Source organism: Balaenoptera acutorostrata, chromosome 2 (genome assembly GCF_949987535.1).
Source record: "Balaenoptera acutorostrata chromosome 2, mBalAcu1.1, whole genome shotgun sequence".
NCBI classification, from domain to species: Eukaryota; Metazoa; Chordata; class Mammalia; order Artiodactyla; family Balaenopteridae; genus Balaenoptera; species Balaenoptera acutorostrata.
Genome location: NC_080065.1, coordinates 65390116 through 65512011, shown reverse-complemented (window position 1 = coordinate 65512011; position 121896 = coordinate 65390116). Strand labels below are relative to the sequence as shown.

General features: G+C 37.1%; 1 protein-coding gene and 1 non-coding gene across 2 annotated transcripts; both read right to left on the bottom strand.

Annotated features, from left to right (window-relative positions):
- Positions 1-6033: 6033 nt before the first annotated feature.
- On the bottom strand, positions 6034-109643 carry SCAMP1 (secretory carrier membrane protein 1). The gene is made up of 9 exons (XM_007175878.2): positions 109430-109643; positions 84608-84685; positions 64289-64387; positions 62632-62740; positions 60318-60446; positions 55892-56051; positions 29486-29587; positions 25998-26115; positions 6034-6520 (listed from the first exon to the last, which is right to left on the bottom strand). Exons 1-9 carry the CDS (start codon positions 109484-109486, stop codon positions 6356-6358), a joined length of 1017 nt encoding a protein of 338 aa, XP_007175940.1. The 5' UTR covers positions 109487-109643; the 3' UTR covers positions 6034-6355.
- Positions 72822-72894, bottom strand: TRNAG-UCC (transfer RNA glycine (anticodon UCC)). Its single transcript has one exon. It is a non-coding gene; the product is annotated as a tRNA-Gly (tRNA).
- Positions 109644-121896: the final 12253 nt, after the last annotated feature.

Genomic DNA, 121896 nt, shown 5'->3' with positions numbered 1-121896 from the left:
TCAAACCTGTTGATGGCAAAGCCTTTTTAGAAAAGGAACAGCCAATCCTCGTAGAGTGTAAATAAAGAGGCCCTGGTCCTGCAGATGGAGGCACAAATTGGTACAATTTTCTGGAGAGCCATCTGGCAATGCACATCAAAGATCTTAAAATATATACTTACGCTTTGACCCAACAACTTGTCCAAGGAAAGAACAACAGCTTGGGCTCCAAGTTTAGCAACAATATATCCCTTGATAAATTATTTATAATAAAAAACAAATTCAGAACCTAAAGGAATAACAACAGGACTTTGAAAAATAATATATGATACATGTATATAAAGGTTGCTATACAGCTACTAATGTTACAGAAATAATTCATCAATGTGAAAAATTCCACATATTTATATCATCATTGAAAAAAAGATTACAAACCATTGTGTTAGTTAAAATTCTCTAGTAAAAAGTAATAGGAAACCAACTCAAGATAGCTCAAAGAGAAAAGAGTAAGAATTTTACTTGGAGAATGTAATATCCAAATAATGAAATATGGGTGAACAGTCAGTCAGGCCTCATACAGGAAATAGAAAGCTGTTAAGATCTTTTCTATGTCCTTCATCCTACTTGTTTTTGCATGTCTGCTTCATTCTTCACTTTCATTACAGATCAGCTTTCTAGTAACTCTTCTGAAGTCTTAGCAGAATATGGCTATCCACATATCCCAATTCTGGAACAGTATAATTCCAGACAAATCTACATTCAGAGTAAAAATTTAATGAGCCACGCATGACTCCACTATAGCTAGATGACATCCAGTACCAATGTGGTCTTCAGGGGCCCAAACAAATGGGGCTTGTGAGAGCTAGATAGCCATCCCCAAAGGATCTATTACAAGGATGTAGAAGGAAATCTTATTTCTTAATATTAGGAAAAAAATTGTCTTTCTAGAAAATTAATAGAAAGATATGAACCAAATTTTACCAGTAGTTATTTATGGGTATAAAATTATAAGCAACTTTAGCGCCTTTTGCTGTAAATATTTTTTATAATTTATATGAAATGTAATTTTAATTTTATAAACTAAAGTTAATTTTAAAAGCTAAACTATCAGGTCATTATAATATAATGCTAAGTGAGGGAAAAACAGGATAAAAGTTCACATTGTTTATATCCCTTAACTGTATAAAATGTATGTATAGAAAAAAATGGAAAAAATACAATAAACATTAGCAGTGGTATCTCTAGATGATAAAATTACATATTGTCTTTATTTTCTCATTTATCATTTTCCATATTTTTCAATATTTCTACAACAGATGTATATTTTTCATACTGGAAAAAAAAATTACTTGCAGGGATATGTATGCCCAGTAGGCTCAGTGTTTGTGTAGGAGACCGTAATATTGTAGGAACCACTGTCACCGCCAGATAAAAAAGTTATTCAGGGCATCTCTTTTCCTCACCCCCAAGCAACTGAAGAATACTATAAATTGCCAATAGTAACAACTGCACACAACCATGATTTATCTTGAGAATCACTGGCCCACAAAATTTTTAAAGAGTTCTGGAGGAACTCTAGGATTACAGCTAAGTGCTAAAAACAAGAGTTAAAAAATAAAATTTGCAGGCTATGATTCTACAGATTCAACTGTTTAAATGTAGACAGGATAATATTCAGAGTAACCTTACACAAGTATATGAAACACTACTAGGCACAAGAGGATTAACGACTTTCTGTCCCCAGTAGAGAAAAGATAAAATGGGTTTTAATGGCAGAAGGATTTTAACTACACCATCAGCCATGCCAAGCCCAGAAAGTTATAAGCTGAAAAATAAATCAAGATTTGGATAAACTTAAAATTTAACGCTTGCTGCATTGTTACATGCTGGCTCCCATGTCCCTTGCCATTTGAAAACATGAACAGTGCTACTGAAAATTCTCCAAGTTGAAGGCTTTGTCTTACCAAAACCACAAAGTTAAATTGTAAATATGAAACCTACAGGAAGGGTAAGAACACTAGAGGGGAGCCTTTCCCTATTTTCCTGGAATCTTCAAATTAAAGATATCTATATATCTAGGATAGATTAGTGGCAATGCCTGGCTGGCTTAGAAATTTTCTACAGATTCCTTCCTATCTTTCTGTAGACTGTGATAAAACCTTAAAATAAGGTTTAAAAACACCCATCCTTACAAAAAGCATGCTGTTTTGTATAATGTACCCTAAAATTCTAGTAGAAATACTTCACTTTCCATAATATTTAACCATTGAGATATAATCTTTTAGTTTAATAAATAAGTATTAAAAACAACTCTAGTGTTTTAAAACATATTATTCTACTCTAAATAAATTTATACTATGGTACTTGAAAATCTATCGAAGTGTAGATTTTAACCATCCTCAATTATTTTTACATTAACTGCTTTTATTTCCCCTCTAAAGTTCTTAACCACATGGAATCAACAAATTCCTCTAAACATTTACCTTAAAGATAAAATGGAAGGAGATAACAGTGAAATGGTGTGTGATGGCCACGGTCATTCTAATAAGGGAAAGTTGCACAAAAAAATGTAACAAATTCTGTATATAAACAGTCTAAACGTAGATTTTTACCAATACAGATATAAAATTAGATGCTAATGTCTGTTTTCAGAAAGAGATAAAGTAATAACTGTATAAGCATTATAGTACTACAAATGATTTACAGAAACTAAGAAACTTAAGTAAACATAAACTCCCTCTAAAATGCAAACTATACATTATCTCAACATGATTTATAGAAGGACTGTATCCAATGAAAATCCAAACTCACTTTTAGGTAACACCCAGAAAACTGAAAATGCTGTTCCTATTTTAATTTAACATGTATTTCTCAAATAAGATTCACCATGAACATTATTTTAGACTATATTTTTATATCCTCTTTAGATAGCCAAGTGAAAAATCCAACAATACACAAATTTGTACTTTCATCAGTACATAAAACAACAACAGGTAGTGAGGTTAGAAAACAGAACACAAGTTCAATCAAATCAATACAATACTAGTACAGAGGCATCCATGTTAACCTACATGGAAAAATCTGGGCCACAAAACAGGTTTTCCATTTTGAATCTCACTAACTGCTAGACAGTCTGTGTATTTTGACCTTAAAGTGGTCAAAATATTTAATGAGTGAACCTCATGTTCTACTACCTACAAAGGTCTAAAGCAACAGAAAAATTGTCATTTTATGTTGCTGAGAGTTTTTAACTAAGTCTTTTATATTACTTATTTTGTTTAGTAGCACGTGATCGAATTATACACAAATTATTTTTTAAAAATTAAATGTGGTTATTTCTATATACATTAGGCCCTCAGCATAATTTCTGCCTCTGAAGTGCTAATACAGTATTTAAAACTATACAAACAAACATCCAGTAAACAGCATTTTATTTTATGACACTCTGTGTTAATACAATAAATATACAAAACTTCCAAACCACTGAAAACATGCAACATTAGAGGGACAGATGGAGGGCATTTATATAGAACCATGACAGTCACCGTAATGGCAGCGCAATATTACTCGTTGACAAAATATACAAACATCCCTAGATAAATAATCCAAGTCCCAAATTAAAAACCACTGAGCAATGATTTTCCAGTGTTCAAACTTTAGTTTGAAATAAAATAGCCAAAACTTAATATTACCAACTGAAAAATGACATGGATCCTTACAATGTGAAGACCATTTCATGATTGCGATACTGGGTAATGCTAGTATTAAATATAAAACACTAACAAGTGCCACTCTTTTACTGAGTGCAAATGTGACTATTTACTAATAATTATTGTTAAGAGAACAGAGATTATAAGAATTAAAAACCCCTCTACTTTATTAAACTGTTAAGCAGTGCCATCATTTTAATACACATTTATGTTTTTAAAAAAACATTTTTCTCTTATAAGCTTGTATTAACCCAAATAACTGGAATTTAAAATAACATTTCCCCCATCCAAACAAAAAAAGGTACAGTTGGCTGTAATTATTCTTTTGCTATTTAGCAATAGAGGATTTCTACAGAATAGAGAGAAGCATTCCTAATTCTTAAAGGAAAGTATCTCAGTATTTTTTGAAAGTATCTATGATAAAGTTTTCATTTTGCAGTTTACAGAAAAACAAAAGGAACTTGAGAGATGAATTAATGACAGACATAAGTACTTTTGCTGTATTTTGTGGTTAATGTTTTGAATGTTTGTAAAATCCACACTCAACAAAGCATACTGATGAGACAGATTTTCAGTAAGATTATAGACTCTAAAAAACTTGAACTGGCTTATTTGGTTGAGAAAGTAGGTAGAGATTATCACTGATCAGAAATATTCATAAAAACAGCTTTAAATTCATACTCTGAATCCTACTTTCATCAGAATAAAAGAAATATCTTCCAAGTATATTACTTCAACGAAGTCCCAAATAAATCAAATGTAAACACCATCTGGATGGATCCGTGTTCTATCTAGTATCACACAAAGCTTCTTTCATAAATAGTGAGAACTCGCCATCCTACCCCCAGCATGAAACTCATTTTAACTCCAGATTTGGGGCGAAGAATAAAGGTGATTTAACCATTTACACCCAGCCAATTTTTTAGTCTCAAATAATATAATCTAATAGAGTACCCTTACTTTTCAAAATCAAGTTGAATACTTATTATTCTGCAATCTTTTAGGTTAGCTAATGACTTCCAAAACAACAGTATCGTGACTTTACAAATGTCTTTAAGTCATTTAATCAGTTATTAAAAATGACTCAAAGTTTCAACCCAAGTATACTATAAGAATGAAGTCCTGTGCTGCATAGTAATAATTTTAACATGATTATATCCATAATTAATGCATTCAACTGTATATGTATTTTCTTGCTTGATGCAAGTTAAATGTTTTATTTTTTCTGTTGCTACAAATTTTAATGTATTCAGTCTGTCTCAAAAATTCAAAGACTGAGGTGCGTTAGGGATTCAAGTATATGTGAAGTGCCAGGGTCTTTTTATTTTTAATGCCAACTAGACATGAGAGGCTAAAAGAAAAATTTCTTAAATACTGTTATGTTCTTTTTGGACATGGAGTTAGGCTAGACTTTAATACCTCTGTTAAAAATTACACACACATACCCCAGAAAAGAGCTGCCAAACACAATCTCAGTTCAATTAAAAAGAGTAGCCACAAGAATATACCAAAGTTTCCATACAGTAATATTTTACTATGATATGAATACTGAAAATTAAAAACAAAAAGGTATTATCATCACTACATTCTATTCCATCAATTATCTACCTTTTCTTTTGGATAATGCACTGCATATTATATTATATCCTCGTATTGCATCCCAGTGAATTTTTATTTAAAAGAAAGTATTACAGAAAATCATTTCTATGATTCTATAAACAACTCCCCAATCCTGCAACCATAAGCAGTGCATAACCCAAAATACTAATTCTTTTAAGAAACATGGTGACCATGCAAGATCAGAGCTTGATTATCAAAATATCAACTACTCTAAAAAAAGAAAATAAAAAGATAAAATTTACATTATCTACCATGAAATGTACACAGGCTCTTCACTCGTGAGTGAAACTGCTAAAAAGCAAGCCAATTAAAAAATCCCTAAGTCTCTGATGTCCTATTTCTTTCAATATAAATAAGGAAAAGGAATGAAGCATTGCTTTACTGCTCCAATGTGTAATCCTTACGTGTGACTCTTGAAAGAATGACTGCAGCAAGTACTAAGTGCATTTTTTTTTTTTTTTTTTTTTTTTTTACACTTTCTCACTCTTTTCCAGCTGGTAAGAAATGTTTTTTTTTTTTTTTTTTTTTTTTTTTTTTTTTTCCACACACACACACTGTATTTTATTTTTACAAGAGATAGATAGACTGACACCAAGCATTGTACATGGATGACCACAACAAAAGCAACAATGATTGCAATTACCAAACATGAAACACACTTATACTATGTCATAACATTGACATTCAGTCCAGTAATCCTCCACTGTAACAGCTCCTTTACTAAGTGCATTTTTAATCATAAGTGCCATGTTAATTTCAGTGTGTCACCACTGAAATAATTCGCTGAACATTCATCCCCCAAAAAATATGGAGAATATTTATTTCGCATGTAATTTTTTTTTTTTTGCAAGGGGCACTGAAATATTAAGAAACTATCAGGTAAATAATAAGACAAGGAAGTTTTTCTGGTTTTAGCCCATGCACAAGTGATTAGGAAATATACGTGCTGTGTGTACTGTGTGTTTTGAACAAAAAAAATATTTATAGAATACAGTAACTGGAGAAAAAAGTACAGTCAGAAGGTAACAATGTATTGTTTGAAGACTCTAAATTTGGTTACCCTTGAAAGCATTCTGAGCTGCACTAGTTGCTGCGGTTGAAGCTGCATTTGCAGCTGCAGTCTGGACAGTTTTGTTGGACATCACACCTGTTGCAAACTCTTGTTGGGCCTTCTCAAAACTAGCACCTGTTGTGCGATACAGTCCATGTACCTACGGAGGCACAGAAAAGTGGGAGAAGATGAGTGGTAATCTACGCGTTCATTATCAATAGCTCTTCAATTAATCCCAACATGACTCAGAGATAAAAAGACTAGATTCTAGGCAGGATTCCTAAGAACAAGAACATCAGCCACACAGTGGCACACAACATGGTATGTAAATATTTTCTTAAAATAGATTTTTCCCTTTTATCCCCAATGCAGAAGAGATAATTTATGCCTATGCCAAACCAAAAATAATATAAAAAACGACTTCTTAACCAAATGCAAAAAGCTATGTTTTCCACTGTACCTAATTAAGATATTACAGCCTTACAAAAGAATGGTTTAAACATAACAGGAGACATTCTGACTTAAATACATTAATTTACTACCCTAGACAATTCCAAAAAAAATAATACCTTACCTATTTCTATGTTGGCTACATATATACCACTGCCCCTATTGTATCAAATGGTATCGTTTTATCATTTAATGTAGCGAGCAATACGTGTGTCCTTAAAGATAATTCACTCTGAATACTATTTAAGTTTTTGTGTATGGTCAAGTCCTAAAGGATTTAAGAAGAAACACTTCTGAGCGCTATCTGTCCATACTGATTCATCACTCAAATCTTAGATTTTTACAAGCAGGGTTCAAAAATACTCTTTCTGTTAGCATCTCTCTCGAAGATGCATAAACTATGAAGGACATCAATCCATAACATCAGCCACTCCATCTAATACAAATTTGAGAAAGGAAATAACAAGGCACATTAAGACAAATATTGATATTTATTTATTATGTACCTACAAACTTGGGGGTATGAAAGATGAGGAGAAAAGATGAGGAGGAAAGATGAGACAGAAAAGTGAACCTGTAATTACACTGCATTGTGATTAGGTCTAAATTAGAAGCCTGACTAGAATGTCATCAAAGCAGGTTTGGAGGATGGGGGCAGTATGCCCAAGTCAGCCCTTTTCCCAAACCTAAATACGTAGGAACTAGTAACTGTGGAGTTAAGTGTGGAGTGAGGAAAAGTAGAAGGAGTCAAGTACTTTCAAGTCAAGTTTAGATACTGGGAAGTTGTTTCACAAAGAGAGAATACAGAGGATACGCTGGTTTGGGGGGAGAGTAGACGCTAAGTTCTAAACATTCATCCATTGCACAAATGTTTATTGAATACCTACTCTAAGCCTGCCCCAGCAGGCAGGTGAAAATTTGGTTTGGAGGTAGAGAGGAATGGGCTAGAGACATGGACTTGGAAACCAATGGCACATAATGGTAGCTACAACTCTGACGTAATGAAACTGTCCATGGAGAGATAACACATAAAGTAGAAAGAGAAGAAAATCAAGTACCAAAGCCTTAAGTTTAGACACCAATATTTAAGAGGTACCCATAGCAACAAGAAATTAAGAGAGGAATGAGTAAAACCAGGGACCTTTTCACAGATGCCAAGGGAAGAAAGCAGTTAAGGAATGAAGAGCTATCAGGGAAAATAAGGGGTCTAAGTCCCAAGTTCTTCTGATACACAGTAGCAAAAGCAAATGCCGTATTACTATGGATCAAAGTATTAAAGGGGGGCTTCCCTGGTGGCGCAGTGGTTGGGAATCTGCCTGCCGATGCAGGGGACACGGGTTCGTGCCCCGGTCCGGGAAGATCCCACATGCCGCGCAGCGGCTGGGCCCGTGAGCCACAACTACTGAGCCTGCATGTCTGGAGCCTGCACATCTGGAGCCTGTGCTCCGCAACGGGAGAGGCCACGACAGTGAGAGGCCCGCGCACCGTGATGAAGAGTGGCCCCCACTTGCCACAACTGGAGAAAGCCCTCGCACAGAAACGAAGACCCAACACAGCCAAAATAAATAAATTAATTAATTAATTAATTTTTTAAAAAAAAAAGTATTAAAAGGGTCAAGGAGACGGACTTCCCTGGTGTTCCAATGGTTAAGACTCCATGCTCCCAACGCAGGGGTCCCAAGTTCGGTCCCTGGTCAGGGAATCAGATCCGACATGCCTCAACTAAAGATCCCACATGCCACAACTAAAAGATCCTGCATGCTGCAACTAAAGATCCTGCATGCCGCTACAAAGATCCTGCATGCTGCAACTAAAAGATCCACATGCCGCAACTAAAGATCCCACATGCCGCAACTAAAGATCTCGCCTGCCACAACTAAAAGATCCCACATGCCACAAGTAAAGATCTTGTGTGCTGCAACTAAGACCCGGTGCAGCCAAATAAATAAATAATTAAAAAAAAAAAAAAGGGTCAGGGAGAGGGACTTCCCTGGTGGTGCAGTGGTTAAGAATCCATCTGCCAATGCAGGGGACACGGGTTCAAGCCCTGGTCCGGGAAGATCCCACATGCCACGGAGCAGCTAAGCCCATGTGCCACAACTACTGAGCCTGCTGTGCTCTAGAGCCTGTGAACCACAACTACTGAGCCCATGTGCCACAACTACTAAAGCCTGTGTGCCTAGAGCCTGTGCTCCACAACAAAGAGAAGCCACCGCAATGAGATGCCCACGCACTGCAATGAAGAGTAGTCCCTGCTCACCACAACTAGAGAAAGCCCACGTGCAGCAACGAAGACCCAACACAGCCAAAAATTTAAAATAAATAAATAAAGCGCAAATTTAAAAAAAAAAAAAGGAGAAAAAAAGGGTCAGGGAGAAAAAGAGAGCATTGACAAGTACATATACTGGTGAACCTTAAAATTCTTTTAGTACCACAGCACTACCAGAAGTATAAAATATTTTTATTCCCTTTCCAAACCAAGTTTTTAAAATAAAAAATTAAAGATACAGATAAATTACTACGCCTATGTTCAAGAAATTTATCTCACAATGAGTACATATGATTAGATCCTACAAATTAAGTGTATTATAGAAATCTAATAAACCTTCTTTACTTACTAGACCTAGTCACAGTGCAAAGTAATTACAGGTTAAATTGTCTGTCTCTCCCCCTTCCCCCCACCCCAATTTATGGGCATATAATTAACAAACATCTGTTCTAATTTATTCCTTTTTTCAAATTTGTATTAAATTGGGTGGCTGATGTTATGTATTCATGAACTTCATGGTTTAATTACTTAAAATGTAATTCATAGCCCCACAGAACAGAGAGGTAAAATAAAGGTAGGAATAACACATTTCTCAATAGTCTGTGTCTATATAAACCCAGAGAGCCACCTAGAGGGAAAAGACTGCATATGTATTCAGTGCACAATGCTCAAATACTGCATTAGATCCACGATATCCATGTGAAAGGGGTGATTCTTCATTTCAGTGTCCCAGCAAGATGATGGGCTACTTACAAGGATCAACATCTCAAAAAGCTTACCATTTCCCTGTTATGTCTCAGTGATATCTGCTGATATCTATTGATAACACACTCCTTAAGAAATCAGGGAGATAGTTTTAAGATAAAACAGTGTAATTAAAAAGCAAAAACTAAACAACTTAAATACTTGTTATCTCTTCTACTTATGAGAATTGCACTAACCTACATATTTAGTCCTAGGAGTACCACAGAAAGGACACTAGATTTGGTACCTACTGATTCCACTACTTTCTGCAGGGCAGGACACCACTCAAAACCTCAAGTTTACTTCTCATACAACAAGAATATTTCTTGTCCTATTTGTCTCTCAGAGTTTTCCTGAGGATCAAATGAGAATTATGTAAATGTGTTAGACTAATAAAAATTAAAATTAACTTTAAAATATCTGCAAAAGGTCACAGCCAAGACACAACTCCAGAAAAGAATCCTGCTTCCTTAATGCATCTTCAAAAATATCTTAGTTTACAATGTGGTTGAATGACACACAAAATATTGTATACTATGGAAATTAAAAACCATGGTACTTTATTTAAACAAAATAATCCAAATGTATTGTTTCCATTAATGCTTCCAGAACACCATTTCAAGAAATCATGCTTTTGGATGGCAGAGTAGGAAGACCCTGAGCTCACCTCCTCCCACGGGCACCCAAACTTACAGCTATTTACAGAGCAACTATTGATGAGAAAGACCTGAAGACTAGCAGAAAAGATCTACTAAAACTGAAGTTATACAGAAGGAAGCACAATAAGACAGGTAGTAGGGGCAGAGATGCGGTACGGTCAAGGCCTAAACCCCTGGGTGGGTGATCCACAAACGGAAGGATAATTAGAATCGCAGAGATTCTCCCTGAGAAGTGAGGTGTCCGAGCCCCACACTGGGCTCCTCCACTGGGAAGGTGCGCCCCCAGAATATCTGGCTTTGAAGACCAGCAAGGCTTGGTCAGAGGGCTGTTGGAAACAGAGACTTCACTTTTAAAGGGCGTGCACAAAATGCCACCTGCTCTGAGACACAGGGCAGAAGCAGTAATTTGAAAGAAGCCTGGGTTAGACCCACTTGAACAGCCTCCTGGAGACACAGGAGGCAACTGGAACTCACCTTGGGGACACAGATGCTGGTGGCAGCCAATTTGGGGAGCTCATGCCACCACAAGGGCACTGGTGATAGAAAGCGCCATTTTGGAATCCTTCTTACCAGGGCCGGGACCTGGTCCCACCCACCAACCTGTCAGCACCAGAACTGGGACACCTCAGGCGAAGCTACTAACAGGTGGACACAGCCTGACCCACCAGCAGACCAGCAGCCTTAGGATCCCCAGAGCCCCCAGCTAACCCGGGACCCAGCCCCACAAACCACTGGCCAACATCAATCCCCAGATCTCCAGGGCCATGCAGCCAGAGACCCCAGAACCTGGGTCCACCCACCAGTGAGCCAGCACTAGCCCTGGGACCCCTTGGGCCCCAATCACACCCAAAAGAAAGCCAACACCAGCTTCAACACACCATGGACATGGCAGACAGTTATGTCAGGAACTGGCCCCACCCACCAGTAGGCCAACATGGGATCTGGGACACCTAGCATACAAACCAGCCAACATGAGACCCAGCTCCACCCAGCAGTGGGCCAGAACTAGCCCTGGGACCCCCTGGGGCTCTGTAACCAGCCACCTCGTGACACGGCCTGGCCCATCAGTGGCTGGCAGCCTCTACACAAGGCAGGGCATAACAACCAACCAGACGGGGGTCTAGCCATGCCTACCAGATTGCCCACAGTAGTCAGCATACCACAACAAAAGGGCCCATGCAACCTACCTATGGGGCAACCCCAGAGCATATAGCTCTGGTGACCAGAGGGGAGTGCACTACTGGGACACATAGGACATTTCCTACATAAGGCCACTTCTCCAAGATCAGGAAATGTAACAAGCTACCAAATACAGAAAAATGAAAACAGTGAATTAGCCAAAATGAGGTGACAGAGGAATATGTTCCAAACAAAGGAACAAGATAAAACCCCAAAGGAAGAACTAAGTGAAGTGGAAGTAGGCAATCTACACAATAAAGAATTTAAGGTAACGATGATAAGGATGCTTAAAGAACTCAGGAGAAGAATGGATGAACATAGTGAGAAGATGAACAAAGAGTCAGAAAATACAAAGAAGAACCAAACAGAGTTGAAGAATACAATAACTGAAATTAAAACCACACTAGAAGGAATCAACAGTAGGCTAGATGATACAGAGGAACAAATCAGAGAACAGGAAGAGAGAGCAGTGGAATCACTCAAACTGAACAGAAAAAAGAATTCTTAAAAATGAGGACAGTTTAAGAGACCTCCAAAACAACATCAAGTGTACTAACATTCACTTTATAGAGGTCCCAGAAGGAGAAGAGAGAAAAAGGGACAGAGAACGTATTTGAAGACATAATAGCTGAAAACGTCCCTAACCTGGGAAAGGAAATAGACATCCAGGTCAAGGAAGTACAGAGAGCTCCAAACAGGATCAACCCAAAGAGGACCACATTAAGACACACTGTAATTAAAATAGCAAAAGTTAAAGATAAAGAGAGAATATTAAAAGCAGCAAGGGAAAAGAAACAAGTTACACATAAGGAAACTCCCATAAGTCTATTACCTGACTTTTCAGGAGAAACTCTGCAGGCCAGAGGGAGTGGCACAATATATTTAAAGTGATGAATGGAAAAAAAACCTACAACCAAGAAGACTACTGAGCAAGGCTTTCCTTCCAGTTTGAAGGAAAGATCAAAAGTTTTACAGACATGCAAAAGCTAAAAAGAGTTCAGCACCACAAAACCAGATTCATAAGAAATGTTAAAGAGACTTCTCGAATCAGAAAAGAAAAGGCTACTACTAGAAATATGAAAATTACAAAAGGAAAAATCTCATTGGCAAAGGCAAACAAACAGTAAAGGTAGTAAATTAACCACTTATAAAGCTAGTAGAAAGCTTAAAAGACAAAAGTAGGAAAATGTGGACTTCACTGATGGCACAGTAGTTGGGACTCTGTGCTCCCAATCCAGGGGGCCTGGGTTCGATCCCTGGTTGGGGAACTAGATCCCACATGCATGCCACAACTAAGGAGCCGGCAAGCCGCAACTGGGGAGCCTGCCTGCCGAACTAAGGAGCCCACATGCCGCAACTAAAAGGAGCCGGCGAGCCGCAACTAGGCAGCCTGTGAGCCACAACTAGGGAGCCTGCCTGCCGCAACTAAGACCTGGTGCAACCAAATAAATAAATATTTTTAAAATAATAATAATAGTAATAATAAAAGGTAGAAAAATTATCTATATCCACAATAAGTAGCTAAGGGATACTCAAAATAAGATGTAAAATATGATGTCAAAAACTGTAAATGTGGCAGGGTGGAGTAAAAATGCAGGGTTGTTAAAATGTGTTCAAACTTAAGAGATCAGCAACTTAAAATAATCATACACACACACACACACACACACACACACACACACAGACTGCTATATATAAACCTCATGGTAACAACAAACCAAAAGTCTATAATTGATACACACACACAAAAGAAAGGAATCCAAACATAACACTAAAGATAGTCATCAAATCACAAGGGAGAGAGCAAAAGAAAGAAAAAAGAACTACAAAAATAACCCAAAAAACAATTAACAAAATGCCAATAAATACATACCTAACAGTCATTACTTTAAATGTAAATGGACTAAGTGCTCCAATCAAAAGACATAGAGTGGCTAAATGAATACAAAAACAAGACTCATATATATGCTGTCTACAAAAGACTCAGTTTAGATCTGAAGTAACACACACGGACTGAAAGTGAGGGGATGGAAAAAGGTATTCCATGTAAACAGAAACAGAAAAAAAAGTTGGAGTAGCAATACCTATACCAGACAGAATAGATGTTAAAACAAACAGTAACAAGAGACAAAGAAGGACATTAAATAATGATCAAGGGATCAATCCAGAAAAAGGTATAACAGTTGTAAATATATACACACCCAACATAGGAGCACCTAAATATACAGACTACATACAGTAAGTCCCCTACATACGAACCTTCAAGTTGTGAACTTTCATAGATGCGTTCCATCAATGTCAGGCATGAGTGAAACTGCAGCTTACCCTCCATCTCCTATTGCTGATGATCCGTCAGCTCTACCATCTCCCACCCCTTCTCCCTCCTCCAGTCAGTAACTCTTCTTGCCTGTTCACTTGATGCCAACCTCTGTATGCCAGCTATTGTACTGTACTGCTGTACTTTTCAAGGTACTGTACTATAAGATTAAAAATGTTTTCTTTATTTTTTGCATTTGTTTTTTTATGTATTATTTGTGTGAAAAGTATTATAAACCTATTACAGTACAGTACTATATAGCTGATTGTGTTAGTTGGGTACCTAGGCTAACTTTGTTGGACTTACGAACAAACTGGACTTACAAACGCACTCTTGGAATGGAACTCGTTTGTATGTAGGGGAATTACTATACTAACACACATAAATGGAGAAACTGACAGAAACCCAATAATACTAGCACACTTTAACACCCTACTTACATCAACGGACAGATCATTCAGACAGAAAATCAATAAGGTAACCCTGGCCTTAAATGACACAATAGACCAAATGAAGTTAATAGATAGAGAGCATTTCATCCAAAAGTAGCAGAATCACATTCTTTCCAAGTGCACTAGGAACATTCTCCAGGATAGATCACATGGCAGGCCACAAAACAAGTCACAGTAAACTTAAGAAAACTGGAATCATATCAAGCATCTTTTCTGACCACAACGCTGTGAGACTAGACATCAACTACAAGAAAAAAAATGTAAAAAACACAAACACATGGAGACTAAACAATATGCTACTAAACAAACAATGGGCCACTGAAGAAATCAGAGGAAATTAAAAAAATACTTGCAGAAAAAGGAAAACAAAAACACAATGATCCAAAATCTATGGGAAGCAGCAAAAGCAGTTTCTAAGAGTAAAGTTTAGAGTGATACAAGTCAACCTCAGGAAATGAAAAATCTCAAATAAACAACTGAACCTTACACCTAAAGTAACTGGAAAAAGAACAAACAAGACCCAAAGTTAACAGAAATCATAAAGAACAGAGTAGATATAAATGAAATAGAGACTAAAAAAATAGAAAAGTTCAATGAAACTAAGAGTTGGTTCTTTGAAAAGGTAAACAAAATTGATAAGCCATTAGCCAGACTCATCAAGAAAAAATGAAAGAGGGTCCACATCAGTAAAATCAGAAATGAAAAAGAAGTGATAACTGACACCACAGGTATATAATGGATCATAATAGATTGCTATGAACAATTATATGCCAATAAAATGGACAACCTAGAAGAAACAAATAAGTTCCTAGACATGTACAATCTCCAAAGACTAAATCAGGAAGAAATAAGAACAGACCAACTACCAAGAATTAAATTAAATCAGTAATTTTAAAAAATCTCACAGCAAACCAAAGTCCAGGACCAGATGGCTGCACAGGTGAATTCCACCAACATTTAAAGAAGAGTTAACACCAATCCCTCTCAGCTATTCCAAAAACTGCAGAGAAAAAATGTTTCTGAACTCATTCTATGAGGCCAGCATCACCCTGATACCAAAACCAGACAAAGATATCACAAAAAAATAAAATTACAGGCCAATATTACTGATGAACATAGATGCAAAAAACCTCAACGAAATATTAACAAACCAAATCCAACAATACATTAAAAGAATCATACACCATCATAATGTAGGATTTATCCCAGGGGTGTAAGTATGGTTCAATATCTGCAAATGAATCAACGTGACCATATTAACAAATTTTAGAAAAAAAATAATATGATCATCTCAATAGATGCAGAAAAAGCTTTTGATAAAATTCAACATCCATTTATAATAACAACTCTACAAAGTGGGTACAGAGGGAACATACCTCAACGTAACAAAGGCCACAAATCACAAGCCCACAGTTAACATCAAACTCAGTGTTGAAAAGCTGAAAGCATTTCTTCTAAGAACAGGAACAAGACAAGATGCCCAGCCTCTCTACTTTTAGTCAACATAGTATTGGAAGCAATACACATAGCAATCAGACAAGAAAAAGAAATAAAAGGAATCCAAATTAGAAACAAGTAAAACTGTCACTGTTTGCAGATGACATGATACTCTGCATAGAAAATCATAAAGATGCCACCAAAAAACTACTAGAACTCATCAATGAATTCAGTAAAGTTGCAGGATACAAAATTAATATACAAAAATCTATTGCATTTCTATACACTTATAATTACCTATCAGAAAGAGAAATTAAGGAAACAGTCCCATTTACAACTGCATCAAAAAGAATAAAATATCTAGGAATATACCTACCTAAGTTGGTAAAACGTTTGTACTTGGAAAACTGTAAGACGCTGATGAAAGAAACTGAAGACGACACAAACAGATGGAAACATATACTGTGTTCATGTATTGGAACAATTAATATTGCTAAAATTACCATACTACCCAAGGCAATCTTAATATTCAATGCAATCCCTATCAAAATACCAGTAGCATTTTTCACAGAACTAGAACAAGTAATTTAAAAATTTGTATGAAAACACAAAAGACCTCAAGTAGCCAAAACAATTTTGAGAAAGAAGAACAGAACTGGAAGAATCACAGTCCCCAACTTCAGACTATACTACAAAGCTACAGTAATCAAAACACTATGGTACTGACACCAAAACAGACACATAGATCAATAGAACAGAATAGAGTCCAGAAATAAACCCATGTACTTATGGTCAATTAAACTATGACAAAGGAGGCAAGAACATACAATGGAGAAAAGACAGTCTCTTCAATAAGTGGTGCTGGGAAAACTGGACACCTACTAGTAAAAGAATGACACTAGAACATTCTCTAACACCATAAGCAAAAATAAACGCAAAATGAATACCTAAAATGTAAGACTGGAAACCACAAAACTCCTGAAAGAAAACATAGGCAGTACACTCTTTGACATCAATCTTAGCAATATTTTTTGGATATGTCTCCTCAGGCAGGGGAAACAAAAGCAAAAATGAACAAATGGGACTACATCAAACTAAAAAGCTTTTGCACAGTGAAGGAAACCATCAACAAAACAAAAAGGCAGCCTACTGTATGGGAGAAGATATTCCAAACAATATTATCTGACAAGAGGTTAATATCCAAAATATACAAAGAAGCCATACAACTCAACGTCAAAAAAACAAACAACCTCACTTAAAAATGGGCAGAAGACCTAAATAGACATTTTCCAAAGAAAACAAACAAATGGCCAACAAGCACATGAATACATGCTCAGCATTACTCATCATCAGGGAAATGTAATTCAAAACCACAATGAGATGTCACCTCACACCTATCAGAATGGCTATTATCAAAAAGACAACAAATTACAAGTGTTGGCAAGGATGTGGAGAAAAGGAAACCCTTGTGCACTCTTTGTGGGAATATAAATTGAAGCAGCCACTATCAAAGACAGTATGGAGATTCCTCAAAAAATTAAAAAGAGAACTGCCAAAAGAGCCAGCAAACCCACTCCTAGGTATTTATCTGAAGAAAATGAAAACACTAATGTGAAAAGATATATATTCATTGCAGTATTATTTACAATAGCCAAGATATGGAAGCAACCTAAGTGCACATCAATAGATGGAGAAAGAAGATGTGGCATACACACACCCACACACTCACACACACACACACATATGCACACACAACAGAATACTACTCAGCTATAAAAAAGAATGATATCTTGCCATTTGTGACAATGTGGATGGACCTAGAGGGTATTATTCTAAGTGAAATACTGTATGATTCCACTTACATGTGGAATCTAAAAAACAAAACGATTGAACAAACATAGCTGAACAGGAACAGAATCATAGATACAGAGAACAAACAGGTGGTTGCTAGAGGGGAGGGGGTGGAGGGAGGAGAGTAATAGCTGAGGAGATTAAGATTAGAAATTTCTAGTTGCAAAATAAATGAGTCATAGGTATGACATGTACAGTGTGGGGAATATAGTCAATAATTATGTAATATCTTTGTATGGTGACAGTTGGTAGCTAGACTTATTGTGGTGATCATTTTGAAATGTACAGAAATAGCAAATCACTATGTTGTATAACAGGAACTAACAGTGTTAGAGATCAATTATACTTCAAAAAGAAACAAAGTCATAGACAAGGAGAACAGATTTGTGGTTATGAGAAACAGAGGGTGGAGGGAGGGGGAACTGGATGAAAGTAGGCACAAAAGGCACAAACTTCCAGTTATAAGACAAATAAGTACTAGGGATGCAATGTACAACATGATGAATATAAGTAACACTGCAGGGCTTCCCTGGTGGCGCAGTGGTTGAGAATCTGCCTGCTAATGCAGGGGACACGGGTTCGAGCCCTGGTCTGGGAAGATCCCACATGCCACGGAGCAGCTGGGCCCGTGAGCCACAATTGCTGAGCCTGCGCGTCTGGAGCCTGTGCCCCGCGACGGGAGGGGCCGCGATAGAGAAAGGCCCGCGCACCGCGATGAAGAGCGGTCCCCGCACCGCGATGAAGAGTGGCCCCCGCTTGCCACAACTGGAGAAAGCCCTCGCACGAACCGAAGACCCAACACAGCCAAAAATAAAATAAATAAATAAATAAAAATCAAGTAAAACTTTAAAAAAAAAAAAAAAAAAAAAAAAATAAGTAACACTGCAGTATGTTATATACAAAAGTTCTTAAGAGAGTAAATCCTAAGACTTCTCATCACAAGGAAAAATATTTTTCTGTTTCTTTCATTTCGTATCTATATGAGATGACGGATGTTCACTAAACTTACTGTGATAATCATTTCATGACGTATGTAAGTCAAACCATTATGCTGTACACCTTAAACTTATACGGTGCTGTATGTCAATTATATCTCAATAAAACTGGAAGAAAAAAAAAGAAATCATGCTTTTAAGATCCCTGTCACACCAAAATGATTTCAACATTTTTTAAAGCTGGGAAAAATGAGTTTTTGAAAATTGTTTCATTCTCATTTTGAGTTTTTGAAAAAACTTCTGGACCTCGAAGCCTAATTTTTTCAAGTAAACATTTCTTAGAAACTCTCTATGAACCCTCCTGCCCATAGATCTGGGTCAGATACCCTTTCTGTAACCTCTTTAACTACTACTCTAGATTCACACTATTGAAATTCCACTCATCCTTTGAGGTCTATCTTAAATATTGCTGTCCTCCTTCTGCCTGAACTAGCTGTGGCTCTCCCTTTTGCCAGCACTTCCAAGACTTTTAGGGATGTATATTGTGACTCTTCTTTTGCAGGGTTTATTCACATGTCTTATATCCTACATGCTTTTTAAGTTCCTTGAGGGGAAGTGGCAATTTCCACTCATAGTTATACCCCCAGAACACATAGTAACTTGTGGTAGAAGTCACTGAACAATTATTTGTTTCTATATCTCCTATGGATTAAACAAATGGCTCCAAATCATTCTCATTATTTAAAAAAAGTTACCAAATAAGTTCAGTACTACTCTAGCAGACTATACCTGTGTTACAACGTAAAATGCTTATTAGTTTGCAATTACCTCAGCGGTTAATTGTTTTAAAAGTGAACATACTATTTGACACCTACTAGGATGGCTGTAATCAGAAAATGGAAAATAAATGTTGGCGAGGATGTAGAGAAATTGGAACCATTGCACATTGCTGGCAGGAATGTAAAACAGTGCAGTCACTGCAGAAAACAGTTTGATGGCTCCTCAAAAAGCTAAACATAGAATTACCATATGACCACCAAGCAATTCCACTCCTAGGTATATACCCGTAAGAACTGAAAGCAGAGACAAAGCAATACTTGTACACCAATATTCATAGTAGCACTACTATTCACAGTAGAAAAAAGGTGGAAACAATCTAAGTGTCCATCAACAAACTAATAAACACAATGTAGTATATACATAGAGTGGAATATTATTCAGTCACAAAAAAGAATGAAATTCTGACACATGCTACAACATGGATAAACCTTTATGTTAAGTGAAATGAGCCAGACACAAAAGGAAAATATTGTTTGATTCCAATTATATGAAATATCTAGAATAGGCAAATTCATTGAGCCAGAAAATAGACTAGAGGTTATGAAGGGCTGGTGGCAGGGGGAATTGAAGAGTTACTGCTTAATGACCACAGAATTCCTGTTGGGGTGATGAAAAATGGAAATAGTGGTAATGGTTACACAACATTGTGAATGTAATTAATGCCACTAAATCGTACACTTAAAAATTATTAAAATAGCAAATTTTATGTTTTATGTAGAGCCACAATTTTTAAAAATAATGTAATATACCAAAAAGCATTGAATTACACAATTTAAATGGGTAAACTGCATGATATGTGAGTTACATCTCAGTAATAAAGCTATTAAAATATGCATATAAAGATTATTTGGATGAAAATATCATATGTACAGCATTATAAACTAGCAGATCCACCGAATTTGAAGATGCCTACGTAAAGATAATTCACAATAATTTAGTTATATTAACTGAGGTTTGGGATCTAATAAGTAACTAGCCTAGTATTTATAGAAAAGGATAACAAAATTAAGATTTGGGCAATCAAAAAAAAAAGTGAACATACTAAGGATACCAACTGATGACAGATATAAACAACCTGCTCAGAGTGCCAATTTTTCTAGGGATTCAAAAGTATTACTGTACCTACTCTGTGTCCCCTGGATGAAGATAAGCAGCATGCGGACTAGCATTTTAATAGGCAAAGTGAATCATCTGAAATTGATACCTAATCAGAAAAGACCTCAGTGTTGGACGATTCAGAGAGAGGAAGAGAGAGAAGCAGCATACCTGTTTGTGATAGTACAGAAACATATTACAGTAAAATTATCAGCATTCTGTCCTAGATCCAAAATAAATCAGAAAGAAAAGGGGAGGAAGGGTAGTGAACAACTACAATGCTTTCAAAGAAAGTGAAATTCACTTTTTTTTTTTTGAAATTCACTTTTAATCTAAGAAGACTATCACTTTATATACAGTAGGATAGCTTCACAAAGCATTTACTGTAAAACACCAATTTAACTAATAAATGAGACTTTTCATTATTGTGGATCATATACCCCAATTCTATACTCTCACACAAAATAAAAGATTATTTGCAAAACAGATATTTTGGTATAGAAAAAAAGATTTTTAAGTACTTTAAAAACTTGTTTTTTAAAGAAGTGAAATAACTTTTTTCTAAAATTCTTCTGAAGTGCAAAAAAATCACTACTAACAATTATTTTATTAATGTGGACAAAGTCTATTAACAATTTTTTTAATTTCATAGAAAAATAACCATTCAAAACTAGGTCCCAAAGGAAATACAAATTATGTATTATCTATTTATCTCTACCATACTAAGTTATTCTAGCTCTTATATCAAATAAAGGATGGGGGAAATTTTGTATTCCCCTGATATATAATCTCCTATGACTCATTCATTTGTTATTTGACCCATTTATAATACCTCTCCCTTAGCCCAAAACTATTATTTAATTCTTTCTAATAGCTTACTATAAAAAGATGGGCCTGTAAAAAAATATTGTTTGGGAATAATCTAAAAGAAAATTTAAAAAATCTATCTGCGAAAGGTAAGGATTAAACTATTCCCTTATCTATGAAGAGGTACAAGAGACAGATATTCTTGCATTTCAATTATTTTAAATTTGGATTATAAGATGACACTATGGGGAAAACAAAGATACCATAGTGCTCATACTGGGCACTTCAGACACCAGTGATTAGCTAACTCCAAATTATGCAGGACTTCAGAATGTCAACAAAATTCTCAAAATTGTATTCATTGCCATTGAAATAAATATATACCACAGAGCACCGTTTAGCTGGTACTGGAGACACAGAATAGCCTAATTAAAAGCAACTATTCTAGAGCCAAAACTGTGCACAGATAACTTTTAGAGGGCATTAACTGCTTATGGAAAGCCTGACTCCTAGTGGTTATAAACTATGGCTACATAGCCACAAAGGACTTTTTTCTTTTAAAATGTACAGTGTGGGGAATATAGTCAAATAATAGAATACCGTTATATGATGACAGATGGTAACTAGACTTACTGTGATGATCATTTTGAAACATACAGAAATATCAGATCACTATGTTGTGTACCAGAAACTAACATAATGTTGTAGGTCAATTATACTTCAAGAACAAATAAACTCATAGAAAAAGAGATCAGATTTGTAGTTATGAGAGGCAGGGGGTGGGAGAAGGGGAATTGGATAAAGATAGTCAAAAAGGTACAAACTTCCAGTTACAAGATAAATAAGTACTAGAGATGTAATGCACAACATGATAAATATAATTAGCAGTGCTGTATGTTATATATGAAAATTGTTAAGAGAGTAAATCCTAAGAGTTCTCATCACAAGGAAAAACGTTTTTAAAATTTTAATTTTGTATCTATATGAGATGATGAATGTTTGCTATACTTATTTAAAATCATTTCATGATGTATGTAAGTCAAATCATTACGCTGTACACCTTAAACTTATACAGTGCTGTATGTCAATTATATCTCAATGAAATTGGAAGGGAAGAAAAAAACAGCAAGTTTTGAGCAAGTATGGAAAAGAAAATAAAAAGAAAAATCAGGTGTTTTCATTGGATCTCAATTTCTATCAAATTAAAAGAAATCCTTGCCGTTACAAATATGAAAGCTGGCTCAAACTACATTTTAGTTTATATTATCTCCATTTATTGTACTTCATAAAATCATCTCATCTAAATTCCTTATTTCACAGACAAAGAATATGAGACTGGAACTAGGTCTTGAAAGAGGACTTGTAAGTCTTCAACTGGCAGAGAAGATATAGTAACCCAGAGGTCAAGAAGCATACCATAAACAAAAACTAAGACAAAGGAATGTACGTGATGTATTTAAAGAAACCAAGCAGTAACTTTGAATGGAGTTTAAAGTCTGGATCCGGGAGTTGTGAAAGGTCACCACCAGCCCTACTACCACTACCACCACAATCCCATTCCCCAAACTGAAGTCCACTTCAAAAATCTTCAGGGCTTCCCTGGTGGCGCAGTGGTTAAGAATCTGCCTGCCAATGCAGGGGACATGGGTTTGAGCCCTGGTCCGGGAGGATCCCACATGGCGCGAAGCAACTAGGCCCGTGAGCCACAACTACTGAAGCCCGCGCACCTGGAGCCCCTGCTCCGCAACGGGAGAAGCCACCGCAATGAGAAGCCCGCGCACTGCAACGAAGAGTAGCCCCCGCTCACCGCAACTAGAGAAAGCCCGCCCACAGCAACAAAGACCCAATGCAGACAAAAATAAACAAATTAAATAAATAAATTTTTTAAAAAAATCTTCAGAGTGCTGGGTTTGTTTGGGATTTTTTTTTAGATTAAAAAAATAACTATACATAAAGTGAACTGAAGGAAGTGGGAGTGGGGTATGAGCGACCTGTAAACAGATCTCTGGGTTAGCTGAGGTTGGAAATGGAAAGGAAGAGAAAGATGGAACAGACACTAAGAAAGTATCTAGGAAAGTGAGTAAAAAAGTAATGGAAGCACTGACAAAGTACTGACAAGTTTTAAATGGAATCACATGAAAAAGTACTTAGAACCACTCATTTATAAAAGGTACTTAATAAATTTCCTTTTTAAAACACAGCTTCATCGAGATAAATGTCATACACTATACAATTTACCCTTGTAAAGTGTACAATTCAATGGTTTTTAGTATATTCATAGACCTTTTTCATCATCCCCCCAAAAAAGAAATTCTATAACCATTTGCAGTCACCCTCTACCCCACCCCTGGTTATAGGCAACCACGAATTTACTTTCTGTCTGTATAGATTTATTTTGGACATTTCATATAAGTGGAATCATACAGTATGTGGTGTTAATAAATGTTTCTTGAATATGAATCAGAACTTCTGGAAGGAGTGCTGGTTCTGAGAAAAGAATGAGTTTATGATGCATTACTGTGAGATGATGATACCAATCAACTGGAGATATAAACAGCCACCTGAAGATGCAACTAAATGTTTGTGTAAAGCATTGTCTTTCAACTCCAACATTCTAGTTCATGCAGGTAGGGAAGAAACTGAAACAATGAGGGAGGTTGAAATTCCCAAGGTAAAAATACTGTAGAGCAAGCACAAAGAGCAGAGACCTGACTGCATTTAAGAAGACTTTTACTTGGGCTTCCCTGGTGGTGCAGTGGTTGAGAATCTGCCTGCCAATGCAGGGGACATGGGTTCGAGCCCTGGTCTGGGAAGATCCCACATGCCGTGGAGCAACTGGGCCCGTGAGCCACAATTACTGAGCCTGCGCGTCTGGAGCCTGTGCTCCGCAACAAGAGAGGCCGCGATAGTGAGAGGCCCGCGCACCGCGATGAGGAGTGGCCCCCGCTTGCCGCAACTAGAGAAAGCCCTTGCACAGAAACGAAGACCCAACACAGCCATAAATAAATAAATAAATAAATAAAATTTAAAAAAAAAAAAAAAAGAAGACTTTTACTTAAGAGCTGAACAAAGAAATGAAGGAGAAAGACTAGCCTCAGAGGCAGGAGAATCAGAACATAACCATAAAGGCTGAGGAGGAGGGGCCACCTGTAGAATAGAAGGCTTCAGAGTCCAAGGAGGAGGAAAATGGAAAAAAAGGCTGGTATAGGATCTAGTAACTTTAGAAAGCGGAGTTTCAATAGTTATATATGGGTATTTCTAAAAAGAAGTAAAAGCTTTTAAGAGGGAAAATGAGTAGCAAAATATGGACAGAAAGAGCGTAGCCTAGGTTTCACAGAGTTTTGAGAAGGATTAAAGACAAATGTACAAGCAAAATATTTCAAGAACGCAGTTTTCTTAAATATAAGGTACAGTTATTTCTGTGCAATCCTTGTACATATTCTCAAGTTGCCATAGAGTAAAAAAAAAAAAACAAAGAAAAAATGTTTTAAGGACTTATTTTCCTTAATGTGAGACCCACCAAAAAGTATTATTTTAAAACATAGGTGTTATTCACAGGGTCTCTATATTATGTTGGAACATGTGCAGAATATCAAAAACACATACCCAAGGCATGATAAAACTTTATATATAAAAAAACCTGACCTTTCTCCTACCCTATGAAATGATTTTCTTTAAGGCAGTGAAAACAGCCATGGGAATTCTACAGGAGGAGATGCAGTCATCTCTCAGCATCTGTGGGTATTGGTTCCATGATACCCTCATCCCCACGCCCATGGGTACCAAAAGCTGAGGGTGTTCAAGTCCCTTATACAAAGTGGCGTAGTCTTTGCAAATAACCTGCGCACATCCTCCCCACAACTGTCCCATACGTACACTTGAAATCATCTCTAGAGTACTTATAAAACCTAATATAATGTAAATGTTATATAAATAGTTGTAAAAACAATGTAAATACTATGTAAATAGTTGCCATTGTGTGGCAAATTCAAGTTTTGCTTTTTGGAACTTCCTGGAATTTTTTTTTCCCCTAGTATTTTCAATCCAGTTGCTCAAATTAGAGGATGTGGAACATGTGGATATAGAGGGCCAACTGTATAGCTAAGATAATTGGGCAGTTACTAAAAATAAAATTCAGTCCATAATCCAGCCTGAATCTGTTACCAGCTCACTTTATACTCTTAGATAAAATAATTTAGTGTCTTTAAATTTTAAATACAAATAAAATGCACATACCACACAAGAGTTTTACTTCTATTTACTAATCGGTCTACTATGTTTCATATTCAAAAAAAGAAATCAGAATGTATAAAAAGGTACAAATTTTAAAAATGAGATTGACTCTTCAATTGATAAAAGAAGCCTTCAGTTAACAGAATTTAAAAATATTCCCTATCTACAGGAAACATTAAATGTGATGCAATTCTCTAAAATTTATCTATGCATAACTTTTAATTGTAAAAAGTAATCCTCAGAGAGCAAACCTGCATAAGAACAACAACCAAATGGCTTGAGGTTACACTAAATAAAGAGCAAAATGGGAAAATGAGAACTGAATATCAGCTTCACTAAAAAAATTTACAGACATAAAATTTCACTTACCTTTTTAAACATAACTAGTGAGATGACTGCTGATGCTGTGAAAAGTGCTGCTATGATTATCATCATGATTCCAACAGGAATACTTTTGTTGAGACCAGTAAGGGATGAAATCCAACCGCTATGAAATTAAAAGAAGAAAACTAAAATTAGGCAAATAAGTTAATGCACAATTTTTAAAAACAGCATAATAACTAACACATTTTCAGCACTTATGATCCAGGCAACATCCAAGTTCTTTACGTGTATTAACTCATTTAATTCTCACAACAACCCGCTACGATATATGCTATTTTTAATCCCTATTTTAAGGATAAGAAACTGAGTCACCAAGATTATTCAGTAACTTGCCCAAGGTCACACAGCTAATAAAAACAGCACAGTCTGAATTCAAACCTAAACACCAAAATCCAGAGCCTTAAATGTGTACCACGAGATTCTACATTTTTTAAGCCTATGATTTCATTATTATTTTTTAAAGTTCATTTTAAATTCTGCTGAATTACGTAAAATAATATTTGAGAACCACATATTCAACAAAGGGCTAGTATCCAAAATACATAAAGAAACTTCAAAGCTCAACAGTAAAAATAAATTCTTAAAATTAAAAAGTTTCAATTAGAAAATGGGCAAAGGACTTCCCTGGTGGTCAGTGGTTAAGAATCCACCTGCCAATGCAGGGGACACAGGTTCGATCCCTGGTCCGGGAAGATCCCACATGCCACAGGGCAACTAAGCCCTGCACCACAACGACTGAGCCTACATGCCACAACTACTGAAGCCCACACACTCTAGAACCTGCGTACCACAACTACTGAAGCCCACGCACTCTGGGGCCCGAGTGCCGCAACTACTGAGCCTGCGTGCTGCAACTACTGAAGCCTGCGCACCTAGAGCCCGTGCTCCACAACAAGAGAAGCCACCACCACAATGAGAAGGCCGCGCACCGCAACGAAGAGTAACCCCCCACTTGCCGCAACTAGAGAAAAGCCCACGCGCATCAATGAAGACCAGCGCAACCAAAAAAAAAAGAAAATGGGCAAAGACATGAAGAGACATTTCACCAAGAGGATATATAGATGACAAATAAGCATGTGAAAAGATAAAACATTATGAGTCATTAAGGAAATAAATATTAAATATTTAAATATATAAATATTAAAACCACAGCGAGATATCACTACACACCTATCAGAACAACTTAAAAAAAAAAGTAGTGGCAACACCAGAGGCTGGTGAGGATGTGGAGGCTGAATCACTCATATGTTGTAGTTGGGACTGTAAAATGGTACAGCCATTCTGGAAAATACTGTCAGTTTTTTAAAAACACTGAACAGGGAATTCCCTAGCGGGCCCAGTGGTTAGGACTCCCTTGGCTCTCATTACCAAGGGCCCGGGTTCAATCCCTGGTCAGGGAACTAAGATCCCACAGGTTGTGGTGTGCAGCCAAAAAAAAAAAAATCATCTAAAAATAAATAAGTAAATAAATAAAAATTTAAAAACACTAAACATGCAACTTCCATATGAACCAACAATTACACTCTTCTCTTGGGTATTTATCACAGAGAAATGAAAACTTATGTTCACACGAAAACTTGTTCACGAATGTTTTTAGCAGAATAGCCCCAAACCAGGAACAGTCCAAGGTCCCTTAACTGGTGAATGGTTAAACAAACTGTGGTCCATCCATACCATGGATGCTGCTCAGGAGTAAAAAGGGATGAACTACTGAGACACAACAACCTGGATGAATCTCCAGAGCACTATGCTTAGTGAAAAAAGCTAAAGTTTACAAACTGTATGATTCCATTTATACAACATTCTTGAAATGACAAGCAGGTTAGTGATTGCTGGGGTTAAGGAGGGAAGTGAGTGTGGCTATGAAGGGCAGCATAAAGGATCCTTTGGTGATGGGAATGTCCTGTGTCTTCACTGTATCAATGTCAAGATCCTGATTTTTATATTATACCATAGTTTTACAATACGTTACCACTGGGGAAAACTGGATAAAGGATACCTGGGATCTCTCTGCATTATTTCTTATAACTGTCTGTGACTCTACAATTATCTCAAAATAAAGAGTCTAATTTTTTAAAGTCTGCTAAATTACATGAGGTCTACCTTACAACAGGTCACCTTGTATGCACCCTCATTAGCAGATTCTAGTCACCTCACATGCTGCTGTGCTCAATTTTAACACTTTTTTCTAAGTCTGTTCTAAAAAGCAAAAGAAGGACTTCCCTGGTGGCGCAGTGGTTCAGAATCCACCTGCCAATGCAGGGGACACGGGTTAGAGCCCTGGTCTGGGAAGATCCCATATGCCGCGGAGCAACTAAGCCTGTGCGCCACAAATACTGAGCCTGCGCTCTAGAGCCTGAAAGCCACAACTACTGAGCCCGCGTGCTACAACTACTGGAGCCCGTGCACCTAGAGCCTGTGCTCCACAACAAGAGAAGCCACCGCAATGAGAAGCCCGTGCACCAGAACGAAGAGCAGCCCCCACTCACCGCAACTAGAGAAAGCCTGCGCACAGCAACAAAGACCCAATGCAGCCAAAAATAAATAAACTTATTTAAAAAAAAAAAAGCAAAAGAAATTATTTAGGTTTCATTAGAATACAAAAAGTGCTGTTAACATAAGCAGTGTATGTTTTAAATTAAACATTTAAAACATTTTCTTTCCCTCAAATGCTAAAGACTAAACACTTTTTAAAATCATAATGAATGCTACTCTTTCCTAGAACTGATTTAAAATACCCAAATAAATCCTCTGCATGTATATATGCCCGTTAGATCTGCAAAGCTATCAATAGTTGTCTGACTTCCAGTGACTACTCTAATTCAGTAGTAGCATACTAAATGTAAGTCTTCAAATACACTCTAGTTACATGATCATTTCAGTTTATGTACGTAGCGCAGCAAAGTTGCCTCACACATGCTTTTAGCTTATAAAAATTCAACTGTACGCAATGGTTGTAAGAGAAAGAAGAGAGGGAGGGATGATTTTATACATAGGTACTCTTCTATGCACCATTTCATTCAAGGAATGTTTGCTCCAGAGTGTCTGAAGAAAGATATAAATCTATGACCTTCTAACCTGTGTCCAAATAGTCTCAGTTTCTAAGGGTCCCCCACTGAGTGAGCATTTTGCCATGCTAAGAACGATTCTATTTGTTTAAAGATATATCCATATATGTGCATGCAGTGACTCCACTTTTCAAAGATGTGTGTGTATGTGTGCGCACACGCATTTGTGTGTGTATGAAAATGTATGTTTGTATACCTAAAATAGCGCTTTACACAGAACAGGTACCCTTTTCTTAAATTCCTTCAAAGGTTATTCCTTAGGAAACTTTAAAATTGCATTTTTTATTATTTGTATACTTTTGCTAATCTGGTTTTTCTATGTCAAATATTTTTAGGAATCCAAAAATTATATTAAGATACTAGATGAACAGATTATAACTAGAGTAATTAAAGTAAATGACTTACCAGTTACCCCAATTATGAAATCCTGCCGCCTGGAGTACATGCACAGCAAACTGACAAATATAGACGAAAAAGAATACAAAGAATCTGAATGAACTGTCACTCCTGTTTTTAAAAAGAAAGAGAGTAGAGAGAAAAAGAAAGGGGAAAATGTCATTGTTCTCAATGCCTTTACATTCACTTGTAGACTGACATTCAAACATTAAAAAATTTTAAAAATACCAGTGGCAACTACCTGAGACTTGAAATTAAAATAATAACATAATAATGTATGTGAACCGTTTATCCAAATACTAGACAATGTTGTTATTATTATTCCAGCCTCACTTTGTCCTTTCAATTTCCAACTGCCCAACAAAACATCTTGGCAAAAGAAAAATTATTTTGTTTTCCTTTTATTTTTTATTAAATAGCTTCACTGAATTATAATTAACATACAATAAACTGCAAGTATTTAAAATATACAATTCGGTAAGGTTTGACATAAGTATATAACTATGAACCTTCTCTAATCAAAACAGTGAACATATTCCAAAATTTTCCTTGTGTTCCTGGTTAATCCCTCCCTCCCCACCCACTGCTTTCAGTCACTACAGTTTCATATTTTAGAGTTTTATTTAAATGGGATCATACAGTATATACTTTTTTCTTGTCTGCCTTCTTTCATTCAGCACATTTTCAGATTCACTCATGTTGCTACATGTAACAAAAGTCCATTCTTTTTCATTGCTGAGTAGTATTCCATTGTACAGTACACCACAGTTTGTTTATTCATTCACCTGTTGATGATCAGTTAGATTGTTTCTAGTTTTTTACTTCTATAAATAAAGCTGCCATGGACATTCATGCATATGTCTACATATGAACATATATTTCTTTTTCTCCTGGGTAACTATCTAGAAGTGGAATGGCTAGAACACATAGGTATAAGTTTAACTTTTTTTTTTAAATTAATTAATTATATTTTTGGCTGTGTTGGGTCTTTGTTGCTGCGTGTGGGCTTTCTCTAGTTGTGGCGAGCGGGGGCTACTCTTCGTTGCAGTGCACGGGATTCTCATTGCAGTGGCTTCTCTCGTTGCAGAGCATGGGCTCTAGGCTCATGGGCTTCAGTAGTTGTGGCATGCGGGCTTCAGTAGTAGTGGCACATGGGCTTTAGAGAGCAGGCTCAGTAGTTGTGGTGAGTGGGGCTTAGTTGCTCTGCAGCATGTGGGATCTTCCCGGACCAGGGCTCAAACCCGTGTCCCCTTCATTGGCAGGCAGATTCTTAACAACTGTGCCACCAGGGAAATCCCAAGAGTGTCTTTTAAAGAAGAAAAATTGGAGTTCATAAAAAGACAGAACTTATCAATTTGTTCTTTTATGGATCTTGATTTTATTGCTGTATCTAAGAAATCTGTGCCAAAGACAAGGACACAAAGTTCTTTTTCTTGTCTTTCTCCAGAAGTTTTATATTTTTTTGGTTTTACATTTAAGTCTATGTCCCTTTTTTAGTTAATTTTTAAAATATAGTATGAGGTATGGATTAAAGTTCTTTTTTGCATACAGGTATGCAATTATTCCAGCATAATTTCTTAAAAAGACTGTCCTTTCTATACTGCATTACTTTTGTACCTTTCTAAAAAATCAGTAATCTATATATGGGTGCATTTATTTCTGGACACTCTATTCTGTCTCACTGTTCTATATTTCAACATTTATGTCAATACGATTACCTGGGTTTTCTAATAAGTCTTCAAATTTGTAGTGTTAATCTTCCAAATTTGTTGTCCTTTTTCGCAGTTGTTTTGGCTATTCTAGACTATTACATTTCTATATACATTTTAGAATCACCTTGTTCATTTCTGTAAAACAACATGCAGGGATTTTTACTGGGATTGCATTGCATCTATAGATCCATTTTGAGAGAATTCACATCATCATAATGTTGAGTCTTCCAATCCATTAACAAGATATTATCTCTCCATTTATATTTTCTGCATAGATGATTATGTAATCTGTGAATAAAGACAGTTTTACTTTTTCCTTTCTAATTTGATGCCTCTTACTTGGTTTTCCAGCCTGTTTATACTGGCTAGAACTTCCATTTCAATTTGAATATAAGTGGTGAGAATGAACATCCTTATCTTGTTCTTGATCTTAAGCAGAAACCCCTTTCAGTCTTTCACCATTAAGTATGATGTTAGCTGTTACAGTTTTTTATAGATGCCCTTTATCAAGTTGAGAAAGCTACCTTTTATTCCCAGTTTATTGTTTTTATCATCAAAGTGATTGTTGTTAGATTTTGTCAAATGCTTTTTCTGCATCAATTAAGATGATCATATGGTTTTTCTATTTTAGTTTGTAATATGGTGAATTACAATAACTAATTTTCTAATATTAAACCAACCTTGAATTCCAAGAATAAGCTGCACCCACTTGATCATAACACAGTATCTTTAAACATACTGTTGAATTTGATTTGTTTGGCAAGATTTTCAAACGTCCTAAGTTTACTCCATTCCTATTCATCCCAGTGACTATTCCAACCCCAAAACACATTTTTGGAAGTCTTCATTAGAGAAGATTTGTCCCTTCCACTTCATTTATTTATCATTTGTTTATATGAGCATGGCTCATAGATATTTTCTTTTTTCTTGTTAATTATTATCTTGCTTTATTATCTATGTACCAATAAACCAGAATATCAGAATGGTTAAAATTATATATGTAATACATTCTCTGAATAAGGGCTTCATAAATAGACTAATTCTAAAGGCTTCACAACAGCTATTTCAGTTACCTAAGAGGGATCTTTCTACTTAGTTCCAAGCTCACAGATATAGTCTAGAAGCTGAAACTGCCTAATAACAACCTCTAAGAAATCTATTACAAGGTACAGAATATGTTTTAAAACTTAAGCTGTCCTACTAAAAAGGAACTACTTCTAAAACATTGCTCTCAAATACAAATGGAGGAATGTAAAAATTGGTTCGCCTTCCTCTTTTATAGGTACAGTTAGTACCTATAAAAGCACAGCTAGTATACTAAGTTGATGAAATGGAAACCTCAGAGTCTTTAAAACTCATTTTTTCTACTTTTACTATTGAAGGAGGCTAAATATCTTTCTCAAAAGACTTTGTTTACCTCATTTTATCAACCAGCTTTCCTGTTTCTGGACAAGGAGACAGTAAAATTCATTTTGTGTACATTTACCATGCTAATATAAATGATTATTTTAAAAATACTTCAACTTTCTCTGAGATTTAAACTCTATGTGCCAGCACTTACTCAACTATCTGGACTCTTCCAAGAGTGCACAAATCTTCCTCTATCTAATCTGTCCAAATTATTACAAATGTAAAATCAAATTCAAATTTTTAAAAGGTTACTTTGTTTTTAACTACACAAGCAGTCACTGAAAATATAGTTCTTCACATCAAAACAATATAAAAAAGTGAATCTGACTCCCCTGTGAAAACGATTTTACAATACCGGGTTGCAATTCCCTGCCAAAAGCCTAAAATTTATTAAAGACATATGCAAAAAACTGAAGTAGTCATAGTGCTAGAAAGCACATTAAGTATAAATAATTTCCCATATACGAAATAGTAGAAAACTCTGTAAAATGTAAACTTAAACAATACAATCATCACATGAATTTCAAGTTCATTTGAGTTGCTTTAAGAGCCAGGTAAGGCTGTGAAGCTCTTACAGGGCCAGATAACCACTTCCCACCCCTCAAGTGGAGGGCTGTACCAGAACCAGAATCAGAAAAGGTCCAGAAGAAAAAACATCATTGCGGGTGTAGACAATGTCTATTGGCATCCAAAAGCAAAGGCGATGGGTCTTGTATATAGAAAGAGGTTACGAAGCAGACTGTTTAAACAACCCAGCTTGTACACAGTCATTTTAATCCAAAGAAGAAAGAGTAGAACTACAGTTAGAAAAACACTATCAATTGATTTAAGCTAAGTAGTTTTAAATTGTAATCCGCCTCAGTTTACAGTGAAGTACTTGTGGTATTTTGAATATTTATTCATAATAGATCCAACTATGTAACCAATTTCTTCATCAGAATAAATAACTAAATAATAAAAGCTTCCTATTGCTTGCCATCCTGGCTCTTCCAGATCAAAGCCTATTGGAAAACTTAATCTCAAATAAGCCAGTTGTTTTTGGTTTAATTGTCTTCAAATAACATACTGACAAGTTATAGTACACCTTTCATAAAAATGTCCTTCCCTAAATTATTATTAAAAATCTCAGAAAAACTGTATAAAGATCACATAAATCTTTTATTTCACAGTACATATCAATAACAGAGATTAATCACAACTACAGTTTGAGGAATCAGGGAAGACAAAGTATTTCATTATTTTAAAAGGGAGAACAGAAATTTTACATTTAACCACAATAAATGGGTACAACTTAACTAAAGTACTAAACGTTTTACCTTTGGTAACTCAGCATAGTAGTTAAGAGCATGTAGCTTTAGAGAAAGATTTGAGTTTGAATCCAGACTCCTCCAGTTAAAGTTGTGTAATTTCAAAGAAAATTTAGGCCTAAATCTGAGATTTTCTATTTGCAAAATAGGAATAACAATGGAATCTACCTTTATATGGATGAAATAATACATGTAAAGTGCTTAGTGGGGGATGTACAGGCACATAGGAAACAATCAATAAATGTTACTTGTTGATACCTCTCTTACACCAGTACAGTACTGCACTGCAAACAATTTTGCTCACAGAAGTAATATTCTGCTTACAGAAGTGACATTTGGCTTCTGATAAAATCTTGAGAATTTCTGGGACATGGTTGGTAACTTCATTACTACCAGAATCAAGTAATACATGAAATTCCTGATGATGCAGATGATGTAAAGGCAATAGAATAAAAAGGAACCTAAGAAATACAGCTGCTTTCCTTGTCTTAGTCACTTTGAGATGCAAAGCTATCTAAACCAGCCTCATTCTCCCCCTAATGCTTTTGTGCCAAAATCAATTCTTTCCCCAAGAACAGGGTTCCATAAGTAGGCTTTAAAAGGCAGCACCACGAACCCACCCAAATTGTGCATAATATTTTGCATGTTTGTATCTTTTTAGGAAGAGGAGTCACAAATTTTAGATTCACAGTGGAGTCTGTGATATAAAATCTATTAAGAACACTCACTAGCCTAAACTAAAATGCACAGAACTAGGGTGGAAGGGACCCTAGACTTTGTCTTCTCTCCATCTGTGTACTGCTAAAAGCAGGGGGCATAAATAAAAAGTTTGTATGTAATGAAATTTTAAACTTGGACAATTTTAAACCTAGTCCACAACCTGGGTTCAAGCTTTGGATCTTCTATACTTAGCTGATATTACAAAATAGGGAGTCAGTTAACATTTGTTCAACATTATGTGCCAGGAACCATGGCAAACACATGCATTACCCATTTAATGCTTACATTACCCCCATGAGGTAGACACTAATACTGACTCCATTTTACTGATGAATAAACAGATTTAGAGAGGTTAAATGATCCAAAAACAGAGCTAGTAACAGAAATGCTGAGACCTGTCTGTGTATCCTGATGTTTTTAACCATGTGATAAAACTATCTCTAGGATATTATTTTAATTCCATCTTGTCCAAGAAAGCTAATCATCAATCAATAGAATACCACTATTTACATTAAATTAATCCCAAATGCTCAGTTTTTCTTATATGAGAAGATTATAAATTTTTTCATTTGTAATAATTTAGGTTCTTTAAAATACTTCCTTTTAGAAAAAGTCAGGGAGGATACAATAAACAGAATAGTATTTTGCAGCTAATAAGAAAATAAGGACTAAAATTTACTAAAACTTTTACTTGATTAGTCAAAGATTTTCTTGAGTGACAACTAAAATCTCACAGTTGAATTGCCATTCAATTTAGAAAGCATTAAACAGCTAAACTCAGCCAATAGCCAACCATTTTCAAATTACCTTTGAACAGCAAAACTAATTAATTTAAAGCAAAATAGAAGTCAAGTTAACATTGGTTAGACTCTAGGTCACAATTTAAACTGTTTTCATCATATTACACAAGGTTATGCTCTTATCAAAGAGAAAACTTAAGAACATATATTTTTTTCCTACAAATATGCCTCTAAGACACTTCTGTCAACAAAGAATACTGAACAATAATACAGCTTGAGTTTTGAGGTATCTAGCACTATAAGAAATTTAAAATAACTATGATTAATATGTTCAAGACTCCAGTCAAAAAGGCAGATACCATGAATGAAAAGGACTCTCAGCATATAAGTAAGCTATAGAAAATAACCAAATGACTATGGTTAGAAATGAAAACCATGGTAATAGACATGAAGAATACCTTGGACAAGCTCATCAATACACTCAGTACAGCTGAGGGTGAACTTGAAGATAGAAACTATACAAACTGAAATGCAAGGATTAAAAAAAAGAGTGGACAAAACAAGAACAGAGCATCTAAGAGCTGAAGGACATATCAAGCAGTCTGACATACATATAACAGGAATTCCAGAAAAAAAAAAAAAAAAGAAAAAGTGGCAGAATTATCTGAACAGATAATGACTGAGAATTTTCCAAAATTAACTAAATACTCCAAATGACAAATCCAAGAACATTAGAGAACACTAAAGATACACACCAAAACACACACAAATGAACACACAAACATGCACATCATAATCAAAATGCCCAAAATCAGAAATAAGGAAAAAAACTTGAAGGCAGAAAGAGAAAAAAATACTTTAAAAACAGAACAAGAATTATAGCAGACATCTCATCAAAAGCTCTGCAAGCCAGAATACATCAAAGTGATGTGTTTAAAATACAGAAAGAAAAAAAAAAAAACAAAAACCTGAACTCAGAATTTTATACCCAATAAAAATATCTTTCAAAAATGAAAAACTAAAGGACTGGTTACCAGCAGACATGTACTAAAAGAAATATTTAACAAAATTCTTCTGGCAAAACAATTATGATATGAGGCAGAAACATGGGTCTAAATAAGAAAATGAAAAGTGCTGAAGTGGCTTTAATGAAGTCCATTATAAAATTCATTTCTCTCTATTTTTAATTTTTATAAGAGACAACTGTCTGAAGCAAAAGTAATTGCAATGCATTGTGTATTTCTAGTGTATGTAAAAATAAAATACCTAACAAAAATAGCACAAACAATTGGGGAAGAAAATGGGAGTAATCTTTTGGGAGGTCCTTACAGTACACATGAATAGGAATATTATAATTTGGACATAGACCAAGATTAATTAAAAATGTATACTATAAAAACTCAGGCATCACTAAAAAAAGATTTTGATAAGAGGCAGAAATAATGAAGACATAGGAGAACATAAAATTATTTACAAATACTCAATTGATCCAGAAGAAGACAAAAAGGAATAAAAAAGAAACAACAGTTGGAACAAACAGAAAATAGTTTGTAAAAAGACAGATTCTAATCTAATCAGATCAATAAATGTAAATGGCATAAATGCACAATTAATATAGATAGACTGCCAACTTGGATGCAAAAGCAAGACCCAAATAAAGATTGCCTACCAAAAAACGTCACTATAAATATAAAAACATTAGTAGGTTAAAGGTAAAAGAATAGAAAAAGATATAATATGAAAACATAAATTAAAAGAAAGCTGGAATAGTTGTCATAATATCAGATAAAATAGATAACAAAAAAGGATTATTATACCAGGGATAATGAGGGAAACTACATAATGATAAAGAATTCAAAGCACAAAGAAAACATATCATAAATATATATCTACTTAACAAGAATGTCCAACTACATGAAGGTAAAACTAAAAGAAGAAAGAGAAAAATCCATAATTAAAGTTGGAAATTTCAACATTTTGTCAATTCTCAGGAACTGACAAAACAAGCAGACAAAAAATCAGTATGAATACAGAAGACCTGAACAACACTATCAACCATTTTGACCACACTGATATTAACAGAACATTTCATCCAACCAAAGCAGAATATATATTCTTTCAAGTGCACACAGAAGGAGGTGTCAGTTTCAGAGTTTTTAAATCCCCAGCACTGCTACATTCTCTATGGATTTTCACATCAGCTTCTGCCCTCAATCTATTATATATCATTATGGTTGAAAATTAAGAAAATCAGCTTTACACAGATATACAGTTAGAAAAGGGAGAACCTTAAGCTCTCTGAAAGGAGAATACCAAGGGTCTTTCCATCACACTAGAAAAACTATTATAAACTAAGCCACATAAAAATTAACAGGCCATTTTCCTTCTCCTCACGCTCAACACCCAGCTGGTACAGAACTTTGTAATGAATAGTAAGCTCTTAACTACTGTGGTTAAAGAACTATTCAAGAAATAAACATTGCCAGAAAATATAGCCGACCTTTGAACAACGGGTTAGGCGTATGGACCCCACCCCCACCCCAGTCGAAAATCCGTATAGAACTTTACAGTCAGCCCTCTGTATCCATTGTTCCACATCCACAGATTCAACCAACTATGGACCATGTAGTACTGTAGTAGTATTTATTGAATAAAATCCACGTATAAGTGGACCCAAGCAGTTCAAACCCATTTGTTCAAGGTTCAACTGTATTCTAAGATTAATTAACCCACTGAACAGAGATCATTGAGTTACCTAGAGTCTCTGCAAATTAAATAATAATGTAAACATAATAAAGTAGAAAGGAAAACAGGAGCCCTAAACTTCCAGTCTGAAGGCCTAGGTGAAAATCTCAGCAACTAATGATCCACTAGAAAGATTCTAAACATTAAACAATATAAAGTACTGAACAAGACTTGTAGACTCTAAAGCACTATATATTTATATACACATGCAAGAAACTAAACAGTAGGTTCCTCTTGCAGGTATAGAAAGAATATTATCCTTCCTTAAGATAAATTTAATTTGAGACTTTGCTTTGGAATCAAAAAAGAAAAATTCTCTTTTTCTGGTTATACAAACAGGATGAAATAGAGTCAAGTTAATTACAAAAGGCAGTATTTTAACTTACATTAAACTAACTTGAAAGACTATTTAAACAACATAAAAATGAACTAATATCAATTCCTGAGCTTTGAATGTTTTTACACTTAAAATCAAATATAAAGTATCTTTTTACAGAAAAAATTTGATTGACTTTCTGGTTCATACACTAGTATAACACTTTTCAATATGTTAAAATAGTGTTATAGTTCAATTATATTTAATTTTTAATTTCAATTAGCAAAATATTCCAACATAAAAGGTGCAACATCCCTACGGATACTAAGTATGTTCTAAAGAAACAGGACCAAAAATATACTGTCTACTGTGCAGAGATAGCTTACTTTTAAAAAGTATACCTGAGGGACTTCCCTGGTGGTCCAGTGGTAAAGAATCCACCTTATAATGCAGGGGATGCAGGTTCGATCCCTGAGCAGGGAACTAAGATCCCACAATGCCACGGGAAAATTAAGCCCGCGCGCCACAACTACTGAGCTTGCACTCCTCAACTAGAGAGCCTGCATGCCACAAACTACAGAGCCCACGCATCCTGGAGCCTGCACACCACAACTAGAGAAAAGCCTGCACACTGCAATGAAGAGCCTGCGCACCACAATGAAAGATCCTGCGTGCCGCAACTAAGAGACCCAACGCAACCAAAAATAAAATAAATAAATAAATAAAAAATAAATCTTAAATACCTGGAAGAAGCTTAGAGGTAGCAAACCATCCTAACTACAAGTAAAAAGCTGAACAAACTGAAAAGTCAACAACTCTTCTTAGATCTGAAAGAGAAGTGAAGCCAGAGGGCAAACTGCAACCCCAAAACTGGGAGACAGATAGATGAATACAGAGAATCAAAAGTTATTAGAGCAAAAACCCATAAGCAGAAACCTCTGCAGCAACCATTGCCAGGGGAGGAATTCCGAACTGTAATTGACAAGAGGCTCAGAGTGGGCAACTCTGAAGAGTTAAAAACTCCACGGAGACCTAGTCATATGGGGAATCCCACACATTTGTGAATTTTACCAACGACAGCTCAATCTGGTTCTCAGAGTGAATTCTTTAGAGAAAAAAATCCCCCCATGCTTCCAGGAGGAGGTGGGGAAATGGAACCATCTGCAAATACTCTAGAGCACTCTGTTCTTAACAAGGACTGCCCTCAGGAGAAACTAACCAGAGCCCAACCTGCTGCGGTTTTATTAGAGCCTAACCTACATGAGGGAACAGAAATACCCAACTCCAGCCCACTGTAGGCCAGCCTGTCCCACCTGAGAAGAAGGAAGGACTGAGAAGCACTGGTGCAGTTCACAGTCCTGAGGCTCAGGCTAAGTAAAAGACCGAGACCTAATCACAGGCCTACAGAACGCTTCCCCTCCCCCACACCTTACCATCACATTACTAAAGGTCTATTTACAGCAGTTCCTTTTACCTAGTACATCATGTCCAGCTATCAAGTAAAAATTACAAGACATACTAAAATGCAAAAAACAGTTTGAAGAGATAGAACAAGCGTCAGAACCACAGTCAGATATGACTAGGATGCTGGAATTACCAGATCAGGAATGTACAACTATGATTAATATGCTACGGGTTCTAATGGATAAACTAGACAGTATGCAAGAACAGATTAGCAATGTAAGCAGAGATGGAAATTCTAAGCACCAAATAAATTAATTTTATTTTTACGGTTCCAAATATGACAGAAAAGCTGGTGTCAAACACATCCCTACCAAGAGCAACTAGAACAGTAGGATAAAATGGGGAAAAAAAAAATCTGCTTATATCTGCTGAAGCATCCAGGAATAGAGAGACCATGATTCTGGAGTGGAAGAGAACTACAGAAATGTAAGCTGACTTTCTACGGCCTCAATTCATTTTTCCTGAATGCAAGACAATAAGTTGAAAATTCAGATTCTGCCTGCAGAGAGCGCTGCTGCCAGGGAACAGACAAACCAACTGAGATATGGCAGATTCACAGGACTCGCGACACTAAACTAAGCATGCACTGTAACAAAATACTGATGAGAAATGAGAAGTGAGAAGCATAAAACTGGCCCAAACATGCAGCCAACTTTTCTCTCAAGGCATGTACCAAATACAGAAGCTAAAGAGATAAGCAGAGCCTCTGAAAGCAGAGTAGACTTTTCTGCAGTGTTCCCTAATGGGAAAAGAACAGCAATTCTGAAACTTTTGGTCTCAGGACATCTTTATTATTGAGCATCTCAAGGAAAATTTGCTTATGTGGGTTGTAGCTCTTGCTTTACCAAATGAGAAACTAACATTGAGAAATATTTAAAGCATTTAACTAATGTTTTAGATAACAAATTGCTTACAATAAAATAACATTTTCATGAAAACTGAAAAAAAAACAGCAAAAAGAGTAGCATTACTTTATATTTTTGCAAACCTCTTTAATGTCTGGTTTAATAGAAGATAGCTGCATTCTCTTTTCTGTTTCTACATTCAAACTCTTTGCAAGTCATGTGAGCCTCTGGAAAACTCCACTGTATACTTGTAAGAGAACAACATCTTAATGTTATTATGAAATAGTTTTCATGTCATGGACCCTCTAAAAGGATGTTGTCCTCCCTCCCTTCTCCCCTCTAGGGATCACAGGACTATACTGTGTGAATCCAGGACTTGCTGAGGGAGGAGCCCAAGTGAACATATCAGGTTCTCAATTTAAAACCTAGAGGATTGGGCTTCCCTGGTGGTGCAGTGGTTGAGAGTCTGCCTGCCAATGCAGGGGACACAGGTTCGAGCCCTGGTCTGGGAGGATCCCACATGCCGTGGAGCAACTAGGCCCGTGAGCCACAACTACTGAGCCTGCGCGTCTGGAGCCTGTGCTCCGCAACAAGAGAGGCCGCAATAGTGAGAGGCCCGCGCACCGCGATGAAGAGTGGCCCCGCTTGCCGCAGCTGGAAAAAGCCCTCGCACAGAGGCGAAGACCCAACACAGCCAAAAATAAATTTAAAAAAAAAACAACAACAACTAAATGAGTACTTCTGTATTAAAAAAAAAAACCAAAAAAACAAAACCTAGAGGATTAACCTCTATGACTGGGGCAGATACAGACACAGACAGAAATTAAACAAAACTGCAACTCAGCCTTAACTCAGCTTAGCCCCTGACTTACACTCTAGCTGACAAGCACGGCAAAGGTGAACTTGCTCTGAAACAACTGAACATCATCAGAAGCCTCCACAATTCTTTATTCACCACATCCAGATTCAATCAAGTCTTGTTAAGTATACCAAGAGATGCACCATATGATTAAATACCAAGAGAAAAATATGGACAACACAAAACAAATTCACAGAGCATTCTAGATACTGAAGTGTGCACACAAAGACATTAACAAAATTTCATAAGATAATAAAATCTTTAAAAAATGTTCAAGTACACATGGCAAAACTGAAAGAAACTACTGAAATTAAGAATTCATATGGGAACATATGTATATGTATAACTGATTCACTTTGTTATAAAGCAGAAACTAACACACCATTGTAAAGCAATTATACTCCAATAAAGATGTTTAAAAAAAAAAAAAAAGAATTCAATACATGAGTTTATACTGGGATAAATTCCTAGAAACATACAACCTGCCAAGTCTGAATCATGAGGAAATTGAAAATCTGAACAGATCGATTACTAGTAAGGAGATTGAATCGGTAACCAAAACCTCCCAAAAACAAAAGTCCAAGACCACATGGCTTCATTGGTGAATTCTACCGAACATTTAAAGAAAAATTAATAACAATCTTTCTCAAACTCTTTCAAAAAACACAGAAGAGGAGGGAACACTTCTAAACTCATTTTACAAGGCCAGCATTACCCTAATGCCAAAACCAGACAAGTACACTACAAAAAAAGAAAATTACAAGCCATTGTTCCTAATGAACATACAGGCAAAAACCTTCAATAAAATATTAGCAAGCCAAATTCAACAACACATGAAAAGGATCATAAAACACAATTAAGTGGGGTTTATTCCAGGGATGCAAGGACAGTTCCACATCCACAAATCAATCAATATGATACACCACATTAACAAAATAAATGATGAGTATCATATGATCATCTCAATAGATGCATAAAAAGCATTTGCAAAATTCAACATTGATTTATGATAAAAACTCTCAACAAAGAGGATATACAGGGAACATACCTCAACATAATAAAGGTCATATATGACAAGCCCACAGCTAACATCATACTCAATAGTGAGAAGCTAAAAGCTTTTCCTCTAAGATCATGAATAAGACAGGGATGCCCTCTCTCACCACTCTTATTCAACATAGTATTGGAAGTCCTACCCAGAGCAATTAGGTAAGGAAAAAAAAAAATCCAAATCAGAAAGGAAGAAGTGAAATAGTCACTATTTGCAGATGAAATGATATTTACATAGAAAACCCTAAAGACTCCACCAAAAAACTGTTAGGACCAATAAACAAATTCAGTAAAGTTAGAGGGCACAAAATCAACATACAAATATCTGTTGTGTTTCTATACACAAAAAATGAACTAACAGAAAGAGAAATTAAGAAAAAAATCTCATTTACAATTGCACCAATAAGAGAATAATAATCAAATGCCTAGGAAAAAATTTAGCCAAGGAGCTAAAAGACATACACAATGAAAACTATAAGACACTGATGAAACAAACTGAAGACATAAATAAATGGAAAGATATTCCACACTCACGGATTTGAAGAATTAGTATTGTAAAATGACCATACTACCCAAGACAATCTACAGATTCAATGCAATTCCTAACAAAATACCAATAGCATTTTTCAGATTCACAGAAATAGAACAAACAATTATAAAATTTGTATGAAACTTAAACAGATCCTGAGTAGCCAAAGCAACTTTGAGAAAGAAGAACAAAGCTGGAGGAATCCTGCTCCCTGACTTCAAACTATATTTCAAAGCTATAGTAATCAAAACAGTATGGTACTGGCACAAAGACACACACATAGATCAATGCAACAGAATAGAGAGCCCAGAAATAAACCCACACATATATGGTTAATTAACATTCTACAAAGGAGCCAAGAATATATAATGGGGGAAAGGACAGTCTCTTCCATAAATGGTGTTGGGAAAACTGGACAGCCACATACAAAAGAATGAAACTGGACCACTATTTTAAACCATACACAAAAATTAACTCAAAATGGATTAAAAACATGACCATAAGACCTGAAACCATAAAACTCCTAGAAGAAAACACAGGTGGTAAGCTCCTCAACATCAGTCTTGGCAATGATTTTTTGGACTTGACACCAAAAGCAAAAATCAACAAGTAGAACTACATCAAATAAAAAATCTTCTCGGGACTTCCCTGGTGAGGCAGTGGTTAAGAATCTGCCTGTCAATGCAGGGGACACAGGTTCAATCCCTGGTCCAGGAAGATCCCACATACCATGGAGCAACTAAGCCCGTGCGCCACAACTACTGAGCCTAAACTCTAGAGCCTGCGAGCTACAACTACTGAGGCCAAGTGCCACAACTACTGAAGCCAGTGTACCTACAGCCCATGTTCCTCAACAAGAGAAGCCACCACAATGAGAAGCTCGCACACTGCAAATGAAGAGTAGCCCCTGCTCACCGCAACTAGAGAGCCCGCGCGCAGCAATGAAGACCCAACGCAGCCAAAAATAAGTAAATAAATAAAAGACCTGACCTTTAAAAGAAATCTTAAAAAAAAAAAAAAAGTTCTGTACAGCACAAGAAATCATCAACAAAATGAAATCTACCAAATGGGAGAAAATAATTGCAAATCATATAATAATATGGGGTTAATATCCAAAATATATTTAAAAACTCAATAGCAGAAAAGCCCCTAACAATCCAATTAAAAAGTGGGCAGAAAATCTGAATAGATATTTCTCAAACGAAGACACACAGATGGCCAACAGATACACAAAAAGATGCTTAACATCGCTAATCATCAGCTAAAAGCAAATCAAAACCACAATGAGATACCACCTCATGTCTGTTAGAACGGCTATTACCAAAAAGACAAGAAATAAGAAGTGTTGGTGAGGAAGATGAGAAAAGGGAATGCCTGGGCACTGTTGATGGAAATGTAAACTGGTGCAGCCACTGTGGAAAAGGGTATGGAGGTTCTTCAAAAAATTAAAAATAGAACTACCATATGATCCAGCAATTCCACTTCTGGGTATTTATCTGAAGGAAATGAAATCATTATCTGGAAGAGATATTTGTAATCCCATTTTCACTGCAGCATTCTTCGTAATAGCCAAGGTATGGAAACAACCTAAGGGTCCACTGATGCAAGAATGGATAAAGGAAATGTAGTGTGTGTGTGTGTGTGTGTGTGTGTGTGTGTGTGTGTGTAGTGTGTATATATATATAATGGAATATTATTCAGCCTTAATAAAAGAAGGAAATCCTGCCATTTCCAACAACATGAATGAACCTGAGGGCACTATACTAAGTGAAGTAAGCCAGACAGAGAAAGATAAATAGTGCATGGTATCACTTATATGCAGAATTTTTAAAAAACAAAGTAGAACTCATAGAAACACAGAGTAGAACGGTGATTACCAGGGGCTGGAGTGAATGGGGAGAAGTTGGTAAAAGGATACAAACTTTTAAGATGAATAAGGTCTAAGTATCTAATGCAGAACCTAGTGACTATAGTAGATAATACTGTATTGTATAACTGAAATTTGCTAGAAGAGTACATTGTAAGGAAAGAAAAGGTAAATAATGTGAGGTGATGGATGTGTTAACTCAATTGTGGTAATGCTCTCACAATGTGTATGAATATCAAAGCACCATGTTGCATACCTTATATATATTATAATTTTGTCAGTTATACCTCAATAAAGCTAAAAAATGAAGGTGAAATGAAAACGTTTTCAAACAAAATTTGAGGGAATTCATTGTCTGTAGACCTATAGTAAAAGAGAAAATGATAAAAAGAATATATGAAAAATAGAATAATACTTTATTAATCTAAAAGGTAAAGAAAGAAAAAGGTATTTAACAGATATGCTTTATATATGGTAAGTAGTAGCTATAAATATTAGATATAAATCCATGTATATCATTAAAGATAAACAAAAATGTAACTAAATTACATATAATTTTAATGTAATTACATAAGTGTAATTACATCAAACATAAATAGACAAAAAACTCCACTTAAAAGACTAGATTATCAGACTTTTTTTTTAAAACTCCCTTTATTAGCTGTATTTTTGTATATTTCTTCCCATTGATCACATGCACATAACCATGTACAGAAATGCAAATATCATTTCAGTCAACTTTTTTTTTTTATATAGCAGGTTCTTGTTAGTCATCAATTTCATAAACATCAATGTATACATGTCAATCCCAATCGCCCAATTCATTACACCACCACCACCACCCCCTGCCGCTTTCCCCCCTTGGTATCCATACGATTGTTCTCTACATCTGTGTCTCAATTTCTGCCCTGCAAACCGGTTCATCTGTACAATTTTTCTAGGTTCCACATATATGCATTAACATACAATATTTGTTTTTCTCCTTCTGACTTACCTCACTCTGTATGACACTCTCTAGATCCATGCACATCTCAAAAAATGACCCAATTTCATTCCTTTTCATGGCTGAGTAATACTCCATTGTATATATGTACCACTTCTTTATACATTCATCTGTCGATGGTCATTTAGGTGGCTTCCATGACCTGGCTATTGTAAATACGGCTGCAGTGAACATTGGGGTGCATGTGTCTTTTTGAATTATGGTTATCTCTGGGTATATGCCCAGTAGTAGGATTGCTGGGTCATATGGTAATTCTATTTTTAGTTTTTTAAGGAACCTCCATACTGTTCTCCATAGTGGCTGTATCAATTTACATTCCCACCAACAGTGCAAGAGAGTTCCCTTTTCTCCACACCCTCTCTAGCATTTGTTGTTTGCAGATTTTCTGATGATGCCCATTCTAACTGGTGTGAGGTGGTACCTCATTGTAGTTTTCATTTGCATTTCTCTAATTAGTGATGTTGAGCAGCTTTTCATGTGCTTCTTGGCCATCTGTATGTCTTCTTTGGAGAAATGTCTATTTAGGTGTTCTGCCCATTTTTGGATTGGGTTGTTTGTTTTTTAATACTGAGCTGCAGGAGCTGTTTATATATTTTGGAGATTAATCCTTTGTCTGTTGATTCGTTTGCAAATATTTTCTCCCATTCTGAGGGTTGTCTTTTCATCTTGTTTATGGTTTCCTTTGCTATGCAAAAGCTTTGAAGTTTCATTACGTCCCATTTGTTTATTTTTGTTTTTATTTCCATTACTCTAGGAGGTGGATCAAAAAAGATCTTGCTCTGATTTATGTCAAAGAGTGTTCTTCCTAAGTTTTCCTCTTAAGAGTTTTATAGTGTCCAGTCTTACATTTAGGTCTCTAATCCATTTTGAGTTTATTTTTGTGTATGGTGTTAGGGAGTGTTCTAATTTCATTCTTTTCATGTAGCTGCCCAGTTTTCCCAGCAACACTTATTGAAGAGACTGTCTTATCTCCACTGTATATCTTTGCCTCCTTTGTCATAGATTAGTTGACCATAGGTGCGTGGATTTATCTCTGGGCTTTCTATCTTGTTCCATTGATCTATGTTTCTGTTTTTGTGCCAGTACCATATTGTCTTGATTACTGTAGCTTTGTAGTATAGTCTGAAGTCAGGGAGTCTGATTCCTCCAGCTCCGTTTTTTCCCCTCAAGACTGCTTTCGGGGTCTTTTGTGTCTCCATACAAATATTAAGATTTTTTGTTCTAGTTCCGTAAAAAATGCCATTGGTAATTTGATAAAGATTGCATTGAATCTGTAGATTGCTTTGGGTAGTATAGTCATTTTCACAATATTGATTCTTCCAATCCAAGAACATGGTATATCTCTCCATCTGTTTGTATCATCTTTAATTTCTTTCATCAGTGTTTTATAGTTTTCTGCATACAGGTCTTTTGTCTCCCTAGGTAGGTTTATTCCCAGGTATTTTATTCTTTTTGTTGCACTGGTAAATGCAAGTGTTTCCTTAATTTCTCTTTCAGATTCTTCATCATTAGTGTATAGGAATGCAAGAGATTTCTGTGCCTTAATTTTGTATCCCACAACTTTACCAAATTCATTGATTAGCTCTAGTAGTTTTCTGGTGGCATCTTTAGGATTCTCTATGTATAGTATCATGTCATCTGCAAACAGTGACAGTTTTACGTCTTCTTTTCCAATTGGTATTCCTTTTCTTTTTCTTCTCTGACTGCCGTGGCTAGGACTTCCAAAACTCTGTTGAATAATAGTGGTGAGAGAGGACATCCTCGTCTTGTTCCTGATCTTAGAGGAAGTGCTTTCAGTTTTTCACCATTGAGAATGATGTTTGCTGTGTGTTTGTCGTATATGGCCTTTATTATGTTGAGGTAAGTTCCCTCTATGCCCACTTTCTGGACAGTTTTTATCATAAATGGGTGTTGAATTTTGTCAAAATCTTTTTCTGCATCTTGAGATGATCATATGGTTTTTATTCTTCAATTTGTTAATATGGTGTATCACATTGATTGATTTGCGTGTATTGAAGAATCCTTGCATCCCTGGGATAAATCCCACTTCATCATGGTGTATGATCCTTTTGTGTTGTTGGATTCTGTTTGCTAGTATTTTGTTGAGGATTTTTGCATCTATATTTATCAGTGATATTGGTCTGTAATTTTCTATTTTTGTAGTATCTTTGTCTGGTTTTGCTATCAAGGTGATGTTGGCCTCATAGAATGAGTTTCAGAGTGTTCCTTCCTCCACAACTTTTTGGAAGAGTTTGAGAGGATGGGTGGTAGCTCTTCCCTAAACGTTTGATAGAATTCACCTGTGAAACCATCTGGTCCTGGACTTTTGTTTGTTGGAAGATTTTTAATCACAGTTTCATTACTTGTGATTGGTCTGTTCATATTTTCTATTTCTTCCTGGTTCAGTCTTGGAAGGTTATACCTTTCTAAGAATTTGTCCATTTCTTCCAGGTTGTCCATTTTATTGGCATAGAGTTGCTTGTAGTAGTCTCTTAGGATGGTTTGTATTTCTGCAGTGTCTCTTGTAACTTCTCCTTTTTCACTTCTAATTTTATTGATTTGAGTCCTCTCCCCCTTTTTCTTGATGAGTCTGGCTAAAGGCCTATCAATTTTGTTTATTCTCAAAGAACCAGCTTTTAGTTTTATTGATCTTTGTTATTGTTTTGTTTCTATTTCATTTATTTCTGTTCTGATCTTTATGATTTCTTTCCTTCTGTTAACTTTGGGTTTTGCTTGTTCTTCTTTCTCTAGTTCCTTTAGGTGTAAGGTTAGATTTTTCTTGTTTCTTGATGTAGGCTTGTATAGCTATAAACTTCCCTCCTAGAACTGCTTTTGTTGCATCCCATAGGTTTTGGATCATCGTGTTTTCATTGTCATTTGTCTCTAGGTATTTTCTGACTTCCCCTTTGATTGCTTCAGTGATCTCTTGGTTATTTAGTAACGTATTGTTTAGCCTCCATGTGTTTGTGTTTTTTATGTTTTTTTCCCTGTAACTGATTGCTAATATCATAGTGTTGTGGTCAGAAAAGATGCTTGATATGATTTCAGTTTTCTTAAATTTACTGAGGCTTGATTTGTGACCCAAGATGCAATCTATCCTGGAAATGTTCCATGCACTTGAGAAGTGTAATCTGCTGTTTTTGGATGCAATGTCCTATAAATATCAATTAAATCTATCTGGTCTATTGTGTCATTTAAGGCTTGTGTTTCCTTCTTAATTTTCTGTTTGGATGATCTGTCCACTGGTGTAAGTGAGGTGTTAAAGTCCCCCACTATTATTGTGTTACTGTCGATTTCCTCTTTTATAGCTGTTAGCAGTTGCCTTATGTATTGAGGTGCTCCTATGCTGGGTACATATATAACTGTTATATCTTCTTCTTGGATTGATCCCTTGATCATTATGTAGTGTCCTTCCCTGTCTCTTGTAACATTTTTTATTTTAAAGTCTATTTTATCTGATAAGAGTATTGCTACTCCAGCTTTCTTTTGATTTCCATTTGCATGGAATATCTTTTTCCATCCCCTCACTTTCAGTCTGTATGTGTCCCTAGGTCTGAAGTGGGTCTCTTGTAGACAGCATATATATGGGTCTTGTTTTTGTGTCCATTCAGCAAGCCTGTGTCTTTTGGTTGGAGCATTTAATCCATTCACATTTAAGGTAATTATCGATATGTATGTTCCTATGACCAGTTTCTTAATTGTTTTGGGTTTGTTTTTGCAGGTCCTTTTCTTCTCTTGTGTTTCCCACTTAGAGAAGTTCCTTTAGCATTTGTTGTAGAGCTGGTTTGGTGGTGCTGAATTCTCTTAGCTTTTGCTTGTCTGTACAGCTTTTGATTTCTCCATCGAATCTGAATGAGATCGTTGTCGGGTACAGTAATCTTGGCTGTAGGTTCTTCCCTTTCATCACTTTAAGTATATCGTGCCACTCCCTTCTGGCTTGTAGAGCTTCTACTGAGAAATCAGCTGTTAACCTTATGGGAGTTCCCTTGTATGTTATTTGTCATTTTTCCCTTGCTGCTTTCAATAATTTTTCTTTGTCTTTAACTTTTGCCAGTTTGATTACTATGTGTCTCAGCATGTTTCTCCTTGGGTTTATCCTGTATGGGACTCTCCGCGCTTCCTGGACTTGGGTGGCTATTTCCTTTCCCATGTTAGGGAAGTTTTCGACTATAGTCTCTTCAAATATTTTCTCGGGTCCTTTCTCTCTCTCTTCTCCTTCTGGGACCCCTATAATGCAAATGTTGTTGTGTTTAATGTTGTCCCAGAGGTCTCTTAGGCTGTCTTCATTTCTTTTCATTCTTTTTTCTTTAGTCTGTTCCACAGCAGTGAATTCCAACATTCTGTCTTCCAGGTCACTTATCCGTTCTTCTGCCTCAGTTATTCTGCTATTGATTCCTTCTAGTGTAGTTTTCATTTCAGTTATTGTATTGTTCATCTCTGTTTGTTTGTTGTTTAATTCTTCTAGGTCTTTGTTAAACATTTCTTGCATCTTCTCAATCTTTGCCTCCATTCTTTTTCCAAGGTCCTGGATCATCTTCACTATCATTATTCTGAATTCTTTTTCTGGAAGGTTTCCTATCTCCACTTCACTGAGTTGTTTTTCTGGGGTTTTATCTTGTTCCTTCATCTGGTACATAGCCCTGTCCCTTTTTATCTTGTCTATCTTTCTGTGAATGTGGTTTTTGTTCCACAGGCTGCAGGACTGTAGTTTTTCTTGCTTCTGCTCCAGACAACATTTTTTTAAGTTTATTTTTATCAAGCAATACAAAGAACCTACATACACTTTAGTGTACATTATGATTTCCTCCAGGTTAGACTGGGGTACCAAAGAACAATGAACTAAAAGCAGCAAAACATAACAAGTAATGGTTTTATGGATCATCAAAAGTAAATGATAAAACCTATCAAAAACAAAAAAATAAAACATTCCAGCTACCAATTGTTGACCACCTTTAAAGACAAATATTTTGCACAGATTATCTCTAATCTTCTTATCAACTCTGCAAATGTTATGCCCAATTTACACTCAAAAAACTGAGGCACTGCGAGGTTTTACTGCATTTTCATAACAGCACACAGCTTTTAAGTGGGGAAGCCAGAATTCTAACCCTTTCTCAGTCTGTTTCCAATAATCATACTTTTTCAACAAAACACTGCTTCATTAATAATTACCTAATATTTTAAAGTATTTACATAATGCTTGGTGATTTGTGGAAACATAAAATTAAGAACAAAGTTAGTCTTTTTAAAAATATGTAAATGACAAAATGACAACTCTAAGTTTAATTCTGATACCTAATAAACAACTTTTAAAAGCACATACGCTTGAAACTTCTCTATAAAATTCTCCTTCAGATTCAGGCAATGGGATTAATTCAGGAAGGTCAAAGTCCTTTGCATATATCAGTAAAAGGAGCTTCTTGGTTGAAAACTAATGTAACTGAGCAGGACCCTATGGGGCCTTCCTGGGACAGACCATTCATTCCCTCTTATCCTCCACTATAGCTCCTCTCTGAAGTACCTAGATAATAATATCTGATGCACACTTCTGGGGTTGTTTTATAGATGCTAAAACTACCACCAAATAGAAGAAATTAACTACTTGACAAGCATGAGCATGTAGGCCCCAGACCTACTGGCGCCTAAGGATTGATAACGTTAACCCCTGTTACGTCACCAACAACCAGTCAGAGAATTGTGTATGAGCTGATCACATACCCTGGGACGTCCTTCCCTCACCTTGCCTTTCAAAATGTTTTGCTGAAACACTTCAGGGAGTTCAGGGGATTTTGAGCATGAGCCACCTGTTCTCCTTGTAGGGTACCTTTACAATAAATGCTGCACTTTCCTTCACCACAACCCGGTGTCAGTAGATTGGCTTTACTGCACACAGGTGAGTGGACCCAAGTTTGGTTCAGTAACACTAAGAGAAGTCATATTCATATAGGACAGTATTTTATACAGTTTAAAACTCATCTTTTTCATGGACATTCTGATATTTCAATGGTTTTAGTAAAAACAAGGTTTTTGGGGGTTTTTTTTCTGAATTCAGAGAAGAATGTTTATTAAAAACTTAAATCCTCAAAAAGATAATCCAAGAAGACTCACTTGAAAATAACTAATCTTCTATTTAGAGATATATCACAGGTATGATATCAGTATTAAATTACTCTGTATTTCAAATTTTGGGGGTGTTTGAATATTACTCTGTTTTAATGTATAAATTCTACTAGCCAAAGTTTCAGTAATGCCTACTTTTAAACTCATTTATATATTATATGTTTCTACAGGGCAAGTACCATGTCTTCTTTGTATCTCCAGCCTAATATATACTGTCTGTATTCAGTGAGTGATTAATTTAACCTTAGATACTTATTTTCTAACTGCTTTGCAATCATAAGTTAGTTATCTTAACATCTCCCTAAGAGCATCAAGTGAACTCAATAACAAACTTGCAAATGAAATACTGAAACAGAAACTCAGATGACACTGGAAAACCAACTTCTCATGCATGATAACTAATTTTAAAATGATTATTCCTAAAGAGAATCAACCTTTATCACATTTTAAAATCATTAAATGTAATTATCAGTATGATTTAGTATATGAGATTATTGATTATAATCACTTAAATGCAGATTTAAATTTTTTCAGTAGGCTCTAAAGCTATTAGCAAATACTTTAACTCAATCTAAAGGCATTTTATAATTCAGTTAAAACAATTATATTTTTCTTCCCAGCTTAAGAGTTAATATACAAAGGTTTACTCAGCCATCATGTTATTAAGCAAACTACAACAAATTCTTGATAACAAAGTTAACTATTAACCTTTAAAAAGGATTTACTTTTAGACTATGAGTCAACAGCGAGGCAAAGGAGATAAACTATATATGGCAATTAAAAATGCAACTTCAACTGACTAAGGGACAAAGAACAAAGAACTGATCATTCTAGAATAAAGACTTCCTAATATGCCCTCTAGTTATTTTCAGCACCCCATGACAAAGCTAACAGCTACCCTAGAAACTTGGAATTACCACCTATCTACAAGGGGGGGAAAAAAAATTCACCGGACAACTAAAAAAAAAAAATCTGATCACATTCTCAGATCTAATGTCCCTCTAACTTGTATGCTTGCAATGACTGGTTTATTCTAAAATCAATACCTGCCATGTTTTTCTTATTGCTTACCATTCTTTTCTTCACTTCTAGGGAAACCTGAAGAAATCAAGTTCACAGTAGGTATTTAAATATGGCAATAGAGGCAAATACATCATTAGCCAGAGAAGACTAAAACTTGAAAAACTTTTAAAAAGCACTTTAGCTTCACTCCAGAGTCTGATTAATAAAAACTAAATGCTTTCAATAACAACTTCTTTTAAGAAATATGTGAATCTGGCCTAAAAGATTTTAGTTACCCATTTTCTACTGACTTACGTAATATGTTCAGATGCTTGTGTTTCTTAATCATCAGTCTTGAAACAGAATATGAAACACTTGCACATCCTGTGACTCTGCCCCTTCTCAAAAGGCAGTAATCCCTGTCAAAATTTATCTCAAATAAAGCACTTATGTGAATACATAAAGTCTATTTAAAACCCTGTATTTAATATAAATAATCATATCCAATGTATCTGGTTTAAGGTCTCCATATTTAAGGTAGAAATCTGTCATCAGTAAATGTTTAAAAAACTTTACCAGATACTTCAGAAGAAACCACTGGCAATCTGGGTGAAAAAAATGCCGAAGTTATACACTGAGAAGGTATATTAATTAATGATTTAAAATACTTTCAACTTTCCCCTAAAAAAACTATTCCTCTCAGTTCTGCTCCAAACAGTAAAGCCCAGATAATTAACATATTTGTGATACATATACTCTAAAGGGTTGAGATGCAGCTAAGAATTTAGCCCAGGGGTTAATAATGCCAGAAGTAAAAATGTTCCACAAAGCATTTTTATTTCCACTGGCAAAGAAAGGGAATAAAAGGAACCAAGTGACTTCAAGTAATAAATGGCAGAAAACTGGCTTTTTATAGTTTATTCTGGCTACATTTGTCACAGAAGGCTTAAAATTCAAAGTCTCTAGTTTCAGGTCATTTTCAAAGTCTCAAAGACATCCCCATTCCCAGCCACAAGCATCATTACAGATACACTGGTAACATGATGGAAGTAGGCAAGCAGAGGCCACACGTCAAAAAATTAAAAATTAAAAAACTTTGTGAGCCAGACTTAGATAACAAGGAAAAGAGCAGCAGTAACTCTCCTGTTCACGCAAGGAGTAAACAGGTCCCTCTTATTCTTCTCCAACCTACATCTATAGGGGTGCTCCTCCCCATTCCTTGACAACCAACCTCTCACGTTCCATTAGATCCAAAGATTTTCCTCCCTTTCCCTCCTCCCATCTATTTTCTTCCCTTCATTCCATTTCTAACCAATTTAGTTTTCTGTTGAATGGTATCTTTTTTCTCCAAATTCCCTAATCTTCCCCCTTTTCCTTCTTTTTTGTTTTCTGTTTACATATCTGCGTTTCTCATTTCATTTGGCAGGGCTTTGGGGGATGGGGGTGGTGATACACATTCTGAATAATCAAAGAAATTTTTTGTTCAAATAGAAAAAAGAAAGTTAAACAACTGAACGTGGCCCTCTAATTTCCCTAATATATCATCACAGTACATGCTTCACTCCAGAGTCTGATTAATAAAAACTAAATGCTTTCAATAACAACTTCTTTTAAGAAATATGTGAATCTGGCCTAAAAGATTTTAGTTACCCATTTTCTACTGACTTACGTTATATGTTCAGATGCTTGTGTTTCATTTCTTAATCATCAGTCTTGAAACAGTACATGCCTATTTCCTAGTAATGCTGCTCCTCATACACCAGAGTTGAAAGAGGTTTGTTATTCATAAATGAGGTTTGTTATTCATAAATGAGTTTACTCAAATAAAAATAAGTTGATAAACAATTGAATACATGGACTCATCTAGGGCTATCATCTAAATCAGCATTTCCCAATGTTTATTTCCTAAAGCAAGAGTCCAACAAGGTACTCAACACACACGCACAAATAATGGTTCCATGGTCATATCACAAAGCACACGAGGCTCTTAAAGAAGTCTAAGAAATTCTGAAATGAAGAACCTTATTTAATTTTATTATCCCCACTGTTCCCAGACTTAAGCTAATGAACTTTTTTTTCTACAACACCTAGTAACACCCCACAGAACACGCATTTAAGAAATGTTAATCCTAACCATTGATTAAAATATACCATGCAAAGTAGTATAGTTAATCTTATAGTCTAAACAGTTTTAAAACGTTACTGAATTTTGAAAAACCAAAAATGAATTTACACAGAAAATAATTACCAAGTTGCTAGGTGAAAAGTGACTCACTTTAAATATCACATGTATATTCACCTTACCTAGGCTACCTAGGTTCATTTAAAAATTAGGCTGTAATCACCACTTCTGATTTTTTCTGAAGGGAAGAATAAAAAGTAAAATTTTCTTTAAAGTCAAGTGTATCATATGGAATAGAATCTTTTACAAATATTAAGACCTAAGATTGTTCTCATTTTTCCCTCATTCATTTTCATGTTTGATCTTTTTCTCAAGTGGGAGAAAAGAATGGGATATTATTTGTTACAAAGTCAAATGAATACACAAGCATGTTATATACAGACTTAATACACAGAGATGTTATATATGGACTTTTCTGAAGGTATATTATACAATAATAAAAAATTTGAAAAATGAAAATATGTCACTTTTCCCTTTAAGGTGTACTACAAATTATTTACTTCACAGGTTTTAAAGAGCATATTTTAAAGTACACACATTTTACCTGAAAGCTCCGTAAAGTGGTCTGTACCAACAGACAAATGAACAAGGAGTAAAAAGCAAGAACCACAGGATACTCAATCCAAAATCAACCCCTCTTGGAGGATCAACACAAAACCAAGCCAAGCATCCGAAGATATTTAGAAACAGTGTTACAGCATGGACTGTGGAATCAAAAAACAAAATAGAAAAGAAATGTTTACATTCAATTTATGTGTTCATTCAACAAGAATTATAAATGAAAAAATACTTCCTAAGAGCAAGTGTATTCTACCTCATGTTTCCATTTAGTATTTTTCAAAACATTGTTGCTATTTCTTACACATTTGATTTGAAAACAGAGTATTCACAGGTAGAAGAGTCCTAATACATGCACTGTTTGGCAAAAATTCTTTTGGCCCTCCCCTAATGGGCAATTACACAGCTAAACCAGAGACGCACAACCTTAAGGGATTCTCCCTTGGGAAGGAAACATGTGATGACATGTGTTGTGTCTCTTGATTCAAGGCCCAAGCAGAAAAATAGTGGCTGCCAGGAAAAGAACCAGGACTTAGAGGAAAAAGATCCTACACTCAGAACTATAATTTTTACAGAATGGGGCTGCAGGCTCCTCGCAGTGTGAACTACACAAGAGAAGAGAAAATAGAGAAGTGCCCTGCACAATCTCACTGTAACATTTTTAAGCAACAAAATTAATTAGAATCATTGGACTAAACATACTAACACAGCAGAAACTTCCAGTGACTATACAGTCAATCTATAAGGATTATTAACTCATCTTCATAAAGCTGTCCACTATTTAAGGTCCTGGGATTAAAAACAATGTTCTGGTAGAGGATTACACTTATTTAAAAAAAAAAAAGTTTACTATGATGCACTTTACCTGCTGTGGCAGATCTTTCTTTTCATTAACACAAATAGATCTTGGCAAATTCTTCCTATATTGTTAGTAATTACTTTCCCTGACAGACTAAAACCCAAAAATCTGAGTAACATCTAAGGACACTATGATCCTAAAGAACAACATTTACCCATTATAATTAATAACTTTTTAAAGAATTTTTTTAAAATTTATTCACAGGCTGAATTTATTACAAGAAATAAATTATTTCAAAAGTTAAAATACTGTTTAATGTAAACTACCGATACAATAAAAATATACCAACAAGCTACTACTTTAATTAAAAATAACAAAGGGAAAACCTAGTGAACGTAAATTTTAAAAATCAACATACATTAAAAAAAACCTTTAAAATCTCTTTAAATTATTAATCAAATAAAATTAATACTTCATGAAACAAGGTATAAACACATTCTAGGATGCCTCTAAATTTGCTCTCATCTAATAACCAGATAAACACACAAACTCCACAGAAGGAGAAAGAGCTCCAGAGGAGGAATGAAAACACCTGGGTTATAGTGACATAATATCGAGCTAATCAACCTCTGTGCATTTCAATTTTTCAACGGGAGAAATGCAGGAGCTCTTCCAGCTTTAAAATTCCACCCCATTCTACTACACAGGAAAGACTCTTACTTATTCCCATTAGGATTTCTAACTCATGAAAGCTAGCTTACTAATAAATTTACTCAAAATCCTTTGCCTCGAAATAAAAGTAGTTCTGTTAAGGGCTTAAAAACAGAATTCAAGAGATTGTGAGATATTATTCTGTAATATTAAATGGCATCCAATTGCCAAAAAAAGTTTTAAATGTTCAGAACATTCTAACTCAAATTTCAACCTCCAAAGAAATAACTTTTCAAGGTTTATCTCCTAATCTGCTTAAGAAAAAAAAGACAGACTATATCGGTATGTGTATTTTAAAGTTCACAAAAATTCTTCCAAGTATAGATAAAAATATCAATTAAATTTTGTGTAATCTATTAAAATTTTTTCTATATGTGTTTTCATAGTAACCAACAACCATGATCAATAATAGGTCATTTATTTGTACCCCAATGAAGAGTAAACGTCTAGGGTTACTTACTAAACAATCAGTCCACTTACACAGAGATCAAAAAACACATAGAAAGGCAAGGTAATATGAAATGCATGATTCTACGTTGCTAATTTCAATCCAATTCCAATCCACTTGGTGGATTCCAAGTGTAGGTAAAACACTAAAGAAAATTTTAGGCCATTTCGTTTACATAATTTCCAAGTTGAATGACCCTCCTTCTTATAAAATTTCAATTTGCTTTATTAAGCACTCAAATCTGGTATTAGCAGACCTAAATTTCCAACTATCACTAGAATCTAAATTTGCAACTATCACTCTTCTTGCTAAGTTCTGCATTACAATATAGATACCTAAAATAAACAAATTTAGGACAATATATTATCTTCCTCACTAAGTGGTCTTTAATGTAGCTGGATTTTTTTCTTTCTCTTTAAATTCAAGAGTATACTCAAAGAGGTTGAGATTCATTTCATAGCAGTATTTCTAATTGCTTCAGTTCCTTTAGAGTAAAAATTATTTGCTTCAGGTAAGGTACCTTTGAAACCATATCTTCATCATATTTGGGTTTAAAATGTAAATTACTTCCTTATTTTGGTACTTCGTAGGTGGTATAACATGGAAATCTAGACTCTGGGATCTAGAGTCAAGCTATCCAACCCCAACCTTACTTGCTGTGTAATCTTGGACAAGTTACTTCAAATTCTCTAAGCTTTAGTTTCCCAATCTATAAAACTAGATAATATAGTAGCTGCTTCATAACATGGTTAAGATTTAATAACATAATGTATATAAAGTGATTAGATCTGTGCCTGATACAAAGTATTGATAAATCCTCCATAAATGTTATCTCTTGTTATAATTATTAGTACAATGCGAAAGCATTAGTCAACTCCAAAATCAGTAACAAGATGACACTTCTTGAAAATAATTTATTAAAACAACCTATATTTTATGAAATTTAGAGATAGTTCTGAACTAGCACTAGATCTTACTTTATTCCAGGTAATGCTTCTTCAAATTGGAACCTTAACTGGATGGAATCTTGAGCCCTCTTTGAATACAGTTAACAGATCTGCCAACTGACTAGGGCTAGGAAAAACTATAGGCAATTATATTATTTCTAAGAACCTCAGAAATTTATATATTTCTAAGACAAAACAGACCTATTTTGAAACAATCAGCATTGGTAAAGCAGTTAACCATTCAGTTCAAATTAATCATCTTCCCCATTCAATCTCTATTTACTAAATTCCTTATAGAATTTTCTTCTAACACCCATCTCCCCCATTTAAAATATGTTTTTTCACTAAAGTCAAAGAACTTATACTTAAAATGTGAGGCCCATTTCTGCTCATTAAGAAATTAATTATTTTATAATCTGCAGATATTTTATGATATATTGATTAAATAAAATATGAGTTGTTTAGTATGGACATATATGGAATCAAAACCTTTAAAAATAAAAATATGTAATACTACTGACACTCAGGATTAACCAAAGAAATCAGATTAACAACATAACTCAAAAGAAACTAAGAGTTAAAAATGTACTGTCCATAAGGAATCACTTCTCATTTTCCAAAGCAGCTTCACAAATGTGAAGAATACTCCTAAAAGATTTTGAGGAAAATGATCTCATATACTTGGTGGAGGGAGGCTCCCTAATCATACAGTAAGAACACACAAATTTCCTCCAACGAGAGTTTACTCCACAATGTGTCCATTAACCCAGCAACTGTGCAGATGAGAAGTCATGACAGCTACCTCTCCTACTGACACAGTGACGTTAAATGGGGCTGAGACTGCTGTTTGGAATAAAAATGCAACAGAATAAGTGGGAATTCTGTGTACATACAAAAAACTGGTAACAGCTGGACATTTAGTTTTAATATTCCATGTGTCATAATTATATTCAAAGCACTGTGAACATCACAGCCTAAAATGTATGTCCTAACGTTCTATTTAATGAAACATCCTATATTAATTAGGCACTTTCAGTAATAAAAGTATTCCTCACCACTCGAAAATGAAAAGTAAATTGTGTTCAAAGCTCTAAGAAAAATAGTTTATAATATTTCAATATTTTATGCCCCCTTTTAAAAAGTCATAATGCTTTAATAGCCTTCATTTGCATAAAAATCATATGAGTAATTTTTTCAAAGCAAATATTGCCTCGATAACATTTTGCAGGGAGAAAGGATCATTGAAAATTCTACTGTATGATAGGGAAGTCCCTTCCTCAAAAGAATACCAGTTCTCAATATATAGGTCTTCCTCAGCTAAGAACTTAGATTGTCACATAGTATACAATTTTGACATACCTAAATATGACATGATTCACTCAAAATTAAAATATCTATAGGAAATGACCAATTTATGATACTACCCTTACATGAGTTTTAAAAAAGTGGATTTTGAAAATAAAATATAAACTTTTTCAAATAAATATATAATTTGTTCTATACTCACACATCCATAAGTAGTACATAATCTTTACTGTCTTTTGGAATTCTACAGGAATGTCTACAGAAAAATCCTGATAGAAACAAGGTCCCACAGGAAAATTGTCAGGAAGAGGTGGCCAATTGTTTTTTCTGCCTGCAAATAAAAAAACAAAATTATTTATATAAGGACAAATATGTGCTATTCTTTTTACATGTAATTATTTGTTTCATAATAAAGAAGAATATTATCTATTCTTTTAATAGGTGTTTCAAAAACATAACACTGTATCTCTACATTCCTGCAACTCTGAAAACCAAGATTTTTATTTTTAAAATTTTTCCCAGAATATCAAGTTAGAACTCATTACATGGTAAAATAATTTTCCAGTGTCATACCACTTATGTAAGTTGAAACAAGAAAAGAAAAAAGAGCACAGGGACGTATCCTGTGACTCTGCCCTAAAAAGAGATTTATTTCAAAGTCCCAAGACTCTGGCTCTCACATGAAGGCCATGAAGTTTTTAAGTCTCTAAAAATTTCCTCCTCCAAGTCTTCAATCTTTAAATATAACTCCTAACGCATGTGGAGAGGGAAGACCAGCTTCTGAATCTTTCAAGTTTTCTACTGTTAACTCCATAAAGAGACATAAGATAACCAGTACCAAAGAATCAAATTTGGAAATCTCCAAGTCTGAAAAAAATAACGTCCAAAAGACACATGTAAGGAAAGCATAAAACTATGTGAAAACACAAAACAGTCATGAGAAAGAAGCTGAGGAATTATAGCACCTTCAGAAACCTAGAGAAAAAACAAATTCCAACTGTAAGGAGAGAAAATGTGTCTATTTAAAGAAACTAGACTGAAAATAAGGCTTGGGAAGTGGTGTGGGGAAATAAAAAAATAAATTAAAGAAGAAGTCAAAACATTGAAAACAGAGTAAAAATAGCACCTAAAGGCCATTTTCTCATTTTAGATATTATATCCCACACTTTCAAAGATTAGATTTTACATACTTTTTCATAGGCCAGGAAATTCTTCATAGTGGGAAAAAAGCGTCCTCTATTTCTGATTCTTCCCAACATGTCTCCACTGTTTTATCATTCTTTTCAAACTACATGTTGTTCTTTCATTTCTCATACAAGTCTCATACTACTCGAGAAGCAGAGAAGAGTAGTAAAGAACAAAGGCTCTGAAACTATCAATAGAAGCACCTAGACACTTACTGGCTAGGAGGCCTTGGGCAACTTATTCAACCTGCTGTAGACTTTGTTTCCACATCTGTAAAGTGAGAAGAACTCACCACCCTTCACAGAATTGTACTGAGGATGAAATGGGCTAACAGATGAAAAGTACTTAAGTGTATAACATACGGCAAGTCTCCTAATTTACCACACTTCATAACTACTTCATTTACTAAAACATCTCTCACAGAAGTAATTTGTATTAGTCAAAGCTAAGGGAACAGGACAGATTTTCGTTACATGTATTTTAGAAACATTGATCTCAATTAAACCTCTAGTTTCTCCTTTCACAGATGCTGTCTCTGATGTTGCAAGCAAGAAAATGGCCCAGGATAAATGTGTCCTCGTGAGGCCCTAGACTTACACATTCCAGGATAAGGAAGAAATAGTTCAGTATCACTGAATGTTATCACTGTCCTAACATTGTTACTCCATCACTATCCAGACATACTCACAATGACTTGTCTAGTTCTCTCATCCCTTCTTACCCAGAGACTTGCTAGCTTTCCCTAAGCTACTCCCTTGAAGTGACCTTTGATAGTCACAGCATGAATGAATTTCATAGGACATAATCAAAATTCACCACTTACTTATTTCTTTGGCATCATCAGAATACCCCAGGCTTCCTAGAGTCACCTCACCACAGATGCTTTTTTTTTTTTTTTTTTTTAACATGGTTTGACATATACGGATATACTTGTGAGGACAGGGGCAGATTAATTTGAAGCTGGTCTGAATAAACCAGAAGTTAAGAGTTAAATGCAGTCAAACATAGGGCACACTCCCACGTACTCATAAAGCTTTAACAGACCGAGGTAAAGGCCCAAGAGCAGAATCAAAGACTCCTCACCTTACAATAAACCAAAATCACCATATTTGCATTCAGAGGCTAACACTGTTCTAATCTATCAAAACACTATGTAAATCAGTCAAGATCAGAGAGCCACAGAGCATCAGGTAGGAAATCTGCCATGTCTGACCTCCTTGCTAGAATAACAGGGCAGAGTTTTATCCACAAACCAAATGATCTAGAGCTAGTGCAGGCCTATTTTAAAGAATTTTAAAGTTATTTTTATTTGAAATTTCTTTGGATATTACCGTGTTGACTGAGATTTTGCATTTCTCGTTCTCGACGATCTAATTCTGCTGCTTTTCTTTCTAGTTCTTCCTGGCGTTTAAGAAGTTCAGCTTGGGCCAAGGCATGCTCCTAAACAAAAAAATAAGGGAATACGTTGTCAGTAGTATAAAATACAGTAACATTTCTACTTCTACTTCTACTATATTCCTACTTCTCTACTATGCTAGAAACCTAATTCAAATGCTCTTTCCACAATATAGGAATTCACTAAAGATTAGTTTCAGAAAATACTATGGAAATATTTGGCCCATTTTGGCCTTTTGGCTATGAAAACCCACAGTAGAAATGTTGGGCCCGTTAGGACAAGAAAAAATTCTCTCAGTAAAAGCAGTTAAAATCCTAAGGTAGAAACGTAAAATAGCTAGCTAGTGGGAAGCAGCCGCATAGCCCAGGGAGATCAGCTCGGTGCTTTGTGACCACCTAGAGGGGTGGGATAGGGAGGGTGGGAGGGAGGGAGATGCAAGAGGGAAGAGATATGGGGACATATGTATAACTGATTCACTTTGTTATAAAGCAGAAACTAACACACCATTGTAAAGCAATTATACTCCAATAAAGATGTTAAAAAAAAAAAAAAAAAAAGAATTGGGTGAGGAAAAAAAAAAAAAATCCTAAGGTAGGACTTGAGGACACAGGGAGGTGGAAGGGTAAGCTGGGATGAAGTGAGAGAGTTGCATGGACTTATATATACTACCAAATGTAAAATCGATAGCTACTGGGAAGCAGCCGCATAGCACAGGGAGATCAGCTCGGTGCTTTGTGACCACCTAGAGGGGTGGGATAGGGAGGGTGGGAGGGAGGGAGACGCAAGAGGGAGGAGATATGGGGATATATGTATATGTATACCTGATTCACTTTGTTATACAGCAGAAACTAACACACCATTGTAAAGCAATTATACTCCAATAAAGATGTTAAAAAAAAAAATCGTAAGGTAATTGGGAAAATGAAATTAAGGTGAACTCTGGGCCTAAACGAGAGTGAGGGACTGAGACAAAGAGAACAGCTGAGGAAAAGAGACAGATGGAGAAAAGGGCAACTGAATTGGCTCTTATGAATTGGGTTAAATGGTACATAAGGTTCCCAATGCAGGAATATTATATAATATATAATATCTTATATTTTATAAGATAATGAAGTGAAAGGAGGATATGGTTAAGAAATTCTGGCTTATAACTCCATCTAACTTTACGTAATACCAGGCATCCTATTCATCTCCTTTTTTCTTGGTATTTCTGCCACCTACTTCCTACCACTGTGCTTTGCTTAGCCATCATAACTCTTTTCCAATAATATCTATTGATATATCATTGTTACTTTAATGGAATTGTGCGTTAAAACGTGAGACCAAAAGCAATAAAAATTTCTCCACACAAATTATACACCAAGATGATGTATGAATTCAATAACTGCTAATAATGGAGTAAAGCAAATGCTATAAGCTGTAAAAGAGGTATGAGCATTATAAGATTGAGAAGCTAGCTAACCCAGACTCAAAAGTGAGTTAAAAATTAAACAATAAGGAATGCACTATACAAAGAATTATTTTGCTCTGAAAGCAAATGTTACTGATATTGTAATTTCCAATATGAATTTACACATGTAACATGAACTAACCTTTGCGATCTGTGTATAAGCCGGATGTTCCTCTGTTGGTTTCATTATTGCTGGTTGTGTACTGGGTACATTAGGCATTTTCACATTGCCCGGTGGAGGCTAGGAAGATTAAGAAAAGGACAAATTACATAACACAGAAATCCAACTTCAACTTCTTTCGAAAAGTGTAACACCAATAAAGACCAAAATGGCAAGAACTGCCTCACTTCCTCCCCTGAATTCTCATAATCCAGTGTGTGGTAAAGAGCTCGTGAAGCTCTTCATCTCCATTTTCTCAAGCTCACGCATTTCTTAACTCTTCAATGTGGCCGCTACCTCTAACACGGCACTGTTAGCACTCTCCTCCGGAACACTATGCATTCAAAACAAAACACAACGAAAACAAAAAACCTTCAAGTATGTTTTTTAGTAAAATACAGATAGCACCAAACTGAAGAATTTACACCAAGGTTAACTGTCAACTAGGCTGTCAACTCTTCCCACCTAACAAAGCTATGTGCCAGTGCCCTTAAAAAGTAAATAGAAGAGGTCCTGGCAGAACCCCACTAATACTCCTTGAAAAGAATAAGAGGGGAGACATTAGGGAGATGGAAAATAAACTGCACAACCTCCACTTTGCCAGTGACAATCAACAGTACGTGAAAGTAGCTGCAAGTTCAAAAAGTAGGTAGATATCTACAAATCCATCAAAGGGGAACTGGTTAAATTACTATATATACATACAATGCAGTCATCAAAAGGAATTAGTTAGTTCTACAGGAGAATGCCCTTTTAAATACTAAATGAAATAAAGCCAACTACAGAACAGCACACATATGACCAAATTTTTTTCTTTTATGAACACACGTTTGTATATGTCCAGAAAAATATCTGGGATGTCTTAGCAAACTATCAAAGGGATTTGCACCTTTTGCTTTATACACTTCTCTATTAATTGCCTTCTCTCCCCATTATACCACTTTTTTTCAGTTAGAAAATAATTGTAAGCATTCTTTAAAATGGCCATAAGAAAAAGAAGACAAGAAGAAAGGGAAAGGAAAAGAAAAGAAAAAAAAAAAAAAGAGAAAACATAAAAGCAAGCAACTGCAAAGGGAAGTTCAAAGATCAGAAGAACTATTAAAGTCAGAAGACACCACCAATGCAGCTTGCTTTTATTCTGACACAGCAAACAGCAGCCCTGAAAAGGAAGCCAGACACAACCAAAGATATAAATGGAGTACAGCTGATTCTAAAATTCATATGGAAATGCCAAGAGCTAAGAATAGGTCAAACAATTCTGAAGAAGAGTAAGGTAGGCAAACCTATAATATCAAGACTTAATATAGTAATAAACAGTGTGGTACAGATGCCAAAGATAAGAAATATACCAATAAACAGTAGGGAGACAGAAACAAACCCCCCAAAACTTGATACCCAACAGAGGTCACACCACAAAACAGTGGAGAAATAATGTATTAGTCAGTAAATGGTTCTGAGATAACTGGTTAACCAAATGAAACAATTAAACTAGATTTCCTACTTGACATTACATACAAAAATAAATTCCAGGTGGATGAATGACTTAAAAGTGAAAAAGCAAAATTTAAGCACTTTTAGGAAAAAAATATACATGAATATTTTCATGAACTCAGGGTACATAGAGCTTCCCAAATATAAGCTATAGAAATCTTTGTGTATCCTATCTATGATGTATCCCAAGTACCTAAAACAGTGCCTGGAACACAGTAAATGATCAATAAGTATTTGTAAAATTAAGGTTAGCAAGCACATAAACCATAAAGTTAAGATTGTTATTAAATTTCAGTATAGTTGAATTTGTCAAAGTGAAAAGTCAAATCACAGACTGGGAAAAACTGGTTATAATAGATTTAACAAAAAAAATTGCTACTCAGAATACAGGAAGAACTGTTACAAATCCATAAAAATACAAACTACTAATAGGAAAATGGGCAAAATATCTGAACAGGCAAAACAAAGAAGAGAAAACAGGAATGGCCAATAAACATATGAACTAATGGTTCAACCTCACTAGTAATCAAGAAATATAAAAAAACAGTGACATATCACTCATATCACTCATCACTGTATATACACAATGATGATGTATATAAAAATTAAAGCATATGATCAAGATAGTTTTTCAAATCAGTGGGAAAAGAAAAGATATCAATAAATGGTGCTGAGACAATTATTTAAATGTTTGGGAGAAAAAAAATCAGATCCCATATCTTATCAGAATAAATTCCAAATGGATTAAAGTTCAATGCAAAAAGAAAAAAACAAGGAAACTATAAAGATATTAGAAATAATACAGTACATAGAATATAGACGACTGGACTTCCCTGGTGGGGCAGTGGTCAAGAATCCGCCTGCCAATGCAGGGGACATGGGTTTGAGCCCTGGTCCAGGAAGATCCCACATGCCGCGGAGCAACTAAGCCCATGCGCCACAACTACTGAGCCTGCACTCTAGAGCCTGTGAGCCACAAATACTGAGCCTGCATGCCACAACTACTGAAGCCCACGCGCCTAGAGCCCGTGCTCCGCAACAAGAGAAGCCACCTCAATGAGAAGCCCGCACACCGCAACGAAGAGTAGCCCCCGCTCACCACAACTAGAAGAAAGCCCACACACAGCAACGAAGACCCAACGCAGACAAAAATTAATTAATTAAAAAATTTATAAAAACAAAAAATATATTCAAAATGTCAACCTCACCAGTAATCAAAGAAATGCAACTTTCACCTAATTTATTTTTTAAATGATTATTACCATAAGACTACTACCACATTTTGGGAAAGATGTGGTAAAATGGGTATTTCTCACACACTGATAATGGGAATATAAACTAGTTCATATAATAATCCTGGAGCACAATTTGACATCATGTTTAAGAGCCATTTAAGTATTTATACACTATGACCCATAAATAGCTACTCTTCTCTTTTTTTTAATAAATATATATATATATATTTTTGGCTGCATTGGGTTCATTGCTGTGTGTGGGCTTTCTCTAGTTGCAGCAAGCGGGGGCTACTCTTCGTTGCTGTGCACGGGCTTCTCATTGCATTGGCTTCTCTTGTTGTGGAGCACGGGCTCTGGACATGCGGGCTTCAGTAGTTGTGGCACATGGGCTCAGTAGTTGTGGCTCGCGGGCTCTAGAGCACAGGCTCAGTAGTTGTGACTCACGGGCTTAGTTGCTCCACAGCGTGTGGGATCTTCCCAGACCAGGGCTCGAACCCGTGTCCCCTGCATTGGCAGGCGGATTCTTAACCACCGTGCCACCAGGGAAGCCCCATAAATAGCTACTCTTAAAAAATATACAGAAATAATCCAAGGTATGCACAAATGTGTGTATGCCAAAATACTCCCTACAGCATTATTTGTAAAAGCAAAAAAAAGTTAGAAATACCCCCAAATGTCCAAGAGTAGATAAAATATAGACAAATTGATAAATTAGGGCTTCCCTGGTGGCACAGTGGTTGAGAATCTGCCTGCCAATGCAGGGGACACGGGTTCGAGCCCTGGTCTGGGAAGATCCCACATGCCACGGAGCAACTGGGCCCGTGAGCCACAATTACTGAGCCTGCGCGTCTGGAGCCTGTGCTCTGCAACAAGAGAGGCCGCGATGGTGAGAGGCCCGCGCACCGCGATGAAGAGTGGTCCCCACTTGCCACAACTAGAGAAAGCCCTCGCACAGAAATGAAGACGCAACACAGTCATACATAAATAAATAAATAAATGAACGTGAATTTCTTTAAAAAAAAAAAATTGATAAATTATGATCCACCCATAAGAGACTATATTATGCAGCTATTTAAAAGTTTTGAAAGAATATGAAATGGGGAAAGCTTGTATCAGTTATAAGTTATGGGACTTCCCTGGTGGTCCAGTGATTAAGAATCTGCCTTCCAATGCAGGGGATGCGGGTTCGATCCCTGGTCGGGGAACTAAGATCCCACATGCAGTGGGGCAACTAAGCCCGCATGCCGCAACTACTAAGCATGCGAGCCACACCTAGAGAGCCCACATGCCACAACTACAGAGCCCATGCACTCCGGAGCCCACACACCACAACTAGAGAGCCCACGTGCCGCAACTACTGAGCACAACTACTGAGCCCACGTGCCACAACTAGAGAGAAGCTGCGCACCACAACAAAAGATCCCGCATGCCACAACCAAGACCCCATGCAGCCAAAAATAAAATAAATACATTAAAAAATTATAAGTTATAAAACAAAACTGTATATATGGTATAATCCCAATTTTTTATTTTAAAATGTATCAATATGTTAACAGTGATTGTTGCTGAATAGTGGGATGTAAAGCTTTTTCTTGTATTTTTATCTCCACTATAATTTTTATCACCGAAAGAACTGTAAATTCTCTATTCCAATTGCCTGTTCCCCCACTCCAATATTTCATATTAATAGGCAGAAAAACTGAAGCTGATTAATCCTAACTATTCTCCAACTAGAAAATTATGGCCCTAAAGTATCACTCCCTTGGTTTAGATAAGTAGCAACAACAAAACAATGACCGAATAAAACGCCTGGCAAAGTTAGTCTGGCAGCACACTTCAGGAAAAGCACACAGAAATTACTCAAGAATTCACCCAGTTGAAACCATACTATAAATTCTTTACTGCTTTAAGTAACAAATGAAGTATTAAGTATAAAGAATTACCAGATAAGAATGAAGGCTAGTTTAGAGCTAGTATTTGATATATTTGAGGTAATAGTTGCTTGTGGTATAGCAATGATGAGAATTATTGGAGAAGCACAAACCTCTAATACCAGTGATATTAACCTGACAGCTGACAATTTCTTCTAATTTGTCAATGCAAGCTAAATCTTTGTCCAGCTCTGGAACCCAGTATTTTCATCAGCCACAACATGCTTGATTAGCCACCTCAAGCCAAGTATAGCTCTTGTCATAATTATTAAAGACCTATTCTAATGATGGCTCCAAATTCTTTTCCAACTTTTCACTTCTGCACATATGAACAAAAGAAAATTAAAACAATCCACTAAACACTTCCATGTATGACAGACAACACAGCAGACCACACATCTGTAGTGACACCCCTGATACGCAGTACCTAAAAATGCTGAATCAAATTTCATTTAAATAATATTGTAAATACATGACTAAGCTGGTAGGAAATCCTGAGAGGGCAGAAAGTAGGAAAAGCCACAAATCCAAAGAAGAGCCTTGATGCCATGCCATTAACAAAATCACCAGGATTCAATAAGCTGGAGACAAAGCTTGGGAGTCCGTAAAAGGTAAAATCAATCTGTGATCACCCCATAAAGCCAGGACTTCCTAAAAAGCAACATTCTCAGTGGATAAGCAGAAAAGCAGCTTCACAGAAAGAAACAGTATGAATACTTGCCTGTCTTGCCCTTGACTCTGGATAAGGAAGGAGAAAAAAAAAAAAAAAATAGAAATTTTCCCTGAGAACTCCTAATCATAAACCTACAACCTTGCAGACTTGGGGCCAGGTTTCACACTAAAAATACAGACAAAATATTCCAAGTTGAAATTTTCATTTCCAGATATCCCAGGTTGGTAGTGACCTCAAGTACCTGGCAAAAGTAGAGGAACACACTTTAAAACCAGGCTTCAGGGCTTCCCTGGTGGCGCAGTGGTTAGGAATCCGCCTGCCAATGCAGGGGACGTGGGTTCAAGCCCTGGTCCGGGAAGATCCCACATGCCACGGAGCAACTAAGCCTGTGTGCCACAACTACTGAGCCTGCACTCTAGAGCCCACAAGCCATAACTACTGAGCCCACGCACCGCATCTACTGAAGCCCGTGCACTCTAGAGCCCGTGTTCCGCAACAAGGGAAGCCACCGCAATGAGCAGCCCGCGCACCGCAACAAAGGGTAGCCCCCGCTCGCCGCAACTAGAGAAAGCCTCTGCGCAGCAACGAAGACCCAACGCAGCCAAAAATAATAAATAAAAATTAAAAAAAAAAAACAGGCTTCAAAGAATTTTCACAGCTCAAGTTCCAAGTAACATTGGCTCATGACCTAAATACAGAAGGAAGCAAGCCACCATGAGCAAGGATCCACAGACATACAAACTACAAAGTAAGATCAGAGATACTGGAATTATCAGATGCAAAATATAAAATAGATATGCTTAATAAAGAAATAAAAGAAGGTAATAAAAGCATGACTAAGCAACAAGAGACTATAAGAATTGACCAAATATCTTTTAAAATGATACAAATGGAACTTACAGAAATGAAAACTATAATAATTAGAATTATAAATTTAATAGACAAGTGTGAAACAGAAGACTACACAAAGATGAAGAGATAATTAGGGAAACAGAAGTGAGTCTAAAGAAACCGCACAGGTTGTAGAGAAGTACCTGAGGACACGGGGGGGAAGGGGAGGCTGGGAAGAAGTGAGAGAGTAGCAGTGACATATATACACTACCATGTGTAAAACAGATAGCTAGTGGGAAGCTGCTGCATAGCACAGGGAGATTAGCTCAGTGCTTTGCGACCCCCTAAAGAGGTGGGATGGGGAGAGTGGGAGGGAGGTTCAGGAAGGAGGGGATATATGTATACATGTGGCTGATTCACTCTGTTGTACAGCAGAGACTAGTGTGACATTGTGGGGCTGTTATAATCCAATAAAGATGTAAAAAAAAAAAAAAGGAGAAAAAAAAAAGAAACTGCACAGAATGTAGCAGAAAGACGAAAAAAAAGGAAAATACGAGAGCTTAAGAGAAATGAGAATAGAGTGAGAAGGTACAATTGAGAGTTCCACAGGAAGCAAACAGAGAGAATGAGGGAGAGTCAGTGTTCAAAGGGAACGTGAGGACACTAATTCTCAGACTCCAAACTCCAAAACCCAAACCAGATGTTTTAAAAGTTAACACCTAGACACACGATAGTGAAAGAGCAAATCCTAAGTATAAGAGATCTCAAAACCATCAAGAGAAAGGGGGTGTGACCAAGATGGGAGAGTAGGAAGACCTTCAGCTCACCTCCTCCTATGAGCTTCACCAAAATTACAACTATTTACAGAGCAGCTATTGATGAAATGACCTGAAGACCAGCAAAGAAGATCTTCTGCAACTGAAGATATAAAGAAGGAGGCACAGCAAGACATGGAGCACGGGCAGAGTTGCAGTATAGTCAAGACCCACACCCCTGTGTAGGCAACCCACAAACGGGAGGATAATCACAGTGCAGAGGTTCTCCCCGAGCAGTGAGGCGTCCAAGTCCCACCTCTGGCTCCCCACCCTGGGAGGACGAGCCCCCTAGAACACTTGGCTTTGAAGGCCAACAGGGCTTGCTTTCAGGAGAGGCAGAGCACTGTAGGAAACGGAGACCCCTCTCTCAAAGGGCTCACACGAAATGTCACCAGCTCTGAGACCCAGGGCAAAAGCAGTAATTGAAAGGAGACTGGGTCGACCCACTTACTTCTTGAAGAGCCTCCCAGAGAGGGAGGAGGCAGCTGGGACTCACTCTGGGGACATATCAATAGACGCTGGTGGCAGCCGTTTTGGGGAGCTCATTCTGTCATGAGGACACTGGTGCTGGCAAGCACCATTCTGGAATCTTCTCTCTAGCTTATTAGTGCCAGGACCTGGCCCTGCCCACCAGTAGGCCAGCTGCCATGGGACACAGCCCAGCCCACCAGAAGGCCCAGAACCATCAACAGACGAATGGATAGAGAAGATGCAGTACATATATAGAATGGAATATTACTCAGCCATAAAAAAGAATGAAATCTACCCATTTGTGACAATGGACGGACCTAGAGGCTGGCATGCTAAGTGAAATAAGTCAGACAGAGGAAGACAAATACAGTATGAGTTCATTTATATGTGGAATCTAGAGAACAAAACAAATGAACAAACATAATAAAATAGAAATAGACTCATGAATACAGAGGACAAACAGGCAGTTGCCAGAGGGGAGGGGGGAGGGGGGAAAACAGAAAAAGGTCAGGGAGATTAAGAGGTCCAAACCTCCAGCTACAAAATATATGAGTCAGGGTATGAAATGTACAGTGTGGGGAATATAATCAATAACTATGTAATATCTTTACGTGGTGACAGATGGTAACTAGACTTATTGTGGTGATCATTTAATACTGAATCACTATGTTGCATAACAGGAACTAAAATAGTGTTGTAGGTCAATTATACTTCAAAAACAAACACACAGAAAAAGAGATCAGGTTTGTGGTTACCAGAGGCAGGGGGTGGGGGATGGGGAATTGGATCAAAGTAGTCAAAAGGTACAAACTCCCAGTTGTAAGATAAATAAGCACTAGGGCTGTTATGCACAACATGATGAATATAATTAACACTGCTGTATGCTATATATGAAAGTTGTTGAGAGTAAATCCTAAGAGTTCTCATCACAAGGAAAAAATTTTTTTCTATTTATTTCATTTTGTATCTATATGAGATGAATATTCACTAAACTTGATGTGCTAATCAATGCATGATGTAAGTCAATTTTTTTTTTTTTTTTTGGCCACACCGCATGCGGGATCTTAGTTCCCTGACCAGGGATTGAACCTGTGCCCCCTACATTGGAAGTGCAGTGTCCTAACCACTGGACCACCAGGGAATTCCCATAAGTCAAATTATGCTGCACACCTTAAATTTATACAGTGGCGTATGTCAATTATATCTCAATAAAACTGGAAGAAAAAGAAGGAAAAAAAAAAAAAAAGAAAGACACAATACCTATACAAAGGAATGCCAGTAAGACTGAGAGCTATTTTCTCTACAGCAACAATGGGATCCCAAGTAGAATGTGCCAAACTGATGAGAGAAAGTAACTGTCAATGCTGACCTCTAAATCCAGTGAAATAAGATTTTGAGAACTAAGGTGAAATAATAAATATTTATAAATATTAAAAGAGTTACTACCAACAGACCCTCACTAAAGGAACTTCTACTTTAGGAACAGGAAAACTAGTACCAGAAGAAATATTTGAGATGTAAGAAGTGGTATCTTTCTGCCTCATTGGACACTCCTGAGTATATCATCTTCATTTTACACTCATCAAAACTGCAGATACAGAAGGAAAGTCAACCTATCTGTAGAAAAAAAGAGTACTCTAGTGCACCTAGATGTACTAGAGTAAGATAGGCTCTTCTCCTGACAATCCTGAAACTGTGTCTGTCACTGCTATGGCAGTCCCTGGGAAAAACTTAAAGTATTTAGAAAAGTACAGAAGGTGCAAAGATGGAGACAGAGAAGAAACTTTAGAGAAGCCAGGAGAATGGGAGAGTGACCTCGGGGGCAGAGCTCTGGCCAGAGCAAGGCTGTACGGCCTTCTCCCATGGCAGATGAAATTTCACAAGTTAGGAACAGACTACATTTCTTAAATCTCTGTAAAAGTTATTCTTTTATACTTTACATGGTTATAATTATTTATATTTTAACACAAATTACATTACTATGTTGGCCTATCTGTGTGGCTTTGGAGAACTCAACCAGGATCAACAGATTAAAAATTATAGTAAGATATATTTTCACTCAATAGAATTAAGAACATTATAACAATCAAAGAAATACAACTACGGAGAGACTTTTCTGTTATATAGTGAGCTCTCTGCATTGAAGTTCCAAAGGTGTTTCATTATTAAATAAATGAGCATATAAGATCCCTTCAAGGAATGAGAGGTCCACAAGTTGTCTTTCTCACGTATACAACAAATATGTTCTCCTTCCTGGTTTTCTTCCATATTCGAAACACCTATTCAAGAAAATTTCTCCTTGCTTTTCCTGGCTCTTTCTCTTCCATCTGTGAACCCATAATGTTTCTAAGTAGACTCAGGTCTAAAGCAATGTTTCTTAACGTGTTCATATATCTCCTGCATCAGAAAGCCCTGGTGCTTACTGAAAATGCAAACTCTACGCCCCACTGTGGACATACCGATTCAAAAACTCAGGGGTTGAAGAGAAGGGGTTTGCATTTTCAAGATGGTCACATTTTAAGTAAGCTCTCCAGGGTGATTCTTATACACCCTGAAATTTGAGAACTCCCCTCTGAGGCAACAAAGTTTACAGTTTCTATAAACCACTGTCTATTCTTTCACCTAATGGAGAGACTGCCAAAAGAAACCTTAAACTTTTTGCAGCTTCCACTGACCTTATCAGTCTCTGATAGAGCAGACAGAACTGATTTTGGCTCTGCCTAACACAGATTCCCTTGCTATCAAGGGTGGTGAAAATTAAACATACTAATGTCAGAATCAGGACAAGTAGAAATAATTTTATCTGAATAGATGACCATTTCAAAACAAGGCTTTTAAAGATTAGAGTAACTGGGGGAGGAGGTACGTAATAGGAGGAAAGAAGGGATATACAAGAATGGGAGTTCCCAAATAGAGAAAGGCACATGAAGGAAGAGAGGTGCAGCCAGACATATTTATTCATACGTTCAAACATTCATTGATCAACTGCAATGTGCCAAAAACAATTACAGACACTTGGGAGACATTAATGAACACAACAGGCAAACATCCCTACTCTCATGGAGCTTACAATCTAGCAATGGAAGATAAATAATACATATAATAAATACATTATAGAGTATCTTAGAAGGCAGTAAATTTTATGGAACAAAAAAAAAAATGAACACGGTAAACGGGTCGTGAGTATAAGCTGAGTAGGGATAATTTTACAAAGGCGGTTAAGAAAGCAAATATTTCAGCAAAAACTTTATGGAAGTGAACAAGTCAGCTTTGCAGATATCTGGGGGAAGACCATTTAAGGCAGAAGGAATAGCCAATACAAAGTCAGGAGAATGCCTGGCCTAAGGAAGACCAGGGTGCTGGGAAAGAATACACAAAGAAGGAGTGAGGAGATAAGAGTGAGAGATATTAGAGACCAGATTATATGCTATTTTAAGGACTCTTGGTTTTACTGTGGAAAAAAATCAAAAGCTAGTGAAGAGTTCTAAGCAGGAGACTGAAATGATCAACTTTTTTTTTCAAGGTATCACTCTGGCTACTGAGCTGAAAATAGATTAAAGGTGGAAAGAGAGAGAGTAGTCAGGAAACCACCACTGCAGTAATCCAGGCAAGGGATGATGGCAGCTCAAGCCAAGCGGTGGCTATGGAGATAAGGCATCAGATCTGTATGTATTTGTAAGGGAGAGCCAACAGGATTCCCCGACAGAAATGTGATGTGTAAGGAAATGGAAATAATGAAATACTACCAAGGTTTTGGCCTAAGCAACTAACAGGATAGAAATAAGAAAGATTGAAAACGGGCAGGTTTCTAAGGAGGGGGCTCAGTTCAGTACTGGACAAACTGAATTTGCAGTTTCTAAGACATCCAAGGTAGACATATCTAGCAGGCAGCTGAATACATGAGTGTGGTGTTCAGAGCAGAGTTCTGTGCTGGAGATGTAAATTTGGGAGTCACCAGCACGTAGATGATATTTAAAGCTGTAAGACTGGATGAAATAACCATTTGAGTGGCCATAGATAGAGAAGAGAAGCAAAGCCTAACTTCTGGCACACTCCAATACTGGGACTGAAGGGGCAGGGAAAGGAGAGAAATCAGCAAAGGAGACGGAGAAGGAAAAACTTAAGTGTTCTGAAAGCCACATGAAAAAAGTTTTCTAAGAATGAGTGATCAACTGTCAGTGCTGTTGATAGATGGACTAAGACTGCAATTTTACCACTGGATTTAGCAACGTGGAAGTCACTGGCTACCTTGAAGAGTGTGTTTTGGTGGAGTGTTGGGAGCAAAAGACTTACTGAAATACCTTTCAGGAGAAAGGGCTGAGGGGAAAGAGAAGTAGACAGCTCTTCAGAGGAGTTCTGCAGCAACTGGGAGCAGAGAAAGTTTTTCAATGACAGAGATGTGAGAATTAGACTCAAAAGGGAAACAAGGTTAACATAAGGTTTTGTTACAAAGTTACAGTAATCAGGACAGTGTGAGACTGGCATAGGGAGAGACACAGATCAACAGAGTAGAATTTAGAGTCCAAAAATACACCCTTACATTAACCATTAATTGATTTTCATCAAGAGTGCCAAAATAATCCAACGCGGAAGAAGAGTCTTTTCAATAAATGGTGCTAGAACTAGTGGATATCCACATGCAAAAGAAAGAAGCTGTAAACCTATCTCATACCATTCATGAAAATTAATTCAAAATGGATCATAAACCTAAATGTAAGCACTAAAACTATACAACTCTTAGAAGAAAACTTAGGAGTAAATCTTTATGACCTTGAGTTAGGCAATGGCTTCTTACGTATGACACCAAAAACAGAAGCAACCAAAGAATAAAAAGATAAATGTGACACCAAAATTTAAAACTTCTGTGTGTCAAAGCACACTATCAGGAAAGTGAAAAGACACCCCACAGAATCGGAGAAAATACTTGAACAATGCAAGGGTTAGGCACTGATCCTCCACACAGCTGGAAATCCACGTATAACTTTAGAGCCGGCCCTACATATCCGAGGTTCTGCATCGGGGATTCAATTAACCACTGATTGTGTAGTACTGTACTATTTAGTGAAAGGAATTCACGTGTATGTGGACCCCCATAGTTCAAACCTGCGTTGTCCAAGGGTTAACTGTATCTGCAAATCACTTATTTCATAAGTGACCTGTACCCAATATCACGTATTCAATATCAAAAAGAAAATCCAATTTTAAAATGAGCAAAGAATCTGGACACTTCTCCAAAGATAACATACGAATGGCCAATAAGCACATGAAAAAAAAAATGTTCAACATCATTAGCCATCAGGGAAATGCAAACCAAAACCACAAGGATATATCACTGCACATCTGCTAAGATGGCTGTAAGCAAAAAGTCAGACAATAACAAATTCGGCAAGGATGTGAAGATACTGGAACCCTTCTACACTGCTGATTAGATTATAAAGTGGTGCAGCCACTTTGTTAAACAGCCTGGTAGTTCCTCAAAAAGTTAAACATATTATTACCATATGACCCTACCATTCCACTCCTATGTATATATCCAAGAGAAATGAAAACATATGTCCACACAAAAACTAGTACACAAAGGTTCAGAGCAGCCAAAAGTTGGAAACAATGTAACTGCCCATCAACTGATGAATGCATAAATAAAATGTGGTATAAAAACCCATAAAAAAGGAATGAAGTACTGATATATGCCACAACACAGTTGAACCTTGAAAACATTATGCTAAGTAAAAGGACCAGTTGCACAAGACCACACATTTTATGATTCCATTTATATGAAATGTCCAGAATAGGCAAATCTATAGAGACAGAAAGTAAATAATACTTGCCTATGGCTGGAGAGGGAGGGGGGAATGTGAAGTAAATGATAAAGGATGCAGGGTTTCTTTCAGGGGTAGAAGAGACAAAAATATTCGAAAATTAGAATGTGGTAATGGTTGTACAACTCTATTACTACACTAAAAACATTTAATTGTACACTTTAAATGGGTGTACGGTATATTAATTATCTAATAAAGCTGTTAAATGAATAATAAATTTTTGTGATTTTTTTTTTCCCTAACATAGAAGAAAACATATTTTTATGATGATGTGAACGATCCAGTAGAAAGTGATAAAACTAGTGATGTTGGAGAGGAGCTATTCAGCAAAGTTCTTAAGTGAAAGTACATGGACTCTACTGCACAAATAGAGGGAATGGCTTTAGATAGAAGCACAGACAGTTCATCTATAAGTAAAAGGCAGGAAAACAGAACACATGGGCATAAACGCTGGCAGGTAGGTAGACGTGATGGTGGAAGTCTGTGGATGTTCTCCACTGGTTGCTTCAATTTTCTCAGTGAAATAAGAAGTAAGGTCATCAACTGAGAATGAGGATAGGAGGACAGATTTTAAAGATGAGGAGAGAGAAGAAGAGAGTGGACAATTAAATAACTAGGACATTCAGTACAACTTAGAGCTGGTTATGAACTAAAAATGAGGCCATTCAGTATGTTTACATGTGTTTCTCCATATTTAGCTGCAAGGTAAAGGCAGAGAGTATACAGTTGTCTTTAACCAGGGCTTGGCTTCTAGCCAAAAGATTATGTCAAAGTAAGGGGGAGAGGGGAAGGCAAGGGAGTTGAGAGTACATGGAGAGTGATTATGACAACTGGATGTGGAATTTAGGCTGAGAGAAGAGAGTAAGATGTAGATAAAGGGCAGTGACATAGTAGGATCAACAAACCAGAGGTCCTGGTGGAACTGAAAGATGTGTTGAAATTGAGGAACTAGAAGAGTAACCAAAAAGATATAAGAAATGGGAGTGAGTGACTTGAGATAACATGGAATGCAAAAATCAATGGAAGAGATGAGGTCAAGGCAATGACAGGCAGGGTGTTGGAAAGATCATCACTAAGAATTCAAAATAGGACAGTGGGGACTTCCTTGGCAGTCCAGTGGTTAAAACTCCACGCTTCCACTGCAGGGGGCATGGGTTCGACCTCTGGTCAGGGAACTAGGATTCCGCATGCTGCGTGGTGTGGCCAAAAAAAAAAAATTATGACATTCAGGAGGAGTTCCCTGGTGACCTAGTGGTTAGGATTCCGAGCTTTCACTGCCACGGCCCAGCTTCAGTCCCTGGTCAGGGAACTGAGATCCAGCAAGCCGTGCAGCGCAGCCAAAAAAAAGAAAAAGAAATACATAATGGTGGATGGGGAAAATAGAGTAGGGAAAAGATGTTTTTAACAATTACAAAATAGGAATAGTGTTGGAAAGAGTAATAGTGAACCAAGAACTAAAATTAAGAAATGAAAACAAAGAGAAATAAGGTGTAGTAATTCAGAGATCAGTAGATGACAGCCACAATGAGACCTGGGACCCAATTATAATCTGATGACATGAGATTCAAATGATGACATGGGATTTTTTTTAGACAGGAAGGAGGAAGACTGTCTAGAAGCAGCAACTAGAAACAAAGACAATACCTACCCCAATTTTATGCCCAGTTGTCTGAGAACTGTGAGAGAAAAAGCAGCTAGTTTTGGAGAAGGTTACAGGGGAAGCAGTGTCCTCACAGAAAGGCCAGTTTCCACAGAGCAAAGGATAAAACATTCAGAGAAAAAGATAAAGTTATAGGGGATTTTGATGAAGTTGGACTCTGACTTCCAGAAAGCACAAATTTCAGGAATTAAGGAAATAGAAGGGCTCAGAATAAGAAATGTGCAGATGCATCATGAGGATTAAAATCCGGGAGATGAGGAGGAGTCTGGGGCTTCTCGTAGAGAATGGCATAAACAGGAATCGAAGGCATAACGAGATTAGTCCTGATAAACTTAGGGCAGTCAAGTGTTGAAGGTAGGGAGGGATAAGTGTTCTGCAGGCTCTGCTTTGATCCTTTTAAATGGGCATGAAGAGATATGAAGTTATACAGTCCTAACCCTAATGTGCTATCTTATTCCCAGCGTGGCATACAAACCCTAAGGTGAATCTCAATGACTCTACCCTCCTGGTGTTCACATCTTAATATAATACCCTGTCCCTGAGTGTATGCAGGACCTGTGACATGCTTCTAATCGACAGAATTCGGTTAACAGTGATGGGATATCATTCCCTTGATTACATTATGTAACATAGGGACTCCATCTTAGTAGCAAAGTGTGAGAGACTCTCTGCAGACTCTCTGAAATAAGTGGCCATGATGTTGAAGCCTGTGTGGCAAGAAACCATGCAGCCTCTAGGAACTGTAGACAGCATCGATGGCCTGAAGGTGGCCTCCAGCTGATAGCTGGCCAAAAGCTGGGGCCCCCAGTCATACAATCACAAGGGTATTAATTCTGGCAACAACCTGAATGAGCTTGGAAACAGATTCTTCCCCAGTCCAGCCTCTGGATGAGAATGCAGCCCAGATCACACCTGGATCACAACCTTGTGAAACCCTGAACAAATGACCCAGTTAAGCTGTGCCCAAACTCCTGACCTACAGAAATGATAAAATAATAAATGTGTGCTTTTTCAAGCTGCTAAATTTTTAGTAATTTGTTACACAGCAATAGAAAATGAATATACCTAGTATGAGAGGTTCATCTTGGCCCATTAAAGGAGGTAAGGATAACCTAGGGAAGCCAGGCATTATGACCACACACAGTGTCTCTTTACTCCATTCAATGACCAATAAATGCCCTAAGGGAGGTGGTCTCAGTGGGGTTGTGGGTTAGAAAGTAGATGACTTTAGCTGGAGCAAACGGCACCTTAGACGATAAGATTAAACAGACAGTCTGGGGAAGAAGTCTATGGAGACTCTCTACTTTCTGCTCAGTTTTTCTGTAAACCTCAAACTGCTCTAAAAAATAAAGACTACAAAAAATTAAAAATAAAAAAAGATAGTCTTAAGTCAAGTCATGGAGGCCCCACATGGCACACTACTATGTAGGCAATGCATAATCAATGCACTCATTTCTAAGGAGAAAGGACCTAATCTGAACTTGGCCTTAAAAAAATAATTCTAGTCATAGTGCAAAAAACTGGTTTGAAGAAGAGAAACTGGAGACAGGTAAGTAGACAGGTCATTGTATTATCTCACATGAGTACCTGAATTAGGACAGTTTAGTAGGAATGAAAAGGACAGACAGGTAATATCTCCTGGAGGTATAAATGACAGGACGTGGCTACTGATTAGATGTAGGAAAAGAAGCTGTTTGAGCCAAAGATGACTCAGGTACTTCCAGCCAATGACACTAGAAGAACAGAAGGCAACAGTTATCATTAAATGAGACAAGAAACAAAGAAGACTGGTTTCGGAAGGGACCGATAATGAGCTCCAAGAAAGACAAGAAGCAAAGGAGAAAGAAAAAAGGAAATGCGTGCCAAGGGAAAAGAAAGACAGATATTACAGTACAGGAATTGCTTTTGTGGTATTAAAAATAGGCAAGCTACTATGTACTATCCAGTCAGTGCCTGGAGCTAAAAGTTTTATCCATTTTCAAAACAAAAGCTGACATCAGAAATTATTTAACTCAACATCTTCCTCTCTGCCTCCACTGTTACACATTGAAAAAAAGAAAAAAAAAAAAGATGCCCAGAGAGGTTAGATGGCTTGTCTAAAGGTACCAGCTAATTAGTGGCAAGGCCTGGATTAGAATCCGGGTCTTATGACTCTCAGTCTACTCCATGTCCTGAATTAACTTAGTCAGAGGCAGTTCTTACTTACATAAATCATTTATCTATGTCCTTTATGGTCAGAAATGACCACATGAGCGTGCCAGTACTTGGAATTTTCTTCTCTTGGTTCTTCTGCAGATCTTGCTGCTTTATATGACAGAAATCATATATGTCAACAACTAGCAGAACAGAAAAGGAATCAAGCAACTTATTCCTGAAGAAAAAAAATATGACAGTAAACTAGGCCCTGAGAAACATCACTAAGGATTTTATCAACAGCACCACACTTCCCCCCGCAACACACATAGGTCTCCCTATCCCTGTACTTCAACACCCGCCAGAAGACATCCTGTCTGAAGCCGTGAATGCCATCACCAGTGGCTGAAACGAGTGAGAATCAAGCTGCAGTAGGCATTTTAAACTGTTGCCTAATTTAAAAGGAAAACATTCCCCCTAAATACATAACAGTTCTCAAGGATGAGCTAATCCTTCTAGTAATTTATGCATTAAGCTTTAGAGGGCAGGCCAGGGAAGCTACCCACCAAGCTCAACATAATTCCAGTGGTAAAATGCATTTTGAGTTCAAACAGAAAAAAATTATTTCATAACCAAAGACTACCCTCCATTTTATAGCACATCTCAATTCAGACCACCACATTTCGCCTGCTGAATAGCTTTCCAGTATACTACCAACAGACTAAGTCTAAACTATGTGGTGTTTTATGAGGATTCCTTTTCTCTGAATTTATAATACAGAATGAATTAATATGTAAATTATTAAAATTATTTAAATATTTAATTGTTACTTTCCTTAAAGTTTCCATTCAAACAGAAAACTAAATATAAAAGGAAACCTAATAAAAAAATTAAAAAGACAGGAACTTTCTAAAATCTTAAGTTTATATGCTCATTCTGCTGAAGGATCTTCCTACTTGACCTCAAGTAGCTCACCACACCCTTCTGCAACAATCTAGAAGCTTCATTTTCACAAATACTTTTCTAAGACAAATATGGATAACAACAATCAACTAAAATAGTATCTGGACTGAGTTCTGACATATCACTTACATCAATTATCCAAGTACGTCTGCTCTTAGAAAATAGTCACAGCTGCAAAAACAGGCGGGGAGGGGGGAGTGGTGGGACAAATTTCTAAAATCATACATACAGGAAACAAAAGAATTTTGAATTTTTAAATTATTGCATCTGTATTTTCCATCATGTAAAAAGTTCAGTGGAAAATGCCTAAGTGCTCTTGTAACAATATTTTTCCTGGTTCTGACACTATCTTACTCATCAAATCTAAGAGAAGTGTTTCGTTGTAAGCTGGCTTTTCATTATTGCCTAGCTACTCTCTTTCAGAAAACCTTTCCTTGACTGTAAAGTCTCAACATTTATACCATAATTTACATTTTTGTTTTATTCTTCCTGGATATATCTAATTCGTGTAATTTTTTAAAATCCCAATTAGGTGAGAAATTTTCCATAGACCGGGACATTATCTTCTATTTCTTAGGCATCTGTCTCTAAAGACAGCACTAACAAAATGGAAAAGGCAAAAGCTTTACAGAAAAAAGATGAGTTACATAAACCAGTTCTGCCACTTACTAGCTGGATGACTTGTGTCTAAGATTCTTTATCAGTAAAAGGAAACAAAAAATATCCATTTTGAATGCTGTTATAAGAATTCGATAAGATAATACAGGTAAAGCACATGGCACAGAGTAGACAACTTGTTGAAGAACATTACTACTTCTAAAAAGAATAATGTAAAGCTGCTACTGTAAAAAGGTTAAACATTTTTTGCTAGTAAAATCTTCCAAAAAAATATATAAAAACCTCCCTTTATTCTTTACCAACAAACTTCAACAGTCTTGTTCCCATCTCCACCCTCCCAGAAATTATCAAACTACATATAGTGGAATAAAATATACCGGGCTTTTCTTTTTCTCCCTTTCAACTCCTACCAAGTTGCAATCTCATACATTTTCACAGTTCACTATAAGGTTGAGCCATACGACACTGCCATCTTTACATGTCAAAACTGGTCAACTTATTGGCCATTTCACAGGGTTCAATCTGAAACTGACATGCTCAAAGAACACTTGATGATCTCAGCCTGGGTTGCAGCTGCTACACATAAACAGAGGCTGTTAAAATAAATGAGGGCTTTGAAATAAAGTGAAATTTTAAAGTTCACTGTTATTTTAGTGCTTTTAGTTTGTACAAAGCTCTTCTTAAAACTAAAAAGTTAATACATCTTGAAGAAATTTCCAAACAAAAGCCTACACGATCTTCTAGAATTATTTTCTAGACTATGAAAAACATGCATCAGGAAGAGATGATCAAGTAAGGATCCTTATAATGACATGTAAATCCAAGCACAAAACTGACAAATTTTAATAATCTTTAAGAGGATGACTAACAGTTCAAGAGCCAACAATGTTTAAAATTGGAGGCCTCATGAGTGTGATATGTGAGCTAAAAACTCAAATACAGGAGACAAAATTATTTGCCAGAGAAATTCTGAGGGAGAATTCACAACAGAACCTACCTTCAGTAGGCCTCAAAACTGGCTCACAATAAAATCATCAAAAGCGCTATAGCAAAAACAAAAAACAAAACCGCCCTGTGAGAGATTAGAGCCCTAACAGATACTGTAATAAAGTTCTCCAGGTGCTTCTAATATGCACTCAGGGTAGAGAACCCTATCCTTTAAGGGTTTTTCCATACTCCTTCATTTTATAAACCAAGACTACATTTTGAGAAGAATATGCTCCTAGGCCAGGTTCCAGAGGTTCTAGTCTACCAGAGTAGAAAGCTAGTCCTATTCAGAATCACCTAATTCAAATGACAATCATACAAATATTCATGGTACAGTTCCAGACGAACATCTCTCTTTGTAAGAAAACATCACCCTGTATTACCATGAAACTAACATGTATACCAAAAAACCTCTCCTGTTTAAAGAACTGTAGTAATTTTAACATATTAGAGGGGTTATTAGCAATTTAATTTGTAGAACCATCATGGTAATTTCCAATTACTAGAAATATTCCCTCCTGTTTTAATAAACTTGCTAAATTCTAAATAAAACACTAACAGCTTATTTTATATAAGTTTAACCAATCAACTAAAAAGAAACCATAATTGAAATATAAATCCTATTTAATTTCCATTTTAATATTTAAAAGTAGTCCAATTAAGAATAGTCTTACTGTTCTAGAATCCGAGAATGGATTGTATTCATCAAGTCCTGGTGGGACATTTCTTGTCACTTGTGTAACTGATGGGTCCTGGAATAAAATTCGAAGGAGAAAAAAAAGATTACTTATCCTTTAAGATACAATTATGATATTTACAAAGCATTTGCTGTTATCTGTCCTTTTGGTCACCCAGCAAAGCTAACAGAGGAAAATAAAGAAGATTATCAGATTTACTCAGTCCCACTTCCAGAAAGTTGAAATTTAAACCCACAGCCCTCACACTCTCAAAGAAAAACAAATGAAAACTGGGTTAGATGCAAATCAGCTGCTAGCTATTATTTAAAGAATGAAAATAGACCACCTCATAACAGCTGTGTGGAACCGATTGCACAGGGCATCTCAGCAAATCTTGAGTAAACCCATCCTTTCCTCTGGGCTCCACAAAGAGTTCATGTTCCCCTTTTTTAAAAAATAATATCTTTAGTTTTCCCCACCGCAGATTTAAGTACCACGATACAAATCAATGTCATGTACAGGCAACATCTAGAGCATTCAAGATTAAGCACCTCTTACTTGTTTTATTCTACTACAGTACTTCCCCATGACTGTATTTATTGTTCCGCATGATCCTAGACTGTCTCCCTCTTCCAAGTATATTACCACATTATCCCAGCTTTTCAAATCTTAATACTAGGCTTTCGTGTAAGTAACTAAATCACAAAATCCTAGTTATTCTATTTCTCTTTGACTGTGAAAGTAAGACACAAATATAATGATCATCTCAACAAAATCAACTACATAATTAATGTGAAAGGCATTTGCAAACCATAATATACAGCCTCATTAGCCTTCATATCCCTAGTCTCAAACTTTCACATTCACCAGAATCAAATAAAACACAGATTGCTGCACCCCACTCCCAGAGTTTCTGATTCAGTAGGTCCGGGGTGGGACCTGAAAATCTGTATTTCTAACAAGTTCCCAGGTGATGCTGCTGGTCTGGGGACCATTGCCCCCTTGTCTACACTGTACACTGTCCAATCCATCTTCCTCAACACAGTCATCAAAGTTACCTTTCAAAAATGTAAAGCTAATCTTGTCATTCCCCTCCTCCAATCCCTCTCCTCTGCCCCTTATCCATTTCAGATTTTTAGAGACTCAACTATAAAATACACATTCCTCAAAATGAGATACAGAGTTTCCGACTAGCCCCTGCCTACCTTTCCAGCCTTATCAACTCTCTTATAACCACCCTCACACCTTGCCAGGCCTTTCCCTTAAGCGAACAAAACAAGCTACTGGGCTTCCCTGGTGGCTCAGTGGATAAGAATCTGCCTGCCAATGAGGGGACATGGGTTCGAGCCCTAGTCCAGGAAGATCCCACATGCCACAGAGTAACTAAGCCCGTGTGCCGCAACTACAGAACCTGCACTCTAGAGCCCACGAGCCACAACTACTGAGCTCGCAGGCCACAACTACTGAAGCCCACGTGCCTAGAGCCCTTGCTCCACAACAAAAGAAGCCACCACAATGAGAAGGCCGCGCACCGCAACGAAAAGTAGCCCCGGCTCCCACAACTAGTGAAAGCCCACGTGCAGCAACAAAGATCCAATGCAGCCAAAAATTAATTAATTAATTAATTTAAAAAAACAACAAGCTACTATATAAGGAGCCTCGAACTTGGCAATAAGCAAGCAGTAAGTATAAATCAAAAGTACAGCAGAGATGAAAAATAAAGTCTTTAGGCTTGCTCAACAATAAAATGGGAAGGGGGCAAAGAAATCACTCTACCTCCTCTCAGGGTTACCCTTCCCAGTTTATTCAAAAATGAGTAGGAAGATTATCAAGAGGGGATGTATGCTTCAGGGGGAAAATTAAGAAAATAGAAACATGAATATTTTAATCAAATTTTTAACCAAGTTGGCATTGTTGTGCTTAAATTTAGAAGTGGGCTCAGGGTCAAGAAGTGGAGACCTAGCAAATCCAGATGATCCAGCTGCAGTCACGTCACAACGCCCAACCCACCACAACCCACCACAAAACCAGGTGACCTGTGAATGCTCAGACACCACATTCTTCCTTGGCATTGCTTCCTCTGGAAGTAATACTCTTCCAGGCAGGGTCAGCCTAGAAATCTCCTCCTCTTCCTTAAAGACTCAACCCAAAGACTACCTCATATGCTAACCAATAATCTTCCTGATACCTTCCTGATATCCAAGTCGCTCCATCCCAATCTCAATGCTCCCACAGAACTTGGTATTTATCTCCATCAGCATTTATTTCACTGAACCATGATGATCTTCATGCAAGTCTTTTTTCCCAAATTAGATTGTGACATCTCTGAATACAAGAAATATGTAAATAGGTCTTTTATATTTACTCATTCGTGCGAGGTAACACTGTTTCTTGAATGATTATTATTATGACCTCTTGATGGGGGGGGGGAAATCCAGAATAATTATTCGCAACAGTAGCAGCAGTAATAACCAAGAAATACTTCCTTAAAAAATAAACATAAATATGAAGTTAATTCAAAAAGTTTAAGTGAAAAGATGTTTAATTAATGTTTACTCTCACTTATAAGAAGAGAAACACTAATTAAAACTACGGCTGACCCTTCAACAACACGGGGGTTAGGGGCACCAACCCTCGGCTCAGTCAAAACTCCTTGTATAAGTTATAGTTGGCCCTCCCTATACTCCACATCCATGGTTCTGCATTCACAGATTCAAGCAAGAACAGATCGTGTAGTACTGTAAAATTTACTATTGAAAAAAATCCACATATAAGTGGACCCACAATGTTCAAACCTGTGTTGTTCAAGAGTCAACTGGATGCTGATGTAATCACTTCTGACGTATCAGATTAGCAAAACTCCAAAAGTCTGACATACTCTGTTGACAAAGCTGTAAGGAAATAAGGATTCTCACACATTCCTAATGGGAACAGAAACTGTTACAACCTCTATGGAGGGAAAGTTGGCAACTGCTAGCAAAATTACATCTGCATTTAAACTATGACCCACAATCTCATTTCTAGGAATTTATTCCAAAGATATACTGCAAAATACTATTTGTAATAGCAAAGAATGGAAGCAAACTAAATGTCTATCAATAGAAGATGGTTGAATAAACTACAATACATCTATATGACAAAGTACTATGCAGCTGAGTATTATGCAGTTGTAAAGTGGTATAAGATCTACACGCTACGGAATAGTGAAAAAGTAAAGTGCAGAACAGTGTAAATATAATGTTGCCTTTTATCCACAAAGGAAGATAAAAATGAATGTGTGTTTATTTTTAAAAAAGAATAAACCAAAAACAAACAAAAATGATTGCCTATAGGGAGAGGAAGAGAACAGTTAGCAGACAGCATAAACTTGGAAGCTAGACTTCTCTGAATGTACCGTCTTTTATAGTTTTTCCTTTGGAACCATAAAAATGTTTTCCACAATTACAGAAGAAAATTAATTCAAAAAGAAAAAAGGGGGGGAGGCAAAATGTAGGGTCGGAAAGATGGATCCTGCTTAGCCAACATTCATGCCATCAGTGTCATTCTCTCAACGCTACTTAAGTACAATGAGTTCCAACTTTCATTCTACAAATACGTATATCCAATTATCAAGTGTCCTAAAATTCAAATTCACATTAAATTCTTTTATTTTTAATCCTACATAAGGTATAACTTAGTTCTAAAGAGGCCTAGAATGAAATCATTCTTCCAATTTTCTACTTGTGACTACAATAATTTAAATGATCTTGTTTCCTTTTAGATTCTAGAAAAGTTTAATCCAGGCTGAAAGTTAACTGGCAGTTTGCCAAAATCACTGTCTCAAGTGAACTGAGTTCAATTCTAGTTGGTCTGGAATATCCCCTAACATAGTATTAGGTGACCAAGCAGTAGACTATATGCCAAGAATGATCTAGCCAAGGATGATTTAGGAAGATAAAGAACTGATATCTCTGAATTATCAAATAATTAACATTTCAAATTATTTTTTAATAAATGTAAACAGTGTTGAGGGAGCTATAGTCTCTAAACTGGGAGAAAAACAACAAAGCTGATGATTTAAGTAATAATGGATGATCTTTCAATGCCTATTAAGTATTGAGCACTTGTTTACATTATTTCCAACCCTTTCTATGATCCTCCCTGGTGGATGATACTGTCCCATTTTTCAGAAGCAGCAGCTATGGCCTTAAAAAAGAAACTTCCTCAAGGTTAATTAGCATATATCTGAGATAAACTACGAGGCCAGGACTTCCAATGCCTATATATACTCTTTCCATCAGATATACGAAAAACAGTTTACCACCATCGTAACTTTATCCAGAGAAGACACTGGTTGAGCTCGTTGTTTATTGATTCTAAAACTTTAGCAGGAAAATATCTTTCTTCTCCAACATAATCAAAATGAAATTGTTTTAACTGTTAAGTTGGTTGCTTCTATGACAGTGGTTCTCAAACTTCGCAAGCACTGGAATCACCTGGAGGGCTTGTTAAAACCCAAACTGCTGAGGCCCACTCTGAACGTATCTTGATGTGCAGGATGGAGGCTGAGAATCTGCATTTCTACCAAGGAAAACATTCTGAGCTGGTCTTATTTTATTGACTTAGAGGAATGTACTAGGCTTCTGTATTTTACTAACTTTCAAGAGTCAAGACATTCTTTAGAGTTTAAATATCCTTTTTGGACCTGACTACCCATAAAGTTATGTCATTTAGTCAAGCCGGGGCTATTCTGCTGACCCTTTAGTAAGCAACTTAACTCCATGGTCACGTTTCATTAAAAACCAAGATGCATTACAAAAGTAAATGCTTTTTCAAAGAAGGGAATAAGTAAATATTTTACATCTAGCATAATTAGCTCTTTTCTATCTTTAATCCAAGTTTCTTTACCAAACCCTCCAGGGTTGTGCACCTTCACTGTATTTCAATTGATTTCCTCCATCATGCTTTACGTTGGACTTTCTCAATCACTGCCACATATAAAACCTCACAGGAAGATTCCAACCTGGCAAGAAAGTACTTTCACCTTCAGCTAGACATGAGGACGTTAATTCAATAATAGTTTCTGCAGGGAACTAAGATCCCGAATGCCGCCTGGCTCAGCCAAAAATAATAATAAGTTTCTTCAATAGATATTTCTTGTGAATAATCAACTCCAGTCTCTTCTCTGTATATATATACCATCCTCAAGCTAAATAGTAAGCTAAAAAAAAAAAGCCTACATGGATGATTGTGTACAACCATACATTATGTATCCACTTACTGTATCTGCTAACACTTAATAGGTTTGGGTTTCAAGATTAACATTCAAAACTTTGTGTCTTAGGTATTCGTTCTAAAGCAGAAAGAGGACTAGTCTAGGAATTAGAAACTCTGGGTTCGCTGGAAATGACTGGCCTCTGCAACCTTAAGCAAGTCACCTAAACTCTCAATTGTCTCACATGTAAAATAGGAGAAATATGACAGATGATTGCCCTGGTCAGTTGCAGCTCTGAAATGTTATGCTATAGACTATAAGTCTTTTACTGTTTGGAAAGGTGACTGCCTGTATTCAACCCTCCCCACTCCACTAATGAAAAGCTGTAAATGTTGAACAGGCACTTCATATTTCAACGTGACTCAGTTTTTTCATCAGTAAAATGCATCACACAGCTCATGAGCTACTACATGTAAAATGCTTAATACAGTTCCTGCACAAGGAAAACACTTGAGTGATAGCTAAGGCTGTTATCATTATTACCAACAAAATAGGATCAAACAAAAAAAAAGCTGTCCATTTTTGATTAGCTGAGGTATCAAGAACGTATAGAGCATCCTATGTAATGAATAGGCCAAAAAACAACCACAGCCACCTTCTGAGGGAAGCAATCAGGAGTTCTCCACCCAGCCTTGTGTCATGTGACCCCAATAGCTTAGCTACATGTGAAAGGATGAAGAATGGGCCTCTGTGCCAACGGCAGCCATTTTTAGAACTGGACATGAGGGAGCCTAGCAGACCCCAAGAGAAGTGACTCTATATTGGATAATAACTAATCAATCCAATTTGAGCCTATTTGTTGAGGCACTTGAATATGAGACATAAAGATTGTACTATAATCAGTAGCAGCAGCAGAAGATGACACTAGTTCATGGTATAAAGACAGACAAATAGAAGCTAAGTCATAAGAAGGTGACCAGAAAAGCGGCAGGAGGTTCAGCACCGGAGGGGAATGGCATTTACTAGAGTTGCCAGTGAGTCACCAAAGCAAAAAGAGGGCCAAGAGAGTTACTGCTCTTCTAGCTGATGAGGAATGACTGGTGTTAGAGGAGTTTACACATGTTCCTATAGATCCTCAGAAGGGCCTCGGGAAGAAGGGAAAAGGAGAAGGAAGTGTCAGAGGGGCAGAAGAGGGGGAAAAGGCTGGCAGAGATCGGCCCCCTAACCTTCACTTGAATCAGTGAAGCTCAATTTTTATGTTTTATAAATATTGATTTCCCCTGAATATGGTTTCCACTGCTTGGCGGGAGGGAGGTAAAGGGCGGGGGCTATGGATTGAGGAAACACCTTGTTAGCTCTCAGAAACTGTTTCATCACAACTGCAGAGATCGACTGTGTTGGGCTTCCTTCCCTCCCCAAGAATCCAAAACAAAAAAACCTCCATCACCTGAGGTAACAAGAGTGCATCTCCATGCCTTAAAACCAGAACAGGTAGAACCAATGTTCTTTGCCATTTTGTATTCCATTAAAACTTTATGGAAAAACAGTTTACTGCCATTAACTATACTTAAATAAAATCTTCTGGGTGAGAAAGAGTTTAATAAGTATAAATATTTACTGATGCCTAGTATACATACTGATCTCAAACATACTTATTGATCCAAAACTGCTGCTAAATCACTTTTGTTTTACTCAAGTATAGTTGATTTACAATGTGTCAATTTCTGTACAGCAAAGTGATCTAGTTACCTATATATATACATTCTTTTTTTAATATTCTTTTCCATTATGATTTAGCATAGGATACTGAATATAGTTCTCTGTGCTATACAGTAGGACCTTGTCTTTTATCCATTCCATATATAATAGCTTACATCTGCTAATCCCAAACTCCCACTCCATCCCTCTCCCAACCCCCTCCCCTTTTGCAACCACAAGTCTGTTCTCTATCACTTCTTAATTTAACTCTAATTTCACCTTCTCTCTCTCTTCCAATTTAAAAGAGAGGGAGGAGAGTACAACTCTAAGTTAGCCTTTATTTTTCTTAGTGATAGATCTTCCCCACAGTTCTAAAGTTTAAGCCAACTTGACAAAACCTATTTAAAAAAAACAACAAACCTCTCTTTATATACAAGTTTCATCTCTTCCCATCTTTTCTCAGGATTACCCTATCAGCTACCCTTTTCTCTCATATGTTCATCTGCTTCCTCTCAACAGGATGCCTCACATCTACATTTCAAGTCTCAATCATCTTTAAAATGCACACAAGCAAAGAAAAACAAAAGCATTCCTTCAGTCACTCTCAAGCTACTATCAGCCCCCTTCTTTCTTTCCACTTCTCCAACTCCCACCCCACACTCCCTTCCCATTAGCTGCCAGTATTTCTCACATGTAAACTGCAATGGCCTTCTTACTGTTCCCCCCCATCTTCTGACCCCTTCCCCAACATATTCTTCACAGTGATCCAGGATGAGCTTCTCAAAATACAATCTTGCCCATGTCACACCTACAGATTTGATGAATGTGAAGAGAACAAACATATATTAAGTTTGGTTTATGCTCTCAATAATCGAAGAGCATATTTTGGGCCTATGAAACTTTACAAATCTTTGGGAATGGACAATGAATAACTAGTAAAATCACTTATGGGATAGAGATTGCAAAGATGGGTAAATTCTTACCATCCACATAAGTGACTGCTAAGGCATGAAGACAAGCTTTAAACCAGTGATAACCACTGACATTTTTATCACACACAGCTAAAGCCCACTACTGCTGTAATATTATATTTTACTCACATAGACCTTTGCTATATAATGTAGTGGCCACTAGCCACATGTAGCTCTTGAAATATATCTAGTCCAAACTGAAATGTGCTGAAAGTATAAAACATACCATGTTTTTGACTTCAAAGCACAAAACAATGTAAAATATCAATAACTGTTATGTTGATTACGTGTTGAAAGATATTTTGTATATACGGGGTTAAATATATTATTAAAATTAATTTCACCTGATTTTTTTCCGTATGGCTACTGCAAAATTTTAAATTACATGTGGCACAAATATTTGCATTCAACAGTGCTGATCTAGTCATTATAATTTATTCAAGAATGGCTAATAATTTCACTTTCATCCATTTGGGCAAATTCAGTATGTTACAAAAAGGAAAACAAACTCAGACTTAAAGCTAAATTCCCTCGAAGTTTTTCAAAATTACAAAAGATGACAAGAGACCTGATCAGAAGTTTTCCAAGCCAACGTTTTTATACAACACAGTAGCAGACTTTCACCATACTTTTTCACTTTCCTCACACTTTTTCACGAGATACCAGAAGACAATAATTTAAATATTTTTAAAAATTTAGAAAAAAATGAATATTTACAATTCTATCAAGGAAACCTATGGGAAATTGAAGACAGCTAAAGCAAAGACAGACTGAAGGAGAAAGAATTCATCTAGTTTAGCACAATACTAGATTTTTTAATCATCTCATGTAATCCTCAGAGCACCCCTATGACTTAGATTCTATATCCTTTCTTTCACTGCTGAGAATACTAGCTCAGAGATATTTAAGTAATTTGCCCAAAGTCATATAGTTAACAAGTGACATGGTCAAGATTCAATTTCAAATCTGATTCCAAAGACCAAGTTTTTAGAAGAAAATCTGATAAAGAACACAAATTTATGTTTCAAACAATATGTCTTCAAAAGAAAAAGGCTGAATTAAACGCTGCATTGCTCCACAAAACTTTATTAAAATACTCAATAGCTCTGCTTAATCCAATCAATATTACACACTAGACTAGGCAACTTGATTAAATGAGAAAAGTCCCAAACTAGGGGCTATGAGAGGTGCTACCTTCAGAGAATAAAATTTTTTTCCTACTCTATACTTCTCAAAGCTATTGTAATCATATGAATTTAAAAGACACTAAGAATTTCAAGGGGGGAGGGGGAACTACTACAAGAAGCCATTAAAAATCTCAGCAAGATTCTAAAACAACATTTAGCAAAACTTCTATAACTCATTATAAGGAGTGCTTAATAATCACTAGGAATTATTCAATAAATCATGATGTTGAAAAACTGATATTCATTTTCACTGCAAGTCATGACAATCTTAACTCAAACCTGAAAGAGACTCAAAACTAATTTTTTATGGACCAAATCTCTCCTTAGTAAATTAGAAACAACTGAAGCAAACACACCCAAGCAGATTTACCTCATAAGTGCAACTTAAAAGTTAACAAACCACACCTTAAATTGCAATTTTTGTCCATGTTAACACCAGCATTAAGTGCCAAAAAAAAATATTATTTCACTATCTAGCCCCTCTACATTCTAAAGGAAGAATTCTTTGGAAACAAAACATAATTTCTGAACATTAATATAATTTGGTGAAAATTTCACCCAGATAATTAATGATCTATGGAAGGGACTTAAATAATATAGAAAGCAAGAAACTCTAGTTTCTTAGCCCACAGTCAAAATGAAATTAAGAGATCTGGTGCTTTCTATTCTATATTATATTGTGTATATATATGTTCTATTTTATATTGCCAACTGCACTCTGAGCAGTTGCTTTAAGAAATCCTCTATCCTTATTAAAGCCATTCATGGAATAGTTTTCGTCCAAGTTCTGTAATTCCTGACTAAACTTGGAACTATTAACCTCTGTGTCTGAATGTTCCCACCTATAAAATGAGGGAGGCAAACTATAACAACACCTAAGCTTTCTGCCTCAGACTCTGCATTCAGGGGAACTGAGGCTATAATACTGACTAATTCTTCTTTCTCCTTCAAAGCACTTAATCGCACATTATGTCTCCCAACTCAAGTGTGGATCCTTAACATCAGGGACTTCTTCATCTCTCTATTCCTAGTGACTATCACAGTGTCTGATTCACTTTCAGTGCTCCATAAATTTTTGGCTAAATAAATAATCTACTCTTGTTCCATCTTCAATGATAATAACCTCTTGAAGACAACTGAATTTGAAACTGTTTAATCTCTAATACGATCACAGCAATTACACAAAAACTTTAACTATAAAGACCTTATCAAACTGGCATATACTACAGTTTAAATATAATGGTGATAAAGACTGAGAATATGCTTGGCTTGTTTTTCAAATTATACCACTGGATCCACATTAACCATCTAACCAAAATAACAGAAAACAGTCCACTGGCAAAAGAATTAGCAAATGCCATAAGATATCACTAAAGTAAAGGGGTCCTACAATTCCAAATTGCATATTTATTATGTGGCACCATTTTTGAGCTACATGAACTACATGAAAGCCAGACAAAAAAAGACAATATGTCTAAAGATAGAGCAGTGGCTAGAAACCTGAACAAATGACTTCTTAAACCAACAGGGTCAAGAACTGAGCATTAAGATTGTATCAAAGTGTCCTACATTTATAATAAATCCTTAAGAAAGATTTTAAAAGTTAAGTAACTTTGAATAGAGAACTGACACCTCTCACCACATACAAAAATTAACTCAAAATGAATCAAAGCCCAAAATATATGCACTAAAATTATAAAACTCTTAGATGAAAACACAGGAGTAACTCTTCATGACCTTGGGTTAGACAATGTCTTCTTAGATATAACACCAAAAGCACAAGCAACAGCAGAAAAAACAGATAATTGGACTTCATCAAAATTTAAAACTTTCCTGCTATAAAGTACACCATCAAGAAAGTAAAAAGAGGGCTTCCCTGGCGGCGCAGTGGATAAGAATCTGCCTGCCAATGCAGGGGACACAGGTTCGTTCCCTGGTCCAGGAAGATCCCACATGCCGGGAGCAACTAAGCCCGTATGCCACAACTATTGAGCCTGCGCTCTAGAGCCTGCACGCCACAACTGCTGAGCCTGTGCACCTAGAGCCCGTGCTCCACAACAAGAGAAGCCACCACAATGAGAAGCCCGTGCACCCTGACGAAGAGTAACCCCCGCTCGCCGCAACTAGAGAAAGCCCATACGCAGCAACTAAGACCCAATGCAGCCAAAAATAAATAAATAAATATTTTTTTAAAAAAGTAAAAAGACAACCTACAAAATTGGAGAAAATTTTCACATATATTTGATAAGTGACCTGTATCTAGAATATATATAAAATAACTATCTCAGTAGTAAAAAGACAACAATTTTTAAATGGGCAAAGGATCTGAATAGACATTTCTCTAAAGAAAATGTACAAGTGGCCACTAAGCACATGAAAAGACACTCAGCATCACTAGCTATCAGGGAAATGCAAATCAAAACCATAATGAGATACCACTTCACTCCACTAGAATAGCTATAATAAAAAAGATAGTATTGGCAAGGATGTCAAAAAACTAGAATCCTTATACTCTGCTGGTAAGAATGTAAAATGGTACAGCCATTTTGGAAAATACTTTGGCAATTACCAAATGACCTAGCAATTCCACTCCTAGGTATATATCCATATGTCCACTTGTAAAAAAAACTTGTACAAATATTCACGGCAGCATGATTCCTAACAGCCAAAAGTTGGAAACAACCCAAATTTATATCAACTGACAAATGCACAAATAAAATGTAGTATATCCATGCAATGGAATTATAATTTGACAATAAAAAGAAATGAAGTCCTGATACATGCTGTAATATGGATGAACCTTAAACACATGATGCTATATGAAAGCTACCAGTCATAAAGACTACATACTGTATGATTCCATTTGTATGAAATGTCCAGAAAGAATATTAGTGGCTGCCTAGTGCTGGAGAAGTTGGGAGGGAAATGGGGAATGGCTGCTAAAGGGTATGGGGTTTCTTTTTGGGGTGATGAAAATGTTCAAAAATTGATAGTAGTAATGACTGCACAACTGTGAAAATACTAAAAATCACTAAATTGTACCTGTTAAATTGGTGAACTGTATGGTATATAAATTATATCTCAAAGTTGTGTTTTAAAAAGATAATCAGATGTAACATTTCTTGGAAGAAATGTTGCCAACCAGCTATAAATCCACGTCTTCAAAAATCTAAGTACCAAATCACTCACTGCCCTCATTAAATAGAGAAACGCTCATTAGGAAAGTAAAAAGGGATGAGGTAGGGGGATTGGCAAACGGAGACTACACTGACACCAGAGTTTGAATACTTACAAACTGGATACTTTATTTTAGCATTCTATTATATGGAATCATGAAAATTTCTTCTGAAATTTGAGAAATTGGGTAGCTAAAAGAGCTAGGTGCCCCAATACTAATGCACAGACATAAAAAGAAAAAGGCTGATCACAAAGAACAGGAAAATATTGGTCATATGTCTGTTCAACTGACTGCCAAGCTTAAATGACCACTAATGAATGAGCCACTGAACTGATATCCTAAGGATGGGAGGACATCCTTTATTTCCAATAAACTCTCAAGAGATTTTTGCAACAAAAAGTTTGTTTTATCATACATAGTGGTTCTCCACCAAGATTAATGAGTTTTCTGTCATTCATATTAAATACTGAAATAGCAAAACAATTACCACTAAATGTGGCAAGCAAAGACCTGTGAAAAAATTTTAGATGTATCAGTATTTTGGTCATATTAAAGGCAGTCAACATTTTTTTTTTAACATCTTTATTGGAGTATATTTGCTTTACAATGGTGTGTTAGTTTCTGCTGCATAACAAAGTGAATCAGCTATACATATACATATGTCCCCATATCTCCTCCCTCTTGCGTCTCCCTCCCACCCTCCCTATCCCACCCCTCTAGGTGGACACAAAGCACCGAGCTGATCTCCCTGTGCTATGCAGCTGCTTCCCACTAGCTATCTATTTTACATTTGGTAGTGTATATATGTCCATGCCACTCTCTCACTTCGTCCCAGCTTACCCTTACCCTTCCCCGTTTCCTCAAGTCCATTCTCTACATCTGCATCTTTATTCCTGTCCTGCGCCTAGCTTCTTCAGAACTTTTTTTTTTTTTTTTAGATTCCATATATATGCATTAGCATACAGTATTTGTTTTTCTCTGACTTACTTCACTCTGTATGACAGACTCTAGGTCCATCTACCTCACTACAAATAACTCAATTTCGTTTCTTTTCATGGCTGGTAATATTCCATTGTATATATGTGCCACATCTTCTTTATCCATTCATCTGTCGATGGACACTTAGGTTGCTTCCATGTCCTGGCTACTGTAAACAGAGCTGCAGTGAATACTGTGGTACATGACTCTTTTTGAATTATGGTTTTCTCAGGGTATGTGCCCAGTAGTGAGATTGCTGGGTCATATGGTAGTTCTATTTTTAGTTTTTTAAGGAACCTCCATACTGTTCTCCATTGTGGTTGTATCAATTTACATTCCCACCAGCAGTGCAAGAGGGTTCCCTTTTCTCCACACCCTCTCCAGCATTTATTGTTTGTAGATTTTTTGATGATAGCCATTCTGACGGGTATGAGGTGATACCTCATTGTAGTTTTGATTTGCATTTCTCTAATGATTAGTGATGTTGAGCATCCTTTCATGTGTTTGTTGCCAATACATTTTGGAGAAATGTCTATTTAAGTCTTCTGCCCATTTTTGGACTGGGTTGTTTGTTTTTTTGATATTGAGCTGCATGAGCCGCGGCAGTCAACTTTTAAATGTAGTGTGCACAGGCTTTCTCTAGTTGCAGAGAGTGGGGGTTACTCTTCATCACGGTGCACAGGCTTCTCATTGCAGTGGCTTCTCTTGTTGCGTGGGCTCTAGGCGCGGGCTTCAGTGGTTGTGGCGCGTGGGCTCCGGAGCACAGGCTCAGTAGTTGTGGCTCACGGGCTTAGTTGCTCCATGGCATGTGGGATCTTCCCGGACCAAGGCTCGAACCCATGTCCCCTGCACTGACAGGCAGATTCTTAACCACTGCGCCACCAGGGAAGCCCCCAGAACATTTTCTTATGAATTGAATTCTGGCTAAATGACCTACTCTTGTTAACTTAGTGGTTAAGCTCTTCAGACCAGTACTTAAAATCATACCACCAAATCCAAATCTACAACAATATATCCATAGGGAGAAAATGTTCAGAGTTCCAACTTGACAGCAGCGATTCATCTCCTGCTAGCTTCCCATGATGTCAAAAAGTAATCATAATCACAACTTTAAAAAATATTAGACTCAAATATAATAAAAAGAACACTAGATATCCTTTTCAAAAATCATCAACATTAAACAACCAAGTGTACAACTTTCCAACATTTAAACAAAGTTTACATCACAAGGTGATTTGTCATAAAAATAAAATGAGCTCTCATTATTATTACCCTCAGTTCAAGTTGTGATATATAATAGCTTCTACAATCCCCACACTTTGTAAGACAACCAGTAATTTCTATGTTTTGTTTTTGTTGCTATTTCTGTTAATACCAAAAGTTTAAAAGTTAATAAAAATTAGAGTCTGCCTTAGGAAACATAGGCAATTTAGGAATAAAATAAACGAGAAGAATAAATAATCACATGTTGCAACCAAAGATAATCTTGCACCATAATTTATTTCCTTTATCTGTTATTTTAAGAGCTTCCCATCTTTGTCTTAATTCAAAAGCTAAACTTCTGGAACTATAAGAAATGTAAAAAAATTAAAAAATAAATACTGAAGGCAGAAAAATTAAGCAATTTGCCTAAGGTCACCTAGCTAGGAGGCGGACAAGTAAATCTAGGCTGCCTGGTTCCAAAGCCACCCTTTTACCAACTCCCCGGGGCCACCTCTGTAAACTTCATTAACTTCTTCCTCTAAGCCCCCAGCACCAGGCTAAGAACACAGAAATGTTTGTCTGCAATATATATAGCTCACAGAATATTTTCTTATGGACTCAACTGTAAATGGTGGTTAAGTTCCCCTGAGATTCAAATATAAACATTTCCATAAAATTTTTTTTAATCAAGTAGAAAAAGCATACTTCTTTGAAGCTTAGGGAATACATTAATTTACATTTTTATAATATGCCACTTACTTGTAAGCAATTCACTAAAATTTATGACTATTTGAGATGCCAAAAATTAGGTATGCTAGGCCATAAATAAAACCACAAGACTGGCTAAATCAACCCAAAAGAAGCATCAACAGCTTCAGGAAAATTGCTAAATGGTAGTAAAATTACACTAGTACACCAGTCCCTGCCGTGACTGGCCCATATTCTTGATGCTTTTTTCCTATCACCAACCACCTTCCACATATATTCCACATCACTATATGAGAATTCTAACCACCACTGGAGGGTTCCCACAGATAAAATGACTGCCAGTAGCATATATACAACTCTGCCTTTGCTTATTTCTCTTGAACAAAGTGGAAACATCCAATATTTGTTGTGTACATATTGTTTTTTCTATGATATGCATTGTTTTGGCTGTGTTTGATAAGAAAAAAATCTTTAATAGCTACATATACTAAATCACTTGCATTCAAATGTCTGATTTATTTTTCTTCTATTAACAATCAATTTAGAATTATAATGCATACCTATCACAAATCCTTTCTTCCTAGTTTGATCTCACCAATACTCAAAATGCACTACACTTTATAATATACACTTATTCCTTGCTTTATTCTTTTAAGAGGTTCCAACAGTTCTGCTGATATGCAAAAAAAAATTCAGTAATTCATCTGTACTCTGTAAAATAAATGGAAGTGTTTCTTTTAAAGAAAAGGAAAAGTATCAAGTTGGTAATATTGATGTATTTAGAATTACATTCTAAAAACAAGTATAAAACCCACTATTACACTTTTTTTTTTTAAGTTTTGAAACAGGCAGAGATTAGAAGGAGTTGCAACACTAGCTCTGGGAATTTGGGAAGCTGGGAAAGCTAATAAATATACTCAAGGGACTTCAGCAGGTATTTGGGAGCCATTCTGCATGAAATACGAAGGGCTTTTTTAACTAAAATATTTCATTTCTTTTGCAAGAACACAGATTAAGAATAGAGATTTTTCAACGAGGGTGCCAAGATCATTCAAAGGAGAAAGAACAGTCTGTTCAACAAATGGTGTTGGAACAACTGGATATCCACGTTCAAAAGAATGAAGTTCGACCTTACTTCACACCCTATACAAAAATTAACTCAAAATGAATCATAAAGCTAAACGTAAGAGCTAAAACTATAAAGCTCTTGGAAGAAAACACAGGGATAAATGTTCATTACCTCAGGTTAGGCAAAGGATTCTTAGATACAATATCAAAACAAAAGCCACTAAATATAGATAATTTGAACTTAATCAGAATTTAGAACTTTTGTGCTTCAAAGGACATTAACAAGAAAGTAAAAAGGTAATCGACAAAATGGGAGCAAATATTTGTAAATCGTATATCTGGATAAAGGACTTATATCCAAAATATATTTAAAAAATCACTTACAACTCAATAATAAAAAGACAAATAACCCAATTTTAAAATGGGCAAAGGATCTGAATAGACATCTCTCCAAAGATGATATACAAATGGCCAATAAGCACATAAAATATGTTCAACATCATACAGTCATCAGCGGAATGCAAATCAAAACCAAAATTAGATACTTCACACCCACTAGGATGGCTAGAATTATTAACAGGTAACAACAAATGTTGACTAGGATGTAGAGAAAGCGGAACCCTCATACACTGCTGGCGGGAATATAAAATGGTGCAGCCACTTTGGAAAACTGTCTGGCAGTTCCTCAAATGATTCAACATTGTTACCAGAAGACCCAGAGATTCTACTCCTAGGTATATACCCAACAGAAATTAAAACAAGTGTTCAAACAAAAACTTGTATACAGATGTTTATAGCACCATTATTCATAATAGTCAAAAGGTGGAAACAACCCAAATGTCCATCAACTGATGAACTGGCATTACTAATTCTTATAAGCACCCCATGCCAAACGCCAGGGAGAAGGAGATTATTGAGATTGCTATCTGCATACACACTTAAAAGGATTTCTTGTGGCATTTCTTGCACAGGGAAGAAACTTGGTACAAAGTCAAATCCAACCAACCTCCACATCGTTTTTTATGCCCATACCTATTAAAAATTGGGAAATTTCCTTCTTGTGATTTAAAAACATCCCATAGCGTTTGGACTTTCATTACCACCAAAAACTAAGTACAACTTTAATTATATCATGTAGAGCTCTTCTATCATTTTTATCTGTATTCGGTCTAAATACAGGTTTTTTTCTTTTTTCATAAATTTATTTATTTATTTTTGGCTGCGTTGGGTCTTCGTTGCTGCATGCAGGCCTTCTCTAGTTGCAGTGAGCAGGGGCTACTCTTCGTTGCGGTGCGCAGGCTTCTCGTGGTGGCTTGTCTTTGATGTGGAGCACGGGCTCTAGGCGCACAGACTTCAGTAGTTGTGGAACGTGGGCTCAGTAGTGTGGCTCGCGGGCTCTAGAGCACAGGCTCAGTAGTTGTGGCGCCCGGACTTAGTTGCACTGTGGCATGTGGGATCTTCCTGGACCAGGGCTCAAACTTGTGTCCCCTGCATTGGCAGGTGGATTCTTAACCACTGCACCACCAGGGAAGTCCCTAAATACAGGTTTGATTCTTTTTTTTTTTGGCTGCATTGGGTCTTCATTGCTGTGCGCAGCTTTCTCTAGTTGTGGCGAGTGGGAGCTACTCTGCTGCACAGGCTTCTCTCAGTGCAGTGGCTTCTCTTGTTGTGGAGCATGGGCTCTAGGTGCGCGGGCTTCAGTAGTTGTGGCTCGTGGGCTCTAGAGCGCAGGCTCAGTAGTTGTGGTGCATGGACATAGTTGCTCCACGGCATGTGGGATCTTCGCCGACCACAGATCGAACCCGTATCCCCCGCACTGGCAGGCAGATTCTTAACCACTGAGCCACCAGGGAAGTCCCTACAGGTTTGATTCTATCACTATTTGGGCAAGAAGATATTACTTTGCATTTACCTTTAGGCAATTCTGGTTGAAAGAAACAGACTCTGCACACAGAAAGAAGGATGCCAGGTTTCACAGAGGCTGGAATTCTTCAAAACATGGCAATATCTCTTGTAGTTCAAGAGCAGCTCGAATAAGGGACTGGAATTCTATAAAATGACCTCAGAAGCCCTGGTCAGACGATTCCTATTCCAGTGCTTCATGATTTGCATGATAGATAATTTGGCTCTTTCCTCATGTCTTTCCGTGGTTATTCCCACTACAACTACTTGACTTTTTCTCTGTGCTCTCAGTTCACGTTCCTGAGAAAGATAGCTCAGTTAACTATCACTGTTCTTCTTGGAGCAAAGTTTTTGGACCAAGTGATCTTATCTGCTCCTGATCAGCTCAAAGACTGGCTTCTGCTTGATAAGATCAGTCAGCTAAGACCAGCATGGCAAGCATCACACGGTAAAGGACATGATCGCCTATGCGTAAGTAATCACTTCAGGCTGCTCCCTCAATAGATGCTGGGGCTCAGAGCATAGCGTCCTAGAACATAAACCCTCTTCCCTGAGATGATCAGACTCAATTCCAATATCCAGTAGATTAAAACATGAGAGAATTTATGCATTCACAAAATGGTCCAGGGGCTTCCCTGGTGGCGCAGTGGTTGAGAATCTGCCTGCCAATGCAGGGGACACGGGTTCGAGCCCTGGTCTGGGAAGATCCCACATGCCGCGGGGCAACTGGGCCCGTGAGCCACAATTACTGAGCCTGTGCGTCCGGAGCCTGTGCTCCGCAACGAGAGAGGCCACGATAGTGAGAGGCCCGCGCACCGCCATGAAGAGTGGCCCCCGCTTGCTGCAACTAGAGAAAGCCCTCGCACAGAAACGAAGACCCAACACAGCCATAAATAAAATAAATAAATAAAATTAAAAAAAAAAATGGTCCATAAGGGTACAAAAATGTAACAATTAGAGAGTTTTAAAGTAGAAAAAAACCTTGAGACACAAATCTCTGCCTTAGCATCTGTGACAGGTCATTGAAATTCTGTTTGAATTCCTTCAAGTACTGGGGAACTCCATACCAAAAGAGCATTGTCAGGCTATTCTAATAGATTTTTTTAAATCTTTATGTTAGGACAAAATCTATTTTCACATAAACTCTGCCAATTGGCCTTTTTTTCCTGAAGCAAGAACAAATTTATTCATTCAACCAACTAAGAACCCTTCAAGCATCTGTATATCTCAAACTTCCCTTTAGCCTTCTGTAGACTAAACCCATTGAGTAAACTTAATTTTCCTAGGACTTGATTCCAGACCCATGGTCATTCTGTCTTCTTCTCGGGAACAACCTATCTTGTTCAAACCAGTCTTTAAATACGCACTTGGAACTGAAGACAATATTCACTGGATGGACAAGAACAGAATACTGTAGATTCATTTTTAAGAACTGGTCACTAACTTCATTAATCCAATATATATTTTCAGGAACTACATAACACTGTGATTCATATTAAGAAAATATCCAGTAAGTTTCCTGGATCTGCATTCGACACTAGTAAATATTAACTGCACTCCAAAAAACCTTTTGGGGGCGGGGGGATCAGCAAAAGAACAGTTTATATTCAAAATTTTCACACTCACCATCATTTGTTACAATTATTGTTAAAGCCAAGGACCAAAATAAAACAAGCTCAAACACTAGTTTTGTTTGTCATTTAGCATTTGTGAGAGGTACCCCGCCCACACTAGCAGCCTCCCATTGTACCTGCCTGGGAGCTTACATTGCCTTAGGAGATACTCAATCTAGACAAAAGGTTTTCACATATCTTAAGAGCACTGATCCACAGCACCCTGACACTATACCCTAAATAAAGAAGACTGTCTCAAAAAGAATTACAGATGTGTTTTAAGCGATAGTTTGAACCCAGATAAGATTAACAAATTGTTAAGAGAGTTGTATCAGCCTGGACTAAAAGAAACAGAGACATTTCAAATTGAAAAGAGGTTTCTGGACTCCCAATTTTCAATGGGAAGGAAGCAGACTGAAAATACTACTCAGTTACAAACTGGGGTAATTTACAGAAAAGAAGGACTTCTCAGAGGGTAGAGCCAAAAGCAGAAGAAAATGAGATTAGAAAAAGACTTCCAAGGTAGTAGAACTGGGCCCTAATCAAAGAACTCTCATTGCCCCCAAAGCAGGGGACCCTGACTAATGAGCCTGGCTGGATTTCAGACCTGCTATTTGTACCAGCGACTGCTACGTGCCTCCCACTCCTCCTCCATTTGATGGGAGTTCTACTGAGGTTATCCTGTACCTGTCTCACCATTTTACACTGGGTTTATCTTTTCAGTTCCTAGGTCTGTATCAAGAGGGACAGAGCTCCTTTCATCAAGATGTGAAGTCTAATCCTCCCACTCCTTTTCTGAATCTGGGCTGGTTTTGTGGCTTGTTTCGACAAAAAGAATGTAGCAGAAGTGAACTGACTCAAGAAGCCTTGTGGCTTTCACTCTTGTCCTCTTGGAACACTGCCGCTACCACGTAAAAAGCCCAGGCAATTCCTAGGAAAGGCCACATGAAAGAGCACCAATCGCTGCCCCCGCTGACAGCCCCAGGTAACTGCCAGGTACTTGAGCTAGGACATCTTAAACCATCCCATCCTAGTCAAGCTGCCAGATGACTGAAGCCACATGAGTGACTCTAGACAATAACATTTAAAAACAAACTGTCCAGCTAAACTCAAATAACAAAATACTGAGCAAATAATTTTTGTTTCAAGCCACTACATTTTGGGATTACAGTCAATCGTCCCTTGCTATAAGCAGGGTATTGGTTCCAGGAGCCCCCTTGGATACCAAAATCCTCAGATGCTTAAGTCCCTTATATAAACTGGTGTAATGCAGTCGGCCTCCGTATCTGCGGATTTTGCATGTATTTGTTACACAGCAATAGATAACTCGGAGGTAAATTAAATAATGATGCATCTTAATTTGATGAAATATAATCAGCAGCTCAATGGACTCCTTTTTAAAATATCGACCTGAGGAAAAGAGAGTGGGAACTCATGCAGTTCACGTGAACATAAAATACCATAAACCATAAATTACTACCGCTATGTTCCAGATTAATGCTGAAAGATAAAGAAAAAAATCCTTTCCTGTTGCTATCCAATCTCCAGTCTTAAAATTTTAAATGGCTAAGGGAAGGGTGGCATCCACTTTACTGTAAATGAAAACAAAATGGGTAACATCCTTGAATTATGGGTCTCTTTTTTTTTTTTTTTTTTTTGGCTGCGTTGGGTCTTCGTTGCTGCACGCGGGCTTTCTCTAGTTGCAGCGAGTGGGGGCCACTCTTCGTTGTGGTGCGCGGGCTTCTCATTGCGGTAGCTTCTCTTGTTGCAGAGCACGGACTATAGGCCTGCGGGCTTCAGTAGTTGTGGCTTGCCGGCTCTAGAGCACAGGCTCAGTAGTTGTGCTCACAGGCTTAGTTGCTCCGCGGCATGTGGGATCTTCCCAGACCAGGGCTCGAACCCGTGTCCCCTGCATTGGCAGGTGGATTCTTAACCACTGCACCACCAGGGAAGCCCATGGGTCTCTTTTTAAGACAAAGTTTTCAATTTTCAACTTCAACTAAACTCTTAGGATACCACTGATATTACTGCAACTAAAAAGATAAATAAGAACACTGAATTGTACGCCATTTTAAATAGATTATTTCAATAGAGTAGAAATAACTTTTGAGGCCAAAATAAAATGGACAGTTGCTCAATTTTAATATAGAGTTCTTTTATTAGGGAGGAAGCATGTGAAGTGACAAAGCACTAGGATTCAGACAACCTGGGTCTACTCTTAGTAGGGTTACCTAGGGCAAACCACTTAATTATTTTTAGCCTTGATTCCTCAACTATGACCCGCCAAACAGCTACTATTAGCACTCTAGAAGATTCAAAGGTAACATGAACTTCACCAAATTAATAAGCTAAGAACAATATCGTTAACTATAATTAAATACAGCTCCTTGAATTCTTATTAATACTACCTATTATCATCTAATTAAAGGCACCATGCACTGAGCACTGATAACACACTAAATGTATGTTCACCTAATCCTATTAACAATCCTATGGAGAAGGTACTATTGATATTATTCTATTCTACATAATAGTAAACTAAAGGTATAGAGGGGCTAAGTAACTTTCCAAGGTTTCACAGCTGGTCAGTGACAAAGCCAAGATTAAATGCAGTTTTGGGTTTTTTGTTTGTTTGTTTGTTTGTTAACTCTTGAGCCAAAACTTTTAAATACTACATGAGAGCCTCAAGTCCAAGCTCCAAACACAAAACAAGAATTTTGGTGAAAGAAATGCAAACAGAGAGAATATATAGTGCCATCAGTAATTGACTAGGAATCAGGTGATCTAAATTCCAATGCCAATTCTACACTACCTACACTTTGATGTAAGACAATGCGCAAGTTAGCAAGTTAGCAATGGAAATCAAATAGTTTTTAATCAAGAAGAAATTAGGATGGTTGCCAAATGTGAAATATATATTTTGAAAATAACTTTACTTTTGAATACTGAAATATTTCAAATATTGAAAATAAGAACAGATTTGAAAAGAAAGATGACGATAAGGTAACACAAAGATGCACCTGGGAACTTTTTATATTTAAGTAGAGAGGACCAGAAATGCTATTTCAAAAATCACATTTACATAGAAGGAAACCAACAGTAGAAAGAAGAAAGACTATGCTATAAATGTAAAGCTTTACTTTGAGAGGAGGAAGGACAGCTGAATTTAAGTAGAAAAATAAAAGGTCAGATACACAATGCTCTGACAGTCACCGAAAATAGGGAAAGATCATAAACGCGTACAACGAAGTCTTCTTTAGGCCTAAATTATCCATCCTTTGAGGCATTTTATGAACCTAAATAATCACTGTCCTCTGAATGCACCCACTTATAAAGAACAAAAAAGTTTATAATTTTATGCCACAATGAATGAATATTTAAAGCTACTTTTGGGTTTAGAATTATTACAGCAACCTTATGTACAGCAGAAGAGGAAAGTGTCATGGGAACATTACATGTCACAAAAAAGCGGTCTGGGCTAAGCAGCCGACAATGTCTTGCCCTAACAAGAGAACTAGCTATGTAAATTAAGCCAGGAAATGGAATGACAGAACAGAAAATAGCCAAACTGTCAGATGCTGAATAAACAGCATCAATGAATTATTTGAATTAGGAAGAGCTAACAGGTTCTTAATGTTATACCTCAAAATATTCTAAAATAAAACCCGTTTGGCAAGTTATGAGATGTCTCTTTAGAATGTTTATGATTTAAGAATAATCCGATTTTCCACAACATGGGATGATGGAATACTAAATATTAAACTTCTGAGGGGGAAAAAATTCTACTCAAAGTATAACCATATCATCTTTAAAACCCGAAAGTTTCAGGCCAGGTGTAGAGAATTTTCTTAAGTGATATTAGAGGCAAAGCAATAGTTGACTGAGTCTATTCTACATTTCTACAGTGAGTCTAGCTGTCAATAATAATCAGAATCATTTAGTTAAAATAATCCTCCATGAAATTAACCGGGAACAATCAGAAGAGGGATGTTTTTCCTTTTCTAGAATTCTTAATAAGAGATAAAACCAGGAGTAAAAAGAAGAGATGTAAACTCAACAAGCCAGAAGTGACCCTTGTATGACCACAAATTAAAGTTACTATTGTACATAACCAGGGGAAATTAACCAACTTCGAGCACTAGAAACAAATTACACGTGCTAAACAACAGCACTCATTAAGAAACCTAGAGTGGTACTTTTTAAGATATTTATATAGACGTTGCATTAATTTAGGCGCAGATAATGAACACCTTAGCCGTCTTCCTTTGCCGGTTTCTATGCCAAGCCCTCTCGAAGCTGGGATCCAAAAGGTAGACTCCAAGAAAGAAAGAAGCTCATGTGGGAAATGGTATCCTCATACAGCCCAGAGAACAGCTGACGCACAAGGAGCTTGGAAAATATCCCGTCGTTTACCTTACTAAGAGCGGTTAGGAAGGAAGATGATCGTCCACGTGCACTATTGTTTCCAGGTGTGTTTATTTATATTTAACTTATGCTTTGATATCAGTACCCTCAACCTCAGGCAAATGGCGGGGAGAGGGATGGCAGCGCCGCTGGTGGCACCTGGGCGCAACACAAGTTTAAAAAATAAAAACAAAAACCTTTTATTTTTAATTGCAGCGTACTCGGTGCCCTCACCTCTCCTCCACATCTCTGCCATCACCCACGCAGCTCCTCTCAGCGCCGCCTCGGGTCCCCATGACAACCCCTCCCGAGGGTGAGCCCCCCTCCGCCGCGTCCCAGCCCCCGCCCCTGCCCGGCCAGCCACACTTACCTGACAGGTGACAACTCCACCTGCTCTAAGCTCTCACTCTCCCCGCTCCCGAGAGGTGGGCCGGGAACCCCGAAGCCCCGGGAACCCTCACTCCCAGGCCAGGGCACGACCCTCTCCAGTCGGGGACGCGGGGAGGGCCGGCCGTATGGGGAGCTTGGTAGGTTCCACTCCGACCCCAAAACGAGTGACGCGTGGGCCCGAGCGCGACCCCCCAGAGGGGTGCGGCGGCCCCGAGCCCCTGTCTAAAGGGCTGAAGGGGGCCGAGTGGCGGGCGCGCAGGAACTTGTCGGTTTAAACAAACAACGACGCGTCACGGTGGCGGGAAATGCTGGGGACGACGCTCACCTTGAAAGGGTTGTTGAGATCCGGGTCTGCAAACGGGTTACTATCAAAATCCGACATCTCGCGCTCGGCGTCACCCACCCGACCCAAGCGCAGAGAGAGAGAGAGAGGAGGCGAGGCCGCCGCCCCCCTGCGCGCTCACGTCGCCGCAGCCGCCGCCGCCGCCGAGCAGATCCGGTTGCAGCTCGCGAGGCCACCCAGCCGGCCTTGCCACTGAGCATGCCCGGTGCGACGGGCTGGCGGACGCCGGCGCCGCTCCTAGTTCGCCATCCCGTTCCTCCGGGCCGCACGCCAGCACTCCGGGCTTTAAGTACGACCGAGTAGGAACTAGGGGCGGAGGAAGCTGGGAACGGTGGGAGGAGCGCGGAGGTGTTCTGTGCTAAGCGCATTTTGATGAGCGGAGCGTCTGGCTGGACTTGGTTGTGTTATCGATTTAAAATCGGCGCCGTGTGGCCGAGCATGACTTAGGGGAGAGGTGGCACTTTGTGGGCAAGAAAGACGTACACTGAGACCACTTCCCAGGTTGGGAAGGCAGCTTGGGACGCAGGCTGCACACCTGGGGAAGGAGTGGCAGCTTAACTGGGCTCAGAGGCGCGGAGACCTAGAGAAGCTCCGCACCTGTATTCATATATAACGCCCGCTGGGGCCTTGTCCTCACTAATGAATTTCACACACCCCTGATTCCACCTGGGAATCCCTGCCTCCCGTCTTCAGGTTTTTTCCGACTCTAGGTTGCTGCTAAATCACGGAGACCAGCCTTGGTGCTACCGATTCGGACTGGCTCCGCAGACGTTTGGGAAAGAGAGATTCAGTACCAGGGTCCGGCCCTTGGTACCATTCTCCAGAATTTGCAAAATGGCTACTTCTCCAGAAATGATCGCGGGGTAGCACAGGTCCAAAGATCAAGGCCCTTAAGTTAATGTTAGTGGATGACAAAAAGATGCCGTTTTTGTTTTCTTTCAAGCATTCAGGCGCAAAATAGACACTTCTGATTTTTTCCTATCGACTACCCAACACCAGAGATTAACAAAAAATGAGTATGTGTGTGGAATTTATTTGTACCATTCGTTGCCCCCACCTTGAACTTAATGAGGGGGCATCTCTTTCCCCTCCCCACCCCTCACCTTCCTTTTGCTCTAACAGCAAAACACTTAGCAGATAAAGCTATAAAAAGCCAGAATTATTTTCACTTGATAGGTACCTAAGAATTGGAAGGAACTAGAGTTATTCTTGGACTTCTTGCACTATTCAAAATCATCTGGGAAATGGTTTCTCCCCACTGTGAAAACACTAGCTAGTGACGATAGACGAAAAAGCACATTTGCTGTAATCTCTCTTTGGCGGGATCCAGGTTGGGATATATGACAAAGAAGCTGCTTCTAGGCAGCCGACTAGGACTGTCAACTAATAAGTGACAACAGACTGGAATGATCGTGGCCGAGCTGCAAGATTGTGGACATGAAAAAGAGCAAACCATCTATTGTGCTTGCCCTCCTATCCTCAGCAGCTGCCAGGAGTCTAGTTTATAGCTGAGTGCTCAAAATATGCGTGGGGTTCAAATCCCAATTTTGATACTAGTTGTGCTACCCACGTCACCTCTCTGAGTTTGTAAAGGGTTATTTAAGAATTAAATGAAATAAGATAGAGAAAAGTGTCCTGCATGTATATAGTGCCTAATAAATACTGTTGAATGTTTGAAAATGCCAAGGGAGCCCAGTCCATTGTTCTTATGTGTTTTTCTTCATGGCTCCTGAGCTTGACCTTGTCCAGCTGATCGACTTCTCCCACCACTTTGGCCCTCACTCCCTCCACCTGTCCTCCACATGACTCAAATAATCAGCTATTTATTATGCATCTACTATGTTCCAAGACAATGAAGATCAGCTGAGCCTGCATTGCAGGATGGAAATTTCCAACCATGCTGTGTTTACAGCTAATGATATTAGCACTTAATGCAAAGATTTACAGATTTCATTGTTACAGAATCACTTGGAATATTTGTTAATGATGCACCTCTCCAAATCTCCTATCCCTGAGATTTGACTTTACAGTAGGGGCCATGGATCTGCATTTTTTATTCTATTTTTAAATGTCTTTATATATGAATATATTCTTTTACATAAATGCATAAATGGGTTCATATCATACACACTAGTGTTTTCATCTTTTTAAAATTTTTTTTATTTTTTGTCCTCCTTCCTCTCTTCCCTATGTTAACAACCCAATATGTTCCTTTCAATATTCTTATAATACTGTATATCTACAGGCACATAACGTTAACTCACATAATCATATACAAACATATAATACATATTCATGCAGACATGCTTATACATAGTCATACAGAATTTTGGTATTGTCTTGAAAAAAAAGGGATCATTTTTCTTTTTTTGCAACTTGTTTTTCTCACTCAGTGGTAGTTTCTCAGTGAGAGGGGAATTGACAAAGAGACAGTCTAAAGTTTCTTACCCCAGTACACCACATAAATATTATCACTTTTTATGTGTACCATTACTATAAAAGTGGAAACTGTTAGGAAGCATAGCTTAATGGAAATCCCTCCAAATCAACAACTACGTGTCTAATTTATTCTTTTTAACAATTACAAAATCAGCATAGTTAAAGGACCCCAGGTGATTCTGATAGAGGTGATGCAATGACCACACTTCAAGGACACTGATATAAGGATATTCAGACATACAGTCCACAGGTGAGCTTATTAGAACCTTTCATAAATTTAGAATCACAGGACAGGAGAACTGAAAGAACCTTTAGCCCCTCTCACAACCAAAAAAGAAACTGAGTTTGAACAGGTTAAGTCATTTGCCTCAGTTACAAAGGAAGTGAACGGAGGAACTAGGAACAGAACTCGAGTCTCTCAACTCACATTTCAGACATTAAATTGATATATTTGGTTGGTAATATTTCATATAGGAAGAAGAAATGCTATGTGCAAGGTAGAGAGAAAGCATACAGGAGGCTTTGTTGGTTGAAGTAGTTCATTTTTTAGGAGCTGCCTCCTAAATTTGATAGAGCAAAGAATGAAGAGTCAAAACTAGTTGCTAGATCCAGCTCTACCATAAACCAGCTGAGTGACCTTGATCATATCAGTTCACCTCTCTGACCTGAGTTTCCGCACTAGTCAGTCAACAAGTATTTACTGAGCACCTACAAAGTGGTGAACATTGTTTTAGGTGTTGGGGATAAAGCAGTGAACAAGCTGTAAGGGGAGGCTCTGTTCCCAAGAAACTTCCTAAAAGGCCCAGAACATAGCTAAATGGTATCTAGGGTCCTTTAAACAGCTAGAACATTCTGTTAGTCTGTGCCAGTGACCCACCCCTCCCTAACTCTGTTTCTTTTTCTCCTTAGGGTGTGCCTCACCCCACCATCATGCTGCTTCTCCCTCAGTCTGACAAATTTAATTTGTGAATCCTTTGGGCAAGGGCTGTTACCTGAATTCTATGTTTTCTATACTGACAGCCGGTGAGTATTGAGAAAACGTCAAGTTAGAAAGTTATATTTCTTACCTCAAAAGTTTCACTGGACTCTGGGTTCACTAATGGGTTAAAACTGAAATCCATCATCTCTTGCAGAAGACAGTCTCCAGCCATGCTGCTGTGACTGTTGCCACTGATACCCACCACACACTAACAGGAACATATGTGGCCCTCTGTTCTGCCACTGGCTACACTTCCATGAGTTATCCAAGCAGCTGAAGGCACTGTGTGGTAGGCCTAATAATGATCCCCCAAAGATGTTGACACTCTACTCTTTGGTACCTGTGAATATGTCACCTTACATGGCAAAAGGGACTTTACGATTAAGGTTAAGGACTTTGAGATGGGGAGATTATCCTGGATTATCCAGGTAAGCCCAGTGGAATCCCATGAGTCCTTAAACGTGGAAGGGGAAGGAAGAAGAGTTGCTGGTTTTGCATATGGAGGAAGGTGTTCATGAGCCAAGACATGTGAGTGGCCTTTAGAAGCTGGGGACAACCCTCAACTGACAGCCAACAAGGAAATGGAGACATCAGTCCTAAAATCATGAGGACTAATTCTGCCAACAACCTAAATGAGCAAGGAAACAATTCTCCCTGAGAGTGTCCAAAAAGGAACCCAGCCCCGCTGACACCTTGATTATAGCCTCATGAGACCCATAAACATATTCACAGCACCACCCATTATCCAGTTCACTGCCTTCCAAACTCACCACCTAAGCTAAACCCAGCCCAACCAGCTATCTCTTACCACCTTTTCCCCTGTGATTATATGCTGTTGAAGAGGCTGATGGTCTGAGTATCCTTCAGATAATTATTTCATAGTGGCATTCTTTTATGATTCATTGGATAAAAGTGTTGTGTAGTACGGAAACACAATACACTTACCAAAAATAAATGTATGTTTTGAGTCTCAGTTTACCTATGACTATACATGCACATACAATCCCTGCTATGAAGAATGTCCTTCTCCCCCTCAGTTCTCACTTGTCAAAGTCCAATCAATCATTCATGGCCAATTTCAAATAACACGCCTTGAATAAATCCTTACTGGCTATCCCTAATCCAGACTTGTCTCTCCTTTCCCATAGTATCTAAACAATTCTGTATCTTTGTTAAAGAACTCACAATGTACCATCTCCTATGGGTATAAAGTTGTTAGTACATGCCCAGCACGTATGGTAGCTCTCAATATTTGGAGTGAGTGAATGTATCTGTCTCTCTCTATGATGTGAGCTTCTAAAGGCAGGGAGAAATTTCATCTTTGTATTATTTACAGAGCCTAGCACAGCATCTTGTTCAAAGGAGGTACTCAAGAGATAATTGTGTTTACTGTTAAAATGTCTTAGCTTATGAAAGAGATTGCCACTTAACATCTTTGATCAGAGTAAGTTCAAATATAAAATTAAGAGTAAGCATTTAAGTAGTCAGTACAAACAGAATTGTGCAGCTACTGTGATAAAATCTTCTGGTCTGAAAATCTAAACAATGACTTCATAGAAAGACCATGGAACATTTCAAATGGTATGGACCAATGAGATGTAAGAACTAACTGTGAAGCTCATTTTATTACCTAGAATATTCTGCATAAGAACATTATGGTGAAATTATCCTCATTTTGCAAGACAGAAAGACATTATTGCACATACATATACATTATGTAACACACAACATGTATACATATACCTAAATATTAAGGAGGCATTTACCAATAATCATATTTAAAATACTATTTTTAAAAAAGCAAAACAGTATTATAGTGAAATATATAAATTATATAGTAAATTGTATGGTATATAATGTATACTATAATATGTGGTAAATTATATAGTAATAGTAAAATATATAAATATAGCAATATATAGTAATATGTAGTAATATATACAGTAACATATAAATGTAGTAAAATAGTAAAAGAAGCATTACAGTCCTGTGACTTTTTTGGATATACTATTTGTTTTTCTGTGAACAGACAGAAAGAAGACTACTGTTGTTTTTATCTAGGTACATTTTCAGAAAACTGATTTTGTTTTTTTCATGAACCATGAATTATATAATCATACTTGATATGACCTAATGTCTATGCAATTTCATAAAAGTCTTCAAAGTAAGGACAGTTTATAATACTTAGATTGCAAAATTAAGCATAAATTTTCAGGGGACTCTTATAAGTGAGGAAATAATCAGAGCAATCTAACCCATTTTCTCCCATCCAAGTACTAACCAGGCCCGACCCTGCTTAGCTTTCAAGATCAGAAGAGATCGGGTACGTTCACGGTGGTATGGCCCATTTTCTGATCTCCTGAAAGAAATACCCCAAACCTGATTATTAGGCCTTTAAGGAAAGAAAGATTGCTTTCAGTTTCTCCCTTTACTTTAATGTTGAGAATTTTAAGAAAGAAATCAGATTTATTTAAAATGGCTATTCTCTTCCTTACCTCATGAGAAGAGAAGGTAGAGACAGCTAAAATTTCTTGAATGCCTGGCATATGTCAGGCACTGAGATGCTGGAGGCTCAACAGACATTTTCTCATATGCAACATACCTTTGGGAGGTAAGTATTATTATTTCCATTTTACAAATGAGAAAATGGAAAGTCAGAGAAGTGAGTGAATCTGAAAGTAATTTTTTTTAACTGTGTGCTTTTTATTTGGTTACATAAATAATATGTAAAAGATTCAGATAATCCAGAACAGAACATAAAGTCCCCTTTACCATTCCCTCCCACGCCCAGCTCCCAGTGCCTCCCTGCAAGTAACCACTGTCAACAAACAGGCGGCTCCCTTCCAGTCCCCTTTCAACGCCTTTACACTCTTACACACGTCTTTTATGTATGTTGGACCTTATTATACATCTCTTCTGCAACTTCCCTTTTTTTTTTTATTTTAAGAATTATGTTGAGAAATAGAGGCCTAAAGCTGGGGGTTTGTGTTGTTTGTCCTTGCATTCTACATTAGGTTTTATTATATTGCCCAAATGGAGAAGTCCATGTTGGTTTTTTTTAAAGAAGTGGCATAGTCTTGTTGGTTCATTAAGCATGACATGGTAACTCATGCTTGCCCAGTGTCCAGCTACCAGATGACCAGGGAGAAATGGTGACTGGGTTGTGGATAACCATATTCATAGTCTCTGAGTCTGAGAACCAGAGCTCTCACCCAACCCCCACTGCATAACTGCCTTCATCTGCCCAGTTCATGGGGCAGCTGCCACAGTTGGCTTCCCGCCATTTGTGGCCTCAGGAACTTCGATGGTTCTGCCTGCCTCTTGGCATGGTTAGAGGCTCTAGAGCCGAGGGAATACATTGTTCCTCCCATCAACACCAGTGTGGACCTGCTCAGACCTCATACTCTCCAGAGGTCTCAGGCAAAGCACTGGGTTTTCCTGGGGGATGGGTCTTCCCCAGGGAGGTTCTCATAATTTTAGGGTTTTTTTACAATGATTTGATGAATCACAACTTTTCCTTTTGACCTTCTCTTTAAATTTTTACAGCCCTTCTCCCATGGAACCTGACACACATTCTCCTGGGACCTTGGTAACAAGACAACAGAAAGCCACCACACAGTGTTGCAAGCAAACTGTCCTTTCATCCCTGACCACAACCATTATCCCTGGACCAAGCCTGGATATCTTGACATTCTCCTACCTCGAAGCATCCTCCCTGGTCCAGGGTTGTTTTCAAAGGTCAAAGCATAGAACTGTTCCTATTCTGAGGAACAGACTAAAAGCTACTTAGTCTGAGAACTGGGCATTAGCTCCACCTTATTATTCACTCCTCCAGAAAGCCTAGAAAGGCTCAGGCATGTATAAGTCACGCAAATAACAGGAGATATGCAAAGTAGCCTCTATTATATCATCCCAGAACTATATATCTCATATTGAGCTATAGTTAAAGAGATTGGAGAGCTTTATCTTTCAACTACCAATTTCGAATTTCTCCCTTTCTTTGGCTCCTGCAAATAGTCTTTCCTGGCAACTCCTACCGAGAGAATTAGTTGCTCCATCCTCTGTAGAACAAGAGAACTCTGTTTATACCTTCATCATCTACAGATATTATTACTTTGTATTAATAATACAAGAATTGGGTTTGACCAAAAGCAGGATCTGGAAAGTGAAAGTGATGAGAAGCTTGAGTACACATAGTCTATTTGGGTGGTGTTCCCAGGAAGCCAGAGTGAGGAAGAGGGAAGGATGAGACAGCTAAAGAGGGAAAGCCAATAAAGGAGGAATTATTAAGCAGTTTACAACTGTGGGTAATTAGGGCTCAATCCCAACACACACACACACACACACACACACACACACGCACACACACACACACACACAGAGTCAGAGAGTAGCTTCAGGGAGATCCCTGAGGCAGTAAAGCTGAGAAACTCAGTGGACACTAGTAGTGAGAACCCTTCATGGGACATCCCTGGTGGCCCAGTGGTTAAGTATCTGCCTTCCAATGCAGGGGACGCAGGTTCGATCCCTGGTTGGGGAACTAAGATCCCACATGCCGCAGGGCAACTGAGCCCATGTGCCATAACTAGAGAGCCCACATGCCGCAGTTACAGGGCCCACGCGCTCTGGAATTACAGGGCCCATGCGCCACAACTAGAGAGAAACCTGTGTGCTGCAACGAAAGATCCCACATGCCACAACTAAGACCCGACTAAGCCAAAAATTAATTAATTAATTAATTTAAAACAAAAAAGAAGGCTTCAACATACATGGCACTGTCTACCACAGCTCAAGTTAGAGGTGGCCAAAGGAATGTGACCTGGGGCATCAACAATGTCTATAATACCTCTTGACACATCTCTGTCCCCCTTTAGATTATATATCTCTCTGGGGCACACACCATATCTTGATCATTTTCATATCCTTGATACCCAGCACAGCATCTGGCATAATGTGAAAACTAACTGACTGCATGCATGGATGGATGGATAGATGGATGGATGGTTGGATGGATGGATGGAGTTAAGAAAGAAGTTTCTTTCACATGAGATTTGCACTCACCTAACAGCTTTTCTAACCTCTTTTTATTACTTGCTTTGTTAATAGTAGTTTTTACCATACCTTCTGAAGCTTTGCCATAAAGGCTACATTTTATCATAGTACATAAAAGCTGTAGGAAAACTTTCTAAAAAGATTTTTTAAGAACAATGAAATTTCTACATAAAAATTTAAAAAAATTATTTCCCTTCTTTTGCCTGCTTTGTCACCCACTTTTCACCATAAAGGGCATGAGAAGAAGAGTGAACATAAAATAAAAACAGTAAACATCTACTTCGTCAGGCAAGGTTCCAAAGAAATTAATCACATTTTCACAAGGGTATTAGACCAGTTTCCTGATTAAATTGTAGTTTGGTACACAAATGAATTTGAAAAATAAACTCGGTGGAGATTTAGTGATGTGAGATTTTTAAATTAGTGTTAACAAAAGAATAATCAAGTCCAATAATTTCTAAATCAGTGGAGTGAGGGTCCCAGAACATTAGCTCAAGTTGAGAAGTTGAGAACTCAGACAGGTCTAAACATGTCAGGGTAGCCTGTAGACAGGCTCGCCAGAGCACAACTTTAAGAGGACCAAGGAGAATCATGGGAAGAACAGTGGGAGATGCTGACAGCCAACCTCTGACAGGCAATGTACTTGGTGGGGAAAGAGTTCTACCCCAGAGGAGGGAATGAGAGAACCAGGCTTGTTAAGTGGACAGGGCTGAGGTCTGAGAAGGAGGACAAATCTGGGTGCAGCATGAGAGGCAGCACTTGATTGCCTTCCCATCCAGCCCTCGGAAACTCATGCCAAATTCCTAGGGAGAGAAAAGCTGTAATAGAGAGGAAGCTAAATAAAGAACTATTATCACTAGAAGCACAGCAAGACACTGAGAACAGATAGCTCTGTGTCGCGTGAGGAAAGAAATAACCTCACTTCAGAACCAAGAACCTTGCCAACATTGGGAGAACGGAGAGAAGGGGTTAGGCTGAGCAACAGGGGCGCAACGTCATGTACTTCTAAGCGGAAGAAGAGGGAGGTCATGATGGAATGACCTACAGAGAAAAGTAGTACATCAAGAGGAAGGGTGGAGGCTTCCAGGCCACCAGCTAGGAGGCAGAGCTGAGGTCGAAACACCACTTCCTGCCTTCTGGGTGGCAGAATCATAAAGAACACCCTCTTACCCTCTAACCTTGTGACTGCCCATCTCAGGCCAATCCACACTGCCCAAGACAATCACTCCTTACTAGACAACATTGATTTTTGTTCCTTCCTTATGTGGAAATCTTCTGAAAACTCAATTTGATTAAACATACAAATGAGACATAGCATTAAATATTTCTTTTGTCAAGGTGAAGAAAATTATAAATAAGAAAGCTTATTTGACTTGATTATTAAATTTAATTCATATGTAAATACATGTGGTTTATTATATAAGCAATTGATATCTATTAGAAGAAAGGTTCTGGATTACCCTATGGTTTGCATAGATTTGAAAAAAAATGTTTGAAGTGACATTCTGGTGCATTATCCCACCAAACAAAGAAATAAAAACATTATTTGAGAAAAATATAGAAAACTAAAGTCAAATGGTAAAATCAACAATGCTAAATCCATGCGAGAATTATTATATAACCATCAAAATGATGTTTTTTAAAAATGTGTAATAACTTGAAAAAACAAGTATAATGATGAATGGGGGAAAGATAAGATATATTGAATATAAAGAGTAGAGTTACGACTTCATTTTTAAAACCTAAAATTAGAAGATAGATGAGACAATGGACTATTTGTTTTCTTTTTCTACTTTGCCTTCTATTTATTCAATGACCATCCATTATGTTAACAACTTGAAAATAGGCACAGGAGAAAGAATATGGCTTAGTTTTAACTTAAATGATTGTGTAAAAAAAAAAAACCACCAAATCTTCACAGGGCTTAGATTTGAAAAAAATGACTTTACAGATCTAGAATAAACTGTTTTGAATCAAATAATTCTGTGCCTTAGTTAGAAAATCACCTTTTTCTCCTGCATTGTCTGGAACAAATATGTGAAAGATTGGAGAATTGTATGCCTGGCAGTTACCTTGCCGAAAGGAGGCCCTCAATAAACATTTATTAACGGCATGGTAAGTCCCTACTACCTGCTCTTTCCCAAAATTTAATCGCCCTACTCGGTGCAAAACAAAACAAAACAATGTTCAGAGGTTTAAATCCAGCCTTAGCAAGGAGACTCCCTATGTATCATCCTTTTTGTTACCAGTATCATTTGCCTGTGAATGTCTTAGAACGAAACACTGATACTGACATTAACTATATTTAAAATTTTTAATTAATTAATTTTTGATCAACAGGTACAAAAATGCTTCTAGAAGGTGATCTATGTCATAACTAATAGGATTGTCTTTGTTTAGGATGCAAGCTGGCCGTACCAGAGAGACGAACCACATGATTTGAGTCACACAGTATCAGTTGTCTGAGTTCAACCACATAAGCAAGAAATCAGTCAATTATGCCTGTGGAATAAAACTCCATTAAAACTATGGACACAAAAGTTCAGCTGATCTTCCCTGGTAATACTCCCGGCATATTGACAAACATCAGTGCTGGGAGGTTAGTGGGTCATTACTCCATGGGAGAGGACAACAAAAGCTTTGTGTTTGGAGCGTTCCCAAACTGTGGCCTATGTGCCTCTTCCTTTGGCTGATTTTAATGTGTCATTTCCCATAATAAACCAGAATCATGAGTATAATAACTTTCAGTGAGTTCTATGAAGTCTTTTAATGAATTATCAAACCAGAGGGTGGTTTTAGGAAACTCTCAAACTTTCAGTTGGCATCAGAACTGAGAGCAGTCATTAGGGGCTGCGCCTTCAAACTTTGCAGTTTGAATAACTCCAGGCATGAAGATAATATGTAAACAAATGGATGTGACTGTACTGGCCCTTGGGTTTGCCAACCCCTGTTCTAGCTCATTAAAATAGCTGTACAACATAAGTTCCGGACATATGTTTTGCTGTGATGCATAATTGTGTCCAAACAAGTACAATATTCTACCAATCAAAATAAAATCTGTAATTGTCAAAATTTGCAAATATTTTATGTATACACAGAGTAACTGAACTGCAACATTTTTGTGACAAAACTGATGCTGAAAACAAAATAATATATAGATTTTAGTATGTGCCCATCTCTTTCCTGCCCATCTCCAATTAGATTTTTTTAGTGTTTGTGCTTTTGAAGAACTATAATACTTTGTAAATCAACCTAACTTTCCCACAGTGCTATTGTAGTAAGCAAATTATCCCCTCAGCATGTGTTTAGAACAGTATAATAGGAACCCTGACAAGAAAAAAAAAAAAAGCACAGAAAACATGGGTTATTAACAATCTTGAGTGTTCTAGAATTTTCCTAGGAAACAGGAAGAATTTATACCTTTGGCCCACAAACAAAGAGACGCCAAACAACGTCTGTCTTTAACATATAGACATTTGTCCACATGTCTTGGTCAACATGTTCCTTTATTCTAGTCAAAGAGATTATAGGGAAAAAATCCTATGGGAAACAGGCTGCATTCACTTTAAATCTGGTTTTCTTTCGGTATAAAATCAATTTTCTGTTCTTGTCATATTCTTTCTCAACATTAGACATTTTTGAGAAGGTAATAAACTCATTATTTTATTATTAATTATTAACCATGAGTAATTTAGTTCTTCATTGAATTTTCTCTGGTAGTTATTGAATACCACACGCTGGTACAGCTTAATTGCCAAGATATCCTAACTGGCATGAATGGCTTTTTCTGTGTGATGGATGTACTGTAACTAAAATATCTACTGGCTAGATAGTCTCATGTATATGATACCAGAATATCTCCCAACGCTGACCAACTTCCTCCTTTTGGAATATTAGCAGGGAAGATGTCTTACATTAGTAATATAGTGGCCACTTGCACTCAGCTATTGCCTGGTGTATGACAAATACTCTCTACTCA

Coding starts and splice junctions, on each gene's coding strand:
- SCAMP1 (XM_007175878.2), bottom strand. CDS start 109,486: ATGTCGGATTTTGATAGTAACCCGTTTGCAGACCCGGATCTCAACAAC. Junction 84,686..109,429: donor ATCTCAACAACCCTTTCAAG/GTGAGCGTCGTC, acceptor ATTTTATTCCAG/GACCCATCAGTTACACAAGT. Junction 56,052..60,317: donor TATGTACTACTTATGGATGT/GTGAGTATAGAA, acceptor TTGATTCCACAG/TCCATGCTGTAACACTGTTT.